At 42.6% G+C, this 126,429-nt stretch overlaps 3 protein-coding genes across 4 annotated transcripts; 2 read left to right on the forward strand and 1 right to left on the reverse strand.

Moving 5' to 3' along the window:
• Positions 1-25,620: 25,620 nt before the first annotated feature.
• Positions 25,621-42,195, forward strand: VASH1 (vasohibin 1). Of its 2 annotated transcripts, XM_061611818.1 has the most exons (9): positions 25,621-25,888; positions 26,313-26,493; positions 26,945-27,335; positions 33,389-33,477; positions 34,289-34,345; positions 35,183-35,257; positions 37,880-38,261; positions 39,504-39,616; positions 40,782-42,195. In XM_061611818.1, the coding sequence occupies exons 3-9, from the start codon at positions 27,051-27,053 to the stop codon at positions 40,852-40,854; spliced, it is 1,074 nt and encodes a 357-aa protein (XP_061467802.1). In that variant the 5' UTR covers positions 25,621-25,888; positions 26,313-26,493; positions 26,945-27,050; the 3' UTR covers positions 40,855-42,195. The 2 variants fall into 2 exon arrangements, with proteins under 2 accessions (XP_061467802.1, XP_061467801.1); XM_061611817.1 differs by having other exon boundaries at positions 25,621-26,493.
• A 10,637-nt stretch (positions 42,196-52,832) lies between these two features.
• Positions 52,833-67,978, reverse strand: ANGEL1 (angel homolog 1). The gene is made up of 10 exons (XM_061611819.1): positions 67,765-67,978; positions 65,119-65,718; positions 63,092-63,318; positions 62,552-62,621; positions 61,271-61,704; positions 60,193-60,319; positions 59,331-59,441; positions 58,091-58,160; positions 55,308-55,471; positions 52,833-54,212 (listed from the first exon to the last, which is right to left on the reverse strand). The coding sequence occupies exons 1-10, from the start codon at positions 67,826-67,828 to the stop codon at positions 54,052-54,054; spliced, it is 2,028 nt and encodes a 675-aa protein (XP_061467803.1). The 5' UTR covers positions 67,829-67,978; the 3' UTR covers positions 52,833-54,051.
• A 3,505-nt stretch (positions 67,979-71,483) lies between these two features.
• On the forward strand, positions 71,484-112,669 carry LRRC74A (leucine rich repeat containing 74A). Its single transcript, XM_061612812.1, has 14 exons — positions 71,484-71,520; positions 73,351-73,473; positions 74,225-74,400; positions 76,848-76,955; positions 85,321-85,417; positions 86,593-86,642; positions 90,001-90,082; positions 92,772-92,857; positions 98,956-99,150; positions 103,225-103,320; positions 105,357-105,500; positions 109,525-109,632; positions 110,782-110,867; positions 112,603-112,669. The coding sequence occupies exons 1-14, from the start codon at positions 71,484-71,486 to the stop codon at positions 112,667-112,669; spliced, it is 1,455 nt and encodes a 484-aa protein (XP_061468796.1).
• The last annotated feature ends 13,760 nt before the right edge of the window (positions 112,670-126,429 follow it).

The raw sequence follows: 126,429 nt of genomic DNA on the forward strand, positions 1-126,429 counted from the left end.
TAGTTAAGAAAAAAACATGCTAGAGCCTGCTCTTAAATAAAACTTTATGGAGAAACTTGATGTTCATGTTCCAGTGTAATAAAGAAGAAAGGGAATCAGATTCAAAATCTCTTTGGATATTTATTGTGATTTTTATTGCAAGTCAGACAATTGTTTATTTGTATAGTGCTATCAAGATACATGGCACTATACAGCTCAGGATTCCAATATCTTCTGGAACACCTCTCCCAATATGAACTTAACTGGGAGATGTCATGTGATCAGAGCAACAAGAGAAGTAAATTGTTTTGGCAGCAGAAGAGTGCTAGATAGATGCAAGGGGAGGGGACCAAGGTGAAGCTGTGGAAGGCCACAGTTTAGAAGACAACAGTAGTCTAGGCAAGAGAAGGCAAGAACATGAGAAGGGTTGTATTCTTGTATGAAAAGAGAAACATGACAAGTGAGTTCCAATGTGGTGTAGTGGTTCAAGTGTTGCACTAAGACCTGGAAGATCAGTGTTTGTTGCTGCATACATACATTTAAAGCACACACCCCTCCAATAATCCTGAGCTACAATTCCCAGCACCCTAACAAACTATAGTTCGCAGGATTCCTTGGAGGGGTGCTTTAAATGTGAAGGGGAAACTATACTTCCCAGGATTCTTTAGCAGAAGTCATGCACTTAAATGCGAGTTGCATGTGCTTTAAATGTATTGTATGGCTCTACTTCATAAACTTTGCCTGCATGTAAATTATTTTAATTATTTTTTATTTTATTAATTATTTTTCAAAATGGAAATGAGCTATAAAGTGTACTGAGTGACCATGGGCTACTCACCATCTCTCAGCCTATCTGCCCCTCAGGATGAAAACAATAGAAGGGAACTATGACCACCCTAAGAAAGAATGTCACAGTTAAAATGTAGAGGAAATAATAATCTACAACAATAGTGTGAAATCATATACTTATTGGGACACAGTATGAGGAAATATTTATATAAGCATGACTGTCAAAGATGTTTATTATTTACACAACCTGTAAAGATATTTATGGTGCAATCCTATGTTTGTTTACTCAGAAGCAAGTTCCAATGTATTCAATGGGGCTTACTCAAACAGGGAAACATGCAAAGAACTGCAACCTCAAGTGATAAGGAACTTCATTCACCAATCCAAAATTCAGAATCATGCCATTTTAAGCTGTTTTGCAACTGTTTATACTTGTTACAGTTACTGGATTTTAAAGAGATTTATTTCTTATTGTGAGCTGCCTTGGTTTCCAATCACCAACCCTACCTCACAGGGTTGTTAGAAAGACTCCATATACACACACACACTGCAGATATAAAACTACATACACCCCATATAATAGTTTATTGTCAAACCAGTTGGTCATTGCAGAACATTTTTAAAAAATCAGTATTAGTTTCCTACATAATAAAAACTTTGATACTTAAGTAAGCCCTGCCTAGTTGCTTTAAAAAATAGGATTGGAAGGGGAAAGATTAAAACACAAACACAATTCTTTGTTATGTTCACTCAAAAGTCCCATTAATTTACAGCACACTCCTAACCATGTCTACTCAGAAGTAAGTCCTATTGAATTCAGTGGGGTTACTCTGGGTATGTGGGATTAACATGTCAGCTTTACTCCCAGAAAAGCAAGTATTGGATTAAAGCTTCATATTGGGAAGGTTTCAAAACACTGCCCTTTTTAACAGCTCAGGAAAATTTACACTTGTTTGACTCCTGCACACAAGAGACAGAAAAACTGAAAGCTATACACTTAATTTATGAGATTTTCAAATAAGCAGGAAAAAACAACAATTTTCTGGCATTGCAATGGGGTCTAGGCACTGCCTGGAGGTCAACAAATCACAACCCTGACTTTACTTATTGGCTACAAAACTGAAAGGGCGGGGTTAGAGCAGCCAGCTATGAGATTATTTAAGAGAAGTTGCAGAGGGGGCAGTTGATGTTTTGGTTTATATCTCGTGAACCAGACCACCTAGAAACTTGATTAAAAAAAAAAAGCTGAAACTCTGGAGATTAAGGTGACTCACCTGGAGACCCAGAGAGGACCCCTAAAATCCAGAGTCTGCAGCCAAAAACCAGAGACCTGACAACCCTACTCCAGACATACTTTTCATTTTTCATTCCTGATTATTAGTGCTCATGATGGTATCAGCAGTTATACACAATCCCACTTTCAATACTGCAAATGTTTTGGAACAGACATAGTATTTTGTTTCCAATCAATGCATGTTCCGTAGCTTCCTGCTGAAACCCTGTAACTTTTCATACCACAAATATCCCAGGGTGTGTTTGTGTGTGTGTGTGTGTGTGTGTGTCCCGCTTTTGTTGCATTTTTGTGCAAGAGTACCCCTCTGAATGGCAATAATGTGGTAATACTGGGGAAGCATCACAGAACAACTAATAAAGCAGAATGATGTGTGGACAATCCAGTATAAATCCACCACTAGTGAATTATTATTGCATCAGTAATATGTTGCAGAATATACCCACAAAAACCACTAGTCTGGAGGGGCCCTTAGATTGCCAGAGAAGGAGTCTTTTTTTAAAAAAAATTATTGTACAGTGCCATATAATTCACACCCACACTATGATGATGATGAGCACAAGGGAAAAGAGTTTCTGATGCGTGATCCCCTCCTGCTTAGTCCAAAGTTGCACCAGGAGGTATGAGGTTTGTATGAGGTTCCTCCCCTTCCCATATTATTCAGAAAAGTATAAGGAAAACATAGACATCATTCCACTAAGGATGGAGTAATACTGACAGTCATTTCACAGAAGGCGAACTGTTTATTTATTTTTATTTATTTATTAAATTTATATCCTGCCCTTGCTCCCAGAAGGAGTCTAGGGTGGGCAAACAAAACACTGAAAACATTCTAAAACATCTTAAAAACAGACTTTAAAATATATTAAAACAAAATATCTTTTAAAACATCTTTTTTTAAAAAGCTTGAAAAACATCTTACAAAGCAATTGCAGCACAGACACAGACAGGGATACTTAAAAGGCTTGTTGAAAGAGAAAGGTCTTCAGTAGGCACCAAACAGATAACAGAGATGGTGCCTGTCTAATATTTAAGGGGAAGGAATTCCAAATGGTAGGCATCACAACACTGAAGGTCCGCTTCCTATGTTGTGGAATGGACCTCCTGTTAAGGTGGTATCTGAAGGAGGCATTTACCTGCAGAGCATAGTGATTGACTGGGTATATAAGGGGTAAGACAATCTTTCAGGTATCCTGGTCCCAAGTTGTATAGGGCTTTGTACCTATACAAAACCAGAACCTTGAACTTAGCCAAGTATCTAATAGGTAGCTATTCTTTCAGCAGCAAGGTGACATGGTGACACCCTCCCCCAGTGAGCAGTCGCACCACCACATTTTGCCAAGCTGCAGCTTCCGCACCAACCTCAAGGGCAGCCCCACATAGAACACATTACAGTAATCCAGCATAGAGGTTACCAGTGCATGGACAACAGTGATCAGGCTATGTCGGTCCAGAAATGGCCGCAGCTGTCTTACCAGCCAAACCTGCTAAAAGGCACTTCTAGCCATTGAGTCACCTGGGCCTCTAACAACAAAGATGCATCCAAGAGCACCCCCAGACTACAAACCTGCTCTTTCAGAGGTAAGTACGACCCCATGCAAAGCAGGCAACTGACCAATTATCTGAACTCGGGAACCACCAACCCACAGTGCCTCCATCTTGCTAGGATTCAGACTCAGTTTATTGGCCCTCATCCAGTCCACCACTGAGTCCAGACACCGGTCCAGGGCTTGCACAGCCTCTCCCAATTCAGATGTTGCAGAAAAACAGAGCTGGGTATCATCAGCATACTGCTGACACCTCACCCCAAATCTCCTGATGACTCGTCCCAAGGGTTTCATATACATGTTAAATAGCATTGGGGACAAGATGGTACCCTGAGGCACCCCACAGCGCAACTGCTAGGGGGTTGAAAGACAATCACCCAATGCTATTATCTGAAAACAACCCTGGAGATAGGATCGGAACCACTGTAAAACAGTGCCTCCGATACCCATCTCTCTAAGTCATCTCAGAGGGATACCACGGTCAATAGTATCAAAAGCCGCTGAAAGATCAAATAAGAATAATGGGGTCACACTCCCCCTGTCCTTCCGATAAAGGTCATCCATCAAGGCAACCAAGGCCAATTCAGTCAAATAACCAGATCTGAATCCAGACTGGAATGGGTCAAGATACTTTGTTTCATCCAAGAGTACTTGCAGTTGCTGCACCACAGTCCTCTTGATCACTATCCCTAAAAAGGGGATTTGTTACTGGATGGTAGTTGTCACAAACCAATGGGTCAAGGGTGGGCTTTTTCAGGAGTGGTCGGATTACCACCTCTTTTAGGTGGCTGGGACCACTCCCTCCCACAAAGAAGCACTGACCACACCCTGGATCCACTTGGTTATATCCCACTTGGCAAGCTTTAATAAGAAGGATAAGGGTCGAGAGGACATGTTGCAGTCACATTGTCATTGTTTGATAATAAGAACATAAGAACATAAGAAGAGCCTGCTGGATCAGGCCAGTGGCCCATCTAGTCCAGCATCCTGTTCTCACAGTGGCCAACCAGGTGCCTGAGGGAAGCCCGCAAGCAGGACCCGAGTGCAAGAACACTCTCCCCTCCTGAGGCTTCCGGCAACTGGTTTTCAGAAGCATGCTGCCTCTGACTAGGGTGGCAGAGCACAGCTATCACAGCTAGTAGCCATTGATAGCCCTGTCCTCCATGAATTTGTCTAATCTTCTTCTAAAGCCATCCAAGCTGGTGGCCATTACTGCATCTTGTGGGAGCAAATTCCATAGTTTAACTATGCGCTGAGTAAAGAAGTACTTCCTTTTGTCTGTCCTGAATCTTCCAACATTCAGCTTCTTTGAATGTCCACGAGTTCTAGTATTATGAGAGAGGGAGAAGAACTTTTCTCTATCCACTTTCTCAATGCCATGCATAATTTTATACACTTCTGTCATGTCTCCTCTGACCCGCCTTTTCTCTAAACTAAAAAGCCCCAAATGCTGCAACCTTTCCTCGTAAGGGAGTCGCTCCATCCCCTTGATCATTCTGGTTGCCCTCTTCTGAACCTTTTCCAACTCTATAATATCCTTTTTGAGATGAGGCGACCAGAACTGTACACAGTATTCCAAATGCGGCCGCACCTTAGATTTATACAACGGCATTATGATATCGGCTGTTTTATTTTCAATACCTTTCCTAATTATTGCTAGCATGGAATTTGCCTTTTTCACAGCTGCCGCACACTGGGTCGACATTTTCATCGTGCTGTCCACTACAACCCCGAGGTCTCTCTCCTGGTCGGTCACCGCCAGTTCAGACCCCATGAGCGTATATGTGAAATTCAGATTTTTTGCTCCAATATGCATAATTTTACACTTGTTTATATTGAATTGCATTTGCCATTTTTCTGCCCATTCACTCAGTTTGGAGAGGTCTTTTTGGAGCTCTTCGCAATCCGTTTTTGTTTTAACAACCCTGAACAATTTAGTGTTGTCAGCAAACTTGGCCACTTCACTGCTCACTCCTAATTCTAGGTCATTAATGAACAAGTTGAAAAGTACAGGTCCCAATACCGATCCTTGAGGGACTCCACTTTCTACAGCCCTCCATTGGGAGAACTGTCCGTTTATTCCTACTCTCTGCTTTCTGCTTCTTAACCAATTCCTTATCCACAAGAGGACCTCTCCTCTTATTCCATGACTGCTAAGCTTCCTCAGAAGCCTTTGGTGAGGTACCTTGTCAAACGCTTTTTGAAAGTCTAAGTACACTATGTCCACTGGATCACCTCTATCTATATGCTTGTTGACACTCTCAAAGAATTCTAATAGGTTACTGAGACAGGACTTTCCCTTGCAGAAGCCATGCTGGCTCTGCTTCAGCAAGGCTTGTTCTTCTATGTGCTTAGTTAATCTAGTTTTAATAATACTTTCTACCAGTTTTCCAGGGACAGAAGTTAAGCTAACTGGCCTGTAATTTCCGGGATCTCCTCTGGATCCCTTTTTGAAGATTGGCGTTACATTTGCCACTTTCCAGTCCTCAGGCACGGAGGAGGACCCGAGGGACAAGTTACATATTTTAGTTAGCAGATCAGCAATTTCACCTTTGAGTTCTTTGAGAACTCTCGGGTAGATGCCATCCGGGCCCGGTGATTTGTCAGTTTTTATATTGTCCATTAAGCTTAGAACTTCCTCTCTCGTTACCATTATTTGTCTTAGTTCCTCAGAATCCCTTCCTGCAAATGTTAGTTCAGGTTCAGGGATCTGCCCTATATCTTCCACTGTGAAGACAGATGCAAAGAATTTATTTAGCTTCTGTGCAATCTCCTTATCGTTCTTTAGTACACCTTTGACTCCCTTATCATCCAAGGGTCCAATTGTCTCCCTAGATGGTCTCCTGCTTTGAATGTATTTATAGAATTTTTTGTTGTTGGTTTTTATGTTCTTAGCAATGTGCTCCTCAAATAATGGGACACCACTTTCATGATAAATAACAGCAATGTGTTATTATGACTACTAGCGCTGATTGAACTGTTTTTCTATCAGTCAAAAGGGGGGGATTTACAATATAACTTGTATAGGACCAATAGATTTTTTTTTAAAAAAATGTCATTGCCATATTTTATTTCATTTCATTTCTAAACTTTCTGTCATATGACACTCAAGACTGCCATAATATCTATTGTATTTTATTTAAAGCATTTCTATACCACCCTTCAGTTTCCACAGCAATTTATAATAATTAATAAAAACATAATTAAAAAGCAATATAACAACATGGAAAGATGATGCAAAAACAATCACAGCAGTGGGTAAGATTAGAGGTTAAAAGATTGGAGCCAATTCCTGATGTCCAATTTATGGAGCATTCATCCCCATTTTCTTGCACAAAGTTTCCAGGCAGGTTAGACAACATCAGCTTTTTATTGAGCATTCATTCTGATTTGTTTGTGGGGAGGTTACTGTCACGTCATTATCCCACACTTTCCAGTGCATTTTCCCATCATTTTTTTTTATTTCAAAAAGTCCAATTTTGGGAGGAAGCGGGTTTGTTGTGCAAGAGTGCCAATTCAATTTTAATTGTGCAACCTGAATTTGCCAGTATGTTATTGAATCCCACCTGCAAATGGCAATAGTTTGGAAAAGCCCTGGGAAAGAATGATGCCTAAAAGACATGAGCATCGGCTCTAGGCAAGTTTCCCTGGGGAGATGGTTCTACAAGAGAGATGCCACTGCAGAAAATATCCTCTCCCCAGTAGCTGCTCACCTTTCCATTGACTTTGTCAGTTTTACTGGAGAGCAGAGAAGGTGGACACTGAAGGACATCTGCCTCAGCAAAACTGAGGAGGTCTTCATTCCATAGGGAGAGTAGAGGCTAAAATGTGAAGATGCCATCCCTGAATATAAACAACTGGGGGGGGGGATGGTGAATGCACTTTAAATAAGCATCTGTTCACAGGGAAAAATGCACACAGGAAGATTAAAATGAGATTGTAAATCCAGTTTCCTGTAAAATCACAAATCAATATAAAAGCTGATACTTGTGTTTTTCTAAATGCATCTCTGTCTTTACATGCACACCAAGGGCAGAGGAGACATCCTTCAAAATGAAATCTATTCTAGCAAAATAGGATAGACTAGGGGAACTTACATGACATGCCACTAGATGGCAAAGTGTGGGCTTACTACTACTGTATAAATAAGGTACAGGTGAAAATAAGGAGGTGTGTCCAGAGTCCAGACCCTTTTAAAATAAAATAAGAAAATAAGAATGTGCCCAAATGCTTGTTTAGATTTTAGCATACAAATGTCTGGGCCTTGTTCTTTTAAATGTTGTACAATGCTTAGTATACTGTAAAGCAAGGATGGCCAACCTGTAGCCTTCCCGAAGAAGCTAACTGTAACTTCTGTAATCCCTGGTCTTTGACCATACTGGCTGGGGCTGATGGGAGCTGTTGTTCAACAGCATCTGGAGAGACAAATGTTAGCCACATCTTCTGTAAAGGCTGTGATAATATCATTTCACTTTTGTGCCTCAGTCATTCAATACTAATCATTGCTCACTTCCCATTCACACAGGTACCCTCCTCCTGGAATTGCAAGCCTCAATTTTTAATTCAGCAACACCTCCAATCATCATGCTGTATATGCAAAATACAGTATTACTAGGAGCTGCTGCCCCTGCTCACTCCACCCACCAACCCACAAGTCACCAGAGCTCTGCCCTTCTTCCCCACAGGTCGCCAGAGCTCCCCCCTTCTCCCATGAGTTGCCAAACATCCCCCTCACCTGCAGGCCACCAAACCTCCCCACCTCATCGCCATGGGTCAGCAATACTACCTCCGCCCCCCTCCAAGTCATCAAAGCTCCCCCCACCTGCAGGCAGCTCCCTAAACTGCCCCCACACAATCACTGCAGCCCAGCCTCCAACACTTACCTTGTTGCTGCTGCTGCAGATCCCACTTGCTCCCACCACCCCTCCCACTTCCACCATCCCTCCAACCATCCCTCTTGCTGCCTCTCACTCTGCATAATGTTATGATGGTGTGACAGCATAACGTCTTACAAAAATATAGTATAGAAAGATATACTACAGGCTGCAATAGCCTTATCAAAATACCATCTACGACTTTCTTAAAAGTTAACATCTCCAACCTTAGAAAGATCCATCTCTGCATTTCAAGGAGCAATTCTGTCAAAACAAGATTTTTTTCAGAAAGGCACCACCATCTAATTGTTTAGTGTCTTTGACATATAAATTCCAAAACATTATTTAAAATGTTCCAGTTTCATCAGGATTCAGTATCACAATGCCCGATGCTTCCTGCTGTGAATGTAATCATAACTGGAGGCAAAGAAAATATTGATTAATGCTACTATAGAAAGCTTCTAGAACTGCTCAAAAAGAATGTGATATAAGATTTATTAAATAATTTATGGGAATAAAATCGGCTGCCATTCACTGAAATGACTGTTTAGTGGATCTTATTCAATCTGTTCCAATCAATGACAAAACACACTCTGCAGGACTGAGGCTCTCTGCCCCCCCCCACTACGCAGACCCAGCAAAGCAAGAACAATGAACTGTTTTATAAATTGAGACTCCATCTAATTAAATTGAAGCACTTTGCTAGTAAGCAAGCACATTATTTATAGATGTGTTTGAAGGGGAGAATTGACCAAGTCACTTGCTTACCATCTGGTAGTAAAACCATGTTCTAGATAACTGAGTTGCACTCCAAGACTTTGACAAACTTTTCTCTTAAAATCCCAAACACAATGTATTTATTATTATTATTATTATTATTATCCTGCCCTTCCTTCCAAAGGGTGCTTTTAACAAGTTACATAGTACAAGGATAGACTGGAGGGAAGACAGACACTGAAGGCATAATAAACATAAGGGGTTTTTTTTACCCATATTCTCATACGTTCCATTAAAGATATAGTTGTTCTCTGTACTAAATATCAAGGCTGGAAATAACCATGCATAATATGTGAAAGACATGCTTTCGAAGGCTGTGAACACATTACCAGCTTAAAACACAGCTTCTTTTTCTCAGTTCGGATTGAAACTGGCTTGGGGGAAAATGCATCAAAATGCAAGATTTAATAAGAAACAAAAGGATAGAAATGGGTTGTGGCTAGCATCCTGTGTACACTGCTTCCCAAACCAACAGGGGGAGGAGGGGAAAGGAGGGTATTGGAAGGGGATGGAGGAGGGGAAGGGAGGGGTGAAGGAAGAGGCAAGAGGGAGGGGATAGGAGGGAGGAGGAGGGGAAAAGAGGTTTGATCATTTGCATGCTTTCTGAGTTCTGTGGGATTTACTCCTGTGCAATCATGCTTAGGATAGGTGAAACTGACCTGGGGGAGGGGCAGAGGGGAGAAGGAGGGCAGGAATGGGAGGGGGAGGGAGGAAGGAGGAAGGGAGGAGATTGGATGGGTGGGCACTGGGCAGAGGGGAAACCCCTTTCCTTTCCAAAAAGAAAACATTAGTATCATTCTTTTTCAGCGTTGCCCCTACCTTTTTATTCTACAGCAGGCACATGTGTTGGGTGAGATTCAATATCAATCTCACTGTGCCTCCTTCCCAGGTTAGGCACGAGCTGGATTGGACCCTGAACCAGGCTTAGGAAGGAAAACACATTCACACACAAGTGATCTTTGGCCAAAGGTTCCACTCGCACAAAGCAGCCCTCAGTCCAACTGAGTGACAGCCTTGGTCAGATGGACAAGTTTATTTAGGAAGAACCAACATTTTAACATTTTAACAGTAAACAGATGAAAGATAGAGTCATAAACAAAGACATAAACAGACGGAATAAAAGAACAAAAGGTGCGTTTTCATCCTTCCTGTCTTCCTGTTCTTCTGACAGATCCTATCTAAAAGTTATCACCCCCCTCCCTTTGAACAGACCCTTCATGACTTAGTGTATTGGAAAAGAACAAACATGTTTTGTTCTTTTCAGGGTTAAATGCAGGGAACACATTCTTTGCCTATGCCCTAGATACACAAAGACAATTTTGACAGATTCTAAATGCCAGTACTTTACAAAGAATTAACATATACTTAGCTCAAGCCTGAAGGAAAGGCTAAGGAGAGATGCATTTTCAAACACTCATAAGCCTACAAAGGGATAGATTAAATCCAGTGGGGTTGCTATTGGAGGCACTCATATTTTCCATGCCAACACATGTTAGCCTCCCACCCAAATTTAAACCAAAGCTGTCTCTGGCCACATCCACAACAGACCTTTATTTCACTTTAGACAGTCGTGGCTTCTTCCAAAGACTCCTGGGAAGTGTAGTTAGTGAAGGGTGCTGAGAGTTGCTAGGAGATGCCCTTTTCCCCTCACAGAGCTTCAATCAGAGCAACTGATTGTTAAACCACTCTGACCACTGGAGCTCTGTCCTGGGAATAGGAGTCTCCTCTCAGCACCCTTCACAAACCACACTTCCCAGGATTCTTTGAGGGATGCCCTGACTGTGAAATAAAGGTCTACTGTGGGTGTGGCCCCCTGATTAGGCAAGCCAAGAAGCTGTGAGTCTAGCTTTTAGAACACTAACAGTTGGTTCTTAATGAGCATGCCCAGCCCAATTGAGTTCAATGCTAAATTTCTTAAATTAATTAAAAATCAGCCAGACATTTTTTGAACTTTTAAACTGCAGAAGATGAAGGTCGGAGTATGGGGCAAGATCAGTAATAGGATTACAGGTACTCTGTGAACATGGCTGGTTTTTAATTAATTTCAACAGATTATGAGAACTCTTACAGAAAAAAGTCCAAAAGGGGTCAAGTTTTTTCCTCTCTTTTTTAACTTTGAACTCTCAATTCTCCCTGATTGTTTTGTGTATCGCCATGAAAATTTAGAGGGTTGTTAAGCAAGTGTTTCTGAGTTCAAGACTATAAGTTTTTTAATGAAATAAATTTTGTTTTGAAATGAGCTTATGGGAAGCATCAGGATGGCATGGGGGATATTTTCAATTTAACATTGCGGAATGCAAAAAATCCATGCTGACTATAGTATACAGCCACTCTAGTGGCTGTATGATAAGAAGAGTCTGCTGGCCCAAAAGGGGTCAAGTTTTTTCTCTGTCTTTTCACACTTTGAACTCTCGATTCTCTCTGTTTTGTGTATTGTCATGAAAATTTAGAGGGTTGTTAAGCAAGCATTTCTGAGTTCAGGACTATAAGTTTTTTAAGGTCTTGTTTTGAAATGAGCTTATGGGAAGCATCAGAATGGCATGGGTGGATATTTTCAATTTAACATTGCAGAATGCGAAAAATCCATGCTGACTATAGTATACAGCCACACTTGTGGCTGTATAATCTCTGGTAAGGCTGGGAGGATGGAGAACGGGTTGCCAACTTTGGGGACAACATTGCCAGCACTGATATTGGAAATTAGGGTGTTAAAGAGGACGTGTCTCCAGAAGCCTCAAAGCCAGCTGGTGATGATTCTCTGTTAGCATCTGGGCCAAAAATAATGGCAAAAGAGATAAATGCTAACAAAAACACTGGAACTTCTCAGGCAGGGGGAAATGACTCTGACTCAGCAGAGTCAGAAACAGGCATATCTCCAAGGTCGTGGAGGTTAGAGAAGTAGGCCAGTTTCATCCACAGCCCTATCATGGCCCCCACCTTGCAGCTCATGCTGAGAAGATCCTAAATTGCTACCCTGGGCTCCTGCTGGGAGGAAGGGCAGGATATAAATCAAATAATTAATAAATAAATAAAATTAATTGTGTCAGGTGCTCTCCCTTTTTCTGTATATATAGAAGTGGCATTGCTTGTATTTGCTGTTGCAACAACTCATCTACTGTTGTTTCCAACATCTAGTATGCCTGTTCCTGTCTGAATCCTGGTTTAGGCCTCGCATGAGACACTAGATCCCTTTTCTGATTTCTGGAATAAAGCTTTATGCAGAAAAACACAGTCACTGAGTCCTAGGTTACCATATGTCTGGTTTTTGGCCGGATACTCTGGCTTTTGGGGTCCTCTCTGGGTCTCCGTGTGAGTCAACTTAATCTCCGGACTCTCAGCTTTCATTTAAAAAACAAATTAAGTTTCTAGGTGGCCTGGTTCTCAAGGTATACACCAAAACGTCAGCTGTCCCCCCCACAACTTACGTGAAATGATCTCTTGGCTGGCTGCTCTAACCCCACCCTTCAGGTTTGTAGCCAATAAGTGAAGTCAGGGTTGTGATTGACAAGGGATTTCTGGGCCTCCAGGCAGTCCTTAGACTCCATTGCAAAGGTAGAAAACTATTGTTTTTTCCTGTTTATCTGAAAATCTCATAAACTGAGTAAGTACCAAGTCCTTTTTTCTCTTGTGTTCACAAGTCAAACAGGTTTAAATTTTCCTGGGCTGTTGAAGATGGCATTGAATTCAGTAGGACTTACTAATACTGATTTTATTTTATTTTTAAAAAAATGTTCTGCGATGACCAACTCATTTGGACAATAAACTACTATATGGGGTCTATGTATTTTTACATATCCTCTGTGTGTGTGTGTGTGTGTGTGTGTGTGTGTGTGTGTGTGTGTAGTCTTCCCAACAACCCTATGAGGTAGGACTGTTGATTGGAAACCAAGGCAGCTTACAATAAAAAATAAATCCCTTTAAAATCCAATAACCATAAAAACAAGTATAAACACTGGCAAAACAGCTTAAAGCGGCATGGTTCTGAATTTTGGGTTGGGTGAGTGTTCCTTATCACTTGAGGCTGCAATTCTGTGCATGCTTCCCTGTTTGACTAAGCCCCATTGAATACATTGGGAGTTGCTTCTGAGTAAATAAACATAGGATTGCACTATAAATATTTTTACAGGTTGTGTAAATAATAAACATCTTTGACAGTCATGCTTATATAAATATTTCTTCATTTAAAGATCATGACTTCCCCTAAAGAATCCTGGGAAGTGTAGTTTCCCCCTCACAGTTATAGTTCCCACCACCCTTAACAAACTAGAGTTCCCATGATTCTGTGGTGGGATTCATGTGCTTCAAATGTGTGTTGAATGTGCTTTAAATGAATGGTGTGGATCTGCCCTAGGTATGATATGCATTCATTAGTGAATTGAAAAGAACCATTTTAAAAGATACTTTTTTAAACAGGTGAAGGGCTGTAGCTCAGTGGTAGGGCACATGCTTTGCAGGCATAGGTCCAAAATTCAATTTCTGGAAAAGACTATTGCCTGGAATCCTGGACAACCAATGCTAGTCCATGTCATCAGAACTAAACTAGATGGTATCAAATGTCCTGAGTTGGTATAAAGTAGATTCCTTTGTTCCTAAAAGCGGAAAGAGACCCAAGGCCCACAGTGACTCCAAAATTTATTTATGTATTTTATTTACAACATTTATATACTGCTTTATTGTAAAAAACCTAAAAGGGGTTTACAGAAGGAATTAAAACAATAAAATTACTGGCAAGAAGTTAAAGATGGGTATTTAAAAACATTCAAAATATATATAAAAAAACACAATAGCTTCTACATGCCAGGATAGGCTTGCCTAAACAAGAATGTTTTTAGCAGATGCTGAAAAGAGTACAATGAAGGCATATGCCTAATGTCAACAGGCAGGGAGTTCCAAAGTGTAGGTGCTGCCACACCAAAAGACTGATTTTTTACAAGAGCAGAACAAGTACTATGTGGCACCCGTAGCATGGAAAGCACACCTTGAACTTGGCCTGGTAGCAAATGGGCAACCAGTGCAGATTTTGGAGCAGTGGTATTAATGTGCTGATAGGGTCTCACTCTTGTCAGCAATCGTGCCACAGCATTCTGCACTAACTTCAGCCCCCAGGTGAGGTTGTGCTGCATGGGGATTTCTGTGACTGTGGCTGACTGGCTGCCAGAGGTTTTTCAGTTTTGGTTTGTGGTTATGAATCCTGACTGGTTGTGGGATGCTGAGTTTTCTGCCTTACTCATAGGAATCTTGTTGTGGTTGGTATGGTATTGCATTTAGGAAAACATCACTTTTGTTTTTCATTTCCTGATTGCATTTCATTTACCTTTAACCTCACTCCCTCACATCCATAGAAGCAACAGCAGTGGTTGCATGTGCTCAGCTCAGCCCCCTAAAACCCATTGATGATGCATCTTGTTGGTTGCATGGCAGTTTGTTTATTGCCCAATAGTGGTAAAAGAGAATTCACATATTTGAAAGTGTGGCTGCAATTGTTGTTCCCAAGCTGCTGCCTGTGAAGGTAGACCAAACCATGTGTGTTACCTCTCTGTCAATTATTATTCACTGGAATTGGGTTGGCTGTCAAAGTGAGTTTATAGCAGTGCATAGGGTAGACAGAAAGGGTAGAGAATCTTCTTACTCTTACTCATTTCTCAGACCTCTCTGAAGGGAAGGGTCAAATCTGTATAGATGTTTGGAGCAGCCATGTTAAAAGGTACAGGCAGGGCATTCCAAGCAGGGGGTTGCCATCCCTAATTGGATATGGATCTCTTTGCAAAGGATCCCTAGTCAAGCTTTACCAACAGCACCATCCAAACCATATCTACTCAGAAGTAAGTCCTGTTGAGTTCTAGAGGATTTAGTGTGTTTAGAATTGCAGCCTTCAGGGGCATCCATCTTTACTCCTGCGTGCTCCCATCTAACATCTCCACAACCCTAGGCTCCTTTCTTCCTATAATGGCCTTCTGGTGACTGGCCTGGCCTGAGGGCACTTAAATCCTTCTTGCCAGAATCAAGTAGGCTAGATTAAATGTTCCCTACCCACACTCTATCTTTCAGCTAAGATTTCTATTTTAATTTCCAATCAGAGAAATGTTTTTGTTTGAACTGTATGCTCCAAGCAACTGTGATTGATGCTTAATGTATCATGCTTAATGACATCACTTGGGCCCGCCCCATGACATCACTAAGGCCCATCCCCATGACATCACTATGACCTGCCCCCATGTCATCACTCAGGCCAGCCCCTGAAATCTCAGGCTTTGGGATGCTTCTGACCTGGCAATCCTACTGAGTCCTGAGTCTGCTTCTCTGGTTGGGAGCAATCACAGTCAGGGGCATGGCCAGGAGTTTTATTTATTTATTTATTACTTAATTTATATCCCGCCCTTCCTCCCAGCAGGAGCCCAGGGCAGCAAACAAAAGCACTAAAAAAACACGTTAAAACATCATAAAAACAACTTTAAAATATATTAAAACAAAACATCTTTAAAAACATTTTTTTAAAAAAGCTTTAAAACCATATTTAAAAAAGAAAGAAAGAAAAGGTTTAAAAACATATTAAAAAGCAATTCCAGCACAGACGCAGACTGGGATAAGGTGTCTACTTAAAAGTCTTATTAAAAGGAGGTCTTCAGTAGGCACCGAACAGATAACAGAGATGGTGCCTGACTAATATTTAAGGGGAGGGAATTCCAAAGGGTAGGCGCCACTACACTAAAGGTCCTTTTCCTATGTTGTGCGGAACGGACCTCCTGATAAGATGGTATGTGCAGAAGGCCCTCACCTGCAGAGTACAGTGATCAACTGTTGAGTTGAGGGACAAAGCTGCTATCCCTTCCGAGTGAGTGGACCTACTCCCTAGGTCAGTAACAGGAAACCTGATGCCCTCCAGATACTATTGGACTCCAACTCCCATTAGCCCCTACCAGGATGGCCAAGGGTGATGGAAGCTCTTCTAGATTAAATTAAGGTAAAGCAATATAATCTATGCCAAGGAGGACATCGCAAGCATCTCATGAGACTACATACTGCAGCTATTTTGCATGTTCAGCACACTATGTAGTTGATACAGTGCTTCCATGAAACACAATGGATGCCAGAGCCCATCCAGGTGGACTTTAATGGCATTATTCTGAACTTTTCAGTTGAGTCATCCTTTCATAACAGTGAAAAAGAAAAAAGGTTAGAAACATATGGTTTTGAACTCTGGGGTTCTTCCAGTCCTTTATAATGTTATGAGATTGGGGTTTGGCTCGATGTCCTCTCAGGATCCCTTCCAGCCCTGTGATACTATTGTTGTAAGGTTGGGCTCTGAATGATAGAAAGACTTGTGGCCAAATCTGCCAAAGAGGTCTGACTATTATGTAAAATAGTTGACCAAGTACAAGTGATTTGTTGCCATGGAAGATTACATAGATCCAGAGGCTGGAGAAGTTACTTTTTTGAACTACAACTCCCATCAGCCCAATCCAGTGGCCATGCTGGCTGGGGCCGATGGGAGTTGTAGTTCAAAAAAGTAACTTTTCCAAGCTCTGCATAGATCTATAATTTAGTGCATTGCATTTTCGGTAAGTTAAAACGGTGGGTGGCCACTGTGAATGTGAGCCAAGCTCGGCTCTTGCTCAAAAGCAGCACCGCCACCCAGCCGCTGCTAGGAGGCCCCACAAGGAGGGCTGTAAGCAGCATTGCTGTCACCACCCTAGCAGCTGCAGCAGAATAATAATAATTTTAAAAGGAGAGCCACAAAGGGGGTGTTTGCCCATTAGTGGCACCCTACCAGAGCTTGGAAGATTACTTTTAAAAAGTAATAAATTACAGTTACAGTTACATGGCCCAAAAAAGTAGTAATTACCGTTACAGTTGCAATTGCTCTGAAAGTAAATGATTACTTTACTTTTCCTCCAAAGTAATCACTACAATTACATTTCAGTTACTTTAAAAAAAACCCGCCTACAAGGTGCTGGCCTTGGCTGCTACACATCTAAGTAGCCTACAACAACATTAAAAATAAACAAACACATACAGAGGTAGTAGAATAATTATTTTTATTCATAAGACAGCAATGGTGGTCTCTCCGCTGGTAAGGGTGGTGGGGAGGGAGGCTGAGGCCAGTACTCAGATCTTTGCACGCCAAACCAAGTACAACCCCCCCACTCAGCCAGCATAATCTCTCTCACTTAATCACCTCCCAGACCCTGCCCTGCCACCAACTAAGGGACATTCACTCAAGCAAACATTTTTCCCTCAGATGCAAAAAAGTTAAAATACTGCAAATGCAGCACAGTAGCCAGACAGGGTGGTGGAGGTCACTTTGTGTGCCAAGTGCAAACACAGTATACACAGTACACACACACACACACACACACACACACACATGTGCGCGCGTGCGTTGTCATCTTTCACCTCCATAGTTCTTTATCTCCATTCTGCTGCTGCCTCCTTCTCCTCCTTTATCCATGTTCTTGACCTCTGGATCCTATTTCCCTCCACTCCATTCTTCACCACCACTATCTGTTTTTTTAAATAATTGTTTTCTCCACTCCACCCTGTCTCACTCTCTGCCTCCTCCCTTGTCACCTCCTGCCCATCCACAGAGCATGAGGAAAGAGCGACACTGCACAGAAGCCCAGTTTGAGGCACATGATTTTCATCCACAAATCAGAGGAGCAGAAGACTTCCCCTGCTTCCCCCCAAGTAATGCCCAAAAGTAATTCTGGAAACGTTACAATTACTCCACAAAAGTAGTAAAATTACTCCTAGTTCTATTACAATCAAAATGTAAAGGAATTACCCATTCGTTACTCAAAAAAGTAATGAATTACAAGTAATTCGTTACTTGTAACTAGTTACTTCCAAGCTCTGCACCCTACTGAGGGCCTCTGAAGTCTGGCACCAGCCCTGTATCAGACTACACTCATCCAATATATAGAACACTGCATTTTCATAGCAATTTGCTGTACGACTGAAATGCTTTCTGGTATGGAAACTGAAGAATTCAAGCCCTGTCTTGATTCCTCAAAAGTTTCTCCAGTAGCCACAAGATGGCCCCATAGGCAGCTGCGAATGATTATCAGAAAATCTGTGGGATTTTTTTTAATTGTAATTATTTTTGGCAATTGCTTTCCATGGTGCTTAAAATTCAGAAACAAAAGAGAGCACTTCCAATAATCATACTTAGTGAACTACAGACAATGAACCTATCCTTCTGGGAACTCAGTGAATAAATTAATCAGACACCATTGCTTGCCTTTGTTGTTATATGCCTTCAAGTCAATTACGACTTATGGGTACCCTATGAATCAGTGACCTCCAATAGCATCTGTTATAAACCACCCTGTTCAGATCTTGTAAGTTCAGGTCTGTGGCTTCCTTTATGGAATCAATCCATCTCTTGTTTGGTCTTCTTCTTCTACTCCCTTCTGTTTTTCCCAGCATTATTGTCTTTTCTAGTGAATCATGTCTTCTTATTATGTGTCCAAAATATGATAAGCTCAGTTTCATCATTTTAGCTTATAGTTCTGGTTTACTTTGTTCTAACACCCAATTATTTGTCTTTTTTGCAGTCCATGGTATGCGCAAAGCTCTCCTCCAACACCACATTTCAAATGAGTTGAATTCATCTTTCATTCTCTGCACTCTTGATGTCTTTCATGGGAAAATATCCATCACCAAGTGAGATCACACCAGCCCTAGGGCCATTTATACAGTACAACTATATGAAGTACACAATAACTGACTAGAGATGCCATTTCTAAAACCTAAATTTTGAATTTCCAACTTCAAATTTTCCAGTGTGAACCTTTAAAGAAATGTTTGCTCATTCACGATTAAAGACTGCAGTGTTATATAACTTACCTGGGAGAAAGCTCAATGAGCTCAGTGGGACTTACTTCTGAGTAGACATGTACAGGACTGTAAGTCTACAATTAGAACTTTTTTCTGGTAGGGCTCCAGTGGTGCATGATGAGTTGTCAACATCCTGGGATGGACATGCCTCACACTGGATATTTGCCTGTTATGCAGTTGTTAAAGGTACAGAAGCCTGCCAAGATGGGGGCGGGGGGAGAGATAAAACTGCAAATGCATGGAGTTTGTCAGATTTTGAATTCTTCTGATAATTCATTTCACCACTAGTTGTACTGGGTGAGCAATTTCACACTATCTGGGTAAAGTAAGGGATGCTTTAAGGCAAGAGATGGTTTATAGTTTAATGCCATCCCCTCCAAAGCACACTAACTCCCTCCCAGCCCAAAATTGACAAGCTCACCATTTTTGCTTTATATCTAAGATATCCTTCCTGTTTCGGGACAAGGAGACCTATTTGGATCTCTTTCACCTCTGTGATTCTGTGCCCTGAGAATTTTGTCTTTTCTCTAAACTAAAAACCTCTTTCTTTCACAAAATTCTTATGCAGAAAGATTTTCAATTTTAAAAAGCAAGTCTTCAATATATTTTATGATTTCCATTTTAAAAGTAAGGAAATTATAGAATATGAATCATCCAAAATCAAGGCATTGCTCTTTCTGTTCCTTCATTTTGGGTATGATTTCTCATTCTTTTCTTCATAGTAATTTCTTTGCAGGCTTGCTTGGTCTTGTTAGTTTTCTTCATCACTGTTGTGTGCAGAGCAGGGCTAGGGTCTGGTGGATACATCAACCAGCAGCTTTGGTAAATGAGGGCTTCTCCACACAAGAGTGTACTTTATGTTTGCAACTATTTGCATTCCCATTTAATTTGCATAGTATAAATTACACTACCCTCAAACAACAACAGTCTTGATGTCTTTACCCTGTAAATTTGAGTTTACCCAATATGGGGATATTTATTTATTTATTTATTTATTTATTTATTTCACACCCTTCCTCCCAGAAGGAGCTGGGGGGGGGCAAACAAAACACTAAAAACACTCTAAAACATTTATTTTATTTTATTTATTTATATCCCGCCCTTCCTCCCAGCAGAAGCCCAAGGCAGCAAACGAAAGCACTAAAAACACTTTAAAACATCATAAAAACAGACATTAAAATACATTTAAAAAAACAACTTTAAAGACATTTTTTAAAGCTTTGAAGATTTGTTTTTAAAAAAGGTTAAAAAACAGATTGCTTTTAAAAAAAGTTTAAAAGCATATGAAAAAGCAATTCCAACACAGAAGCAGACTTAAAAACAAACTTTATAATATATTAAAGCAAAACATCTTTAAAACATAACTTTAAAAAAGCTTTAAAAACATCTTAAAAAGCAATTCCAGCACAGACTGGGATAAGGTCTCTACTTAAAAGGCTTGTTGAAAGAAGAAGATCTTTAGTAGGTGATGAAAAGATAACAGAGGTGGCACCTGTCTAATATTTAAGGGTGTGAATTCCAAAGGGTAGGTGCCACTACACTAAAGGTCCTTTTCCTATGTTGTGCAGAATGGATCTCCTGATAAGATGGTATCTGCAGGAGGCCCTCACCTTCAGATCATAATGATTGACTAGGTATATAAGGGGTAAGACAATCTTCCAGGTGTTCTCGTACCAAGCTGTATAGGGCTTTGACCACCAAAACCAGAACCTTGAACTTGGTCCAGTAGGTAATGGGCAGCCAGGTAATCTGATAAACTTGGGGGAAAGGCTCCAAACCACTCCACTCTGGGTCACAGACTATTTGTTTCAGTATTTTGGGGTGGGTGGATCAATTCCATGCCCACTACTTCCTCAGTGTTTTCATTTCTTTTCTGCCAGTGCTTCTATTTCCAGCATAGCCTTAAAAGTTTTTGATTCTTCAGATTTGCACAAAACCAGAAAATAGCAGAAGCAAACCACATTAAAAATTTGAGCCCAGATATTATGTAGCACTCTGAAAACTGCATGCTGAGAATTTTCAATTACTTTCATTTCTTTTAATTTCATTTCTTTGCTGGCTCTTCTCTTAACTATTTCTGGCACTATTTCTTGAAGGGAGGAGCTTAGTCTTATATATGAATTTTTTGTTTTGGTCCCTCAGATTTGCACAAAATCAGAAAAGTTCATAAGCACATTTACAATTGCCTGACCGTGTGCTTTTGCGCACTTACTGAGTGGGGAAAAGATTTTAAAAAACAAACTGCTCATGCCGCTATCTGTACTCAACCCGTCAGTACTTAATCAGCATAACAGAATCAACAAATTAACAAATCAAAAATTTAGAAAGGGAGGAGAACACAAAAGGGAACACCTACTGTTATGAATGGTAAAGAAAAAAGTTGGTCTTCATACACGAATTCAAATACATGAGGGTATGGACTACTCTGATCTATTTCTAATGGGGGAAGTGGATTAACAGCTAAATAATATTCAGATGTGGACAAGCCCTGAATCTCAGCTATTTGCAACAAGTTTTCAGTCATAAATGGTTCTCTCTCTCTCTCTCTCTCTCTCTCTCTCTCTCTCTCTCTCTCTCTCTCTCTCGTTGCCAGGCCCGGCCTCCAAGAGGTCTTCTGTATCTTTAAAAGTTGTGCAGGGGGAAGGGAGAATTTCACCTTGTGGTTTTTCCCATTACAGTGTTGCAAGAAACCTGCACTTGGTTGAATTTCTATTCTCCTAAAGATACAGGATCAGGATCAGGCCCTGAACCTGGTAACCCTACTAAAGAGCCAGAGATCAGGATCTGTATTCTCATCTATAGTATCTGTGATGCCTCTGCATTCCTGTAAAACAAAACAGAACAACCATGTCAGAGTAGACTGTTTCAGCCACAAATAATCTAATTCATTCATTTATTCAATCTAATATAATATGGAAAGTCAAAAAAGTCCTTCTGTAGCTATGCAGATATTAAGATATTAAAATTTATGATATTGTATTGACAATATAATTCTATTACTCAAAAGTAAGCCCTTTGGAATTCAATGAGAATTACTCCCTGGTAAGTGTGTATAGTAATACCTCAACAAATCTTCCAGGAAAAAAGCTCCTTTTAACAAAGTCTTTTTTGGTTCAGGAGGACTGGGGGTGCACATTCTGACACAGAATGTGGCTCCTTGTCTACTGGCTTATGGCTGCTGCAGACAGCTCTCTCACATGTGGCTGGAATGGCGCTCCTTGCCAGGTGGCACAAGCACCTCTGCAGTAAACAGTGCATCTGGTGCCTGGAAGCACTGTTCACTGAAGGCTCCTCTGCTCAAATTTAGGGGAAGATGGCAGGGGGGGGGGGAGAGAGAGAGAGAGAGAGAGAGAGAGAGAGAGAGAGAGAGAGAGAGAGAGCACTGGGGGCGTGGCAGCTACCCCTTGCCTGTCTGCTTGAGTATATGGAGAGAACTGTGCTCCAAGTTTTAGATTGCTATAGCAAGATGCTACATGATCAAAGAGAGAAGGCAAGAGAGGCATCCTTGGATGCATTTTGGAAGAAGCCTTCAAATGGTCTGAATGCAAGGCTTACCTGACCTGGTTGTTTCATTTCAGACATGCATATTGTTAGTTTTGAATAAAAAGTTTGCTGAAATATGTTGAACTGCTCTTCTTTTTTGTGGTGTAGAAACCTATCCCTATTCTTTCCATGTTATTCCTACCACTGGTACCAAAGTTTCTGGTAAAGAAGTAAAGTCCAGGAACATGTGCACTTCATTAACTTCGCACTTCGTATCACTGTATAAGACTGCAGCCTAAATTATTTTAATGTATGCCTCTGAATGTCAGTTGCTGGGAATTACAAGTGGACAGAGTGCTGTTGTGCTCAGGTCCTGCTTTCAGGCTTCCCATAGGCATCAGGTTGGCCACACAGGATGCTGGACTAGATGGTCTTTGACCTGATCCAGAAGAGCTCTTCTTATGTTGCTAAACAGCTTGGGAAATGAAAAAGGTATTTGCCTCACACCAAAAAAACATTGAAAGTAGAGGAGATGCCAGCAAACCTCCCTGGGGAGGACATTCTACAAGCAAGGGGACACCATTGAAAAGGCCCTCTTCTTCATAAATCTCAGATTGTAAGGGTTCTCAGGGGAAGGCCTCAGGTGATGATCTCAGGGCTCAGGTACATATGGGGAAGATATATATAGTAGTGAGGTTACATCATTGCTCTGCTAATGGTGTGTCAAGACAAATAAGTGGGTCATGTGCTGACCAAAATGTGTTGCATCAGTGACACCATGGCCATTGTCCTTCTCTTGCTGTTTTCATTTGTTTAAGCTTCTTTTCCTGCATCCGACAGGGGCCTTCCAAGTTTATTATTCGATTTTTATGATAGGAAAAAGGGGAGAGAGATAAGGAAAAAATAGAGAATAGGAAAAAGCTGAAGTTATGGGGGGAGAGAAAGATGGGCATATACAGTGGATCCCATGTTGCAAGGTAGCTGAAAGGTGGATCTCTTGCAACTGAAAACATCTGAATATTACTACGTTACACAATACAATAGCAGGAAATGGAATAATGGATTCTAGAAAGGTAACTGCAAAGGTTTTACTTCCCAGCAGTGGGGAAATGGGACAGGGATGGGCAGGGAGGAAGCGCCACCACTTATTTCAGATCATCATTCAGGGATGATGATGTCATCTCCTGGGGTGTTATTTGCCAATCTTCTGCATGCAGGAGAAACCCACCAAATAAGCTAAGCAGAGGAAAAGGTAGGTTACATTAGCATGCATAGTGAAAGGTTTTTTTGTACGTCACCTTCAGATGCTTGGGTAGAAGATAATATATATAAATAAATGCCACTTTCATTTTGAAGAAAAATCCCTTTCTTATGACCAACTAAAATGTCACAAAATAGCAAGCTTTGTGTCCACCTGAACTCTTCATTAGGCTGAATGTTAAGTAAAGAGGGGAAGGGGAGGGGGGAAAGCTGGGCTTGGTATTGAAGCCATCATGGTCTCATCATAAGGTCTTTGTTGTTAGTGGGGCGGTGGTGGCTACAGGGTTGTCATGAAGAGTAGCTGCATTTCAGAATTTCCCACTACAACATGGCTTCCCAGATATTTTACTTCTACTATTCCCAATAAAGCAGCTGTTTAATTCCTTGAGGTGCATGGCAAGTCTTTAGCATCTGGATTAAATAATAACCAAAGGTTAGCCCTGTAATGAAAACTGGAATGCTTTTTGACAAGGTGGTAAGCATACAAGAGATGAAGAACCAATTTATTTTATGATGGCGATTTTTGGCAGCGGGTACACTTGTTAGGAAGTATTTTACAGGAAACTACAATGTGCTTATGGATGAGGTGTGTGACTAACAGAATTCCCTGCATACCCACACGTAAACCATGATTGCTAGTCACATGCAGCGGCATCATTTTCTAGGTGGCAGGGGAGGGGATTCAGTTATTGCTTGGAAATGTTGAGTTATTGCTTGGAAATCTGAGCTGAAACTGAAACATTAATATGGATTTCAACAACAGTGTAGTTCTACCAGGGTCCTCTAAGGGATGACAGTGACGATGATGACACAGAATGACGACTGAGGAGCTGTAGGCAAACTGTAAACTCATATTTGAAAAACAACTAGATCTGTAAATATTAGATCCCTCAGATAACAGGCAATCCTGCAAATGCAGACCCCTGATGAATGTGTGGAGAATATTTTTTTTTGTTCTTGAAAGTCACTGTAAGATAAGAGTGTTTCTTAAGTCAGATCACCTTCTGTTTGATCATGTGAGTAACTATATTAACAGACTAGAACTAGTGGATGTAAAAGTAGCAACTGAAGATGAATGAACTGTATTTGAGACATTAAATAACGGAGGTGTGCAACACTAAGAAACCAAGAAAGATATTGATGTAGCTAACTTTAATATGCATAATTAACCTATAGGTTGTGAATCATTCTTCATTTATGCATACATCCCGAGTCCACATTTACCCAGATCCAAGAGCTAACCCCCCTAACTTCTCCTAAAAATCCCATCTCCAGTAAATCAAATGCTTGGGGAAAACACCTGCGGTCACAACATTTAGGACCCCCTATGTTGTTCTTGTTTTCACCTTCAGCTCTATTACCACAGGATAATGAAGAAACAATAGGTGAACGCCACCCATAAGGTAGTCTGGAGATATCAGATGATGGGATATTCTTCATCCATTGTGAAATGTGTGGTTGTCTGTCTTTATATCTGCAACATTATTGCCCGATGCTCCTGCAGCCACTGTCATGTTAAACACCAGCGGAGGTGTCTCCCGCGCGGGCACTGACCAGGGACAAATCTGCTTAGCTCTGGGAACATTGCTGAATGCCTTTGGGTTCAGGGCCGATCCTGGTGCTGCCAGTTAATTTCAAGACGTGAAGCAAAACGTGAAGGCACGGCTGCCTATGAGCATGTACAGAGTGACGCTAAGCTATAACAATCCGTTCCAAACATCTGGGGCTAAGATTGCAGAGGAGAGCGTGTAGCTCGCATGCGCGTTTAGGCAAAGAGGAAGAACTGGACCGAGAGACCCTCCCGATCCTTTCCGGTGGTCTGTCTCCTCCCTGACTCCAGCCAAACTTGCAGCAGCAGCCCAGTTTCTAGCGGGGGTGTCAGTGTCCCTTTAACTAACCACAGTCGCCGGGAAGGAACGCATGCGCAGGACGCGGCTTCGGTGCGGGGGTGACCCAGCGGAGGCCGCCCCCAGTGTAGCCCCCGGGCGGCTAAGCCCCAGCGCGCCCAGCCGGCTGTTTTCTGCGCTTGGGCCTGAAGCGCCGCCTGGAGGGTTTGTAGAACGCGGTCCTCGCGCGGCTGCCAGCCAGCCCGCCCTCTTTGTTCCTCGCCTGCTGCTCCAGTATCAGCAGACACAGCATCTGCCCAGCCGCGTCCTCGTCCTTGTCCAGCGGCAAGGCGAGCCGGCGGGCGGGCCTTGGTCCCTTCGGCACGCCTGCACAGCTAACGGGTCTGGCAGAAAGGAAGGAAGCAAGCGGGCAGGCGCAAGCACCCCCTTCTTCTCTCTGGCGTCTGCCTGCCTGCCTCTTTCCCAGCAGCCGCGCTCGTGCCATTGTGACCCGCGCTGAGCTCACCTGCCTTGCAGCCGGCGGGGTTTCGGATGCCCCTCAGAAAAGACACCCTCGAGCGGCCCCAGGAAGCCGACACCCTCGCCTCTCTCTCTTTCCCTTACCCCCTCCCCCTTTTGCACCCTGCAGAGCGTCTCCTCGCCTTGCCTGCGTCTTGTTCCCGTCACCTTCTTTTGTTTGGCTCCCTCGCCTGCTCCTTCTGGCCAAAGGGGACCGCAAGTCTCCCAAGCTTCGCTCGCTGGCTCTTCTCCTGCTCCCTGGGGATGTTTTTTTGGACCTGCTGCTCCAACAGCTGACGATGTCCTGCTAGGTGAGTAGGATCTTATGCTCAGTCAATTACAAATATATATATATATATATATTCGTGCATCCCCCCCTTTAGCCTGTGTACACACCATACATTTAAAGCGCATTACCTTCCCCAAGAATCCTGGGAACTGTAGTTTACCCCTCACAGAGCTACAATTCCCAACATCCCTAACAAACTACAGTTCCCTAAATGCAAGGCGTATACTTGGCTTTAATAACTGAAACCGCATCATTGTTCTGTCCCTGTATCCCTGATGGAGAGCCACCAGATCTTGTTTTCTTTACACTAACAAGAAACCTTTTCTCTTGAGTCTTTCTGACTTACTCTTTTAAGTGCCAGGATCATCAGCCTCTGGTTGGAGGCTGGAGAGTTAAATGTCTCAGTCAACCTGGATGTTGCAGGATCCTTGTGTGAATGAGCCACACCCTTTTTTGTCTTCTCTCTCTTAAAGGGGCCTCTGCTTGCTAACTGCCATGTCTTCAGCAACAGCCGGCTCTGTCTCCAGCAACCCGAAGAGGCCTGGAAGTGCTGCACTCTAAGCAAGGGAAGGTCACACGATGGATGCTGGGATGTCAGGTGGCAAAGTGGATGTTGGTGGAGGAGGCAGTGCTGCTGTGCAGCAGAGGTCCGAGGCCACCGAAGGGGTAGCACAAAGAGAGGAAGAGCAAGAAGAAGATGGTGATGAAGATCTTCGAGATGGGGGAGTCCCTTTCTTTGTGAACCGAGGAGGGCTTCCCATCAATGAGGCCACCTGGGAGAGGATGTGGAAACATGTGGCCAGGATCCACCCTGAGGAAGAAAGGGTAGCCCTCAGGATCCGGGGAGCCACTGACTTACCCAAGGTGAGAGAGCTTTTGTGGAAGAAGAACGTGTGAGTAAACGGAATGTTGGAGTTACTGGCCAAATCACCAGTGTATTAATGAAGGGGGGGAATCTGGGATTGAAATCATGCAGTGCCAAGACTCATAATTCATAAGGATGAATGGATGTGAACTGCAGACTGAGCGTGCAAAGTGCTGCGACTCTGCCTATATATAATGGTATCAACAGGTGGTTGTTGTTTTTCTGCGGGTTTCATGTCTATTAATTACTTCTATTAGTTAATGGGGTTGATTGGGATCTTATATCGCATGTAGGATACTTGGACCATGTTTGGGATTGCTGTCTATTTTGATGAGGAGTGTACTCAGATTGGCTCAAGAAGTATCCTGCCTTGTGTGCATGAGAGATTGAGGTGACTCAAGTTTTTCCCCAAGAGCACTATCCTGTTTTTGGACAACTGAAATAACCCATTCTAATGCTGAAAGCGTCTTATGTTGGGACCTATGCCGGGAAAATAACTGAATTATGTATGCATCGTCTTTCATAGCTATTCAAAATGTGTATTGAGAGTGATTTCCAGAAGGGCTAGTTAGTGGGCAAAACCAACTGCAAGAGTTTCTGGCTAGAGTAGGAATGGTTTTTGAGAAAGGGACAACATTTTTTCTAAAAAAATTTTTAATGCTATTTTGTTTTAAAGATCTGTTTTTATGATGTTTTAAAGTGTTTTAGTGCTTTGTTTGCCACCCTGGGCTGCTGCTGGGAGGAAGGACGGGATACAAATTAAATAAATAAATAATAAATAAGTTTCTCAATAATTTGACAATGGACCAAATAAGCTAGTATGATATTCTGGATGCCTACAGATGTCCAAAAGCAGGTTTGGTCTTTCTAGGACAGGGGTGAGGAACCTCCAGCCCCCAGGCCAACTTTGGCCTGCCAGGGATTCTAATTTGGCCTGGCAAGCCATTCCTGTCAAACTACGCCTACCTGCTCCATACTTGACATCATATGTGATATCAGATGTGGGGCACGTACCAATGTGACTTCTGAGAGCTTAAAAGGTGCTCCTGATTGTTCCTTTGCTGGAGCAAGGCATGCTTCCACTGCCCATCAGCTGATGGATGATGGGACCTTATCTTGCTCCAGAATCTAGAAGGGGTTTGCAATGAACCCCTTGCTAAAATGGGTGGGATTCTGTTTTAGCAGGGGTTTCAATGCAAACCCTTTCATAATCCTGGTGCTAGCCTCTTAGAAGTGAGCAAATCTGCCCATCTGTCAGATTTGGCCCACAAGGGGTAGGGCAGATAAAGATTTGACCCATCAGGGAAAAAAGGTTCCCCACCCCTGTTCTAGGATATGGAAGAGAAGGATAGGCTCTAGCCCCATCACCACATATCAATACAGACAGAGGATTGCTTTTACTTGCTGTGTGGTAAGGTGCCTCTAAAATGAACTATCTTAGGAAACTGAATTCCAGATAAGAAGAGCAGCCATCTTAGTATGCTGTGGCAAAAATGAGCATAGCAACCTCCAAGGCTAACACATTTATTGTGGTATGAGTTTGGTCAGCATGCATGAAGCAACCTGAAGAATAAGTAGAACCACACCACATACTTGAAGCATATCCAATGCACATTTAAAGAACATTACTTCTTCCAAAGAATTCTGGGAACTCTGTTTTTTTCATCATAGAGCTACAAATCCCCAATACTCTTAACAAACTACAGATCCCATGATTCTTTGGGGGAAGTTATGGCCTTTAATTGTGTGCTAGATGTCCTTTAAATGTATGGTGTGGGCCGGAAGACTCAGGGAAACAGAGATGCAGAAGACTTGTGGCTGCCAACTTGTATCAAATCAAGCAGGGTAACATTTAAACCTTTACTGGATCGAGACAAAACTTGAATGCTACAAACTTGATTGTCATTTCTCCCACAATTATGTTGGCCGTTACTGTAGAGCAGATGTGGGCAGGCCTCAGGTTTGTAGGGTTTAATTCGACCTTAGAATTCTGAGGTCCACCAGTCGGATCCAGGTTCAAAACAGAGGCTCAGCAAAGTGGGCAGGATGCCTTGGAGCACATGCTGAGCCCAGGAATTTGTGGTCGGTACCACAACCTGGTTCACAAGTCCATTCACCAAAACAAAACAACAATAACAAAACACTCCAGGTTTCTCACCCCACCCCAAGCATGTATTTTCAGCAAGCTAACTGAGGGTGGGGGAGTTTTTAAGTTATTGCTACTATTAGAGAATTGGGAATGAAAAGACCTTGCTGATCTACTACAAATCACTTGGAGATCTATCAGTAAATTTTAATCTACCTTTTTTCTACCCCTGGTCTAGGGAGATTCCTTAGTAGCACATGAAAGGATTCCTGTTGTGCACCCCTAATTGGAAAACATCCAGGGGGTTGCAATGGCAGCAGTTAAAAATGCCAAAACCAGATGGGTTGCCACATGACCTGATTTCCAACCATCTTCCATGCTGAAGACTACACGTATGAGTGGGGCCTTGGCTATTACCACCCATGGCACGTGGTTAGCATTTTTGCTTTGAACAAAACAGCTGTTAATAGCTGGATCAGCCAGTATTGTGCAGTCCCCCAGTTTAGCCATACTGCTATTCCATCTGTCCTTCCTCTCCCCAGAGTCCTTTTTGCCTTTGCCCACTTAACTCAGCTAGCTGGCATTGCACTGTCCTTTACTTCCCCATGTTCTTTGGTTAGTATGGATTGCTTTCCAGAATTTATTTCTTCACCATCCCATAACACAGTTCTCTGGGTGCTGTGCAGAACTTCTTAAACAAATTTTTAAAGATAAAAAAATAAAATACCGCCATATAATCCATAATGAACATAGAGAATGAAATCCAATTGCAGCCACAGCTAAAAGCATCTCAAAAAGCTAAAAAACAGCCCAGCTATAAGAAGAAGCAAAAGAAGTCTTACATGATGTTAACTTAAAATGGGAGGATGTTAAAAAGATGTGGGAGGACAGAAAATAATTTGTGTGGTGCAGAAAAAGCAGTAATGTGTGCCAGGAGAGTGTTCCACCATTAGGTCACTACTGCTCCCATGGAGCAACCCTCCGCGTTTGAGATTGAGGGAGCCCTTGGAGAAAGGCCTCTGTTAATGATCTTAAGGTACAGATAAGTACATAAGGGGAAATTAGGAAGAATGGTTGTAGAGGATCCAGAAGGACTTGTTTGTTCTGAAAGAAGTGAACAAAACTACACTTCAGAGCTAGTACTAGATTATATTCTGTACCACCTAAGGCCACATTAGAGATACCTTAGATACCTCCTGTTTGTTTTATTCTTGTGCATTAATATGACTTTGTTTTCTCTAGATGCTTTGAGATTTAGTGCTCAGTTTGAGTGACCAAAACACATTAGATCTGCCAAATCTCCACAGTTCCAAAGCCTAGCTGTAATCTTGACTGTAGACTGCATATCTGGATGAGATCCAGTCCCACTTTCTGAGTCAAGCATGGGTGTCTGGCAAGTCTCTCAGTCCAATACTAGGAATTCACATATAGATTTATGGTTGTGGTGGTGTCTGTATTGCATGAGCTGTGTGGGAGTAGTTGCAAACTAACAATGGTGTTCACTGTCCTGTCTCTGAGGAAATGTATACACTAGAACAATGGTTTGCAAATCTTTACAATGTGGCCTCTCCAGTGAAGCATTGTCTTGGGGCCCCTCTGAAGATCACCAACCTTGACTAATTTTTTGTCACAGGCTATGGTCTGAAGGCACATGAGGCCAGCTCCCTGTAAGGTCTGGTCAGTGCCTGGATGGGAGACCACCTGGGAACCATATGTAAGCCGCCTTGGGTTTCTATCATGGAAAAGAAAGGCGGGGTATAAATGTAATAAAAACAAACAAATAAATAAATAGTTATATCTTTTGGCATCCTACAGTGAATGCACATTGCTGGTTCACATGGTGACCATCTTATTACATGCAAGCTTTCAGTTCAGATATTACCCTGAATGTGAAGAAACAAGCCCTTTTCACAATAACTGGTCCATGAATGACACTTCAGAAGAACAGGCTATCTCGTGATAGCTGTGACCATTACATGGGAAAACATGGTAGAATAAATCCACCTATAATGGCTCATAATTTGAGACTAGCTGCTTTGGGGAGTGACTACAGCAGCTGGTGGAGTGCAGTATTCTTGGTCTCTTCTTGACTGTGTTGCTCACTTTACTGTATAGGCATAAGCATGATACTCTACTTTTCAAAGCACTTTAGAAAGGAATAACAGCCACAGATTTATGTTTCCTTTTAGCAGTTGCTGAGATCAGTTAAAGCTTGTGCTTTGACATATTTGAGTGGAAGGCAGCAGGGCAGTATCCCAACCAAGCACAAATGGACAGATTACTGCCTCTCAATCTGTCCCCACCCCACTCTAAGGGAAAAGGCTGGAATCCTGGATATAGAGGAAACTTTAGCCCAGTCTGGGCTTTAGGCCCAGGTCTGTGTATACTGAATCCTTTATCAGTCTAATTGCTTAAGTGAGGGACTAGTTACAGATATTAGGAGACTCCTCTGTCCTGTAAGTGGTTTCCATTACATTGTCTGGGAGCATTTCGTATACCCTAGAGGTAAAGCAGATGGGAAAGAGGAGCAGGAGCAGCCACTTCTGCATTTTCCAGCAGAGAAAGAAGCAATTAAGAGAACTGTTTTTAATCTTAACTGCAGTTTAGATAAGGCTACAATTCCACTTGCACACACACACACCCCATACAGGTTAGGTTGACTAGCAACTCTTCTAGCATTTGAAAGGTTGTGTGTGGGTTTTTAAGGGTTTTTTATTTCTCTGTCCTTTAGTTGTGATCTCTAGTTTGGCTCATTGGCTTGAGCAATCTGGTATTGATTAAAAAGTTATCTGGAATCTCCCAGGAAGTTATTGCCTGTGGGGCTCTTGTGCCTTAAAAAACACCTGCATAGCATTTCAAGGAGCCCATCAAGCTCTGTGGCTTTGCTTGGCAGGTATATTTCAGCTCTTTCTTTTTCTTGTGCACACTCTTATTGGAGAAACTATATCGGTCTAAATCTTGCACCCACCTGATGTCATAATACTTTAGTGGCTCTGCCTAAGGGTTAGTCTTTATGATTCCGGATAATAGCACATAATGCCTGTTTGGCATGCTTAGATTTAGACCACAAGTCATGTTCTTGAATAGCTGCCAGCTCTACAGCACTAGGTGTGGATGTAGGTGCTCTCAGCCCTACCCCTCTTGTTAAATGCCTTCTGATGAGAATGGCTGTGTGACACTACTAGCTGAGAGTTTGTGCTGTTCTCTATGAGAAGTGAAATGTGTTCTTCATTCACAGGGAGCTTTATTCACAGAGTATCCATTTTATATACATCTACTTGTTACTACTAATCCTGCTATAACCCTTCTTAAATCCGCATGGTGCATTTTTATTTCTGCTGTGATTACTTTCCCAGTAACTTTGTAGTGTTCCCCTAACTTGTCCTGTGTATGAAGGGCCGTAGCTCAGTGGTAGTGCATCTGCTTTGCATGCAGAAGGTCCAATCCCTAGCTTCTCCAGGTAATGCCAGGAAAGATTTCCTGCCTGAAACCTTGTAGAGCCTCTGCAAGTCAGTGTAGATCACTGTTCTTCAACCTTGGATCCCCAGATGTTGTTGGACTACAACTCCCATCAACCCCAGCCAGCTTAGCCAGTGGTCAAGGATGATGGGAGTTGCAGTCCAACAATATCTGGAGATCCAAGGTTGAAGAACAGTAATAGAGGCCATACTGAGCTAGATGGAACAATAATCTGACTCAGTATAAGGCAGCTTCTTATGTTCCTTCTAAATTTTTTTTGAAAGCATCAGACTTCCCTCTTAGCTGTCTGAAAACAGAAGAATTCATCCCCCCCCCGAATGACTAACCTCAGGTGACCAGCCATAGAAACAGGCTATTTCATGTGGTTATGTGGAGTGATGATTTAATGTGCCTTCAGTGCTGTGTCTGGATGTGGGCTGTGTCTGTAAGTTGATGCCTGTTTGGTGAGCTCATCTCTTGCCTCTTGCCTCCCCCTCTTCTGTGCAGATTCCCATACCAAGTGTGCCTACGCTCCAGCCATCCACTCTTATCCCTGAGCGCCTGGAAGCTATACAGCGCTACATCAGGGAGCTTCAGTATCCTTTTAATGTCTGCCAAATGGCCAAGGATTGAAAAGGGAAGCAAGGCAAGTTCTCTAGCCTGACCACAAGAGAGAATTTCTGACTGCTTGGCACTTTTGCCCAGCTGGGAAATGACAGCTCACTCCCCTCCCAAAGGAAGCTGCTGTTTGTTACAGCCTGTGGTTTTGCTGTCTAAACCTAGTTTCCTTTTGTTTGTTCCCTTGGCATCCCAGCATTATCTGTGTAAGCAACATGACGTTAATCTGTTGCAAGCTTTACTTGATGCCCTTCTTGCAATCCAAGGGAAGAACCTCTCTGCATTGAATTCTTCAAGAAAGCTCATGGACAGTAGATAATGCTCTCATCTTCTCTGCCTAGCATTGGTAAGAAAGAGGGGCCTAACACTGCTGAAGGCTCTTGGCTCTGCTGAAAGCCAACTGTATAGGTGCCCATAATTGCAACTGGAGCTTTTTTTCTAAGGCTAATAGTTGCATGGCCAAGGAGGGAAGGATTAATCGTCACCCTCCCTGCATGCTACAGTCATGATGATAATTGGGTCCTATGCACCTGCTGTTAAATAATGAGAGTAACAAACCTGGCTTGGTTTCTAATGGTGCATTTAGCGTCACATCTGGTTTGGCCCAGAGCACCCAATTTCCAGAATGATTTCTTTCTGCTGATACTTTGCTAGCTATGAGTGTCCTGAGTGTAGTGATTGGTTTCTTTGATGTGACAGAGGTTGCCTAAGGCAGAAATATGGCTTCATCTGACTTTTTCCTTCTGCTAGCTTTTCCATGCTGTTTGGCCCTTAACTTCTTGTTCCCAGGTACAATCACACTGGGACACAGTTTTTTGAAATCAAGAAAAGCAGGCCATTGACTGGGTAAGTACTTTCACTCCAGATTCCTCCCTCCCAGATCTTAGCTACTCTGAAGATTGTTTCCTTCAGAGTTTGGCAAAAAGGCCCAGGCTGAGCTCTTAATTGGCCACTGCCTCAGTGACTTGCCTCCCAGAGGAGGCACAGCACAAGAGATGAACTCTCACTCGGATGCAGCTGCTGAGTTGTGACTTCTTGCCCTGATTACAGTATAAGAACTCAGTTTTCTTCCAGCTGCTAAGGAGCCATCTATCAGCATTGGCAAAAGTATGCATATTAGCTTTTAAAAAAGAATTAGGGTTCTGTAATTATTTCTGTGTTTAAAAGCCTCACATAGATAGTTCTTATCCTTCCTCTTAATAGCCTCTGGTGCTTTAGTATTCCTAAATTCTAGTCCGCATAGTATCCCTGAACCTTGATCATTACTGATTTGCTGATCCAAAGACATTAAAAACATTAAATGCAGATGGAAAGTGTGTGTTCCTGATTCCAGATGGTACCTGTACAGTGGGCTTTTTGCAGGCCTCCATTCCACCTTGCACTTGTTCACCTACCTTGAGCAAACTGGAGGAACACCATTGGTTTGACTATAATAGAAATTATTCCAATTATGTACACAGGATGAAGTCTGGGTAAGAAGATGTATTGTTACTGAATCACTGAAGGGAAACTGTTTGTCATCAGGGAGGAAAGTGAGACAGGATGTGATGAGGAACTGAGTCTGAATCTAACAAGTGGCTTCCCCTCTGTCTTTGTATGACCAGACCATTCTCTTCCTATGTTCTGCTTGACACTAGCTTTTTTTCTTAATTCTCTTGCTCCTCCCATCGTCTTGCCCAATAGGCTGATGGATCTGGCCAAAGAAATGACAAAAGAGGCTCTGCCAATCAAGTGTCTGGAAGCTGTGATCCTAGGAATGTATCCTTTTTTTCCCTGAGGAGAATGTGTGCATATCTGTTTAAGCACAGATGTTTCAACATCACTGCTCTGTGGCATTTCAAGCCCACTATATCATGTACTGTTAAACCAGTTAGCGAATTGCATTTGGTATTATCTGGTTTTCCTTTCTTCTGGGACAGGAAGAGTACATGGAGAAGCCTACTTTCTTTTTGCATTAGAAACAAACTTAAGAAAAGGGTGGTGGCCTCATTTTATGCATAATATTTTGCTTAGCTCTGACCTAATGTTTTGAGAAACGCCTCTTGTGTAGGAGGACTTACACCTGGGACAGTATAAAGCAAGCTTCTGTCAGGGCAGAGCAAACTGTTCCAAAAGATGTGGAGTTAATGCCAAAAATGACAGTCCCGCATCTAGTCCTCTCCTTCCATAACATCTAGTGCTGTTTACCTTCTGTCCTGACATCATTGTATTGTGTGTTTCCCTGCCCCACCCCCTCAGCCAGCTGTTGCCAATGACATGCATTACAGATGGGGAACTGTACGGCATAATAAACAGGGCTTGAGGCAAGTTGTACTAGATGTAGTTGGGGGAGCCAGACACAGAGCTGCTTCTTTAACAACCCCCCCCCAATATCTCTTGTAATAATTAGCTTCTCCTTCAGTTGAAAAATATTTGAAAATTCCAATGGTTTGACTGTGAGGGTGATTGGAATGAGGCTTTTGTTACACTGCATGCTTGCCTCATGAACTAACTTTAGAGCCTATGGAAAACGGGCTGCATTCTAGAGCTATAAATCTTTATGATTTGTAGCTAGATTGGTCCATTCATGGTGTGCCTGGACCACCAGTCTTTTATGTAAGCTGCTTCAGAAAATCATGCAAGAAGGTGCTGCACTGTTCTTTGTGATTTGTCACTACTTGCACTCCACTGTGTGTGTGTGTGTGTGTGTGTGTCTATCTCTGGGGTGGGGGAGAGAGAGAGCTTCTGTTCAGTTTTGCTGGAAAGAAGTTGTACATTGTTCTGCTTTTCTGGCCATTGACTTGCCCCTCCTTCATTACTAAAGGTCGCCTATCATGCCTACATTCTGGGAAGACGAAATTTATATGTGTGTGAAATGCGCAAAGTACAGGGCTGGTCAGTGAAGGACAAAAGGGCTACCACTGCATGTCTTAAGACAGGTGGGAAACTTCAGGCCTTGGAGCTGAATGTGGCTCTCCAGGTCCCTCTGTCTGGCTTTCAGGACTCTGTTAGGGCATTCCCAGTCCACACAAAAGTGGTTTTGCCTCGTTGGAATGTGAACTGTGACAGTTCTTATCTGGATAGTGGCAGATAGAATGTGTGTTTTATGTGCAATCCTCTGATCTTTGCACACTGGAATGTAGCCTACTGTACAAAGGTGTTGCGTCTATTGCTCTGCCCACCACTTGTCTCTGGCCCCACCCACCATTGTCATGCCCCCCCCCATCAAGGTTGCTCACGAGGGCATGTGATTCTCAGGCTTTAAAAGGTTCCCTGTCCGTTTTAAGAGCACCCTCTATCTGAAAGAAGGCATTTTATTTTTGTTGTGAGAACTTTACATGCAGACTGCAACACTTTTGACTACATATGCCATCTTGCAATTGGTGCAGTAAAAGATACCAGTGACTCAACCTGTTTCTCTTTTGCATTTACATTTCCCCAATGTGCTTAATTGGAACTTGAGTGGGATTAAAGGTCCCTTCAAGATGCATTGACTCAAACACAGGCAAACAGCATTTGGGACCTATTCAGGAGGGCATGTCATATTTTAAGCACAAGAGTATATATTCATGTGTGAGTGCCTGAAAGTCTGTAATTGGGATGTTCCCACATGACTCCACAGCAGTTCTCTGTGGTGCCGCTTTCTCCTGCGATGCTCTGTGTGCCAGAAAAAGCACTCTGGGAAGGAGGAGATGGATTTGTTGTGTTCCAGCAGTGCTGCAGTTAAGCCTAGTGTTCAGCTGAAAGTAAAGGTTAATGTAAAAATGACTAAAGACACCTTTTTATTTCTAAAGAACATTTTATCCCACCTTTCTGTTATAAGACACTCAAGGTGATTCATAGTATCAAATTTAAACAGTCAGTATAAACTATATTAAAAGCTAAGTGGCTTAAAAGGAGACAGGGACAGCAGACAAAAATTCATTTTAAAGAATCCCAAGGAGCAGAACTGGTCAGCAGCGTGCCATAATAAAAAGGTCTTCACTGGGTGGCAAAAGACCATCAAGGAAGGGCAAAGTGAGTTTCCTCAGGCAGGGAGTTCCCCTGCTTAGGCACAGCCACAGAGAAGGCCCTCTCTTGTGTCCCAACCAATCACACCTCTGAAACTGGGAACCAAGTTGAACCTTGTACCAAATGAATCTTTTGCATGTTGCTGATGCCCCAAGACCATGCCCAAGTATATGATTGTATGTGGAAAAGAAGGTCCAGAGCAGACTGTTGTTGGCTTTTATCTTCAGATGAGGTTACTGGAGTTTAGTATCTAGATCTACCTAGTCCTCAGAGTTGAATGCAACCAATCGAGGTGGCTAGAATTGTGAGGGAGATGAGGAGAAGAGCTGTTATTTATTTTTCCCTCTGTTTTGTCGTACCACCTGTTTCCTGAATGCTTCCCATTAACAGTTACCTCACCAACAACATGCCAACACTGGAGCGTTTCCCCATCAGCTTCAAAACCTACTTCTCAGGGAATTACTTCCGCCATATTGTGCTGGGAGTGAACTTTGGGGGCCGCTATGGTGCACTGGGCATTAGTCGGCGTGAGGATCTCATGTACAAGGCACCCACCTTCCGCACACTGAGCGAACTGATATTTGACTATGAGGAGGCATACCGGCGCTGCTGGCACACCCTAAAAAAAGTGAAGCTTGGCCAGTGTGTGTCCCATGATCCACACAGCGTGGAGCAGATTGAGTGGAAGCACTCCATCTTGGATGTGGAGAAGCTGGGCCGTGAGGACTCGCGCAAGGAGCTCGAGAGGCATTCGCGTGACATGAGGCTTAAGGTGAGATAGTGGGAGAATCTGTTGCCTTGTGAGCACTTTATTGATGCTTAGTTCTATCTGCTGTGCCAAGCCTTAAAGCCAAATGCTGTCAGTTGACTTTGTCTAGTTGAATCCTCTTACTTGCATGCCTAATACTGAATTTTATATGCCACGTTTTAGGGCAATGTCTTGAAGAGGGTCTTGAGTCGAGTGCCAGGTAGAAGCAGTACGCGGGCGGGGGGGGGGCGGAATGGAAAGGAGAAATGTTTGCTCCTCCGTTGGTCCAGGTCTCAGATCTGTCTGTTTTTCCACATTTTGATATTGCCTTTCTGTCGACACAGTGATTGCAGCATCTTCCTTTATTCAGTAGATATATCTGTCTAGGATTCTATCAGGCTACAGCAGACAGAAAGAGGGAACCAGGGTAACTCCATCAGCTCTACTGAGAGAGCAGCTCAATTTAGTTCCTCTTTCCCTGGACTGTTTCCATTCCAGGTGGTCATTATATGAGAACTACTATGTTTCTTTAAGAATTGGTGTGTGTGTTTGATTTCTTTCCTCTTCCTTCCTTAATCCTTTTTCCTTTTGCGTCATGTCATTTTAAATTGTAAGCCTGTGGACAGGGACTATTTTTACTGATCTTATGTAAGCCACTCTGGGAGCCTTTCCCAGAGTAAAAACCCTTTCAGACAAAATGCTTTCAGTCAATAAGGTGTCAATGTGAAATGGTGGAAGACCTTAACACACCTCACACTGTAGTAAAAGATGTGTAGGATCCCTAAGAGATGGTGCACCAAAATGGCTGAGCATTTGATCTGGGACACCCCTGGTTCAAATCTCACTCTGCCATGCTCACAAAGTGGCCTTAGGCAAGCCACTATGTGCTCACCTGTAACAAAGAAAATGGTGTTGTTTAGAGGTTTGCTGAAAACATTCCCCATCCTGGTGTTCTTCAGGCATTTATTGGACTCCAGCTCCCATGAGCCCTAGCCAGCATGGCCAATAATCAGGGATGATGGGAGTTGTAGTCCAAAACATGTGGAGGGGTCCAGGTTGGGGAAGGCTGATTTATATAATGTATTGGTGAAGCGCTTTGAATTTCAGAAAGAGCAATACACAAATGCTAAGCATTAGTGCCCATTGTCTTAACCTCCTTCTCCTTGCTCTTCCCCACCTCTAACACCTCTAGCATGTGGAGTGCCATGGCCACTGTGGGAAGAAGCTAATGGCTTATCCTCCTCACTGTCATTTTCCTCCTCATAGATCAGCAAAGGAACAGGTCCACCGTCACCCACGAAGGACAGGAAGAAGGATGTATCATCCCCACAGCGAAGCCAATCTAGTCCCCATCGTCGCAACAGCCGGACAGAGCGGCGGTGAGCACAAGGCTGTTTGTTCTGTGTGGATGGCCAGTTCTGACATAGGAATTTTTGTCCCCATCTTGCTTTTATTATTTATTTCACTTATGATTCACTTCCCATGAGGCATCCTGAAGCAATTTGCATAATAAAAACATATATAAAACAATTGCATATATAAAAATAATTAAAAAGCACAATTATGTATATAAAACAGTTATAAAAACAGCTTGCTATGCAATTGAGATGCCAATTGAGATGCCAATTGAGATACTGTGATTTAAGCATACAAACGCACATGCAAGAAGCACTTTTTGAACCTTTGTGGCTGGATGTGAGTTGAGGCATATTTTACACAACTGCTGTTGCATCTTTTCGGTACAGACAGCCCCCGATTGCTGCTTGAGCAACACCTCCCTTTCCCTCTGCCTGGATGATGTGAAGTTGATCATTGCACCCACCAAAAACTTTGAAAGTGGTTGTGTTATATTTATTTTTTTGCTGTCTTCAAACTTTAAAATACAGCTCCTGAATGGAGCCCTGTCTTACAGAGTTTCTGTGTGTGCTTACTCAGGAGTAAGCCTCGCTGCATTCAGTGTGCCTTATTCCCTAGCAAATGTGTATTAGGATTGCAGCTTTAATGTTCCCCGTGGGTTGGGACAGACATTTGCACCTATCCCTTAGTCATGGAGGGCTCTGAAGAGGGGACCACAAAGACCTCCTTTTTCTGAGTTCTTGATGAATAGCAAAAAAATTATAATGCATGCCAGGTCCACCTCACCCCCTTCCCTCTGCTATGGGCAGGGTCATCTTCATGTTGGGCTGTGAGGAAGCTCAGCAAGAAACTGGAACTGGCCTTCCCCAAAGCTACCACCCTGCCTCCTAAATTCCCCTGAGGATTCAGGAGCAGGATAGATGGGAACTGAAAATCATGACTGGCTATTGAACCAGGTTCAGACTTGGACCTCCATCTGGATTCTGCCCAGAACCTATTCTTTGAACATTTGGAATGGCCAGCTGGTTAAAAATCCCCACCCTCACTGCTGCTGGGTGGGACTTTAAGAGGTGCCTCTTCACCTCTCTTTTCAACAGTTGAGACTTTCTCTAAGGAAAAAGGTTCTGAATAATGATTTTCCATTTCACTTACGTTCCCCTTTTTCACCTTTCTCCCCCCTCCCCATAGGCCATCTGGAGAAAAGAAACCTACAGAGCCCAAAGCCATGCCAGATCTGAATGGTTACCAAATCAGAGTGTAAAAGAGTCTCGTCATTCAAGGATTGCTTGCTGGACACTTGTTTGAACCAAGTCTGCTTCTGGGGGGCACAGTGGGCATGAATTGCTGTCCCCCGACCCAAGCTATTTCCTGCAATGGTGGCCTCAGAGCCCTATTCTGTGGATTTCAAGGTATTTGCTTCTCTGACTTGTATGAGATGACATTTTTTTTAAAATCCATCAACTAAACAAACTCTTAAAGTAGCAGACTCTGCCAGTCCGTGTTGCACTGTTGTACAGTATTGGTAAGGAAAATAATCTTTTGCTGAGTGACGGGAGGCTGCTGCCCACCAGCCCACGAAGTCCTGGAATTCCTTTGACTTTGTTTATAGCCCTTTAGTGGGAATCTTGCTGTCTTTCTCTCTTGAAGGAATCAAGCTAGCATGCGGCCTCTGGAAGGAGAAGGAGGGACTGGAAACAAAAAGCTGATCCTGTGGAAGAATTTTTGGATTTGTACCTTCTGAGAATTTTAATATTTTTACTAAGGGTGGGGCAGGGAAAAAGCAAACCATGTCTTCGCATGTGCCCTCAAACCACCATCTTCATTCTTGTACTTCTGTTTCAAATGATGGAGTGCCTTGTATGATGAGAACGTGCTCCTCCGTCATGCAGCTCTGGCGGCAAGCGGAAGCTGACTGGTTTGTTCAGGAAATCACCCTTCACAGGAGGCAGCTCCATTGCCTGCACTTCTTGTGTACGGAAGGCGAATGAAGGATGGTAATATTTTAATTGGACTAGCAATGGCAGTCATTCTCTCTGTTGTGTTCAAGAGATTGGTTGGAGACCAGGTTTCCATCTCTTCATTTTCTGGTGCTATTCTGGTGTCCTGTATGGACTGGCAGAGCATCCTAGCCTTTCCAGGTGGGAGTGGAGTGGGGGAGTAAAGAGCAGATCCCTATGACTTGGCTCTATGAGTATTTCTCCCTTTTAAAGTAAAAGGAATCTCTCTGTCCCACTCTCTCCCTCTTTAACAATACCACCCTTTCTTTTCATCAAGGTGTGCATTCATTGTTATATGAAGATCACATACTGAAGATTCTTAAGATATACCCACCGGCTTTTTTAGCAGCAGATATGCAGAAAATAATGCATGAAGCTTGGCCACCCCACATCCTGGGATCTGTGCCCCCTTTTCTGCATCCCCCCTTTCCTGTCTATTCAAAACAATCAAAATTTCAAAGTTTCCCATGTCTAGCCCAGACCGAAGCCTTGTGTTGCCTTTCTGTCTGTCTGATATTTTTAGCAGTCAATTTGCAGCAATGTACCTGTACATCCTTTTTTTAAACACTTAAGACTCCTTGTTAATTAAATACGGTAAAATGTCTCACGGTTCTACCTATGCCCCTTTATCACTAAACATGGATGAGTGGGCTAGCTGCTGTAGGTGCAGCTGGGCAATTTCAGCACTTAACTTAAAGAAGGGGAAACCCTGCATCTTGTCTAAGGCGATAAGAATGTGTGGGCCCTGAAAATATGCCCTGGGATGATAAAGGACACAACTGAAATGTGAGGAGGGCTAATGTTACCGCATCCTTAAAAGAAGCCTGTTCTGTGAAAAGGACTGTGGTGGCCTGAGATGCTGCTGTGGCAAATGATACTTGCTCTTCACTCATCTCCGTTTGTTAACTCACTGTCTCATTGGGCTAATTGGCTGGGGAGCCATGCACACTTCACAGTGGCTGAGAGAGCAGACAGTGCACAAAGGGGTCATATATTATGTAAGAAGGATGACCTAAAGCAGAGATAGGGAACCTCATGCCCTCCAGATGGTGTTGGACTCCCATCAACCCCAGCCAGCATGTTCAATGGCAGGGCTGTGGAGTCGGTACACCAAACCTTCAACTCCGACTCCTCTATTTTTCTACTGTCCGACTCCGACTCCTCTGTTTTTCTACTGTCCGACTCCACCCAAAATTGCTTCTTGTCAATCAAAATTTATTTGGAAGTCAGAGTCAGTACATTTCTACCGACTCCGACTCCTCCCAAAATTGCTCCCGACTCCGACTCCACCCAAAATTGCTCCTGACTCCAACTCCACGACTCTGACTCCACAGCCCTGTTCAATGGTCAGGAATAATGGGAGTCATAGCCTGGTAACATCTGGAGGGCCAAAGGTTCCCCAGCCTTGCTTTTTCAAGAGGGTAAAATACTTGCTCCACAGCATCATGTTTCCCAGTTCTCCTGTTCAGTAGGACTATTGGGCATGCTAGGGGAAGGGTTGTGGCTCAGTGGTAGAGCATCTGCCTTTCATGCAGAAGCTGCCAATTTCAATTCCTGGCATTTCCAGGTGAGGCTGGGCCCCTGCCTGAACCCCTGGAGAGATGCTGCCAGTCAGTGCAGACAGTACTGAGCTAGATGGACCGATGGTCTCACTCAGTATAAGGCGGCTTCCTATATGCCAGTTCAGGCTATAGTTTTTCTATCCTCTTGCAGGCAGTCTGATTGCCTTCTGCCACTTTTCTACTCACCCCGACAGACAAATATTTTCCAGATTTTTAATTTTTTAAAAACCTCTTTTTACTTAAAGTGACTTTCTGTAGCAGGATTGACCTGGTCTTTCTCTTGACTAGTGAGCGGCTAAGAAGTAATTAAACATTTCAGAAAATGATGTGCTGTGGGTGTCTCTGGTTATAGGACCAGGCAGTATTGCTGGGGATCAGTATTGCATTTGTGAGCTGGGAAAGAGGCAATAAGGTGTGGGCTCTTGGGCTAGCATAAATGGAGCGGGGGGGGGGGTCCACAAGTGAAATATTTTACATGTCTTACTAAAACACAGAAAGTGTACAGTTATGAGCCAAATGCAGACATATCATGTTAGAATATGTTCACAGTTGAGAAATGACACATTTGGCGCCTTGTTTAGGGAATTATCCAACATGCTTGTTGCCTGTCTCGTTTTGTGTCTATACAAGAAAAAGAAAATTTAAATATGACTGGATCATATTTATATTTGAAGATGACTGTTCCTTTTGTAGTTTATATTGATATAGTTTACCTAATTTTAGGTAATAAATAGTGAAATTCTACTGAAAACAAAGCTTGTATTAATCCATCAGCACCTGTCTGTGTTGAAGTGTCTTAAGCACCCCCTCCTTAAAATACTCTCATCAAACTCATCCAGCTATCTACATTGTTTTCTGTCTGTCCTAGCTTGTTAATTGCCAAGTCCCTCTGCAAAAAGAAATGCACAACAAAGGGCAGAGGGAATAATACTCATTATTGGGGCCATCAACATTTGGTGGCTGAGATGAGTCTTAATGTTGTGTCATCCTTCAGAGCTAGAGAAGTTGTAAAGAAGATATTAAATGAGGTGAACTGATGGCTACTACAAGTGATCTCTCTGCAGGAAGACACCCCCACCATGAAGCAGCTTATTTGTGTGTGTGTGTGATGGTGAACCACAACAAATGTGAAAACAAACAATACACATAATTGGAGCATGTGTTCTTTTGCCAAGCCCATGTGGCAGTCTCTGTTTTGTTTTTCATTGGAAGTTCTCTCTGGCTATAAGCAGAGAGAAGAATTTAGATGATTAGTTGGAATGGATTCCAAGGAAAGCTGCAACTGGCAATTCTGATGTGGCTGATAACCGGCTATACTTGTAACAAAAAAGGGGGAAGTGGAGAGATTGGTTCAAGGTTCTTATGAAGAAGAAGCTCTTCACTTTCCCCCTTGAACTTGATAGTTATAGCAAGGTGGTTTATGGCAAAAGTGTTCAGAAAGAGTTTTCCAATTAACTGAACTCGGTGATGGAACTGGCAACTTGGGCCATTGGCGAAATCCCCTTAGAGGGTTTCGAATCTTCTCTCCCTCCTGCTTGGTCAAGCATCTGTTAAGGTTGTTTTATAAACCAGAAATGGAGGACCTTTTGCCCTTCAGATGTTGTGGTACTTCAGCTCCCCTCCTCTCTCACTGTTGGCCATGCTGGCAAGGTTTTATGGGCGTTCAAGTCATGTGGCATCTGGGAGTCTGCAGTTTCACAGTTGCTACTTAGACACACAATGCCCTTTCTGAGATGACTTGATGAGAAGATGCCTTGAGCCCTTTCTTGACTGTCTGAATATCAGGTGAGACAAACAACAAAGACCTTTCTTACAAAGCTAGTGAAGGGCTAGGTTTGCTAGACTGAAATTCTGTCGAGGCATTTGTCTGTAGCAAGGGTTCACAAACTGGCCTGTGGACCACCAGTTATCGGCAAGCTTCATTTAGGTGGTCTGCAGCATGTCTGTATTAAATATATTGATTAATTGTATGTTCATTGCTTCATTTATTTCTTAAATTGTATTTTATTGTATTACAATTTGAATTTATGGGATGCAAATTGTAATACAATAAAATACACCGTAAAAAATAAATGGAGCAATACAATTAAAAATACAGCATCTAGCACAATGCATTACAATTGCTGCAACAGGCAGAAAAATCACAAGGTGGTCCACCAAGACCGTCAGCGATTTTCAAGTGGTCCATAGAGAAAAAAAGTTTGGGAATCACTGGTCTATACTGTTTCAAAGCGAATCTTCTACCCTAGAGCTGAACTACAACCAAAATGCATCAGACATTTAATGATAGTGTCTGAACACACATTGAAACTGAAAGTGGGATTTGGACGCTGCTACCCTTTAATTCAAAGCCTGAAGTTCTCTGGGAAGAGGGATTGACTGTTAAACCACTCTGGAAATGGGAGCTCTGAGAGAGGAATAGGCGGGCTCCTAACAGCATCCTTAACTGTATTTCCCAGGATCCTTTAAGGGAAGCCATGGCTGTTTAAAGTGGTGTAATACTGCTTTAAATGTATAGTGCAGATGGAGCCTGCATGTTGTCTTAAAGCAGTGCTTATCAAGCTTTCTGCTTTGAGGAAACTCTTCTCACATAGCCATAGCATGTTTCAGAGACTCTGGCACCAGTCTTGGGACATACATTTTGTTCACATGAGGACTTGCCAGATCTCATGAACTGAGTGTGTGCCCCCACCCCAAGCTCCCTGTTGCAGAAGAAGATATATATTCATATAGCAGACAAAAAGCTTGCCTCTTATTGCTGATCTCTCCGTTGAGGAACCTTTGTGTAATGCTGTGGTTCCCTGGACCAAAACCACTGTCATTTGCAAGTAAACAGAACTTGCCATATGCCTCGTCCTGCAAACTGTCTCTACATTTGCCTTCTCTGCGATGTATAGAAGAAACTTGTCAGTCAGTACCTTGTTACTGATTGCTATCCCTGCCCTGTTAATAGGTCAGAAAGTCAGCTATGCTGGCCTCCTCAGGGAATTCTAAAATGAAGCATGACCTCAGTAGCAGATGTCTTGCGTCTCCATAAACCACTCTTCCCTCTTGGCATGGTGTGCTGGCCACCTGCCTCCAAGTGCAACTGCTATGAGCTCTGTGAAGCATAGACCTTCAGCCTGACTTCTCAGAAAGAAGATGCTAATGTGCTAAAGCAAACCTGCAGGCCTCAATCAGTATTGCTTGCCCAGTTTTAGCAGCTAGGTTTTGTTTTCAGAGCTTGTTGTCATAACAGCATGTAACTGAAACAGATGGCTTTCTTTCTTCATGGACTATCCTGCATACCTGTTCTGAAAAGAAGTGTGACTTGTGGATCTGTGATTTTGACACAGATCTTCCTTAGGTTTAGTTCTTATCTCTCAATTCTGTATTGCTTTCCAGAATAAAAACATAGTTCCTTTATGCAATTTACACCATGCAAGTAAGGGAACACAAACAGCTTAGTTTCATGGTGCTGCAAGGTGCTATCATGAAAGGTAAGTTAAGCTCTGCTTTCTGTGGGCACCTCTATTCTACCCACCCCAAATAATAAGGTACCTCTGGGCTAATCAACAGAATAAGGGTACTATAAGGATACTATAGTCAAGGGACATCCATGTTTCTGTAATTACCATTACAGATTGCAGTTCATGTTATTTCCACAGTCTGTAAGAGTAAATCTGTGATGAGCTATATAAGCTGACGACAAAGGCCCTGACAACTTTAGAGGCACTATGCTGCCAAATACCAGTTACTGGACACCGCAGGTGGAGAGAATGCTGTTGTGCTCAGATCCTGCTTGTGGGCTTCTCTTGAGCATCTAGTTGGCCACTGTGATAGCAAGATGCTGCACTAGATGGGCCACTGGCCTGATCCAGCAGACTGTTCTTCTGTTCCTAGATTTCCTTGAAGCAGGATTCTTTCCAGTAAAGTTAAGACTTGACTTTTCTTTATTTAACTTTCTATTGTGATGGACTGGCTCCTTGCCCTCCCCATAAACAGCAACAGCCAACTAAGCTTTGAAAATGAAGTCTGTTATAATCAAAGATGTATGTGGATTAGGGCAGGGGGAAAAAGGAATATATTTGACAGTCGCTCAGTATACCTCTCATAACAGGAAACTTGCCATTTTAACATTTTCCATGTTTAAAACTACTCAGTAAGCATCACGCTATAAGATTTCTGGCTCCTTCCACTGCCATTAAGTAGTCACTTCTAACCCAAGAAGATTCCTGTTTCTTTACCCATCCTCCCCTTCACTCGTTAAGAAAAAGGAGCACCACCAGGCTTTCAGAAAAATGTTAAAAAATGAAGGTAGAACTCTCCAGATACATAAAAAGTGGGGCAACTTGTGTACTGCTAAGGATACAGCTGTGAAAAAAATGTCCAGGTCTATCCTGCGTCACCCCAGAAGGCATGCCACTAGTAGCGTGCCAGCCATTCTGCTGCTCTTCCCACCCAGAAACCATACAGTGGCTGAATGTGCTGTACTTGAGCACTACAGCCAAAGGGCCATGAGCAAGGACAAAGGTGCTCTCCCCATGCCTTCCTGCTTATAGCTAGTCTTCCATCTGCTACCTTGAAAATGCCTGTAATTATTCCAAACTAAAAATAAGTTTACTTCTTATGTTTGAATTATCATCTGTACAGCCCCACATATGGAGGATTGTGCAGCTATGCAGAGCTAACTAGCTCATGCTGTTTTGTGAAGCAGATGTGATGATTTACATATATGCCTTGATGGGTAGCACAGTTACCTTCTTGCTCAAGTTTTATCCTCACACAAGGCGTCAAGGAAGTGAGACAACCTCCAGCAACAGAGCAGATTGAATTGGTCTGCTGCAGCGTTGCACAAAGAACAGATAAGCAACCTGTTCTTCCCCTTCAGGGTCTTTTGCAGTTCTACATACGAGCAATTGGTTAGCTGACATACCTGGAGGAGACTGCTAGTGTCTGACGGGAACTATTTATAAGAACTATTTTCAAGATGGCAGAGCACAAGTAGACTAAAGAGCTGCTCTGCCAAAGGCATGAAGTTCCACTCAAAACATGACTTGGTAACTAACACCCCTGGAAATAGCCGTCATCCTTTCTGTATCAAATGGCCTTTCACACTAACTAGAGTAGGATGATTTGCCAGTACCTGACTCATAGTAACTGTAAGACAACGACCACAAAAGTGTTATGGGGTTTTGAAGAGACCTCTCTCAGTCAGCACCAGCATAACGGATAGTTATCTTTTCTTATAGAATCTGTTCTATCCAAGTAAAAGGTGAATGCCCTGCAAACATCCAAAGTATAGAGCCCAATCCTTATTCTGTGAATCTGTGGAGGGGGGCAGACAAGGTATCATCTTGAGTATGATGGTATAACGGGAAACCACCTTACAGCAAAACACCAATACAGCTTTGTCCTTTGTATACAGAGAAAAGGAGCCTTACAGAGCACCACATTATAGTGTAGAGCAATAAAAATGCTGTCTTGAATAGGCCCCATATATTAAGGATTTACCATTTCATGAAGAACTTCTCTTCTAAAACATGATAGTTAGGGGAGGCAAGTCACAAAAGGCTGTCAGCATAAATAGCTTATAGTCCCGCTGCACAAGCGCTAAGGACAAGCTCCAGACGCAGGTATGGGGCTTCACAAATGGATGTCAATTCTGAAGATCACTGAGGAATCTACATCCTAATCAGAGGAAGAGCTCGGCAGGAAAGTGATAAGCAGAAAGTGCAGCCTACAAACACCCAAGGAGCTAGTTAGTTCTGAACATCTCGGGTAGACAGTGTAGTACAGAACTAGACCATACGGTGAAATTTATATTTTGGACAAAAAAAGTATGAGAAGGACAGTTAAGTATAGCAAGCGCCAAAGAATGCCTGGATGAACCTAAGCTCTTTGGTTTGATCTTAGAATACTGATATCCCTGGCAAGGCATATAGGGATAAGACTTCGGGGGGGGGGGAGATACTGATTGCTAGATTTTGAAGAGCACCGGACAGCAATATTTAAAGTGATATTTAAAGAGTTGACTTGATTGTGAAGTAACTCAGGGTGTGGCTTAAGTTTCATCTTGAGAAGAACTCAACCATCTGAGCCTCCAAAGTGAAACCAGGAACATGCCCACAAAGCTAAAGAAGAGCTATTTTACTCTGCCTAGGAAAGGTTTTGGCAGAGGATTGGAAATAAGATAAAGTCAATATGCTCAGGATGGTATAACCAGTCACTAAAACTTTACTATGAGAGGAGATCAGGTAATGTATTGAGTCAGTGTGTTGGATACCTATATTTTTCTTCAGACAAAACCAGTGAGGAAAGAGCATTGCTAAACTAAGTTGCACTAGCAATGTCACCAAACAGTTTAAGGGTGTCTCTCTCTTTTCATATTTATGTATTTATTTATTTAAATTTATTGCCTGCCCTTCATCCAAAGGGTAGGTCACAAGTTTTAAAATACATAATTAAAAACTTTAAAACCTCGAATTACCTCACAAAAAGTAGCGTGGGTCCTAAAAATATACATCTCAGATGTCAAAGGCCAGGGTAAAGAGGTGAATATTTGCAAGAATGTATGTGGAGACTAAATATTGTACTAAATTTGTACAATTTGTGGACTTTGATAAATGGGATTTAATTTTGTGTGTGCATATCTGTTCTGCAGCTGTGCTGGTCTGAGAGCTCAGGTTAGGTTTTAGGGTCCAATACAGATAAAGAACCACAGCTTCCCCATCCCTGCTCTAAACTGTCTCACAAAAAGCAGCCTATTCCCACATTACTCTGCATTTAGTCAATTTCTGCAGCCACTTTTCACAAAACACAGAACACTGAAGCCTCTTCTACCTGTGCAGGTTGAAGTTTCAATGTATACACCTACCACTGTAGAATTGTCACTGGAGCATACAGATCATTATGTTGACTTTAACAGAAGGAAATGTTATAAGCCACACACACAAATCAACAAATATTTTCTGACGTTTGATCATTTAAGTATTTGCAGGCGTATGTACAGGCCTCCGGTCTATGGATGCTTGAGAATTTGTCCAGTCTGTTGGACTACCACCTGGGAGACCAGGGTTCGAATCCCCACACAGCCATGAAGCTCACTGGGTGACCTTGGGCCAGTCACTGCCTCTCAGCCTCAGAGGGAGGCAATGGTAAGCCCCCTCTGAATACCACTTACTATGAAAACCCTGTTCATAGGGTCGCCATAAGTTGGAATTGACTTGAAGGCAGACTATTTCCATTTTCACCAGGCCTCAAAGGTATCCTTTAGTTTTTGCACTTCTCCAAATTATGTGAGGCAGCTCTCAGCCCCCCAAAAGTACAAAGATACGTGTTTTAGAATGAAACATATACCAAAAACTAGCAATTTTTCATGTAGCTTTAAAATAATTTGCAGAATGATGGGGAAATGAGACTGAATAGACTTACCGATGAACACCTGCAAAACTGACAGACCAGAAACAAACTGATCCATCCCCTCCCTACTTCTGTCTATGCCAGAGAGTAAAGTTACTCCTTCAAGGCACTTTCAGAATGCACAGACCCTCTATAATGGATGGTGAGATAGTCCTCCTAGGGTGGGATTGTTTGTTTTTTGAGGGAAGTTAAACAGGAGGGAATGTCTCCTAGTTCTGAAGAGAGGGAGTTTATACTTTGTAAAAGCTTAATAAAGTTTACATAGAATTCTAAAGAAGCAACATTTCTAAAAATGTGAGGAAATGCAGGGTAGGAGCTGGGAGGGATAAAGTAGCATTACTGGAGATGTGAACTTTAAAAAAAGCCTATAGAATTTTTCATTAATCCCCATAGACTTCACAGGCGCTATCCAATAGGTGTCCATGACATTCACTCAATGGTACAGTTTTTGTAAAGCACAACTGTTATGCTATCTGATGTAGCAGCATACAAGGGGGGCGGGGAATTGTTTTTCTATCTGTTTGAATGGCATCAGTTCATTCATTTTCCCCACTCATTTCGATGGAAGACAGAGCCACTTTTCTGCTGCCAGGAACATTTGGTGTTTTCCATTGAAATTACATGAAACTTTCCAAGTATTTTACTGGCAATTTTTTAAAAATGCCCAGAAGCACCCTGCTATCTAAAAATACCTTTCTACTCTGCCCATTTCACTGCCCTCTCTCTCCCTACAACATTTCTGTGAAATCAAGTTTCAGCCTATTCAATGCAAACCAGTTAAAAATAAATGAACTAATGAATGAATGTTCATTTTCATTCATTCAAATTCCCATTTGTTTTATTACAAAAATGAGTAAATTTGTTTCATTTTTCATGTTTTTGAATCAACACCCCTAACTGGGAAAAGTACATTTTCTCAGGTACAAATCATTGCAGTTTGACAGTGACTGCAAGGCCTATAGATTCCTTATATCAAGGAACAATTGCAGATTTATTTCACAACCCCCTCTCTCAAACAAATCTTCTATTCAGTACCCCCTGGTCTGGAAGTAACACTATGCCATTAGAATCCTGTTTCTTGTCCAAGTTTTACAATGCAGTTACCAGGTTCCATCCCCCACCCCCAATACTACTAATCAATGTAACCAAAAAGAAAAAATCAACAGAAAGTAAACACACCATATTGTTACACGGTGATGTAAATTCTGCAAGGTTCTTTAGATTCTGGGCACAGTTATCTCATTCAGCTCTTTCTCCCTTTCCTATTAACATCAATTGGCATTTGTGCAGCCAGCAGTCCCCCCACTTCCCTGCCAATAAAGCTTGATTGGTTGTGGACATACTCGCATAAGAGAACACAGTCATGAGTGTGCATGGTATGTGCTATGCTCACAACCCCCAAACATTATATCTGTGAATATATTATATAGAGACAGAAGCAACAGGGAGGGCCAAAAGGCCATCAGATACAGCTAGTGATGGACAAACTGACCCCACTGCAGTTCAGATTCAAGCAGCTGATTTAAGAGTCCCTGCACAGCTGAATAAATTTAGATGAATGTTCTCCTATATTTCAAGCTTTTGAATCATAGGCAAATTTTAGTAAGTTGAATTGCCTTAACTTCACAGAGGCTCTATATAATTTATTATAATCACACTCTTGACAGTGCAATTCAGAAGGCCCACTGAGTTCAATGAAAGTTGCTCTGGCATAAGTGGATCCAGGACAGCAGACTGAGAGCACACATATATCTTGTACTATATATGTAACACACACACCCCTCAGTATTAAAAACCTTTACCAAGTGTAATCAAAATTCTGCAACTAGTATGGATTAAGCAACTTTGCATGCTTTTGCTTATTTTAATTACTTTTGCTTGGAAAATATAAAGGGGAGGGGAGTGACAAGCAGCTACAGGGTGCTGAAAGCCCCATCACCCCACCCACAAAAAGTCTTCCTCACTGTGTTCACTAGGTACTGCCCATACACTTTCAAGTAGCTGTAAGAGCTGGAAAGTTGAATTTCTTCAAAGTGAAAAGCCCATCAACCAAATTCTACAAAAAGCACCTATGATCCGTTAGGTAATCATTCCCCAGAGGCTCAGCATTCATAGTTTTAAACAGACTTTTCTAGCATGGAGAAAACCTTGAGACACCACAGCAGGGTGCAGCCTCAGCAGCATTACCCCACTGTGTCCACCAGAGGGCCATGCCTGTGCCTTCACAAAGCACTTAAGTTTTTTCCCACCCACCCCTTCCAACCAGCTGAACTTACAACTTTTCTGAAATTATAAAATTTTATTTTTTAATATTAAGAAAACATTAAAAATACTGAAAACTCCCAATGCATTTTTTCCCAAAATAAAGTTGTCCCATGGCCCACATGCAGCCTTAGTAGATCATGTGGAATCATGTGGAATCCATGAATAAAGGAAAGGATGTGGATTATCTGAGGCTGGCCACAGCCCTGCAGCCACATGCTCCTTTCACAATCCACTGATGATAAAGGAAAAAATTATGAGCAGTGACTGCCAGGCCCAGTTGAGGTATCCAATGCTGCAGCTTCCAAGCTGTAACAGAAACAAAGCAGCTCCTGTTTTGTTTTTCCCAAGTTTGAGCCATCCTTTCTTCTCTGCAACTCTAAGTGTCACCAGAGGCAATAAAAAATTTCCAAGTTGATGGGAGAGAGAAGAAAAAAACCAGCCTTCTGAAGAACCTGAAAATAAAATCCAAGCAGGATCTTAGAGCAGAGATAAAAGTCCTTTATAGTATGAGCTGAAGGCTTCCAAATGTTCATGCAGCACTGAATTCTGACCGGGGTACCCAATAGAAAAGTCTCTTTTTGGATGGCCAGCTGACACAGGTTGATTTGATTCCATTTCCAAGCAGTGAAGAGAGAGAGAACATGCCAGTCAACAAACACCACCTCTGGAAGTAATGAGCAGCAGCATCACTCCAAAAACCAACCCTACATTTTGCACACTTGCATAAATCAGAACCAGCAGCACCATTGTGGCCTGAGTGCAATAGAAAGACAAGGGTATGGATCCCCTGCTGCTTGCAGTGGAAAGAAAAAGAAAACTCACATTATATTCAGGCTTAAATCAGCTCTTGTCCTGCTAACTAAGATCTTCCTGGTGCACAATGACAAACCCTCCTAATTTCTAGGTGATGGTGGCTAAGCACACTTGCCACACAGAGGGACCAAATACAGAATTCTGCTAATTTATTAGCAAGATGCACTTTAAAAGAAAAAAAGAAAAAGATGGTGCAACAGCCATAAATTGGCAGCAAAGTTCAGAGATGAACTGCAGTATTATGGGTAAGTTCAATGGTTATTTCCTCATAAAAAAGAAGTGTGGGAGGAAAGGCCATCTCAAAGAGGCAAGGGAGAGGATGGGGAAGATAAATAGCTTTTGCTTTTTTCTATAGCGAATGCAAACTTCAACATCATGATTTTCCCATTCAAACAAGAGTCCTAGAGATCTGGCACATGATCAGAAGTCAGAGTTCTCTAGGCCAAAGCTGGCCAGCAGACAGAGGTGATCAGATGAATAGAAAGGGTTCGGCAAGCCATTTGCTGACCAAAGGATGTCTTCGGAGAGGAGGGAAAGGCGCCCAAGCAGCTTCAGGGCTCCATCTTGGTACATCCTGCGACCTGAAAATGAATCAGAGTTCCATGTAAGAGAAATGCAGAACATGCACACTCACACTCAATGTAGAGAGAAGGAAGCATAAGCTCAACCACACAGAGATACTGCAATGAAAGTGTCAGAGAGTAAAAACACTGATATTAACAGTTCTCATGGGCACCCAAGAAACATTTTCAATAGACAGATAATGCATAAACCCAGGCACTTACCCAGCCCCTCAACATCATCACCAATTTGTTTCTACCACCATCCCTCCCTGACTGCAAGATTCCAGATGTCTATACAGGTCATCCTGCCAAATCTTTCAGCACTCAGGAGTGAACAGGAGGAAAAGGCTGACTTATAACAAGTCTCTGATCCATCTAAGCTCAGTAATGCCAACACTGACTGGAAGTGGCTTTCAGGCAGGAGTCTCTCCCAACCCTACCTGGAGATTCCAGTGATTGAACCTGAGACCTATTGCATACAAAGCATGTGCTCTACCAATGAACTACAGCACTTCTCCAAATAAGGAGTATGTCACACAGTAAGAATGTTTCCAGAACATGTTGTATTCACCATGCATATGCCCACTTGCTTCTATGTTGGAAAGTATAAGCTTCATTTCAGGCTTGGCTCTACTCTCTCACCTAAAGGTTCAGACTTCAAATCAAAAGTGTGTGCTGGGGGGGGGGGGAGCGATGACAATGAGACAGTGCCTGAAGATGTTCAGTACAGTTTCTCCCTGTGACAAATTGTGGATAGCACTGGACACGGACATTAGCGTCTTTCTTGAGATCAGAGATGGCAGAAAAGATCCTGCTGAGGAAGAGTTTGTGGAGGGCAAGGCAGGGGGTAGGTCAGAGCATGAATCCAATAAGCAGGAAAAACAACAAGAAAGCACTCTAGGCTGTTCAGGTCATAATTCAAGGAACAGCCATAAGAAGCAGAGCAGGTATACAGTCACTATTGCAATTCACTGCAGAGCAATACCCTAATGAAAATAGGAGGAGATACACATTTTATGACTATGTAATCTGCCACACCCAGTGGTCCATTACAGGGATGAGGCTGAGGTGGACAGACTGCTACGTAGGAGATTTGAGTTTTGTCACACTCACATTCTTCATTATCATTCTTGATTGGATGTGCTGAATAGAAGATGTAATCAACTGTGGCCCCCACACCCATTGGCATGGTTGTAATCTCAGGGCGACCTCTCTCAGGCAGGAAGTGGCTGTACGCAGAAGTCAGGTTGAGGTCATGCTGAATACTGCCTGGATGCCTGTACAGGATTAACAGCTCCCCTTCCCCAAAACAAGGGGAAGAGGATATGAAACTAAATTAATAAGGTCAAGAGGAAGAAAAGCATCCTTTAAAAGCACAACTACTATTCACAGACCATTCCCACTGCTGCCATACTTGAGAAATCTACAGAAGCCACTGAAGGTCAAATGAGATGCAATGTTAAATGTGCCCTTTTTAAAAAAATGGAAAGAGCAGTCACTGGAGAGGAGGAACACAGGTGCAATCTTACCTAGATGTAGATAGCTTAGCCACAATTACCCACGGTCTGGTAACTTCCCATTTAGACTATCGTGCAGAAACTGCAGTTGGTTCAGAACAGGACCGCAAGATTATTAACTGAGACTGGGCAGTTTGACTACACTGCATCTGTGCATTGTCAGCTGCATCAGCTCCAAGTCCATTTTTCAGGCCTAATTTAAAGTGCTGGTTTTAACCTCTAAACCCTGAATAGCTTGAAATCCTCTTCAGACGGCCTGCTCTGAGTGCCCCTGCCAAATGAAATGAGGCAGATAACCACTAGGGAAAGTGTCTCCTCTGTAGTGGCACCCTATTTATGGAACAGCCTTCCCAAAGAGGCTCACCTTTATGCTCTTTTAGTGCCAGGAAAATATATTTCTGTTCACCATAGCCTTTTGAAAAATTGATGTAGTTGAGGCCTCTCAATTTTTAAATCTGTGTTTTAACTTTGGGAGTATAATGAGTTTTGGTTTTGCTGTATTTTTGTGGCTTTGGTTTTTATGTCTTATTTCACTACTGCTAATATTAATTATCATTATTAATTATATTGCTATGGCACCTGTCCTCCCATAGGAGTCCAGAATGATGTACACCATCTTAAAATGCAATAATCACAACATATTAATTAAGAACATCTAAAAACCACACCTCTAAAATACTTTACTTAGCACAGAACAGACCAAATTGCTGGGTTCCTGGGCATCTATATCTCTTTTTTTGTATATAAACTGTTTTCTTACTTATTTGTTATTTGCTATCCAGATAAATTGATGTTCTGGGACAGCATACAAATGCCATTAAATAAATACATTAGATAAACTGTGAGGAAAGGGATTTTAACCCTTTCCTCCTCTGCTGCAATCCTGACAAACATTATTTCTTTGAAGTTGCCCATTACTGGCATTGTGCATGTTGAATGCAAAGATGTATTTAATGTAATGTTTAATTTGGATGTGAGAAGTCAGAAAAATGGGACATACAAATCTGCTTCCATCCAGAATCCAGAGCTTCAGACTATTCCAGCAGAGTTATTTGCACAAGTCTCTGACGTGTTATCATTACCATCAAAAGCACCAATAAATGTGTGCTGCTTTCCACAGACATTTGCTTCGCTACTACTGTATAATGGGGGGCGGGGGAGTGCCCTTAATGTGACTACAGCACCCTATCTGAGAAATGACAAATTTCAAGGGGAGTCTGTAACATTGTTAAGAGCCCTCAATTTTGCTAAGACTCAGGTGAGACCAGACTTATGTAGGCTTCATTGGATGCCACACTAAACTGGCACATCTCTTACCTTATATCTCCAATTTAGTTTCAAGAGAATTTCTCACTTAGCCCACCTCTGGTTGGTCTCATTTTATTCATTATTTATTTATTTATTTGATTTATATCCTGCCCTTCCTCCCAGCAGGAGCCCAGGTCGGCATTTTATTTTACTGTAACACAAGAATAGGGAACCTCCAGCCTGCAGACCAATCATGGTTCATCAAGCTTCCCCACTTGGCCCACAAGGCAGTTTTGGGCAAGCCATGTACGCCTGCCCTACACCTGATATCATACAGATAAGTGTGGGGTTTGGCCAAAAGTATGGGGCTCGGCCAAAGCCCACTTGCAGTTTCCAAACTGCCTGACTACCAGCTGGTTGTTGGGAGCCTTTGAAGTGCTGTGGAAGGCAGGAATCCCATGCAAAGCAGGATTTCCCTCCCTCCCTCCCCTGAGGGTAGTGTAATCCTGCTTGGTCCAGTTGTGTGCAAGAGCTCTCCACAGAGAATTCCCTTGCACACCCAAACTGCTTAGATTCACTGTGCTTTCAAAGTATGTAGCAGGCAGCAAGGTGCTGCTAAAAGCAAGGTTTTCCCCTAGCTTTTAGCAGCACCTTTCTGCCTGCTATGTGCTTTGAAGTTCAGACTTTGGGACTTCAAAGGACAAAAAAGCCTGATGTCAATTGTGATGTCAGGTGATTGACAGGTAGATGGTCCTGCCCATGTCTCACATTTGGCCCACAGGACAGATCCTGATAAGGACCTGGCCCATGGAGCCAAAAAGGTTCCCCACCCCTGCTGTAACAAAAGAAAAACTCCCTCCTGTGACCCAGAGAGTAATGACAGTTGGAGAAGAGTTTCACTCATAAACATCTGCCTCAGGCAACCCCCTTTCCTTGGAGAAAACTCCATCTACCATTAGCAGCTCCTATGCTCCAATGTGAGCTTTGTGGCTGAGATCTTACAATCCCTGTCAGCCAAAGCTGACTCCAGTTTGCTCTCAAGACAAGCATTCTTATCTGCTAGTTGTCCTATGTTTCTGGTTAGGGACTTGCCTCATTCACAGGACCCAACACCCTTCCCCTTCAGTTTACCTTGAACAAAAGAGTTCTGGATCAGTGTTGTTCACTACAGTGAGCTCCTTAGGCCAATGTGCAGGGCAGTCTGCAATGCAATAAAGAAAAGCCCAATCAGATACACCACTGAACATGCAGTATTTGGGATCAAACTCACAAGAAGCGACCATAGGAACACAGGAAGCCGCCTTATACTGAATCAGACCATCAGTCCATCTAGCTCAGTCTTGTCTACACTGACTGGCAGCATCTCTCCAGGGCTTCAGGCAGGAGTCTGTCTCAGCCCTACCTGGAGATGCTGGGGATTGAACCTTGGACCTTCTGCATGCAAGGCAAATGCTCTGCCACTGAGCTATGGCCCTTCCCCAATCAACAGAATTGTTGCCCCCAAATTCCACATTGTCAGGCCAAGTGAAAAAATGGTACAGTCTGTGGAGCAGGTCAAGGTTCCAGTGTTGAATGCAAAACTACTGTGATGATTTCATCCAAGATGTTGGCAGAGCCTCCAATTCTTGCTGGGCAAATCCAAGCAACAGCTATGCATACAGAGATTATCAGAGGTGAGAATATCTACCCCAGTTAGAAATGGGCCATGTCTGCTTTGTCACCTGCAGAACTGGATTAGGCAGCTTGTATGCCAACAGGAACAAGATAAAAACATTAAGGCTCAAATGGTAAGTAAATGGGCTGCTGTTCAAGTAATAGATTTGGCCCAACATCAAAAGAACCACTATAGGAATGCCCAAAGGCTTGCCCATATATAGTGGAGTTGATGACTTTTTCTTATAACAGCAGACTTTCATGATATATCACACAAGCTGCTTTTGTAACCATTTCAAAGTAATTTGCCACATGGCGTGGAGAGCTGATTGCTGTTTGCAAAACACAGACCCTGAAGCTTACGGAATTCATTTTTTTATGCTTTGAATCCCATCATTTGCTGTCAGTACATAAGGACCTACAATTACTAAACCACCACAGGGTGTCCTCTGGAGAGAATTCCTCATGTATCTTTAAATCAGAAGATTGTGGGAGACAGATTTCAAAGAGCTGGGAAAATGTCATCATAATTTGATACCCTTCTTGGACCACAAGGGCTCCTGCAAATCCCTTACGAGGTCCACAGGGACCAAGGGAAGTATGTGATGTTTTAGCCAACCTGTGAACACCTGGGGTATCTCAAACCATTCACTATTAAAAGATCTCCTACAATGAGGTATATCATAGTTACAGAACAAAGTGAGGAAAAAAGGTGTACCTGGCATGGCATCTGTCACCCCTTCCAATAGGATCAAATCTGGAGGTCGCTCACACGCAGCATCACAGTAACGGAACTGAAGCAGGAAGTCACGGCTGTATTTTTGCCTGTCTACAGGGAGAAAAACAGATCAAAGGAGGGAAATAAAATTAAGCATGTAAGGTGTGCTTGATCATTTTAACACAATTTCTGTTATTTGTACAAGGTGGAGACACAAGTTCATGCTGCATCCATACCACTCTCAGAATGCAATTTCAAAAGCCAAGTTCTCATTGAAGGGGCATTTTTGATATTTTGTCGCCTGCTGAAAACATTTGTTTTGCCAAGCTTTTCCACAGAATTAATTTGATTCGGTGTTGGTCATTTGTTCTGTATTATATGATATATAAACTTATGTTTTAATTCTTTTATTGCAGAGTGCCATGAGTTGGTAGTATATACATACTCTTATAAACAAAAAGAAGGAAATTCTGAAAGGCTGAAAGTCAGGGCCTAACTATACGTAAAGTTAACAATATAACTCCTAATCATATATAAATTAAACACCAAACATTTGTTTGTGGGGGGAGGAATGGTCATCAAGATCACAGAACCTGGGGAGGTATAAATCTTTCCTCCCCCACCAAAATCTCTGGGAAATCCCCCTATCTTGTGGAAATTAGCATTGGGGGGGGAATCCTATTGGAGCAACAATCTTCATAAAAATCCCACCCAGCCTGCCTGTGCCTGGTATTTAATTCTTAAAAACATGGTGATCGCTAACCGCCAACATTGTATTAGCCAGCCTGAGGATCTCAAGACTATAAAAATATATGCATTCTGACAATGCAACACTTGCCCTCATTTCCATCATGAAGCTCACCTGACTTCTTGCTTTGACAAAGACTGGCATACTGGCAGCTGTCTGTTATCCCCACACAGCTGGGCCAGAGAGGAGTCAGCAGTTTCCGCTGGTGTGGGTTCTGATAGAACTCTTCTTGTCCAGACACCTATAACAGCAGAACACAAATACATGCAGAAGTAGTTTGAAGCACAAAGTCTTCTCAAATATAGCGAAATTTACAGTAGATGCACACGCAGGCAGACATACATACCCCCATTTAATCTGGATTTACCCTTTCCAGGGAAAATCCAATACATTAAAAAAAAAACCTGTTGCCAACACCGTTTACAATATTAAGCTCCTGCCTGCAAGCACCTGGCCAATCAAGGATGCTAGTAATCAAGCTTTGCAGCCAGTGGTAATACAGAAACAAATGTGCATTTGTCTCAAGGACAGAAAAAAATTAGAAGCCAGTAATGAACACCCATATCCTGCAGTCCACATGCCAATAGGTTTCACATATCCTGCTCCCCTGCCTGACCATACTGCCGAACCAACACAGGTTGTGCAGTTTGCACAACAGATTTCACATTTTCAATATAGAAAAATGTCTGGCTTTCTGCTTTTCACAAGGTTTATTTATTATTATCAAAAGACAGAACAGAGTACCTTGGGCAGCTGGATTGAAAAAAAAGTTTGTTTTAAGTTGAAAGTACTTCTGTTTAAACTTTGTTTTGAAGTAACTTGCTGATAAGTTTTGATCTCAATACTTTTATATTTTTGTGCCAGCTTTGTCCACTGCTGCTTTTTCGTGTTTTGTGCTGATGTACAAAAGCAACAATGCAGGAAGTTGCCATGCAGACATAGTTCATAGTGTACTAGATTCTAGTTTGCACTTCATCCTGCAGCTCATTATGATCTGAATACAATGATGGACAGGTGAAATTAACCCATTCAATTTATCTGAGTGAACTGATCAAAGCCCTCCAAAGGCAATACGGTGGTATAAATAAAGTAAATAGTAGTCTCAGGAGCTGCCAAGTCCACAGAGAAAAAAGTATGATACATTTTAAACTGAGCCAAGAGTTGTTGCTGACTATCCCCTTTCTATGCTTACCTTCCAGGCTGGCATTCCATGGTAGTATAATTGGCCATTCCGGATGAACTTGTACAGTGGCGAGTCAGGCACAGAGTTCAGGTCCCCACATAAGATAATAGGGCAGTAACTGCCATCAGCCATTTTTGCAGTCTTGTCTACCTCAGCCAGGAGCAGAGCCATCTGAGCCAGTTTGATATCTCCCCGACGGGGATTGTACAACACATGTGTGTTTGCCACACACAAGGGTCTGACTGACTTATCTCCCAGGTTCTCGGGGAATAAGGGCTGTAGCAGTAATACTAGACCCACATTGTCCCTGTTGAGGATGTCCAAGCCAGGCCGAAAATATTCAACAGGACTAGTACTGATCAACTGGAACTTGCTCTGCTTGTAGCAGATAGCACAACCATCTGTCTTTCTTCCTGTCCGCCGCTTGTAGATGCAGGCAAAGCCTAGCCAAAAACAAAAGGCCTCATCAGATCAATTTAAACAACCCAGGAACTTAAGGCTGCAACCCGAAGACATACATGACAATAAGCCCCATTGAACTACAAGTAAATCTGGATAGGATTAGGCTGCAAATCTTTGTAAGCAAGATGAAATAATATACAGATCCTACGTTTATGACCTCTTTTTTTATAATGACCAGCCAATAAATGTTTCTCCTGCTATCTTTGGGAAACTAAGTAAAGGCAGACAGATCCAACTACCACAGGAGTTGAAACAGGTTCAGGAAGGCAGACAGCCATATCTGGGTTGCAGGTTCCCTACTCTGGTACCGGAAAGGGCCATCCAGAAATCAGGCAGTTTTTCATTTTTTAAGCAGCTGCAAAAGTTGCCAGTTTGAGCACAGAAATGACAAGGTCCACTTAAACCTTTTGCCTGTGAAAGTTTTTCTGCTCAAAATTAGTTTCCCCTACTTGTTTTTCCCCAAGTGGGGAGGAAAGTTATTGGTACTCATGTCTCCCCCAAATTGGGAAATGATTATGTATCTCTCCTATGTATGTCTACTTTGCTCCTACGTATATCTACTTTGAGACCACAAGCCCACTCAGAAAGCTATGGGAGACAGGCAGAACAAGGCTGTGAACTACCTCCTCTCTAATTGGCAATATCGCAAGAGGGCTTTAAAGATAATAGAGAAGCTCCAACTTCCACGCAACCATGTCTTCTATCAAATTCATGGGTAAAGCAAATCATATTTGAAAAAATTTGGCTGCTAATACTGTGAAGAAACATAGCAGTGCTTGGAGGAATAAAGAGGAGCGTTCCTCAGCTAGTTTCAAAAATGAGTTATACCCATCATCATAAGTGTTGGTTGCAGCTGCTCCCAATAGTGATTCTCCTGGACTTCTTGGAGACAGAGAATCTGGAAGGAGACATAAAGCACACTTAGAAACTGCCCTTCCAAGACAGAACCACAAAAACTTTTACCCTCGTTATAGCTATTTCTGACTGAATATGTTCCCTGTCACAATTTCCCCTTGGTACAAATGCAGTATCCTTTGGGACAGCATTCAGCTATGTACACAAACAACATTACCCAAAATAGGAAGAGGGGGTGCAAGAAGTTAAGAGATGAGAGACTAAAAGTGGAGATGCCCACAGCTTCACAGCCATTGCTACCTAAAAGCCAGAAAGATCTCAGTGTCCCTTGATAGGTGTACCTTCAAATTAGGAAACTCACAGATATCCCAGACTAAAAGTCAGGTGCACAATGAGCTACATGTGAGAGAACCCCATTATCAGACACTAGCTAGGAATGATACACTTTGGATCTTCTTCTCTCATCTCCAACTTATACAGTGCCTAATACACATGGATCCAAATTATACTCACATCAGGATCCCAGTGCTGGATTTCCTGTAAGAGATTTGTAAAGCGATAGCTCCAGTTCATAATGTCTGGATGACAATGCATGTAAAGATGAGGGCTCTGTTCTATCAGGTCCTGAGCCAGAATGTTATATGACATGACTCTGAATTCAAATAAAAACCCAGTCTCTGAGCCAAGCTCTGGGATGCAAGTCTGAGCAGAAAGATCTTCCCAGTCCCTCCACAGAATTTCTGCATAACATCAAAGAGAGGAAAACAAAGATTAGATCTATGCTGGAAATGTCTGTTTGGTACTCATGTTTGTTTCCAGGACAAATAGCAACTCAGGAGAGGGGATTAAGGTACAGGGACTGCATGGGAAAAAGGTTTAAACCCCCTTCCCCCAGTGCCACAGTCCCAGCCCAATCCAAAAGCCCCAACCAGTGCTTTTAACTAAAAAAAAAGTGGGAGATCCTGATCACAGATCTCTAACATCAATACTAGTTGGACCCCAAGGGCCAAATCAGACATTATGTTAAATGTGGTCTTGCATTTAACATGCACATTTTAATGCAAATGGCACCAATGAGGCTTCTCCTCTAAATGTAAATAGGAGCTTCAGAGGAAAAATTTTCATTAGGACCAAAGCAGGGGATAAAAGTGTTAAATCCACCTCCCCAAGTTGTGATCCCCATAATTATCAGCCTTTAGCAGTTACTATTTACTATTTTAAAGTGTATGTTAAATGCAAAGAGGCATTTAATGCCATATCTAGTTTGGCCCTAAGTTACCTCTGCTATGCAGGAAATTGAAGATTTATCATTCCCTCATTTCTTAAAGAATTCTGAACTGTACCATAATCATTCAGATAGATTATTCATATTGCTTTCCTTCATTAAGTACTGGCCAGGCAGAGACTGACAGGCGACCAATGGGTAATTCCCCCCCCAAAAAAGCAACCAAGTGATGATGGTACCATCTTAAAAGATTTATTTATTTATTATTGCATTTGTATACCGCCCCATAGCCGAAGCTCTCTGGGCGGTTTACAACAATTATTAACAGATGCACTGTTGTACTTTACAGACAAAAGCCTACTTCATGAGATTATTATTATTATTTATTAAATTTCTATCCTGCCCCTCCTCACAGAAGGAGTCCAGGGCAGCAAACAAACAAACAAATACTAAAAACAGCTTAAAATCTCAAAAACCAAACATCTTAAAAACATATTTCAAAAATATATATTTAAATGCATCTTAAAAAGCAATTCCAAAACAGACACAAACTGGAATAAGGTCTCTACTTAAAAGGCTTGTTGAAAGAGGAAGGTCTTCAGTAGGTGCCAAAAAGATAACAGAGATGGTACCTGACTAATATTTAAGGGGAGGGAATTCCAAAGGGTAGGTGCCACAAAACTAAAGATCCGCTTCCTATGTTGTGTGGAATGGACCTCCTGATGAGATGGTATCTGCAGGAGGCCCTCATCTGCAGAGCACAGTGATCGACTGGGTATACAAGGGGCAAGATGAACTTTCAAATATGAGATGCATTTTTACTGCAACAGACTAACATGGCTACTCTTCTGGAATTAAATGTATTTATGAACTACCATTTTGGCAATGGGCTAACAAGTATCAAACATGCATCTGGATTCCTTTCCTTACAACTGTACTGTAAAGTGCCATCCATTCCACAGACGATGATACTCCTCAGGAACTTACTTTAACTATTTTGCTATACCTGTCCAATGGCAGCTGATCAGAAAAGCTCCTGTCTATGCTTTATGGCTGTAATTCTGGACACTTCTAGAGCTAAAAATACATATTCAAGTAAACTAAAAAAAGGCTCCAAACATCAAAGGAGTTCGGCACTGGATTAAGCTGCCTAGGTAACTTTGAAGGATTCCAAGGAAAGATTAGACTGGTGTTTTTCAGCTCTGACAAAGCTACACACATGACAGAGATCATGCAGTCATATTATATTGGCAAGTTTTGTTCTGTCAAAGCAGAGTCAAAATCACAAGATGAAATACAAGATGGTTACACTCACCATGATAAGGTATCTCTAGTGGGAGTGGTTGGAACTGACCCGCATTCTGGAAAGGCCACACTGCTCCCTCTGTTGGCACCACTTCAGTCTCCTGTGCAGGACTCCAGGCTAACACAGCAGGGTCTTCAATCCACACTTCAGTAGACAGCGGAGCAGCTTCAATTATCTGAGGATCAGCCTGCGTCCTTACTGCTGCCCATAGAGCATTGTCCCCCAAAGCCTCTCTTCCCTCTGCAGGTAAACTTGCCACTGTAGCTTCTACAAACTCCTGTAGTCCAGGAGACACTTCAGTCTGGACCATAGGTGGCTGCTGCTGCTCTTGGCTACCAGACTGTGGTGACACATTCAGATTGCTTAAGCTTGTCATCAGTAGTTCTGGGCCTTTCATCCACTCAGCATCTGAAATAGCTGACACCTTCTCTGGTTCCGAAGCACTCTCGTTGGTGTGCAGCTCACCAGCACCTTCCTCCAGCCACTGCTGCAACAGGGCTTGCTGCTCCTCTGAGACAGGCTTCCCACTGATGGGAACAGAAAGGCCATCTATATGGGTGGTTGTTCTCTTCGCCAGAAGCACGTTCTTTCGACATGTAAAGAAAGCATCTGCCCAAATAAATCAACATAAGATGCTAATTAAGACTAGCTTGCTTCCCAAGAGTAGCAAAATTAGGTGCAACAAAATTATTTAAATTCAACAGCGTTAATAATAGGGCAATTCAGAGGGTGCCCGCAAAAAGATTGGCAAAGTAGGGCAAACCAGCTATTACAAACCCCAAGAAAAAGAAACACAACGCAGGAGCATCAGAAGCTGCCTTATACTGAGTTGAACCAAATGGTCCATCTAGCCCATTACTGTCTGCGCTGACTGGCAGTGGCTCTCAAGAGTTTCATTAAGGAGTCCCTGAGATGCCGAAGATTAACCTCATGACCTTCTGCATGAAAAGCAGATGCTCTATCACTGACCTATGGCCCTCCCCCTGAACAACAAAACAAGCAGTCCATGCCACTGTTTTCTATGCTTGTCTAAAGCAATTCTATACTAATGTTGTGGGTTAATGATTTTGAACATCTGGGCTCAGCAATATCAAGACTTTCCTCAATCAATGTAGCTGATCTTGAAACATCAATGATTTTCCATCATTGGCAACATTAACTGACATTCATTTCCAAAATTTTCTGATCAGATCAGGAGGCATTGCCAAATACAAAATACAAAAGTTTAGCAATAGAAATTGAATTACCCCATGAACTAGTATTTAAAAAATGGAACAGAATGAAGTAGTACAGAATGCAAAGTCTTCAGCTATGCTATCTGGCCGATATCTATACAAGGCAAATGCTGGCTTCAGATCAGAAGGGGAGTGCAATCTTAATCAAGAAAACAGTACAGGGGAAAGGCTTAAAAACTTCCCCTGGAGTCATGATTCTAACCAGAGTACTTTCTGATGTACTGGGGTCCACCTGCAGTCCAAAGCATTTAATTACTAGAAAATTCTGAAATGGGACATTTACATCCCTCTCCCTCAACGGGGGGGGGGGGAGAGACTGTGCTCCAAAATGATCAAGGTGCTTCCAAGGCCACATACAAAATTAAAATTTGACACATATGGAGTCAGAAGCACCCCACTGATTAGAAACAGTCCGATACGGATACCTCCGACTCTCCTCAGAAAAAAAAGTAGGAAAGGTTACCCCAGAATGGGTAAGGCCACTCAGAAATCCAAAACAGCATTCTCATTCACTCTCAGTCCCCCATCTCTAATATGGAGAGAGTAATACTGACCTACCTTACAAGGCTTACACTAAAAATGTGAACAGTTTTCAACAGTGCAAGAGCCCTATATGTTTTATTTTACACCAGCCCCGTGCATTTGCCTACTTCTCTCCAACCCACCTGCCTTTTTATTCTCTCCGCCGCCAGCTCTTACAGCAGGAATGAGTTTAAGCGAGGGTGGGGAACTTCTGGGCTGAGGGCCAAATGCAGCTCTCCGGGCCTCTCTGTCTGCCCCTTGGGGTTCTCCGCAGGCCACACCCCGTCACTGGCCTTACTTCACACACCCTCTTTGAGTGTGGCGGTGATATTGTTTGCACGCGGGAGAACAGGGAGGAATGTGTGCAGAAGCTGGCCTATTGTAGGTTTACATGCATTGCTCCACCCACTTTTGCCTCAGGCCCGGGCCACCACCGGCGTATTCTCCCTCCCCGCCCCCGAAAGTTGCCCGTGTGGGAAAGTGGCCGTCTGGCTGAAAAAGGCTCCCCACTATGAGCATCGGGACAGATTTGTTACCAACTCCCTCAAAGGGAGAGGAGGGAGACTTTATGAACACATTGCGAACGGCGGTGGGGGGTGCCCGGGCTGGGCAGGGATCTGCGGCGGGGGAGCGAGTGTTTACACTCTCTGGGGGACTCCTGTCAGACTTGGGCCACCCGCCCAGCTCCCTTGGGGCCAGGCCGGAGCCTCAGCTGACTGGCAAGCGGCCTCCCCCGGTCGGCGGGAAAACCCGGGTAAGCGTGTGTGCCTCTCGGCCGGTCTACGTGGGTGCGCCGTCTCATTCCGCCCTGGGAAGGGGCCGACCCCGAAGATGTCCCTTCTGAGGCGGCGGCGGCGGGAAAGAGGCAGAGAAGAAAACGGACGGGGGTGGGGGTTACCTCGTAAAGCGTGCAGGAGCCGCGCCACAGGCAGCAGCACGTAACACAACAAGGTCCCGATCATGCCGCCGCGCTTCCCCTCCCATCTGTCGGCCACGCGTGAGCCTAACTCCGCCTCGTCAACGCTCACGCAGTGCGATTGGGAGCTACGGGCGGGTTAAGCTGTCGGGCGTCACAGGGGTTGCCTTTCACCTTTTCTCGAGACTGGAAGCTAGAGAGAGATCCTGAGCCAGCAGGGCTACTACGAGACCGTTGGGAGCGGAGAAGAGGTTTCAGGAGGCAGCCCGTTTCTTTCTCTCGCTTCCCACGTTACACCGACTACGAGGGTAATGGAGCACAGGCAAAAATCGCACCTGCTAATACGAAAATACAAGGGCGCCGACAATACCCCCGTCGTATCTGCTCCGCTCTGCTGGGTTGTTCACCGGATAGTTGTATTTGTCAGACTAGAACCGAGATTCAACTCCGCACCACACTCGGCCAAAAAAGCTCACTAGATGGCTTTCAGCCGGTCATCTCTCAGCAGCCTGCACTGCCTCACAAGATTGTTGTGAGGAAAAAAATGGGATAGGGAGGGAACTGCCTTAAGCCCCTTAGAGAAAAGGCACGATTCAGATGAATTTCGGATTAAAGAGGAAACTTTTCTCATCGCGATAGAGTTTAAAGGTTCACACTGCTTACCTTATATGATCTCTCCCAAATGATCTCCGCCATGCCCCTTCTATGATGAGCTTCTGCCGGGCCTTGAAGACCTGGCTCTTCAGGCAGGCTTTTGGGGTGGGTTAGGTTTTTACGGTTATGGTTTTAAATTTTAACATTTTAATGTATTGTTTTTTTTATCTTGTATGTCGCCCAGAGTGGCTGGACAACCAGCCAGATGGGCGACTAATAAATTTAATAAATAAATAAATATGAGCCCTCAAACCGCTTTTTTCTGTTCAGACTAAAGGGAAAGGGTTAATCTCGCAGCTTCCTAATGACTGCACCCTCTTAAGGTCAAAATGTAATTAATACTTAGACTCCCCAAATTTTTGAGGTGTGGGGGTCACAACAATGAAGCACCTAGAGGGGGATGTCAAATGGCCTACACTCAGCCTGTATCTAGTTGCTTAGTGGGAATCTACATATTAATTTGTTAGGTGCATATATTAGAAAAACCCCACTTCAAACACACCCTTTTGGTAGACTTTGACTCACCTTTTTCTGTGTAGTTGGGTGTTTTATGAGGATTCTGATAGCATTAGCAGCGCAGAATCAGGGATTAATAATTACTCAAGATTAATTAATCCAAACTGGACGGTGTGGTTTTATGAACCATTCTCGAGCCCTAGAGCACCGTAGGACATAGCTCCTTCACAGAATTAGGTAGGTTGACTTTATAAGGAAACATGAGACTTGCTTATTCTTACTTCTTTAAAGAAATCTAAAATGCGGTGGGGGGAGAGTACCCTTCTGGTTTCTCATACTGAAAACGCCAGCTTTCCTCTTTTTTCCCCACAATCAAAGAGTTTTGAGCTTTTTAAAAAAAAGGTTTTATCAGGGTTTAGCCCCAGTATTTTAAATAAACTAACTTAAGAAGGTCCTAAAAATAATAGTCTTGCCAGCTGCTCTGATTAATTGTTTTCATTATTATTTTTGTTTTCCTTTTTCATGTAAGGCCTGGCTGACATACTTAACCATGTGGGTTGGTTTTACTAAATTTACTCCTTGCTTGTCTGCAAGATCACTTCTCCCAAAATAACTCTATCACTAGCTCCAGTCTTAGATTTATTTGCATACTTACTGAGTAAATCAAAGGTCAAATTAGGTGATAATTGGAAGCTTTTTTCCCTTGCCTGAAAGTTCTACTCTCAGTGCAGCTGTCATTGCAAACCACAAAAGTCTTTGTGTGTTAAATAGAATCCTAAGCAGCTCACAACATTGTTGTTGTTGTTATGTGCCTTATGTGATACATCTTTGCATTTGAGGACCTTTTCCAGTTCTCTCACAGCTGCCCTCCCCAGTCCTAGCCTTCTTCTGATTTCTTGACTATTGTCTCCATTTTGGTTAATGACTGTGCCGAGGTATTGATAATTCTTGACAAGTTCAATGTCCTCATTGTCAACTGTAAAGCTACATAAATCTTCTGTTGTCATTACTTTAGTCTTCTTGACGTTCAGCTGTAGTCCTGCTTTTGTGCTTTCCTCTGTAACTTTCATCAGTTTTAAATTGTTTTTATATTGTTTTAAATTTTAAAATTGTGTTTTAAATTGTTTTTAAAATATGTGTTTTAAATTGTATATTTGTTTTAATGTTTTTGATCACTGTAAACCGCCCAGAGAACTTCGGCTATGGGGCGGTATACAAGTGCAATAAATAAATAAATAATCAGCATTCGTTTCAAATCATTACTGGTTTCTGCTGAGAGTATGGTATCATCTGCATATCTTAAATTATTGATGTTTCTCCCTCCAATTTAAACACCTCCTTCATCTTGGTCCAATCCCGCTTTCCGTATGATATGTTCTGCCCACAACATACCACAGGGAAATAAAGACTTGAAAGCCACCCAAAATAGAAAGCAAGGGTGTATGACTAACAGCTCAATCCTATATTTATATTTAGTATATTTAATGTTGTATTTTTAAATGTATTTAAACGATGTAACTTGTCTTGGGACCTTATGGTGAGGGGTAGATAAGAAATTGAATAAATAAATTATTATTATAATTCCACACAAACAATCTTTTAAACAACTTTGAGGAGGGAAAGGTATCACTGTCATATTCAGCTTTGTACCTTCTGTGCTATATTTGGATGAGCATTTTTTTACATTTCCTAACCCTTATTACAAAGAATCCTGCTCAGCACTATCTAAACAGCCTTCATTCCTATGGTTATGCAATATTTTAAACTTAATATTTATCAATAAAATTTGTGGTTAAAATTTGATGCCCCACTTTTGGATGTCTGCCAGCTCCAAGGGAGTAGCATACAGATGATAGATGTCTAAATATTGTGATTGGAAAGAATTCTTACAAGGGGGGATCACATGGAGCATGTCTGTTGGTGATATATCTAATTTGATAGACTTTGGGGTGCTGAATCCAAATTTTGATCTTAATTGGCTGTCCAGGGGTTTTGTCAAAAAATGACCATGTTTATGTAGAGAAAAACAGGCCAGCTGGCACGATGCTTAAAAAAGGTGTACTTTGGTCATGAAAAGTAGCAACATTAGTACTCAGAACCAAGTATTATTTCTCATAACCTCCACAGGCTTAATTGCCCCTTAAGTGATCAGCAGCATCAATTTCTGAAACAAGATCTCTCACCTGAATTCTGATCCATTTTGATCCAGCTCAGCAAAGAAGACCAAAGAAGGTTGAGCTATGTGACCATAGGAGACACCATATCTCTTGAGTCACAATGTCTAGATGAGGTCATGGAATACTTGAGATGAAATTAAAGTGACCTGAACTCGGCAAACAGCATGCACAACACACAGGCAGTCCCAGTGACTAGGAAATGTCTTCCCAATCAGAAACAATATTTGGGAATCCATATCGCCAGCTGACACCATAGGTCATGGAAACATTTCTGTGATGCAAAAATATAGTTATGGTTGGATGGCTCAAGTAAAGGTTCTGTTCTGTAAAGGTCTGAAATACAGAGTACCATAAATAATAGTTAAAACTATAAGAAAAAGGAAGACTCAACAAGCCCGGTTCCTTAATGACACCATGGACTTTTTAAACTTTGACTTTGATGATGAGGAAGGTGAGAGTGTTGTACGTGTGTTATTTAAAATAACAATCACTAACAGACTGCCATTAGAGCTTTAGCAGACATCACAATTATTGGTGTATGTGTGAGATTAAAGAGAAAAAGTTGCGGGGGGAGGCACTGAGATGTCTTGGTGAAACTCTGAAGTATCCAGGGTTGTGTGAGCCCAGAAATCAACTCGCAATAATTTGCAGAAGAAACAAGAAAGTGAGGCTCACATACGTGATAGGAAATATAAAGAATTGCAGATTGATGAAACAGGCATAACAGTGAGTCTATCCTCACCTCCAAAAGAATGAACCATTAATGTTACAAAGAGGGTTACATGCTATCATAACAGAAAGGTTGGTCGTATGGCCTGGAGGGGGGGGGCAAAATTAAGGAAGATATGGGTGCAAGGCTAGTCCTACCATTAGGCAAAGTAAGGCAATTGCCTCAAGTAACAGATGTTATGCTGAGGTGGGAGCAGTCATTCCTTCTGGACCTCCTACTTGTTCTCTGTGTGTACATGGCCTGTCATACACCACTACTGTCTGGTGCAATTGGGGTCACTGTTGCGTTACTAGTGTTGAAGCAACATTCAGCTGCCAGTCCAATTGGCTTCTGAACATGCAACAAAATTTACTTAGTGGTCCCTTTTGCTTTTCAAAAGGGGGTTTGACCCTAGATTGCCTTGTTGGATCCTTTATTGTTTATTGTTTCATTTCATTTACTACACATTTATCCATTCCCAGCACCTTTGACTGGAAGTCCTGACCATTTTTAAATACCATTTCAATCTGAGTTGTTAATATTTTGCCCATCACACACTACCCTCTGGAAAAGAAAAGAGTCATTGGACAAAATGATAGTTTAAATATGAAGAGATGATTGAATGAAATGAGAGATACCCGTCAATGGCTTCAGCCCGCACTTTTTTTTCACGCATATCTATGCCTGAATGACTGAAGTGTGGATTCATGTCAAGCTTGGAGGTTGAATAACACTTAAGGAGGTTGCAAAAGTGCAGGTCAGTAACCTAAAGAGTGGAAGAAAGAGACAACACCTTGTGCAAAAAAAGAGATTGAACACAGTTTTTCTTTCCATTCATCTGGCAGGACAAAGTATAGCAACAATACCACTGGAGGCTCATGTATGGTTTGAGTTCTGTTAAGGGGCAGTTTTCCAAGCTCTGCTTCTGCCTAATTGTAAATAAATTATGAATTGGAAGCAAGAGAAAGGGTATCGCATCTAATGGCATCTAGTTACAAATCTTGCTTCCAATCCCTGTGCACAGTGGCATTCAAACCATAGAGAAGAACACAACACCCCCAGAGCTGCCTCCGCCTGATACAAAACACACCTGGAGTCTCTTCCAGTTAGTGGCTGGAAAGCAATGTGAGAAAGGGATGAAAGTAGTTGTCATCATTTTAGGTGGAGAGCCAATAAACTGTGGGGATGCAGTATTGTTAAGTGATTGTTAGTGCGAGGAATGGCTCACACTGTGAAATGGGAAAAGGGTGCCTGGGAGGAGCAAGAAGCCCATTTGAAAGGAGCAATGCTATATCCGCTGGAAAGTTAACATCAAAAGACAGCAAGTGGTTGAATCTTCTGGCTCCTGCTGCAGAAAGCAATCATTGGCCTGTGAGCTTTTTGGTGAGTGTCATGCACGCTGGAGAGAAGGGCAAAAGATGCAGATGGGATAGGAGAAAGCAAGCTATTTAAGTGACTCAGGTTCATGAATGGATTCACTGATGGGCAATTAGAGTTTCCTGTGTAGTGTATTGGACATATCATGGCTTTGCATTCACAGTTGCAGAATGAATGTACTTAATCTCATTCCAGATGAGAATGGCGAGATGTCAGAAGCCAGCACGTCTGCGGAGATGCTATCTCTTACCGAGCCCACTGACAAAGCAGAAGGGAAGCCAAGGGAAGAAAGTTCAGACACAGACCTTGAGATAGAAGGTGGACTGTTGACTATCTTGTCTTCCATCCAAACCTTCCCCCTCAGTCTCATAGTAACCTTGTCAGATAGTGATTTTCCCAAGGTCATTCAGTAGCGGTCTCCTTAAAAGTATGGGTTCTATTGCTAAACCTTCATTTTAGCTCACCAACGCAAAATGAAACACGAATCAGGCACAAAATAAACTTGTTAAAGTTATTTAACTGAAGGTTTGGGCTTGAATCCACAAAATGGTATACTGGAGCAAAAATCCAGTTTTAGTAGCACTTTCTTGCATGTGACTATTAGCCTCACCTGGGGATGCACAGAGACAACTGTATCAGGCATCCATCAAATAAAGTGAGGACCAGCTATGTGCCAGAATGCATGCCTACATCAGCCCTGCAATTGGATTTCTCTTTCTGTGTTTATTGGATTGGCTATGTTAAGTTTTCCAGAGCATAAATAAGACTTGGTTTGACTACAGATGCTGCATGTACTGTAGTGCAGACTTCTATAAAAGAAGGATAGAGATCCCTCTTTGTGACTTTATGATTCTTTGCTGGAGTCAGCATAAGGTCTGCAAATTTGTAAGGCATAAGGAAGAACTTTAGAGTTGCTCAATTGCCTGAATATGTTAAGGGTAACCAGTTTGCACTTTCCAACCTGTCCTTAAGAACTGTCCTGCTGAGTTCTAGGCCAGGACTCATCCATTTTCTCTGTAGTGAGCAACAGGAAAAATGCTTTGCCAATTAGACTGGTTTGCCTTTGCAGATGTTGAGCGATCATTTACAACCATAAAGGGTGCAGAACTCTACATAGAGGCTTGCAAGCTGGTGGGAGTAGTTCCTGTCTCATACTTCATTCGGAACATGGAAGAGCCCATCATGAACCTTAACCATCATGGGCTTGGACCCAAAGGAACCAAAGCCATTGCCATTGCTCTAGTTGTAAGTACTTAAGAACAATTTAGCCAACACTATTTCACATAAAGTCAGTATGTTTGGGGAGGGAGAAGAGTATTCTTACATATGGGAAGAAGGATAAAACTCTCATTGCTAGATCTGGTTAACTGTACTGCTTAGATGGCAGCTTCCCCAAGTCCCCAAATTTCCCCCTCATATTTAAATTAGAATTTTAATTAGAATTGGAATTACTTTAATGTTCTTTACAGCACAGTTGAATAAGGTAATAGTGCTATCTGCCGAATGGTGAAGAAATAATCACAAAGTGCTTTTCAACTCATTTAAGGCAGTTTCAGATGGCCAGTTTATTGAGCATTCTTTGTGATTTGTTTGCAGAGAGATTAGGGGAGACTAGAAACACACTCACTATTCTTCCAGTTCCAGTGCGTCTCCACCTCTCTCTGCTGAAAACCAGGACACACAATGCTAGTCAAACCCCCATCCCTTTTTATTGTAAAATCTGGTGGGAGCAGCTTGAGTGCATTTTTTAAAAATACAGCTTCAAAGAGATTTTGCAACTGATCAGCAGATCAACCCATTCTCTCTCCAGGTGAGGCTAATGGAAACACTTTGATCTGGTGACTAGTGTGTTCACAGCTTAAACTGCAACTACTTAATGAGCATTCATTCTGATTTGTTTGTGGGGAAGTTAGATGGCATTGTATCAAAACAAGTGTTATCCCACACTTTGCAGTGCATTTGTCTGAACTTGTGGGGAAGTGGGTTTGTTGCACAAGATCTCCCGATCAGCTATAATTGTGCAAATGTAGTTGAATCTCATCCCCAAATAGCAACTGTCTTGAAGAGCCCTTAGTATTGAACAACTAGCAACAAGCTCCTGTAAACAAGCCACAAAATCTATTAAGTGGTGTATTATGGAAGTGTCAATCACTCTGTTGTAAGATTCTGGTGGGCTTGTCTCTGGCCCAGTGGTACTGAAAGCTATGGGAGATTGCCCTGTTAGAGAAATTGACACAAAAATTGAGATCAGCAGATGGAACAAAAAAAAAGCCACTTTCATAGACCACTGGGCTCCTTTTATTGCCTTTTATTTATTTACATCAAAAGAGAAAAATCTTCAAGTGCTCAAGCCCTTTACCAAATTATAGATGGTCTGACGGATTTTGTATCTAAAGTTGGACATTGTGGTAGCCCATGTGTAGGACTGGGTGATGTCACTGGGGGCTTGAGGGATAGGGAATATGTAGTTGTTGTTATCTGAAAATGAATAAAAACAAAAATTAAGAAGTGTTAATCTCTCTAGAGCAACCTCAGCGGGAAACCTCAGTCTCATAGATCTAATGAGGCTTTCCAGGCTTCCCTGTTTGGCCTGTGAGGCTGTTTAGGCCAAGGTATGCTCCCCTGCCCTACCCCTTGATGTCATATATGACTTCAGGTGTGGGGCAGGTAAAGACACGGTTCCCTGATGAAAGTGGGACCCTATGCCTTTGTGAATGCTACCATGACTAGCAATCACTGTGCCTTGCAAGCCCTGACAATCAGCTGATCACTGATGCTTGCAAATTGCTGTGCAATTAGATCAGGGCAATGCAATACCTTAACATTCAGTAACTCTCTGTTCCATGTTGTTTCCCCAATCAAAACCTTAGTCCTGCTAGAGGAAAGATAGACACCTATGTAATACTTTTATCCCCAGCTTAGCCATGCTTCGGTGAGTATATGTGATTCTGATCAGGAAATTAGCATGGGGTAAAAAAGTTAAACACACACAACTGCCCCAATCTAATTACCTCAACCTGCTGTTTAAGCTTCAAAAACAATGGGACTAGTGTCCCTAGTCTCCCTTCTCACCATTTTCTGGGTGTAAGCATCTCTTAGTATTCGTCTGATGCTTCAATCACAGGAGGTTTCCATATTCCATTACAAATATCACCACATGAGGAAACTGTCAATGAAATGCAAAGATAGCTACACAGCAAATAATACCGTGTTGGGAACTCAACTCAGTAATATGCAAAGTTTATCACACAAATAAAGGCCAAACTACATATTACATTAGTTGTGTGGACACAAATAATGTGCTTCATTTTTAAAGTTTTAATAGCAGCCTCTTTGGGGGGAGGTATGGGGAGGGTTAACACTTTTCTCCCCACCCCTGCAGTTCTGTTTGAAAATCCTCCTGCAAAGCTGCTTTTAGTCCAAGGGGATAACTTCCACTGGTGCCAATAGATCTCTTCCCCCGGCTGCCATTTAAACTTGTAAAAATGAAGGCTGTTAACTACACTCATGCAATTAATGTAACGTGTAGTTTGGCTCTAATGTTAGCTGGCTTGGCTTATATTTCTTCATGTTTTTGTGATGGTGAGTTGTGAAAATTAATATTTAGGGCAAGCATAGAATGTACTATGCCTTTTCTGTCGGTCCATTTAACTGATTGTCTGAAGTTCTCTGTCCCTCTTTGCATTTTTTAGTCCAACACCACCATCACTCACTTAGAGTTAGAAGACAACTGGATTCTGGGCGAAGGAACCACATACCTGGTGCAGATGCTGCGAGAAAATTGCTACATCCAGGAGATGGTATCCAATCTTTCCCTGTATGGAGGGTGAAGGGACTTCCTTTATTTGACTATTTCATTATTTTTGTATTAATTATTATTCATAGTATTGATTTACAAAGTGTTTTACAATCCTTTTCTTGTTTATCCTTGCAAACTATTCATTGATATTCTCATTTCACATTGTTTTATTATTATTAAATTTAAATGTTCAAAGACTCGGGTCTGAGATCCTAGAAAACCACTAGCATCATATAATAGTAGAGTTGGAAGAGGCCTATAAGGCCATCGAGTCCAACCCCCTGCTCAATGCAGGAATCCAAATGAAAGCTATCAGAGTAGACAGCACTGGGCTGAATGTAGCATTGACCAGCTTCAGGATTTGGGATGTCCTTGAGAAAGAGATAATTGGTATGCTCCCTTTTCTGGTGGTGAGGGCCAGAGCAGAAGCTGCATGTGAACCTAGAGACCAGCCAAGAGTCCTCTGCACAAATGCCATATAATAAAGCTAAGCTCCCTCACAATCATTTGTAAACTAATATTAGCTTTCCATAATGTAAGTATCATTGCCCATATCAGTACTGCCCATAATAGTGTCTTTACCCAATCTCTTGAGCTTCATGTATAAGTTCACTCCTTAGAAGTCTGCATCAGTCTAGAATAATACCACACTCTGGGCCCATATTCACATGCATCTGAAAATCCCCAGTTTATCCATATATATACATTGGAAGTGTGAGGGGGGAATTCCACCCATTTGTCACCCTGTTTAGGAACACAAGTTATGGCTAAAATATACATGATGTTAAATAACTGAATGCAATTAATTTTTTTTCAAATGTAAATATCATCTGGAAGTAGGGAAGAGCTACATCAGAACAGCACGGGGGGCGTGGAGGGTATAAACCTTTTTCACCTGCTATGGTCTCACCATAAATTGTTCCCCCCACTCAGCATACACTCATCGCTACTTGCATTAGGAGAAAAGCCTCCATCAATGAAGACCTGATGCAAATAGCAGCTGGGAGGGGGGATTTTTACCTTGGCCACTGCAGGGCAGAAGGGTTAAGCTTCCCCTCCCCACACCTTGCAGTTTCAGTGCACAGTCACCTTGAGATGCTGTTTACATGTGAAAAAATATTCACATTAATTTCACTCATGCAATTAACATCATGTCTCTTCTGGTCCTTGGTTACAGGATATGGTGTAGATAACCCACATTATGGAGTTTTGTCACAAAGCCAACTGTGTGATGACATTTATAGTGAGAGACCACCTTCAATTTTGTATTTAACTCTTCCCTCACTATGCACAAAACTGCCTTGATTCTAAAAACTACATCCAGTGAAGCAGTCCTGTTTAATTAATTAGCCCCAAACCCAAGCACAGCCTTTCTTTTTCCCCAGTGTAGACTTTAGGGATGATTTTTGTATTTATGACTATTATTTCCCTCATCAACCACTCCACATATTCCATCTGCCAAAATCCTCAATATTGTTGCTCAGATCAGTGGACAGAACTCTCATTCTCTCACTCAAGATAGCTCATAACCTTTAACTTCTCCTGTAGTGGGGTTTTAGCTGTAACCAATGAGCCATGTGAGTTGGCTGATCAAGGCAGGGCACTGTTGTAGGTCACCCTGCTTTATGCTTTCACTCCCATTCTCATTCACTTGAATTAAGATAAGCAACTAACTCTAATAAGCAAACTAGCTCTAATACAGCAAGATAAGCAAATACAAACACATGCAGGTGCACTGATACAAGCTATTCTTTTATGAATTGAATAATTAGCCTTTCTACTACAGCTATATGTGGTGATGTCTAATATGGCCAGAGCTTGGAAGTAACTAGTTACAAGTAACAAATTACTTGTAATTCATTACTCTTTTGAGTAACAAGTGGGTAATTCCTTTACATTTTGATTGTAATAGAACTAGGAGTAATTTTACTACTTTTGTAGAGTAATTGTACATTTCCAGAATTACTTTTGGGCACTACTTGGGGGGGGAGCAGGGGACGTCTTCTGCTCCTCTGACTTGTGGATGAAAATCATGTGCCTCAAAGTGGGCTTCTGTGCAGTGTCACTCTTTCATCATGCTCTGTGGATGGACAGGAGGTGACGAGGGAGGAGGCGGAGAGTGAGACAGGGTGGAGTGGAGAAAACAATTATTTAAAAAAACAGATAGTGGTGGTGAAGAATGGAGTGGAGGGAAAAAGGATCCGGAGGTCAAGAACATGGATAAAGGAGGAGAAGGAGGCAGCAGCAGAATGGAGATAAAGAACTGTGGAGGTGAAAGATGACAAAGCGTGTGTGTGCATGTGTGTGTGTGTGTGTGAATACTGTGTTTGCACTTGGCACACAAAGTGGCCTCCACCACCCTCTCTGGCTACTGTGCTGCATTTGCAGTATTTTAACATTTTTTCATCACAGGGGAAAATGTTTGCTTGAGTGAGTGTCCCTTAGTTGGTGGCAGGGCAGGGTCCGGGAGGTGGTTAAGAGACAGAGATTATGCTGGCTGGCTGAGTGGGAGGGTTGCACTTTGTTTGACATGCAAAGATCTGAGTAGTGGCCTCAGCCTCCCTCCCCACCTCCTTTACCAGCAGAGAGACCACCATTGCTATCTTATGAATACAAATAATTATTCTACTACCTCTGTATGTGTTTGTTTATTTTTAATGTTGTTTTAGGCTACTTAGATGTGCAGCAGCCAAGGCCAGCACCTTGCAGGCATTTTTTAAAGTAACTGAAATGTAATTGTAGTGATTACTTTGGAGGAAAAGTAAAGTAATCAGTTACTTTCAGAGCAATTGTAATTGTAATGGTAATTACTACTTTTTTGGGTCATGCAACTGTAACTGTAATTTATTACTTTTTAAAAGTAATCTTCCAAGCTCTGAATATGGCTAATATGGATATGCAGAGGTATATAAGGATAGATAAGGCAATAGTGCACTTGCCCCGTGTCACTGCAGCTCAAGCCAACATACTGGAACCACTCTCATCTGCTCCCCCAAATAGGTTGTTATGATAGGCTCCTCCATGCATCGAAATTGTGGGGTGGAAAAGCAAAGAACTGGCTGGTACTAAAATATCTTAGGTTATATTCAATTGGTGCTGTAGTTGATCATGTCAGTGCCCCCCTTAATGAAAGAGAAGGGGAGATTATATTTGCTTATTTTCCCTCCCAACCCTGCAGAACTGATTTTCAAGGGGGCTGGGGGCTGTAAAAGAGAGGAGAAAAATGGCCTCCTCTCTTCCTCTGTTTGCTGAAGCAAAAGCACTAAACGGTCCAGAGTTGGATTCCACTACTTATTTGCATTTAGCACTTGTCCTTCTAGGAGGAAAGTTTGGCAGGGGAAAAACAGCGTTCACCTTTCAAGATAATAAGTTATCCACCGACATTATTGGCCGATACTTCTGACAGTTCTTGCATTTTCCATGGGGCTGTAAGATACAATTTGCAGCTCCATAATAATGTGGGAGCATTATACAGCCACAAGAGTGGCTGTATATTATAGTGAGCGGGTAGTCAGCGGGAATTTTTCACATTCCGCAATGTTAAATGGAAAATATCCCCCCATGCCATTCTGAGGCTTCCCATAAGCTCATTTCAAAACAAAACCTTACAAAACTTATAGTTCTGAACTCAGAAATGCTTGCTTAACAACCCTGTCAATTTTCATGGTGATACACAAAACAGTCAGAGAGAATCAAGAGTTCAAAGTCTAAAAAGGGAGAGAAAAACCTCAGAGCCCTTTTGGACTTTTTTCTGCGACTTCTCATAATCTGTTGAAATTAATTAAAAATCAGCCATGTTCACAGAGTACCTGTAATCCTAATACTGACCTTGCCCCATACTCTGACCTTCATCTACTGCAGTTTAAAAGTTAAAAAAAATGCCTGGTTGATTTTTAATTAATTTAAGAAATTTTGGCTGGAAGCCTATTATAACGTGGGGCATGCTCAGTAAGGACCAACTGTCAGTGTTCTAAAAGCCTCACAGCTGCTGGGCTTGGCTAATAAGAGGGCCACACCCACACCAGGCTTGATTTCACTTGAGACAGTCATGGCTTCCCTCAAAGAATCCTGGGAAGTGTAGTTTGTGAAGGGTGCTGAGACTCCTATTCCCCTGAGAGAATGGTTAACAGCCACTCTTGATTGAAGGTCTGTGAGAGGAACAGGGCGTCTCCTAGCAACTCTCAGCACCCTTCACTAACTACACTTCCCAGGATTCTTTGAGAGAAGCCATGATTGGCTTTGAGCCATGGCTTTGAGAGAAGCCATGATAAATTGTTTTAAATTGTTTTTAAAAGATGTGTTTTTAAATTTGTATATTTATTTTTAATGTTTTTAGTTATTGTAAACCGCCCAGAGAGCTTCGGCTATGGGGCGGTATATAACTACACTAAATAAATAGATAAATAAATAATGATTGTACAAAGTGTAATAGAGGCCTGGTGTGGATGTGGCCAGGGACAGCTTTGTTTTAAATTTGGGTGGGAGGTAGGGTTGCCAGGTTCAGGGCCTAAGACTGATCCTGTATCTTTAGGAGAAGAGAAAGTCAGCCAAGTGCCGGTGTTCTTGCAACATTGTAATGGGAAAAACCAAAAGGTAGAATTGTCCCTTTCCTCTGCCCAACTGTGAAAGATACAGAAGACGTCTTGGCTGGCAGGCCCAGCCTGGTCAGTTTTACCTATCCTAATCACGATTGCATAGGAGTATATCCGATTCAACTCAATAATCATACAAATGATCAGACCTGCCTTTTCCCTCCTTCCCCTTTCCTCTCCCTTTCTCCTCCCCTCTTCCTTCTTCCACCTTCCCTGCCCACTCCATCCCTCCATCCCACCCACCCCAATCAGTTTTATCTATCCTAAGCATGATTGCACGGGAGTAAATCCCACTGAACTCAATAAACATGTAAACGACCACATCTGTCCTTCTCCCCTCCCCCTCCTGCCTGCTCCCATCCCAGTCCTCCCCTCTGCCTTTCCACCCCTCCCTCCTCCCCCTCCTCCCTTCTCCATCCCCTGTGGTCAGTTTCACCTATCCTAAGCATGATTGCCTGGTGTGTGTGTGTAAATCCCACTTAACTCAATAAGCATGCAAATGATCAATCCATTCTCAGCAAACTTGCACAGGATCCCATATCTTACCTCCCGGATTAAAAAACAGGGAAATTCACTAATAGGCAAAAAAACCTTGCGGTTTAAGAATGTACCTATAGCCCACAGATATTTCTACCAAACTTTAAAAAGCAGGGAAATTGGGCAGCTATAGTGAATGCACCAGGGCAGCAGGAGACCTGAACTCATCTCTGACATATTGTACTGCCCTACAAAGTCATCAAAATGCAAACCCAATTTGGGTTCATCTTTCACAGTCCAATCCACTTCCTGTGTAGCTTGGAAGAATTTGGTAACATGTGCCTCTGAGCATATGGTGAGTGGTGGCAACACCTGTAATCAGCCCAAATAATAGAAAGAAGATATGTCCTGTGCTGATTTTGTTTTAGCTGGGAGGAAGCAACATTATTAAGACAGTTGATATCGTTCAGATGGTCACTTTAAATATGTCTGATTTACTTTGCAATTTTAGTGAAGTTTTCTATAGGAAATCATTTTCTTCTGCTTTTGTTTCTATGAATATGTGAAGTACAGCAACACTTTGCAAAATCTATACTAAAAAAACTCCAAACATAATTGTGGAATAATGGCACTGACTTCTGCAAAATAGTATCCAGTGGACCTCAGAAGTGTCTCAATTTGCACAAGATAAAACAGTGGGAGGTGAAATATATTCTAGCAAAATTCTAGGTGTGCTCTATGTTTTTAATTGATCGTGAACACCTTACCTTAAATAAAGTGGTTTAAACATAGCAGGCTGAAAACATGCATCTTCTTTTTTCCAACAACGAGAGTCATTGCTAAAGTAGCAGCATATTGGAATCAGTCTGATTTTACATTAAACTGCAGTTTCAGGTCCAACTGTTAATGCACCCAAAATAGAAATAGACCATACCCTCCAGTTTGAAACAAAAAAGGCTATCTTCACCATCATATGACATTGACCAATAAAAAGGCTTTGAAATTAATAAAAATAAATTTGACACAGATTTCTACGATGAATAATGAGGGAAATAAAATTTTCTAGTTTAGATTCTCTGTAGGAACATTAGTAACACAGGAAAGAATCAAAGTAAGAAGGACACCAACAAACATACAAAAATATAATTCTCCATCTTTGGAGATGGCAGGTGTTGCCACCACTCACCATATGCTCAGAGGCAGATGTTACCAAATTCTTCCAAGCTACACAGCAAGTGGATTGGACTGTGAAAGATGAACCCAAATTGTGTTTGCATTCTGACAACTTTGTAGGGCAGTACAATATCTCAGAGAGGAGGTCAGGTCTCCTGCTTCCCTGGTGCATTCACTATAGCTGCTCAATTTCCCTGCTTTTTAAAGTTTGATAGAAATATCTGTGGGCTATAGGTACGTTCTTAAACTGCAAGGTTTTTTGCCTATTAGTGAATATTGTTCTAGTCTGGAGGATTGTATATTATATACAAGTCCAGTGCCCTTTTCTCACTTCTCCTCCATCCTAAACTGGATTAGGAATAGCTTCTATAAATGTCAATTGATGGCAACGGTAAACCAATTAAAAGCCAGCTTGAATACATTCCACAGAGGCAAGAGATAAAGCTTTTACTGGACTGTGCCACTTTATGCTGCAGATGGGAGATTACATTGCATGTTTAGATGATAATGCAACAATAACAGCTTCAATCCCTGCATGTGAAAGTTTAGTATGTGAAGAAGGCTAAACTATTCTGCAGCAAGAGTACACTATTTCCCACCACTGAACTATTCTCTTTCACATGCTAGTCTCTGTGTGCAGAGAGGGCTTCTCCATCCCTTTGTTTAAGATGCGGGAGCAGTCAGTCAGATATGCAGCCCGTACCTGCAGCCTGAAATGGGATAGTTCAAGGAACAAAAAAAGATGATAGGGCCCTAAGAGTCTAAGGGAAGGAGAAATGTAACCGTTGCATGATTCTTTTTCCTGATTTGCCTTAATGAAAAGTAGCTGCAGAAAGTTGAAATCAGGAGAGGAGAACTTGGGGGGGGGGCTGCTTAGTTCTTTCCCTTCCTATTATTTGCTCACCAAATATCACCCACCTGGCTGGAAAAAAAATACTTTTCCACTGAGAGGGAAAAAGCAGTTGGGGAGCGGGTTGAGTAAAAAAACAGCCAGGTAATGGTTAAACACTCCCCACCCCCTCCTTGCTGCTCTTCTGCTCCTAATCACAAACTCAAGAGATTGCTTTTCAGTACGATAAATTTGCATTAAATCGAAGTGGAAACTGGCCCATTAGGGCAAGTGGGGTGCTGCCCCACCAACCTTAGTCTGCCCTTAGCTAGCCCCCACCTGTCACCTTCTTACTTACAGCCAGTCCAGGAGGTGGTACCACCTGTCAACGTCTCCTCCTTCATCTCAGTATTGCCACTGTAGAACTCCGCAAAGAGAAGGATGGGGGCAAACCCAGAATTGGTTGACTGTGCCTGTCATTGGCTCTGGTTCCATCTATTGTTGACCTCTGTGCCTTCTGCCCTACCAGTCCTAATGGGGACCAGCCACCATTGTTGCATCTGTCTGTATGTTACATGTGGTTTGTTCCTTAGAAACATTCCAGAACTGATGAAATTTGGAGTTGGGATGGACAAATCTGTCCATTTCTGGTCTATGTCACTTTTACATGTTTTTCCCATTGTTACCTGTTCACATGTTGTTCTGTTTTCCACATTAATTAGTGATTTTAAACATTCTTCTCAAACATATGTATTTAAAATACTTATATTTTATTTGTGTATATTCTTCTAAAATACACATTTAAATTTGTATGTTGAGATATTTAAACTGCTGAGAACTGCATTACAGTGCAAAATCAACTAACCAGGTCTGAGCAGTATGAACTGGTTCACTCAGTAAATTTGCAAAAGTCAAACTCAGCCTTCCCCAACCTGGAGCCCTTCAGATGGTTTGGATGACAACATCCTTCAGCCCAAACTACTATAGTCAGTCACCAGGGATGATATGAGGTGTAGCCTAATAACATCTGGAGGACACCAGGTTAGGCACAGGCTGGTCAAATTCCTCAAACATCCCCTCTTTCAGGGGTAGCCAACGTGGTGCCCCCAGATGTTGTGGGACTTCAACTAACATTATTCCCAGCCAGCATAGCCAATTATCAGGGATGGTGGTTGTTGGAGTCCAGCAACATCTGGAGGGCACCATGTTGGCTACTCCTGCCTTATTTGAAAGTTTCATCCTTTTAAGGTTTTTCCCCCCTCTGCTTTCCTATACCTTTTTTCCTTTCATTTCAGAACATTTCCAATAATCATCTGAACACAGATGGAGCTGAAGCTATCTGCAGAATGTTCTTCAATAATATTTCTAATATCCGGGCTATTCAGCTGGCAGGTCAGTTTCCTACGCCCATGAAAAGTGGAACAATGCAACAATGCTGATATTTCTGAATATCCAGAAAAAACCTTAAAGGAGCCTTCCTCAACCTGGTGCCCTCCAGAAGTTGTTGGAGTACAAGTCCCACCATCTCTGACCATTGCCCATGCTGGCTGGGGTTGATGGGAGGTGAAGTCCCACAACATCTAGAGGGCGCCAGGTTGGAGAAGGCTAGGTTAAAGGATCTTGGATAGCAAAGCTGGGAAAGACAATTGCCTGAAGCCTTGAAAAGCTGCTTCCAGTCAGAGTAAACTATACTGGGATTATATGAATCAATGGACTGACTCAGTATCCTTATATGGTTTTTGGTTAGAGATAGAGTCAAATGGGACCTCCAACAAAATCTTGCAGTCTGGAGTGCCTCCTATCCAGCCATGCCCTTTTCTAAAGTACCCCATTCTGTTCCTCTCCCCACCAGTTTTCCATTCTCTGTCTGTCATTCAGGATTCTGTGCCGAATGAACATGCTCAGACCGTATTAGGCTGTTACGGGGTCCCCTACCCTCTTTTATGAATATTTTTCTATAGATGTTTTGCACTTGGAACTCCCCCAAGTCTGCTGATGCCTCCCTCTTGTGTGAGGATAGTGTGCGTGGGGTTGTTTTTTTGGCTCCATAAGGATCCACAATCAGAGAATTAGTATAAGAGATGTGAATGTGGACTACATGCATGTTCTTGAAATGCAGCTACCCTGAGTAATTTGGATTTCAAAAGTAGGAAATATGTAAGTGCTTTGCAAGGGGACATAAATAAGGATGTGAAAGTAAAAAGTAAATGATAAGAAAAATCTTATGGCTTTGCTTTGTTCTGCATTGTTTTGACATATGATTCCAGACGTTCCTCCTGACTTCTCAGGATACATTGTAATATGCTCTCTGTGTCTGGAGGACACACCACACAATTTCCATGACTGAAAACTGTACATACCTTGTAATGAGTGACACGTTCAAGCAAGGCTATGGTACACTTACGAGGAGAAATTCAGCTCCAATTGCAACTTCCAGCCATGCACAAAAGGGACATGTGTACTTTGCATGTGTTGTACATACGGTTTTACTACATGGAAGTGAGATTCATGTAGGTAATTGACTTGTATGTAACGACCCTCTGTTACCATCCTCTTTTCCTATTCAGGAAACAACTTTAGGGAAGAGTCAGCACTGTATTTTTCTGAATCATTAATGGTGAGTAACTTGCCAGTGGGGGAAACTGTGGAAGTCTGGAACAAGAAGAGCTAATACATGTGCATAAGGCTACAAATGAAAGATTATGATGGATCGTTTAAAGCAGGGGTTGGGAACCTGTGTCCGTCTTGCATATGACAGCCAATGATCCTTCCAACAAATTTTTAAAAGAACTATTTATTTATTTATAAACATATTTGCATGCTGCAATTTCATTTAGAAACAATCAAAGAGGTTTAAAACAAAAAACTGTACAATAAAACCCATTTTAAAATACAGTAAAATTGAAGGTTAGCTATTGCAAAACAACATATTGATTGCCTGCATAAGCCTGGCAGAACAGAAAGTTTTCTGCAGGTGTTTGAAGGTTAAAACAGAAGGCACCTGCTGAATCTCTGAAGGCTTGATCTTGTGTGGATGTTAGATGAGCCTCACTCACTCAGGGGAAGACCAGCGCTGGTCCTGCAGATTATCTCAGTGATCGAGCTGGGATATAAGGGTTCAGGCAGTCCCTAAGGTACTCTGGGCATAAGTTGTTCAGGGCTTTGTAAATTAATACAAGGATGTTGAATCTGGCTTAGTAGTAGATGGGCAGCCAGTGCAGATGTTTTTAATAGTTGTGTCCCATGTTGTCAGTTATGTGCCCCATCAGTAGTCTGGCTGCCACAGTTTGCACCAGCTGAAGCTTCCAAACCAGGCCCAAGGGCAGCCCCACACAGAGTACATTGCAGTAATCCAGTCTCAAAGTTACTATTCAGGAAGAGCAGTTAGGGGAGACTGAAGCCAGGAGTGCAGGACTGGATGGCTGGGGGCAGTTGAAAGAGATGCTGCTTCATGCCTTATGTCTGCTCAAAATTGCTCTCCCCAAACTTCATTTCTTCACATGGGGGAAGGATGAAAAGTCCCTGCCTTTCCCTGCTTTGCAGATAGAAAAACTGCTGTTGGTGGGAAGTTCTGAGCAGGCAAATGGCAGGAAAGGAAAGGGTTAAAGAGCCTCCCCCCCCCACTGTTCACCTGATTTCAGCTTCCCATGGATGCTTTTCAGTTTTTTTAAAAAAATGGTTATGAGGAAGGTTAATGGAACTTTTTCTCATGTTTAATATGGCCCTAAGAGAAAATAGGGGTTGTCTAGGAGGTGCAGTGGTAAGCAGTAGCATAAGATGTTACATCAGCTACAATGACACAAGCCTGTGGTTGCTGTGAAACAACACTAGAGGATTGGGGAGGGAGTACCATAGGATCAGAGGATAAGAGGAAGAAAAAGCAGAGGGGCGGGAGACAGAGATTTTCCTTCATACTATATTGCCCATGTTCCTCTCAAGTAAATATACTCACTACTGTGAATAAATAGCAAGAACTGATAGCACATTGAATTGATAGCAAACTGATTCATCCCACCCTTGCTCTGTTGTGGCGAATGAATGCCTTTGGGCTTATTAGTGGTTATTAAAAAAAAATTAATGTATTATTTTATATGTTATGCCTTTTTGGCTTTTAACCTTTCTGTAAGTCACTTAGAAACTCTGTTACAGTAAGCAACTAAAATATCAGATTAATAATATGTAGCTGGCTGCCACAACTCCCCTCCTAAAAGGTTCAAACGGTGCATTGCTGAACAACCTGTTCTCAAGTAAATATAGTTTATGTAGAGTGACTGTCGAGACTTTGGAACGAGATCCTGAAGACGAGGTGGGAGAGAGTGGGGAGGGGGATTTAGAATTCCAGGAGTTGCAACTAGGGAGTGAAGAGGAGGGGGGAGAGAGAGAGATGTTTGCAGTAAGAGACCTTGGCATTCCAACCGCCGAGGACTCAGCCCAGCCAGTTCTCACGCCTCCTTTCGAGCAGTGGGGAGGGGAGATGGAAGAGGAGTCGAAGAGGATACGTAACCCCTCCTCAGCCCGGCAGCCCCCGTAAAGAAGCCGGTGTCCAGTTTCCACTCACCCGACCCCCCCCCCGCACGGGATAGAGACGTCAGTGCTTCAGAGAGAGAGGAACCCCCCTCCCCTAGAGCTCGCAGACGGCAAAGGAGGGAGGAACAGAAAAAGGCGGAGGGAGGGGGATCTCTCCGAAGGAGTGCAAGGCTTCGTGACCACCTCCCTCCTTCATAAGGGGTGGGGAGGCGGGAAAAACTTTGCTCTGTCAACTTTCTTTCAATGCTGCAGGAATAGGCACTTAGGAAATCTAGTGGGTTAGATTAGAGGCTTACATGAAGCGCAGGAAATTCAATGTGGAAATTTCCTTAATAAAGAAAGAATTGATCACACCCTCGAGTTCCGTTATTGCCCCTCACCCTGGGCACGACAGTGACATGCAGGAAGAACCACAGGGAAAGTGGGTAACATTCTGTAAATTTGCCTAGACATCGAAGGAAAGTTAGTACCTCTTTCACTGCGGTATTCATTTTTACTTCCCCACCTTCAAAATCCGGAAGTCATAATCGGAGACAGAACTTGGGATACGGTGTGGACTGAACCGGACGTTGAGAGTAGGTTAACATAAGAAGAGATCTGCGGGAGAAGACCAAAGGCCTGTCTAGTCCAACCACTTGCTTCCCGTAATGGCCAACCAGATGCCTTTGGGAAGCCCACAAGCAAGACATGAGGCAACAGCCCTACTATTGTTGTTCCCCAGCAACTGTTATTCAGAGGCATGGCGCCTATGATTCTGGAAGTGTATCCTTGTTCTGGGGCATAATCTACAAAACACAGCCAATGAGGGCATACCCAGGGTAGTAAGCAAGAAAGTTTCTCTTTCAGTCATCCTTTTGGGGGTCTAAATAAGGATGACTTTATTGTGTAGCACAGTGAAGATGCCACATCAAGATGCAGATTGTGTGGTAAATTCATGAATGGTGCTCCTCTAGCGGTGAGTATGAGGGAGGGAAGGGTTATAGAAATGAAGCTTCTAAGATGGTGCCATATCCATGTGGGCATTTCATATATATGCCCTAGTGTGGTGGAATGCACATATAGCACCACTTTGAAGATGGCTAGGCTCTATCTCCACTGTCGGAGACAGTAACTCTCTGAATGCCAGTTGCTGGGAATCACAGATGGGGAGAGTGCTGCTGTGCTCAGGACCAGCTTTCAGGTTCCCCTAGGCATCTAGCTGACCACTGTGAGAACAGGATTCTGGATTATATGGGACATTGACCTTCATCCAGCAGGCTCTTCTTATGTTCTTATATCATTATTTTTATCTTAGAGGAGTAGGTTGATGCACACCACAACTTGTCATTTATGTGTGTGGGGAGCAATGATAACTGGATTCCACATCAGGAAGCAGGAGGTCTAAGCCCAGTCCTTGGTCTGAAAGCTGTAACTGAACTCATAGGTCTGTGCACTGTTTTTCTCCACAGGTCAATTACAGAGTGATAGAGCTGGACCTCAGCCACAATGAGTTTGCTGACAAGGGAGGAGAACAGCTGGGACAGATGCTGGGTAACCTTGTTCATAATTTCTACGGCATCACCAGGGTCTATTGAGTTATGCGCTCCCCACTTTCACAAGCAAGGAGAAGTTCCAAGGGGCAGCACTATCTGGGATTGTTGGGTTTCCTTTTGGAAGAGAGATCACTGGAGGCTTATGCTGCTTTTGTAATTGTTAGCTTATTTACTAATATGCAGACACAGCATAGGTAGAGATTAGCAACATAAGCACTCCTAACAGGCAGCAGATCTGCTACCCCCCCCATTCAGCATTTATTCTACAAGCAGCCTATCGTACAGTTCTGAAGCAATGGGTTGATAAATGGATCATAACAATTTGTTTTTAAAATGTAAGAATTATTACTAAAAAAAACAGGGAAGGCCAGTATAGCATGCATGTATTTAAACATTTCTGCCCCGCTTTTCAATATAAAATTCCTGGTAGCTTAGAATATCACTTAACTGTGTGAACCTAAATATGCTTACTCAGGAGTAATTCCTACTGAGTATGATGACACATGCATAAATAAATATATATAGGATGGCAGCCTAATGATACAATCCTATATAGCCTTACTAGGAAGTAAATCCCACAGAGCAAAGTGCGAGTTACTTTTGAAACACCTGGGATTGTGCTGCAAAACAGCTAAGATATAAAATAGTACAGAAGCTAAGAAACTGTCAGTGCAATCACGTGCTTGTCTCCTCAGAAGCAAGTCTTAAGAAGATTAATGGGACTCCCATTAAGTCTGTATAGGACTGCAGCCTGAATTCCCCACTTTGTTTCTGGTCACTCTCACTCTCAGTCCCTGTTACCTTCTGCATGAAGCATGCAATAATTCTGATCTACCTTAACAATGTTGTTGTAAAACACAGCAAGGGAATGTATTCTCTGAGTATTGCAATGCAATTCTCCAGTTAAGTAATGTATACCAAAATGCTAACACTATATATATATATCACAGACTGGTGTGGAAATGCAGAGAACTGAACTTAAGTATGGAAAAATGAGAAACTGAGACTAACCAAAGTTGACAGATTCGTCCATCCCTGGGGATAACTCTGCCCCAACAGAGAGAGACCAAGGCTAACCTTACCAAAAAAAATCAGGCAGTAGATTCCAAAGGAGACCCTAAAACCTGCTTCCAGTCTTCCTTCTGTCAGAGGCACAGCAACATTATTTGTTGCTTCTGGAACAAATGAATGTCTAATGCTAACATTGGGAATAACACCCCAAGCTGCTAAAATATTTCCATTTTAATAACATCACAGTCTCGTAACGTTCTTGTAAAAAAACAATCCCCAAATCCCTCCTCTCACTCATTTTTGGTGTTCACTGCTGCTATAAATGACCATTATGGGATTTCTAACCAGATAAGAGTTTCCTTGAAATGAGAGTGAAGCACCCCCCTTAGTAGCAATAATATTTCCATGGAATCATTTCAGCTTTGCCAGTGTTTTTAACCTGGTATGAAGGTCAGCTATGTCTGCAGAAGGCAGATAAATTCATCATTGTAATGAGAGACAAAGGGGGGTGGATAGATAGACAGACTGATATACTTTGCCTCGGTCAATATCCTGCTTTGAAACACTGTCCTTCTAAACAAGGACACTACACCAATATAGTGCTCTCCACATGCTCTTAGACTCTAACTCCCATTAGTCCTAAACCCAGCCAGCATGGCCAATGGTCAGGGATGGTGGAAGTTGTAATTCCACAACATGTGGAGGACACCACATAGGCTACCCTTGTTCTATAGCAAGGCAAGGCTGGGGGGAAGCTTTTGGGAATGTATTTCTTCTCTCAGGTCTCTTCCACCACAGCTAGCAGAGGCACAATACCATCACAGAATTATGATCGTCTTAGAAACTCCCAAATGTATCTTTTATTTATGTATATGTCTCTCTACATCACTTGTAAAAATACTTTAGTTGCCCTGATCCTAATAGGATGATATGCTAATATTCCTCCCCTTTGAGATCTAGTAAGTGGTGAAGGGGCAGTCCACCACTTGAATGATGGGAGGGAAAGGAATTGTGTTTGACATGATGCCCCACAGGATCCACATCCTCTAGGGTCAATTCTCACTCCTTGCCAATACTTTAATAGACAAAGGGACAGGAACATCTTGCAGCCAAAAGGCTCTTTTGAAGAATGAAATTGGGTATATACTGCGTACACACCATACCTTTAAAGCACATTCAAAGCACATCCAAAGAATCCCAGGGACAGTAGTTTACCTTTCACAGAGCTACAGTTCCCAGCATCCTCGACAATCTACAGTTCCCAGGATTCCTTGGGCAAGAGGATGTGCTTGAAAAGGTATACTGGTAACAGCCCCATGTTATGACAGTGGCATAATTCCCATGGGCATTCTGGGGGTGAGGGAAGAGAGAGAGATGGCTGTCCCCATTGGTTGCCTCCATTCGTGGGGCAGCAAGACCTCTTTCCTTTACATTAAAAGAAAAACCCTCAGTCCCCTCGTATTTAATGGTAAGCCACCACCAACCCAGAAATTCTTAGAATTCGCCTCTCCCCTAAATATTAATCCCACTCCCCTTGAAACGTAATGAAAACCACTGGGCCATGCTAATTATAATAGTGTCAGCCTGGGATTGTCACAGCTCCACTTCCCCTCTCATGCCTTCAAAGAGCCATTTCTTCCCTTAGCAAGTTTTTCTGTTCTTTTCTTTTCTGTCAGCCAACAATGAATCCTTGGAGATTCTGAACCTGAGCTGGAATCACCTGCGAATGAAGGGGGCTGTAGCCCTGGGTGCAGGCCTCAGGGTAAGCATCTGTCTGCTGCTGCTCTTGCTAAGTCTGAGGGCAACAGCTTCCCTAACTGAGCTGACTGAGATAGTCTCGGAGGTGTTGTTGGGATCCCCTAGACTTTTGGTATTGGGGGATTTCAACGTCCATGCCGAGGCTGTCTTATCTGGAGCAGCTCAGGACTTCATTGCCGCCATGACAACAATGGGGCTGTCTCAATTTTCTACTGGACCAACGCATGTGTCGGGACACACTCTTGATCTGATCTTCGCCACTGGACATGGAGATAGTGATCTGCAGGTGGGGTGTTTTTCATCTACCCCATTGTCATGGACAGATCACCGCCTGCTGAGATTTAGGCTTACAGCGTCCCTTTCCCTCTGCAAAGGTGGGGGACCTATTAAGTTGGTCCGCTCCCAGAGACTAATGGATCCTTTGGGTTTTCAGAAGGCTCTGGGAGATTTTCCGGCTGATAAGACTAGTGCTCCTGTCGAGGCCCTGGTCGAACTGTGGAATACGGAAATGACCTGGGCTGTTGATACGATCGCTCCTGCGCTCCCCCTTCGATGTAGAGCTCATACAGCTCCGTGGTATACCCCGGAGCTGAGAGTGATGAAACAAGAGAGGAGGAGGCTTGAGTGCAGATGGAGGCGAACTCCTGACGGATGCAATTATGCCTTGGTAAGTGCCTCCACTAAGTTGTATGTAGAAGCGGTAAGAGCAGCAAAAAAGTGTTATTTTGCTGCCACTATTAGATCATCTTTATGCCGCCCAGCGGAGCTTTTTAAGATAGTATGTGGGCTTTTACATTCTGGCCCTCAGGATATAGAGTCATCTGAAGCCCGCTGCAACGAGTTTGCGGGGCACTTCCAAAATAAAATCGCATGCATCTGTAGGGACCTCGACTCTAATGTTAGGACAGTTGGATCCATTGAGGTACCTAGATCACGGTCTTGTCCGCACTTATTGGATAAGTTTCAGTCGGTGCAGCTTGAGGAAGTTGACAAGATGCTTGGACTGGTGCGTGCAACCACGTCGGTACTAGACCCTTGCCCCTCTTGGCTAGTTAAAGCTAGCCGGGCTGGAACTGCCGGCTGGGCCAAGGAAGTGATCAATGCCTCCTAAAGTGAGGGAGTTGTCCCTTGCTGTCTTAAGGAGACTGTAGTGAGACCTCTCTTGAAGAGGTCGTCCTTGGACCCAGATAATTTGAACAACTATCGACCGGTAGCAAATGTTCCATTTCTGGGCAAGGTCTTGGAACGGGTGGTTGCCAGCCAGCTCTAGGCGCTCTTGGATGAAACCGATTATCTAGATCCGTTTCAATCCGGTTTTAGGCCCGGTTTTGGCACAGAAACAGCCTTGGTCGCCCTGTATGATGACCTCTGTCGGGAGAGGGACAGGGGGAGTGTAACTCTGTTGATTCTCCTTGATCTCTCAGCGGCTTTTGATACCATCGACCATGGTATCCTTCTGGAGAGACTCGTGGAGTTGGGAGTTGGGGGTACTGCTTGGCAGTGGCTTCGCTCCTACTTGGCGGATCATCTCCAGAAGGTAGTGCTTGGGGAGCATTGCTCGATACCCTGGACTCTCCATTGTGGAGTCCCACAGGGATCGGTTCTGTCCCCCATGCTTTTCAACATCTACATGAAGCCTCTGGGTACGGTCATCCAGAGTTTTGGAGTGCGTTGCCACCAGTACGCTGATGACACGCAGCTCTATTACTCCTTTTCGTCTTCCTCAGGTGAGGCTGTTGATGTGCTGAACCGTTGCCTGGCCGCGATAATGGACTGGATGGGAGCTAATAAACTGAAACTCAATCCAGATAAGACTGAGACGCTGTTGGTGAGTGCCTTTTCCGCACAGATGGAGGATGTTCATCCTGTTCTGGATGGGGTTACACTCCCTCTGAAGGAACAGGTTCGTAGTTTGGGGGTTCTTTTCGATCCTTCCTTGTCACTTGAGGCTCAGGTAGCCTCGGTGGCTCGGAATGCGTTCTACCATCTTCGTCTGGTAGCCCAACTACGCCCCTATCTTGGCGGTGACGACCTCACCTCAGTTGTTCATGCTCTAGTGACCTCTAGATTGGACTACTGTAATGCACTCTACGTGGGGCTGCCCTTGAAGACGGTTTGGAAGCTGCAGCTAGTGCAAAATGCAGCAGCCAGATTATTGACAAGGACCAGTCGGTCCTCACATATTACACCTGTTCTGGCCCGTTTGCACTGGTTGCCAATTTGTTTCCGGGCCAGATTCAAGGTGCTGGTACTGACCTACAAAGCCCTACACGGTGTGGGCCCGCAATACCTGATGGAACGCCTCTCCCGCTATGAACCTACCCGTGCACTTCGTTCGACATCTAAGGCCCTCCTCCGAGTACCGAGTCATCGAGAAGCTCGGAGGATAATGACAAGATCCAGGGCCTTTTCTGTGGTGGCCCCCGAATTGTGGAACAGTCTCCCCGAGGAGGTACGCCTGGCGCCTACGTTGTTATCCTTTCGGCACCAGGCTAAAACCTTCCTATTTTCCCAGGCATTTTAAATGCATTTTAAATACATTTTAAATATATTTAATATATTTTTAAGTATTTTGATGTGTTAATTGCTTTAGTTGTTTTTGATATTGTTTAGCGCACTTGTATTTTATATTGTACTTTTGTATGTTGTACACCGCCCAGGGAGCCATTGGTTATGGGCGGTTTATAAATGAAACTAAATAAATAAAATAAATAAATAAGATCTTGGGAGGAAGGTGGAGCTGGAGCCCTCTTCAGGGGTTTGGGTGCAGGGGAGAAGAGTCAATAGTAGCAAGAGGCCTGGAGCGACAGCAGCAGCAGTGAACAGGGTACTTTTTCTGCACAGACTGGATATTTCAGCACTGGAGGACTTTTTATTGCCCCATCCCTGTTCATCTCTTTGGTGCCTTTGCAGTGTGGTAGCAAAACAGACATCCATTGTGAGTCGGCATATGTGGTAAAGCAGTACCGTAACTACATTGCTGTGTGCTCCAGATTTGGCCTGCAGTCCAGTCTAGCATGTGTTTGGATTGTGGAGATCAGTCCAAAGTCTGACCTGAGTGTTCTCTCTCTCTCTCTCTCTCTCTCATTATTTTTAAAAACACACACATATATATACATATACCATTTTTTTTAGAAAATTCCAAAGCAGTATACAGAAATGATAAAAATATACTATAACAATTAAAAAACTCCAAAATAAAGACGTATAATAGTATATAATATCCACTGCAGCTGAGGTATGTACTAATTCAGTATTAATAACCCAGGAATAAGAGCCAGTGTGGTGTAGTGGTTAAGGTGTTGGACTACCACCTGGGAAACCAGGGTTTGAATCTCCACACAGCCATGAAGCTCCCTAGGTGACCTTGGGCCAGTCACTGCCTCTCAGCCTCAGAGGAAGGCAGTGGTAAAACCACCTCTGAATCCCGCTTACCATGAAAACCCTATGCATAGCGTCGCCCATAAGTCGGAATTGACTTGAAGGCAGTCCATTTTTTCAACCCAGGAATGCTTAAGGAAGCAGATGAGTTTTAAGCATACACTGAAAGCATAATACAGCCAACACAACTTATTATTTATTTTATTTATTACATTCCACTTTTCCCACAAAGAGCCCAAGGTGGTGTACACGGTTATCCCCCTCCCCATTTTATCCTCACAAAAACCTTGTGAGGTGGGTTAGGCTGAGAGCTTGCAATTGCAACTGGCCTAGGGAGCTTCATGGCTGAGTGGGGATTTGAACCCTGGTCTCCCAGATCCTAGTCCGACACTACAGTAAATTGTAATGTCTATACATCTATCTGTCCTTTTTCTTGTTAAATAATTTTGTTGTTATGTTTGCTGCTCTGGACTCCTTTGGGAAGAAGGACAGGATATTGTTTTTTAATAATAATAATAATAATAATAATAATAATGGAGGAGAAAAGTAATAGTAGTTGTTGTTGTTAGTCACAAGATGGCACCGGGCTTAGTTGTATCTGGGTGGACTCAGTGAAATCAAGAGTTTCCTGTTGCAGTTCTCGTTGGAAAGCAATAAAGTTCTTGTCCAGCTTCCCAACTATCTTCTCTAAGTCTTACATTACAGGCACATGCCAGGGCCCCAGCAAGACCCAACAATCATGATGGCCCCTGTCCTGACCCTTTCACATTGGCGGTGGGGGTTTAGAAGCCTCTATTTGTATTTCCCGAATGCACTGAAGTGACATCAGGCACTCTAAGGCATTGTGACAAATTAAAATGGCAGCTCATAACCACCCTTGGAATGCTGCTGCCACTGCCAGGTAAGCCTGAGGGGGCGCATCAGAGAGCACTTTGGACTTTAGGCCTCAAACCTGGAGCCAGCTTTGGTTTTTTTATTATTGTAAGGATTTAATGAGTTTAACATCACGGTTTTGGGTGATCAATGATCTATCATAGGCTGCTGCAAGAGATGGTTTTTGTTGGAAGAGATTACTGTGAGCAGATGTTGCAATCACATAACATGGACAAGTAACATGCTGTAGTCAGCTATAGTGACTCTGCTGATCAACGCGTGGTGAAGGGCTTAAACAGTCTAAATGGGACATTTGTAAATGATATGTGAATTCCAGAACAGACACGCAGCACTCTAGAACTTGATGATAAACTGAGATTTGGATATGACATCCTTTTGTGGGAATGTGTTAGCATTATTTTTGGGTTTTTTAAAAAAAGCTGTTGGTCATGTTCATGAATTCACATATTAGCATTTCTATTCTTTTTTTGTAAGCTGTTCTGGGTACTTATTGTAGAAGAGCAGGATACAATACTAAATAACAATAACAATTACCATGGCAATGCCATTTTGAATTGCTGCCCCAGGCACTGAAATGTTTTTAGCCATCTCTGCTGATGGGCAATTCATTCAACACATAAGATTTATTCAGGAGTTCTAGCCCTTCCCTCCTGTGATGAAGAGAATGCAGAGATGAGCATGCTCACCCCCACCCGCTGTGTCACATCCCCACCGCCCACCAATGGTGCAGCATGAGAATTTTAGACTCTGCACTTAATGGTCTTATGGGGACCCACCTTTACATGTCCATATGTATTACTGCAGTTGCAAAGCATGCAATTAACATTTCTTCCCCCACCATTCCATGCTTTACAACCTGTTTCTACATTCCTGATAAGTTAAAGCAAAAGGAAAAATAGTTTGCCAACCGTATTTTTTTTAAAGTAATACCCAGAGCATGTGCAGTTTTGCTTTTTAAACTCAGTTAAATCAGAACTATCATAATGACAGGAATAAAATAAGCATATTTTTCTTGGGAATAAGCAAAATTTTATTGTAGAAAAGGATACTATATTTTTAAAGCTAACATAATAAGCTGAACACCTGTAGCCAGGTACATACCCAGCTACCCAGCTTCTGACTATAAAATGCTTTTTTTAAAAAATAAGAAAGGACATTGTAGTATATTTTGGCTGGTAAGTTATAATATCACACAGTTGCCACCCCATCTGGCACTGCTAAAAGGAAAGTGTTTTGTTATCACTGGTGTTTGAACTGGCTGGAACTATTGTTTGCTGGAACTATTAATTTTTAAATAATATTTTTAAATTGTTTTTAAAAAATTTAAATTGTGTTTTAAATTGTTTTTTGTGTTTTAAAATTTGTATATTTGTTTTTAATGTTTTTAATTGCTGTAAATAGCCCAGAGAGCTTCGGGTACGGGATGGTATATAAATAAATAAATAAATAAATTTTTGGATACTAGTTAAATGGCACTACGTGAACACTGGCACTGAAGAAGCAGACAGGATTTTCTACTTCTCTCAGTGACTTGCAACTGATGCTTAAGTAATGTCAAAAGAGCCACTTGCACTGTAGTAAATTGAACTTATGCCATCAGAGCTCTTCAGAGTGCAATCCTATATGTGTCTTCTCAGAAGTAAGCCCCACTGAGTCCAATTATTAATTCTCACTAAGTCAAATTGTTGTTATTGTTATTGTTAGTAGTAGTAGTAAAATTATATCTCCTTTCATCAAAATTGATTCCAGGGTGATTTACAGGATTTAAAAGAAAACATACATGAGACCATAAATAAATGTTGATTTCTCCTCTATTTCTTTCTGGAGGCCAATGGATCACTGAAGATACTTAACCTCTCATGGAATGGCTTTGGGAATGAGGGTGCTCTGGCCCTTGGAGAAGCCCTCAAAGTCAACAATGTGCTAACTGACCTGGACATCAGCAGCAATCATATCAACAATGAAGGGACTATAAAGTTGTGCAAGGGATTAGAACTCAATGGAACCCTTAGAATCCTGAAGGTAGGATTTCATTTTCTGAGCTGGTCTAGATTTTCTGAGCTGAGGAAGGCCCTTAGGGTGGCAATGTAAGGCATATGAGCCATATGTATCTGCTTATTTATTTAAAAATATTTCTAAACCACTTAATATTTTACAAATTTCTACATGGTGATCAACAGTACAAATTAACATAAAAAGCTAAAACAATATAAAGTCCAATAGTAAAGAGTCCGATCTATGGATCAGGGAAAGCCTGCACAAAAAAGTTATGTTTTTACAAGATATTTGAAGCAAATAATTTTTGTTGCTTCACATATGGCAAAAGGAAGTGCCTTCCAAAGTGGAACATGTTAAACCAAAAGTTGTTTTGCTAATTGAAAGGCTATGTCTACAACTCTCTGATCAGGCATATTGAAAACTGAAAATAAAACACTCAGTGGAAAAAGAAAAGAAGAAATATTATTAATAACAAATCACATACTGTTTAAAAGTGTAAGATGCCACGTATGACTTATCTTATGCAAGTTAAGGAGCTATTTTATTAAATGAAAAATAAAGAGTCAAAAATGCAATGAAGATGCCAGAGGGAGTTCACAACTTATCTAAATGTGTCCCAAATGTATTCTGCTATTTTTGAATTCTCCCCCCAAAAGAAAGCATTAATGATGGGCTGAGCCTGCTCCCCTGTCCCCATTATAATAGTGGTGACTAGGATATGCCCTCTGTGACCAAGTGATTATTGTCCATTTTAAAGTTCTGTGCATATTTACTGCTATGGTATATTAGAGATAATAGGGGCCATTCACAAAATAGCTGCTCAAAAACTGCATAGTTGTCCTCTATAATAAGGAACTCGCATATTAATTTGCAACACTGTCTGGAATAAGTTCCTGGGCACAAACAATAATATCAAAATACATTATTGTATTCTAATTTGTCTGTTGACCTAGCCGAGGGCTTGTATCAGTTTGGAATTCTTTCTGAGATGTTGCATCCTGAAGAGCCTGTGTGAAATGGAACCTTCCAGAAGTCTAGTCATATTATATGGTACTCTACCTGCCCCATTTCTAGTTATAATGGCAGGATGCAATTCATATGAGTGTGTGTATATATACATTTGAGTCAGAGCTTCTTTTTCTCACTCTAGCAGTATTAACTTTTTAAAAAAATTATTATTACATTAATATCCGAACTTTCCTCCTCAGAGCTCAAGGTGGTTCTCTCTTCTCCTTTTATCTCACAACAATTCTGTGTGACTGGCCCAAAATCACCTAGTGGGCTTCATTACTGGGTGGGAACTTGAACCCTTGCATCCAGGTCCTAGTCCAATATTCTAACCACTGCATCACACTGGCTCTCTTTATAAATTCTGTTCTTTATAACTCTAAAGTTATTTGTCATATCAGTATGAAATTCATTTAGAATCTGACTGACAATTTCTACCTGATGGATCCATAACATGCACTATGTTCCTTAAGAATTATTGCCTGGTGCATCTATAAAATACTGTGTTCCCCCACCACAGCAGCATGTAGTGAATGTCCAGGCAGAAATTCTATAGGTGCAGCTTTCCAAACTCTTGCTATAAATGCATCTGATGAATTTTAGTTAATTTCTGTCTGGAAACATAGCTGTCCCTCCAATAAATTAACTAAAATTTATCAGATGCATTTATAGCAAGAGTTTGGAAAGCTGCACCTATAGAATTTCTGCCTGGACATTCGCTACATGCTGCTGTGGTGAGGGAGCACAGTGTTTTATAGATGCACCAGGCAATAATTCTTAAGGAACATAGTGCATGTTATGGATCCATCAGGTAGAAATTCTTCGCTGTGTACAAAGCATGTCCCTGTAGAATTTCTGCCTTGACGTTTTATATTTTCTCCTCCCCTTATGCCTCTCAAACTGTTTTATGTCAGAACGTCTTGTGGAACATTTAACTTGTTCAAAATAAGACATTTCTTATCCTTTCTACCAGGGCCAATGTCAGGCATGACTGGGCCTTGGGCACCAGCCTACCCCAGGCCTGCGGTGCCCACCCATGCATCCCACCTACTTCTCATGTTGTGTAGTCTCACATGAATGACATGTGCGCATAGCACACATGCCTACCATCAACCAAGATGGTGGCAAGGGCATCAGCCCCTTAGGGATGACATTCATAGTGATAGGAGAGGTAGGTGGAGCATGTGCTTATCGAAGCCTGCATGCTGTCCATATTGGGGGGTTGCCCAGGAGGTCTCTCTCCATGATCCACAGCAGGATTGGGAGCTGACGCTGCTGCAGATCATAGAACTGGAGTGCTACCCTCCCACCCAATGGAGGGGCCCTTCAGGGGCCCCTCTGACCTGCAGGGGCCCTCAACCAGGGCCCGAGCTGCCCACCCTCTGGTGCCACCCCTGCTTTCTACCCCAAATTTGGCATGGACCATCCCCCAACCTACCTCTCCTTTACTGCAAAGTTTCAAATCTACCCATTGAACCATTTTCTAACTGCAAGCTATAGAACCTACTCGTCCGGATTTCTCATTATAGTGGCAGAATGTGATTCAGCCAATTCAGCCTTAACTCAGCGCCACAACTGTGAGTTTATAATGAAGTATTACGTAACATGCTATTAAAGATGAAGATTAGCTGTGGTCCTCAGCTTTAGGATGTATTTCCACTTTTTTCCTCTTGAGCTGAGCAAGCCGGCAAAATTCACCTTAGGCCATACAGTGAGGGCGGTATTGACTTCCTCGAGAGAAAACCATGAGTTGGGAACTGAACTGAAGAAAAGAGGAGAACGATGGTTGTGGAGAAAGAGATCATTTTTTAAGGAAACCTGGGGGAAAAGGCTATCATCACTCAAGCTGTTCTAAAAATTAGGATTTGGAACCTGAGAGCATTATCACAGTCCATTCATACCACTTTACTTAGCAAGTTGCAAGATTCATTGAAAATGCAAAGTGCTTTACATTTCTTCTGTTTACACACAGCCACTAGCAGTGTAGTAGTGGGAGATTGCGTTGCTCAGCAATGCTGCAGTCACTCACCAGCAACGCTGATCTCTTCCAGGAATCATTCCAGGGGAATGTCAAACAATGGCAAGCCTGAGCTAATGACATCATTGACCCATATACTCAGCACTGCCGACAACTTTCCAGGCAGCCCTGGGCTGCCCCTTCTGCTGCTACATCCCAGGGGTCCCTGCCAGTAAGCACACACCATACCTCTCCCATACTTCATCATCAATGAACCACAGTGGCTGAGAGTGTATTCCACTTCCTTACTGCATTGCTGTTACTCACAGCCCTGTCACAATTATTCCCATTTCTAAGATCGAGTATTGTGACCAAGTTCTGATGAATTGCCACACAATAAATCTATGTCAGACCGGGGTAGAGATGGGTTAGAATTCTGATTCAGTTTGCATTTCAAGCCAAATTGATCAAATTCACACTTTCTGAAACAATATGAGAACTGAAACACATTCGTCCTTCAAAAGTCACACTTACTCAAATTTTGAGATGAAGTTCGCCAACCAGTGTTTACAAACGTGCATATACTAGAGGAAAGTGTGCATAAAAATGAATATATGAGTGAGAATACCATGCAAAAATACATTATATGACAAGAAACAGCTTGTAAAAATGTGTACATTAGTCAAAACTCCCTACAAAAATGTATTTATTAGGACAAATTACCGCTGAAATGCTGGAGAATTTTCATGAATTTTTTTAAATTTGCAAATTGCTACAGAAATGTGGAGAACTGAATTTAAGATTGGAAAAATTAGAAACAGAGAGACCTAAAATCTTTCCATCCCTAAGCCAGGGTATGGTCTGAAGGCACATAAGGACATCACTTTGCTGAAGCTAAGCAGGCCTGAGTCTGGTCAGTGCCTGGACTGGAGGCTACCTGAGAACTACATGTATGTCTCCTTGGGTTGCTTGATGGAAGAAAGGCAGGATATAAATGTTTTTGTTTTTTTAATTGTACAAACCCAGACCTCTCAGATCCATTTATTTAGTCCCAGGACCACAAGGACTGGTAGTATATTCATTTCTAGCAAATGAAATCTTTCCCATATTTAGATAATCTCTTTTCCTTATAGATGTCCCATAATCCAATCACAGTAGAGGGTGCCATTGCTCTCGTCACATGTGTCAGAAAGAATCCAAAATCCAGAATGGAAGAAATCAACATCTCGGTAAGAGGATACCAAGGGAGAGTTCAGAAATGTATATTCAGCTGTCATGATTTATAATGTTCAAATCCCTATAAAGCCTTTCATGGTGTTATATTTTATCTGGTTTTTCACGTTCAGACAGTTCAGAATGACCCAAGGAATGTCAATCTGACTGCTCTGCAATTTGCTGGGCTGAATGTAGCAAACTGAAGTAAATCGAGATGGATTTCCGCACTTTCTTTGTATGTTAGAAGGAGACATTAATGGCAAGAATACTAAATGAGCCAGCAAGAGAGAATTTTATGTTAGGGTTTCAGCCTATATACACCTCCTTGAGGAGCAATGATATTATGGATTTTTACTTGACAGTAAGTGCCACTCTGTTCAGTGGGATTCACTCACAAGTAAATGTTTGGAGGATTGCAGATAAATTCTCAGTGTGGACTTAGTTCTACCTGCATAGGATTATGCTGTGTATAAGATTCACTAAGCGTTCTTTGATTCATTCAAGAAACAGAGTTGTACTAATTGCCTCTATTTATTTACATAAACAGCTGGATGTTTCTGATATTCCCTCACCCACATTACTGACTTCATGCAGTCTGCACAAACAGTGAATTCCACCTACCAGAGTTAACAATTCTGTCCTCAGGGTTGTTGAAAGAGAAAGATGTCAAGAAGTCCCACCCCGTCTCCCTAGTTTTACCAAGAATTTTTTACTCTTTTCAACCCACTTTAAGTTTACCTCTTGGGCAGGGCTATGTGTGTGCTGCAATTCCACAAGAGTGCAGAAAAGGCAAAAAAAAAAAAGTTATTGGGTGCAGTATCCAGCTTCCTGAGAATCTTTGTCTTCATAGTTTTTTAAAAAAACAAAAAGCAGTTTCTAACCCTTCTGGTTATGGAAATATGCTTGAGTTGGATGATAGAATCCTAGTGGTTTGTGGTAGAACTGCAAAGCTCCCTGCATCTCCCCTTGACTAGCAAACGCATAATATATTATGTTCAAACAAATGTATTCCACTTCAGCTGGTCACTGGAACAATTTGTAACTAACAATTTGAACCGGAGTTTGCTTATTTCCTTCTCCCTCTCATTTAATTTACCTTTTGTGCTATGTATTTTTAGATTGTAAGTCTGAGAACAGGGGCTGTCCTCTTTTTTTTCTTTTTTACTGAATTGGAAGCCATTCTCAGAGCCTTTTTTGGCTGAAGTGAGTGTGTGTGTGTGTGTGTGTGTGTGTGCATGTGTGTAAATACAAAGGGGAAGAATCAGTTATACGAAATGAGAGTATTTGTACAGTTCTTACAAACATTCCTGTTTACACAGGCATTTGATGGCTGAAGGGGCTGTTCCTGGCAACACAAAGATCACTGATGAAAGAATATTTTTAACTTTGTTTTAAAATATTTTTGATGGTTTTCTATAATGTTTTTAGTTTTAATTGTGTTTTGGAATGTTTTTAACTGTTTTTAGCATGCTTTTCATTTTCTTGTTAAATTATTTTGTTTATGTTTGCCACCCTGGGCTCCTTCAGGAGGAAGGGCGAGATATAAATAATAAATAAAACTAGTAGAATTCAGTTTCTCTAGGTACAGAATCTGGATTGCCTGAGCCCAAAATTTTGATTTTTTTTTATTATTTATTCACAAAATTTATGTCCTGCCCTTCCACCCAAAGAAGCCCAGGGCAGCAATCAACAATCAATAAAACAATATTTATTTATTGAACTTATTAGTCGCTTTTCTGCACACATAAGCACACTCAGTAAAACAATAAAACAATCTTAAAAATAGTTCCAATCAAGATGCAGACTGGGAAAGTCTTACTGGAAGAGGAAGGTCTTCAGTTGGCTCTGAAAAGACAACAGAAAGGGCAACTATCTAATATTTGACATTGATTGCATGGGGTATACACAGCCCAGCCCCTGGACATGTAAACCAACCAGAGAGGCTGAATGAAATGAGCTCCGGGGTTGTTATCCTTTAGTAATAAATAGGCTTAAATGTGTGGACATGGGATCCAGCCTTTATGCCCTAAATCTGATCTGATCTGTTTAGAATGTGCTGGTGAATGAAGGGTTCATCAAGCTGCTGGATACTGTCTGTGAGATACGTCCTGAACTAGATGTCGTCTTTGGAGGGGTTGGAGGCTACATTGCCAAGAAGCCAGAACAGTGTCCAGATGCTATGAAGCTGATTCAGGTGAGGTTCGCTCCTTGTACTTAATTCATTTTTATTTATTTATTATTTAATTTGTATCCCGCCCTTCCTCCCAGCAGGAGCCCAGGGCAGCAAACAAAGCTCTAAAAACACTTTAAATTTATTTTTTGCCATGCTGCATGGCAAAGAGCGAGCGCTTGCTTCTTTTTGTGCAGCAGTGAAGAACTTGTGCCCCTCCTTTTATTACTGGACTCCTATCAGATGGGAGCTGGAGTTCAATACCACCCAAAGAACCACAGGTTTCCCATTCCTTTCTTAAGAGCCTTGCTGCACAGTCAGGTTTGTGGAGCAATACATCCACATTGGTTATGTATAGTCAATATATCTTACCACAAGCCTGCATTTCTATTGCAGAAACACTGCATTTTCTGAGCAGTCAAGCCACAGTTCAGGTACCAGACAGAACACCCCCTTTCAAAGCCATGCTTTTGTTGCTTATCAAAATGAGGTTAGTTAAGACGATAAGTGAGCCTCTTTTGAGATAGTTTAGTGTGCTTATATGCCACTTTCCCACAGTTAAACTGTGGCCAACGTGACTTGTGTTACATATTATCTTATTATCAAAATACAAACCATTTGGCATCAAAACCTGTTACAAAACATACCAATAAATTCAAGAATTCAATAAAAAACAAATTCAATAAATAAAAGAGAGATTCAGTATTAAATGGATTGCCAACTTGGTGCCAGCGGTCACACATGTGCCCACAGGGTCCTGCCCCCCTGCTGAAATTAGACGTGAAAGAAGCCTAATTGCTGGGGGCATGGGGGAGATGAGTGTGCATAGTTGCAGCGTGTGCATGATGCCCATACCTCTAATTTCAAATATGTCCATGAGCCCAAAAAGGTTGCCAACCCCTGCAATATTACATGAAATAATCTAGACTTAATACATAACAAGTACAGAGTGGAATCAAAATCAACAGGCCAAAAGATAAATACATAAAAATAGAGCTAATCTACAGTACTTGTCCTTAGTCTTGCTGCACTTCAAAGATCCACAGCAGCCTGGGTTAAATATAATTCAGTGGGGGTGGAGTCTTTTAATCAGGCTAGATGGTTTACTGTTTGCATCTTTCATCTCTTCTCCAGAGGACGCTGGCAGCAGAAAGCATGTGTCCCACACAGCTTAGCCAGGGGCATTGCTAGATTCTTAAAAGATTCAGGAAGCAGGCTTCTTGCACAAATTTGCATAAAATTTGCATATGCGAATTCATAATATAAATGCATTGCCCTGTAAGCAAAATATTTTTAAAAAGTTTTTAAAGAAGGTGTGAAGGGACAGGAAATCAGGTCCCCAGTGCAAAAGACCAGGGGAGCGGTCTCAGGCCTCCTGGGCAGCCCCCTACCAACACCCCTGCAAACACCCCTGCAGCTTACGCACCACAGTCAAAAAAGCTGTGCCTTGCTTTCAGTTCATCATGTACAGTGGTTGGTCCAGGACTGGGGAGACCCAGGTTCAAAGCCCTGCTAGCTATGGCGCTCACTGGGTGACCTTGCACTGTCTCTCTCAACCTAACCTACTTCCGGGACTTCCGGGGAGGGTTAATCTCTATGACTAATTGCCTATTACTCTGAACTGTCATTGTTTTATAATTTTTATCGTTTGTATTGTATTATTATGATGTATTTTATTGTAACTGAGTTGTACGTCGCCTAGAGTGGCCACTGGCCAGATAGGCGACACATAAATTAAATTATTATTATTATTATTATTTACATGGTTACTGTGAGGATTACATAAGATGAAGAACCAAACGTGCCACCTTAAGCTCCTTGGAGGAAGGGGAGCAATAAATGTTATATATGCTGGCTTTTCATAGCTACTGGTTGCTTACATGAAGGCACCTAACTCAGTGACAGAGCACATGCTTTGCATGCAGAAGCTCCCAGGTTCAGTCCCTGGCATCTCCAGGGGCTGGGAAAGACTGCCTGTCTGGAACCCTGGAGAGCTGCTGCCAGTCAGGGTACTGTAGACTATCATTCCTCAGCCATAGGTCCCCAGATGTCATTGGACTACAACACCCATCAACCCAAGACATCTCACCACTGGTCAAGGGATCATGGGAGTTGTAGTCCAACATCTGGGGACCAAAGTTGAAGAACATTGCTGTAGATAATACTGGAAGATCAGGCTGTCAGGGCTACTAGTCCCAGTGGCTGGGTTCTTTCTCCACTGTTGGAAGGCGGTATGCCTCTGAATGCCAGTTGTGATAGGAACAAGTGGGAAGAGTGCTGTGGTGCTCAGGTTCTGCTTTTGGACTTCCCATATAGGCATCTGGTTGGCCGTTGTGAGAACAGGATGATGAACTAGATAGGCCATTGGCTTGATCCAGCAGGGATGTTCTTACTGAGTTAGATAGATCAGTGGTCTGGCTCAGTATTAGGGTTGATTTTTAATGGACTGCCTTCAAGTCAGTCCCAACTTATGGCGACCCCATGAATAGGGTTTTCATGGTAAGTGGTATTCAGAGGGGGTTTACCATTGTGTCCCTCTGAGGCTAGTCCTCCACAGCTGGCCAGGGCCTGCTCAGCTTGCCACAGCTGCACAAGCCAGCCCCTTCCTTGCCCGCAACTGCCAGCTGGGGGGCAACTGGGCTCCTTGGGACTCTGCAGCTTGCCCACGGCTACACAGGTGGCAGGGCACGTAACCCCTGAGCCACTCACTATGGGGGTGATCTTTAGCTGGCCCTTGACACCTAGGAGACACAAGTGGGGATTTCAACTCACTGACTCTGGACTCCCAGCCAGGCTCTCCTCCCCACTGTGCTATACCAGCTGTAGCCAGATGCAAAAGAAGACGGGGCTCCTGCACTTTTAATAGTTACATAAAAGAAGAGATTTCAGCAGGGACAGTTTGTCATGCAGATTACACCTCCTGAAATCCCTCTTCTACACAATGATTAAAGGTGCATGAGTCCTGTCCTCACTTGCATCTAGCCACCCTACTTGCAAACCAACATCCTAGCATGTTCCTGTTTTCAAAAGCATGTAACCCCTTCCAGCCTCGGTAGATGGTGCTATTGAATTGGAAAATAATATTACTTTTTGAAAGCTAGCAAGTGCTCCCCAACCTGACCTGATCATATTCCTGCAGAGGTAATCAGTGTGGTGCCTTCCAAATGTTATGGACTACAGTTCTTATCATCCTTGATCATGGGTCATGCTGGCTGAGGCTCATGGCAGTTGGACTCCAAAAATTTCAAGAGGGCACCACCTTGGCTATCCCTGTCCTACAGTTTGAGTGCATGAACTGCTTTGCTGAGGCAGAGGCTTAGAGGGTTCAGTGTAAGAGCCCCCTCCTAGCAGCACAAGGACTCAGGGCTGGAGCCAGCACAGCAGCTTCTTTCCACACTACTACACTAGTGCTTCCTTCTTTGACCACAACTGTGCTACATAAGGAACTTTGTAATGATCTGGCGTTGTGGTGCAGGGGCCTGCCTGAAATATAAACAGCCTAGAATTTGACTAGATTTCTGTAAGCAAGTGATGTGCCTATGACTCCAACAGTGCAATCCTGTCCACACATATCTACTCAGAAGTCAGTTGTGTTATCTTAAATAGGGCTTAATCCCCAGGTAAGTGGGTATAGAACCCCAGGCTAAATGGCATGCTGTGGTGCATCACATTGCAAGGGACCCTCTCTGGTATCTTTTTCTTTTGCAATTTCTTCTCAGGCCTTTTGAGTCTATCGCAAACATTAAAACAATAAAGCAATCCAGATGTAGCATTGAAATAAAACAATGCTTTTTTTGTGTGTGCAGTAAAATGCGAATAAAGTTTCATAAATCCCTAAGAATAAAGAGTCGGGAAGCAGAAGAATAAGCAGAATTGCTTCAAGGAGGCTTATCCAGTTGGCTTATAGTGGGTTTGAACAACAGAAAACGTAGCCTTTGTATGAGAAGTGCAAGGCGTAGATATAACTTGAGTATATAAGAAAAACAGAGTGCTATCTGGGGAGAGGGATAGGACTTGTCGTCTTATCAATTTTCTTTTGTATCCCTAGAACTATTTGGATGAAAACAAGCTGAGGCTCTGGGATTTCTTTAGGAACATGGACAAATATGGCAACATGAAGATTCCTGTAGCAGAATTTCGGAGAGCCATGATGATGGTATGTCTCAGAGCCAGAGGTTAGCCCATCTATACTGGAACATTAAAGGTGTTTGATTGGCTTCATTGTAGTGGCTTCTCCCAAAGAGCTCTGGGAATTGTGAGTTCATTTAAGTGCTGAGAATATTATGTTAGAGGCCTCCAGCCATTGTCCAGAACGACAGTTCCCAAGTTTTCCGTAACAGTCAAGCAGGTGTGAAACCAATTTAAATTTATAGTACAGACATTGAAAACAAAACTCAGTCTCTCATATCAGAGCTTGGAAAAGTTACTTTTTTGAACTACAAGTCCAATCAGCCCAATCCAGTGGCCATGCTGGCTGGGGCTGATGGGAGTTGTAGTTCAAAAAAGTAACTTTTCCAAGCTCTGCTCATATTCATAGGTACATCTCAAGCTACACCAAGTACTTACCATAAACCCTATAGTTTATAGTTACAGAATTTCATTTTTCTCCTCATAGGTCATGGTATTGTTGACAGAGATAATTAGAAGGGAAGAGAAAGGACTGGGCCATTATACAGTAAAGCACTGAAGCTTGTTGGTGGGGTTGTAGCTGTTTTAGGGAATGAGACAGCTGCAGAGATTATGGTTTTATGGATGAAAGCCACACTGAATCATATGAAAATAAGCAGGATATAAATCACATAAATCAATAGGGATGTGCTAAAACAGTATTGGCCAAAGTCCAGAAGTGAGATTGGCAAGGCTGGGTCCTGAAATGAAAATTCAGAATAGATAATGGACATTAATAGGCAAGTATAGGAAGTGGAGAGCAAGGATCATTAAGTTTGGACTGTCTACCTTGTATCTTGTTTTTCAGGCAGTTTGAGGCAAGTTATTACAAACAGGCCATATTCAGAGAAGTTGAATTAGGAGCAGTCAGCATGCCCTCTGTTGCATGGTGTCTTTCTCACATACCAGGTGATCCAAAAGAGAGATGCAGGCAACTCTTACAATACGACAGGGATGAGGAACCTGAAGCCCTCCAGGTGTTGTTGGGCTCCAAATCCAGCATGGCCAGTGGCCAGGAACAATGAGAGTTGCAGTCCAACCACATCTGGATGACCACAGGTTGCACCCACCTGCCCCCAGAATATGTAATTGCCAATACCTAACTGAATGTACAATGATATTCTTATTGTATCCCAAGCAATCAAAGATCCCCCTGGACCGGGTACAGGTTGGAGAACTGGTACATAGGTTGGATCAAAGCAGGACGGGGTATGTGGACTACAGGTGAGTATATAATAAGCAGGTTTTGCTTCCTTATCCATTTTCTACATTTCTTAATTTCTAACCAATCTCTCAAGCCAGACTAAAGGTTTACATTTTCCTATTTCTCATCTTTAAAATTGCTGACATTTTACACATTTATTCTGAAAAGGGTGCAAACCAGGTACTTCAGTGGCATTTTTTTGTACAGTGTCATATATCTCTGGGTGTAGATACTACTTTATTTAATTTATTTCCTCCAGGCCACTTAATTATCATTGGGGATCTTGGCCGACCACTTAATGATTTTTCTGCCTATTGTTTTGCCATTGAAATGTGTTGTGCTAGATGCTAAAGTATTTTTTAAAATTATATGGAATTCAAATTTTAATCCAGTAAAATACAATAAAAAATAAAAGAAGCAACAAAATACAATTAAAATCAATACGACTATTTAAATGCAGTGGATGTGCCTGCTGTGTTGAACACAATTCTTTCTTCCGTGGAATATCTGTATGAAGCTCATAGACCTCTAGTGGCCTGCGGAGAACACTTTGGGAACCCCTGATTTAATGCATTTCTCTTTTTACTAAAGTGAGATTCAGGACATATATAAATGTTCAGGACATTAGTGCACCTCTCTTTGGTGCAGAAACATTATTATCAAATAATTACTGAATTAATTTAACTGACCTCATCCCAGAATCACAGGATAGGTTAAGAAGAGCCCTGCTGGATCACACCAAAGGCCCATCTAGTCCAGCGTTCTGTTCTTGCAGCAGCCAATCAGACGCTTATGGGAAGCCCAGAAGCAGGATATGAGTATAATAACTCTCTCTATAGATATTCACTAGAACAATCTGATTGTAATACCTTCAGTTCCCCTGTGGCATCTTCTACCCCCCGAAATCCCATCCACATTGGATAAATCACTGCAATGCTACCAAAAAGTTCTTGTGCTTGGACTTCCGTGAACCTCCATTGGGAAGTAGTTTGCTAACTCTGGCACAGCCTTGTATGCTGGCTTCTTGTTCTTTCCTTTGTAAGCTCTTCCATATAATATGCCTTTTGGCGTCAATACTTTCTATTTGCCTGAATATAAATTAGATTGATTTCTAAAGCAAGAATAAAGCTAGTTTGGTTCAGTGCTACGTGCTATAAGTATTGTAGTTGTACGTATAGCAATTTCATGTTCTTCAGACTGCTCTCCCAACTTATGGCCTGCACATATTGGTTCCCAGTCTCTAACAAGCTGGCGTATCCAGTGTCATGTATAGGACTGAGCCTTAGGCATACAACCACAGTGGAACTTTTTGAGTGCTTGCAGTTGTGTCCAAAATTGAATTCTGCATGTGGCAGTGGATACATATGACTGGACTGGAAGCAGCACCTGCAGGCCTCCTAAGTCCTTTCCTGTGGCTGTTTTGAACCAGATGTTAAGTTCTTTTCAATGGCCTTAGGGAAGATCAGTTGCAGGAAGAACAGAAGGCAGCATACGCAACGGAATACAAGGTTCCCCTGCTCAGTTTTGGGCAATTCCTCCCTTCCACTGCAGCCCTATATGACACAGCCCACAATGCTTGGTAGGTCCCCCAATCCTCCTGAGAGGTTTTTGAGGAGGTAAAGGGGGCTGCACAGGGGGGTGGAAAGGAAGGACCACTGTGTATGCTCCTCTTCTGCTTATGCAACCCTGGATATAACCCTTGGTAAAGTTTTTTTTAAAATCCTCATTGTTTTTTCCCTTCACCTTTCACATTAGTCATTTTAAAGTTGAGGAGCCAGAAAAGAAGCCTAAGGAAGAGAAGGAGGAAGAGGAAGAAGACTAATCAGGTCCAGAAGTCAGGTCAGCCAGTGAAAGATGGAAGGATAAGCACTGGCAGAAAGCTAAGAAGCATATCCTGTGGGCTGTGAGGGATAAGTACTGGAGGTGGGGAAGCATTTGAATAATCAAAGGTCTTGGGACTTCAAACAGGAAAATATACTGCAATAACGACTGATGTCTGTAGGTCCAAAAGATTGAGAAATAGGATCTAAAATGTTGTATCTAGGGAAAATACAGTACGACCCCTAGGCAGTGCATTCATTATTATTGTGTTTACATTGCCATGTGGAATACATGTGTCATGGCACCTTTGATGTTGCTAGTGACAAACATTGTGACTCTCCCACCTGTGCTCATGCCATTGAATGAACTTCTTTTAGTTCTATTCGTCATCATCTGATAGTTATGGGTGAAGGCAGCCATATCATTGTAAGCATGGCAGAAGCAGCTTCAGTGGTCTCTAATCAGGGGATGAGAAACCTGTGGTCCTCCAGATACTGAAGGACTCCAGTTCCCATCAGACCCATCCAACATGGTCAGAGAAGGTGGGAGTTGTAGTCCAGCCAATGGCCCCAGGTTCAGTCCATGGCATCTCCAGGTGATAGGGAAGACCTCTGCTGCTGCTAGTCAGAGTAGACAGTACTGGGCTACATAGACAAATAGCCTAAGCTGGCATAAGGCAGGTTCTGATAAACCTGTGTTCATAAATATTTACAGTCATTACGTGGGCATATATAAATGTAGTCTAAAAGTCAAAACATCAAGATGCTTCATCTTGCCATGGTTTAAGGATGAAGATCAAACTTAAAAGTTTTAATTAGTCTGTGTTGTTTGCACACTGGGTTCATGTTTCTTTCAGAAGAGTGAATTTTAGCAGATATGAGACATGTTTCACCTGCCTTATCCTCCTCAGGTTGTCCTTCTGTGCATCAGATTATTCAATCAGCATGTTTTGAAGTGGGCATCTCCTGCAAGGTATGCCTGCAGGATCTCAACAAATTTAACAAAATAGCTGAGGTCTCTTAAGGAGCTTCACTGTGTTACAAAGGGCTACTTGATGAAAAGGTGATTAGCTGTATTGCAAATTGCAGGGCAGTTCATTTACAAAAAAGCATCAAGGTTGTCCTGATCTAGGGTGAGTCCAGACTGTCAGTATTTTTGTGGGAGAGATTCAGATGCACTGGAACTTTACATTTGTGTAAAGTACTCTGTCACCCTTGTGCAACAAATCAACTTTTTGCAGTTGGGAAAATAATGGAGAAATATATTGAAAAGTGTGGAATGAATAAATGATTAACAGGAAGATGTATAAACACCCCACAACCAAATCCGGATGAATGGAGGATGAGTGCTCATTGTCATATAACCAGTCCATAAACAAATCAGAACAAGTGCTCAAAAAAGACCGTACATAGTCTAACCGACATGTAAGCTTTGTGTAAGCAAATCAGGATGAATGCTGAGTAGTCATCTGGAGGAGCCGCTGGCTAGCAACAGAAAACTAATGAGAATCTAGGTCATCATGTCAGAAGTTTAAAGATAAGCAAACTCAGTTCATCTGAGGTTGTTTTAGTGGAGTCTAGCATGCTTCTCATGCAGATCCAGCCTTGAGGTGACATTTAATTCTTGACCAAATGACCAAGTTTCTTGAGACAATGTTCAAGTTTCATAGCAGTAGTTAATCCAGAAAAAAGGAGGGCCTGGAACAGATACGAAATCTATGCAATAATTTCTTTCTTAATACAGGGTACTTTCAATATCACTATTTCTCCTCTTTAGCAATATAATATCCCATGAGTTTGGTAACAAGAAATATGGCACACTGATAGTCTGGAGTCTTTGAGTCACCTAGGGCAAAAGGAGAGTCTTAATGAGAATACATTTATTCAGGGCAAAAAAATGAATGGAGCATAGGCTTATAAGAAAATACACACCAAAATAGCATGCTGACTTAGCTAAAGCTCTGACTTAGCTAGAAGTAGAAAATGTTTTCTCAGGGCTAGATAATAAGTTTCCATAGTTGTAAAAGAAGTTGCTATTCCATTTGCAGGTTGGCTTCTTAACCACAGAGAACAAAGCAAGCCCAGGAGGACTGTACCTTGTACTTATTTCAAACATCTGAATTGGCTCTTAATTTCCCCGGTTCATGGATGACAATCCCATCAAAGGGCTGTTCTTTCTTTAAAGGCTTTATCCAGTCTCTGTAGATGGAAAGAAAGAAGGGCAGGAATGGAATAAAACTAATTCATTGGCTAACTCTCCTAGGAAATGGAACTTCTTTTAAAAGCCTAGGATGAAATATTTCGTGTAGAGGACTGTTTATTTCTGTATTCTGTACAGTGCCTGGCATTATGTTTGTTGGTTGGTTCATTAAAAGCATTTTTAAATCTTTTGCTTTAGCCAAAAAGGCACTCAGAGCAGTTTACAAGATCAGTAGTGAGTGAGACAGTCCCTGCCCTCACCAGGGCCGGCGCCAGGCATGACTGTGCACTTGAGCACCAGCCTGCCCTGGGCCCATGGCTCCATAGCCCAACACACACACGCCATACAGGCGATGCGAGGCTAGTAACCCCCTTGTGCACCCTACCTACCTGTTGTGTTGTATGAATGACTTGTGCTCTTACTGCAGATTCTGCCATCGACCAAGGTGGCAGGGGCATCAGAGAAGCCTCCACCGCCATCTTGGGTGATGGCAGGTAGGTATGCACACACAGCACTCATGGCTTTCAGACTGACAGGAGAGGTAGATGGGGCATGCAGGCTGGCTTATTGAAGCCCATGCTGTCTGTATTGCAGGGGGGTGCCTGGGAGCTCCTTCTCCATGATCCGTGGCATTGTTGCGTTATAGGACCCAATACACAGATCATGGAACAGTAGTGCCACCCTAAGGAGGGGCCCTTCAGGGGCCCCTCTGGGCCTCAGGGGTGCCTCTGGCACTGGCACCGGCCCTCACGCTTACAATCTGAAAGGCATGTCATACAAAAGAAAAATGGTTGCGGGGGGAGGGGGAAAGCAAGCTTAAGCTCCCACCAGTTAACAGTTCTTATACAATAACAGGAGTGTCCACAAGCTGGGAGAAAAAGTCAGGTCTCTGTTTGTGCCTCCAGACTGTCAGTATTTTGTGGGAGGGATTCAGGGGGGGGAAACAGAGTTTTTGCAATTTGGAAAGTGACAGGGAAATGCTTTGGAAAGTGCAGAATGAACAAGTGATTAACAGGAGAAACGCATGTAAACACCCCACAAGCAAATCAGGATGCATGCAGCATGAATGCTGATTGTTATATAAGTGCCACATAAACAAATCAGAGCAAATGTTCAATAAAGACTGGACATCATTTAAGGAAATGCTGGGTGAATGCTGAATAAACACACATTGGAGGAGCAATATGTCTTTTTCAGACTCATTTCCAGAACTGCCAGTCTCTCTCTCTCTCTCTCTCTCTCTCTCTCACACACACACACACTCACTCACTCACTCAATCAATCAATCAATCAATCAATCAATCATTCATTCATTCATTCATTCATTCATTCATTCATTGGTGATCACTCGTGGCCGAGTAAGATTGTCTTCCAAGATAATTTGGTTGGAAGAGGCCTGTGCGTGAATTTGTTTTATGCGGGGAGATCGGAGCACAACGATCAACACACAATCTTGACAGAAAAAGGCTTTGATCCAATGGCATGGATATGACGACAACTGGAAGTCTTTTATCTGCTGCAGCCTTCTTCCACCTTCACAGCCGTTGTAACATACATATTGTTATCCTCTGCCTGTTCTGCCGTTGAGGACATTCTTCGATCGTTCTTTGTCTGGTTCCTCTCCCTTGACCTTACTGCTATGGGAGACCCTGCTGGTACATGACTCCAGACAGCATCGCTCATAGGGTTCACTGGAACATGCAAGCCCACTGACCACTACAAGGTGGCAATCCATCGAGTGGGACACAAACTATATATCATTTCCCACAGGGAAGAGGGAGGCTAACCCGATTGCTAAATGATTCTCTTCTTCCAGAAATGCCCATCTGTTGACAGACATCTTAGCAAAAACAGGATAGTTGACCACTTTGCTAGAGTCATCTCCAGCAGTCCTGCTGGTTCCATTAACTGTCTCCTGAGCTAACCTTTGTTTTACAACTATAGAATCACAGGGCTGGGAGTGAGTCCATTCGGTTAGTCCTCCCACTCTCCCCAAACTTACAACAATATCCTTTTAGAAATAGTAGACAATTTTGGTGCCTGGATAAAAGACGCACAGTGATAACCAAAGCACCCTCATGGAAGCTATAAAACAGAAGATACCCATGCAACAGGAAAAAGCAATACTGTGTGCTGGTTACTAAGGCAGTACCTCCAAGGTGTTGGGGTTTTTTTTACTACACTGGTGGATACACCAGTGGAAAGATATATTTGGGCTGGAAGCATCCTTTCAGCCTTTGACCCTACACCTGCCCAAACCATCCTTGCCACTCACTCGCATAAAGCTCCTCTGTATGGCAGAGATGAGCAGACGTCAGACTTGCAAGATCTAAAAAAAAAATAAAAAATCAGAACCCCAAGATGCACCATGTGGAGCCAGAACAAAAGACATACAATTAATATAAAAGAATTCTGAGCCCAGCAATTTGGTCTGAGCACCAAAACTGAACTGAGCTTACAGTCCTTCCACTCCAAAATCCACTCCTGGTTATCTCACCCTCTACAGCAGAGATGGGGAACCTCAGGCTTGAGAGCTGAAAACAGCTCTCCAAACTTCTCTGTCTGGCCCTTGTAACTCTTCCTAGGCCACATCCCTCTCCCCAGGCTTATCAGCCTTGCTCCATGCTTCTCTTGAGTGCTTTTGCCTGGGTGGAATGTACCCCTGAGCTGCAGTTGTGGTTAAGTTCTATTCAGAGTGAACCTATTGAAATGAATGGCCCTAGGTTAGTCATGATCTCTCATTTCAATGGGTCTACTACTCTATGACTAACATTATATACAACCCAACACCTCTTGTCTGGATGAAGAAATACGTGCATGTAGAAACCTCTGAATTTTGCAATTGTAAGAGCCACCTCCATTGCTCCACCCACTTTTGCTTTTGACTCTGCCCATCACTGGAATCCGGCCCCTGGAATGTTGCCCACAACGGAATGAGGCCCTTGGTCTGAAAAGGGATCCTCATCCCTGCTCTGCAGCTTTCTTGATTTCAGTATAATTGTGTGTGTGTGTGTGCCTCATATTGTTGTTGCCCTTGTTAAACAAAGGGGAGTCAGAAATCTTTAATGATCTACTGCAAATGACCCAGAGACCTCTCTACAAGCCCTACCTTCTGCCCTGCAGTGGATAGAAATCATTGTCCTGGTAGAAAAAGGTAAATGGCTTTGATCCATAAAGACCTTCAGCTCACTCACCCCTGCTCATTTTATTCCTCTCCTACCTTTGCTCTCTTTTTTGCTTCATTCACAGAGGCCTGGTGGACACACGGAACCAGATGGCGCATGACCAGCGACGTCAGCTCAGGCTGGAAGAGTCACGTCAGACGAAAGAGAAGCACAAGAACAAGCGCATACTGCAGATGTTCAAGAGTGCCATGGAAGTGGTCACACCACACAGCTCTATGGTCAAGAAGTCAGTGGCACAGCCAGAGTCTGACAACTCTCCTCCCATCCATTTCTCAACCACCCCTTTGAGCTCAGAGTATTAGCCAGCTACAACAACAGAGGTGTCCACCAGTAGCCAACATTCTGCCAGACAAACACCCTCTTTCAACAACCCACTCTCAGAGCGAACCACATTCTGCCTCAAGGGGTATGCCTGCCTCTGACCTGGAAGTGAAATTCAACTCAGAGCCTAACTTAAATTGCTCAGAAACCCCAGGTCATTCCCTTTACAATATGGCAGCCTCGGAACTAGAAATGGGTTTCGACATCCAACCAAGTGACACGGCTATGTCCTACAGGGTCATTCCTATGGGAAGCAAACATTTTACCCACGGACCTCACTACCACTTGACCCAAGATCATTATGATGTTGCTAAAATACAACGACGACTCAGATTGAAAACTGCAAAGCAGAACAGATAACTGAGTCTGTGGGGGATTATTGTAGTCCCATTAATGGTGGAGCAGGAAATCTCCAAATAATAATTAGCCAGAGCTTGGAAAAGTTACTTTTTTTAAACTACAACTCCCATCAGCCCCAGCCAGCATGGCTACTGGATTGGGCTGTTGGGAGTTGTAATTCAAAAAAGTAACTTTTCCAAGCTCTGTAATTAGCAAACAGCAAATCTATCTGGTTTGATTCTCATGCCCTACAACATTGTTCCCACTGATTTTGTGCTGCACTTTCTTAAAGTTCTTCTGACACAACACACATGGCTTTTTTATGGGATATTTGATCACCTCAAGATACATTGGTAGTTGGCTTGGGGTAATAAAAGTGCCCCTGAATGGTCTATGTAAATTTCTTTGTCCTTGTTTAAGAAGGTTAAGCAGCTCCCAAAATTCTTAGGTCTAACACCAAGATGGGACAAAATAGCTCCAACCACATGAAGAGTAATGAGATACAAACATCACTTATGCTCACTAAAAGGCAAGGTGAAATCATTGGGATCAGACACTGGTGAGATCCACAAGAAAGATCTGCATACAGAAGCAGCCTTCTGTGCATGTAGCCGCTGAAGATCGCGAGCTGGATATGTATCCACATCTGCATCATGACATCTTCTAGCTCATGGAGGTGGCTGAATGCATCTCTTAAAAGAGAATAGGCTGAGCCACATATTGCTATGTATTGGATCAAGACCATTGTGTACAGGCACATAAGAACATAAGAAGAGCCTGCTGGATCAGGCCATTGGCCCATCTAGTCCAGCATCCTGTTCTCACAGTGGCCAACCAGGTGCCTGGGGGAAGCCCGCAAGCAGGACCCGAGTGCAAGAACACTCTCCCCTCCTGAGGCTTCCGGCAATTGGTTTTCAGAAGCATGCTGCCTCTGACTAGGGTTGCAGAGCACAGCCATCATGGCTAGTAGCCATTGATAGCCCCGTCCTCCATGAATTTGTCTAATCTTCTTTTAAAGCCATCCAAGCTGGTGGCCATTACTGCATCTTGTGGGAGCAAATTCCATAGTTTAACTATGCGCTGAGTAAAGAAGTACTTCCTTTTGTCTGTCCTGAATCTTCCAACATTCAGCTTCTAGTTCCACGAGTTCTAGTATTATGAGAGAGGGAGAAGAACTTCTCTCTATCCACTTTCTCAGTGCCATGCATAATTTTATACACTTCTATCATGTCTCCTCTGACCCGCCTTTTCTCTAAACTAAAAAGCCCCAAATGCTGCAACCTTTCCTCGTAAGGGAGTCGCTCCATCCCCTTGATCATTCTGGTTGCCCTCTTCTGAACCTTTTCCAACTCTATAATACCCTTTCTGAGATGAGGTGACCAGAACTGTACACAGTATTCCAAATGCGGCCGCACCATAGATTTATACAATGGCATTATGATATCGGCTGTTTTATTTTCAATACCTTTCCTAATTATCCCTAGCATGGAATTTGCCTTTTTCACAGCTGCCACACACTGGGTCGACATTTTCATCGTGCTGTCCACTACAACCCCCTGGTCGGTCACCGCCAGTTCAGACCCCATGAGCGTATATGTGAAATTCAGATTTTTTGCTCCAATATGCATAATTTTACACTTGTTTATATTGAATTGCATTTGCCATTTTTCTGCCCATTCACTCAGTTTGGAGAGGTATTTTTGGAGCTCCTTGCTTTTGGAACTCCTTGCTTTAATTGTTATCTAGCATTGATAATTAAGTTTCACTATGGATCATGCATAGAAGGTAGGTAATTAGTAATGATCAAGTGCAGGGATGTGGGAGAAATATGATTTAGTTTGCATTTAAAGGCAAACTTATCTAATTTACATTTTCCAAAACTATATGCAAACCTGAACAAAGCCATCCTATGAAATTCACATTTCTCTGAATTTTATAGCACTAAAACAAACATTAAGGGGGCAGTCAAGAATTCTCAATAATTCTCCAAATGGGATATGAAGTTAAAGGAAGAGAGAAGATGCTGACAACAAGATGGAAATTACTGGATTTTCAGTTCTTAATACTGAAATCTTAACATACAATATTTTGGAAGTAAATCACATTCAAGTTCATGGAAATGTTACAAGTAAGGTCATATCCACACCATACATTTAAAGCATGTGGATTCCCCCAAACAATTCTGGGAAATGTAGTTTGTTAAAGGTGCTGGGAATTGTACCTCTGTGAGAGGCAAATTATAGTTAACTATAGTTCCCAGGATTCTTTGGAGAAAGCCATGACGGTTAAAGAGGTATAAATGTGCATTAAATATGTGGTGTGGATATGAGTGGATAAAAATGGGCTGGCATGCAATTTTATTCCTTCCTCAGTCTGTTGTGAGACTTTGTTTTGGTGAGGATTTATAGACTATAACACTGTTGTAATGCAAGGCATAAGCAACCATAATTTGACGGAATGACTTGAAACAGCTATCAGTTCCCCACAACCAAATTCATAAAAAAACTAAGCTGTACTTCATGCCAGAGACTCACCTGTGCTTATACAGTTGAAAAGGAGAAACTTGCTGGAGTGAAGCAGTGAAACTGAACATTCTTCATCTCTTATGTCAAAATTAGTTTTGTTTTCCTATGAAGGTTTGCAAATCTACAACACTGTTTCTTTCCTCATCTCCCAGATAGCACTTCCACATTGACTTCATTTGCATGTCATCACCATAAACCACAGCTTACTGTGAAGGAACATAAGAACATAAGAAGAGCCTGCTGGATCAGGCCAGTGGCCCATCTAGTCCAGCATCCTGTTCTCACAGTGGCCAACCAGGTGCCTGGGGGAAGCCCGCAAGCAGGACCCGAGTGCAAGAACACTCTCCCTCCTGAGGCTTCCAGCAACTGGTTTTCAGAAGCATGCTGCCTCTGACTAGGGTGGCAGAGCACAGCCATCACAGCTAGTAGCCATTGATAGCCCTGTCCTCCATGAATTTGTCTAATCTTCTTCTAAAGCCATCCAAGCTGGTGGCCATTACTGCATCTTGTGGGAGCAAATTCCATAGTTTAACTATGCGCTGAGTAAAGAAGTACTTCCTTTTGTCTGTCCTGAATCTTCCAACATTCAGCTTCTTTGAATGTCCACGAGTTCTAGTATTATGAGAGAGGGAGAAGAACTTTTCTCTATCCACTTTCTCAATGCCATGCATAATTTTATACACTTCTGTCATGTCTCCTCTGACCCGCCTTTTCTCTAAACTAAAAAGCCCCAAATGCTGCAACCTTTCCTCGTAAGGGAGTCGCTCCATCCCCTTGATCATTCTGGTTGCCCTCTTCTGAACCTTTTCCAACTCTATAATATCCTTTATGAGATGAGGCGACCAGAACTGTACACAGTATTCCAAATGCGGCCGCACCATAGATTTATACAACGGCATTATGATATCGGCTGTTTTATTTTCAATACCTTTCCTAATTATCGCTAGCATGGAATTTGCCTTTTTCACAGCTGCCGCACACTGGGTCGACATTTTCATCGTGCTGTCCACTACAACCCCGAGGTCTCTCTCCTGGTCGGTCACCGCCAGTTCAGACCCCATGAGCGTATATGTGAAATTCAGATTTTTTGCTCCAAGATGCATAATTTTACACGTGTTTATATTGAATTGCATTTGCCATTTTTCTGCCCATTCACTCAGTTTGGAGAGGTCTTTTTGGAGCTCTTTGCAATCCCTTTTTGTTTTAACAACCCTGAACAATTTAGTGTCATCAGCAAACTTGGCCACTTCACTGCTCACTCCTAATTCTAGGTCATTAATGAACAAGTTGAAAAGTACAGGTCCCAATACCGATCCTTGAGGGACTCCACTTTCTACAGCCCTCCATTGGGAGAACTGTCCGTTGATTCCTACTCTCTGCTTTCTGCTTCTTAACCAATTCCTTATCCACAAGAGGACCTCTCCTCTTATTCCATGACTGCTAAGCTTCCTCAGAAGCCTTTGGTGAGGTACCTTGTCAAACGCTTTTTGAAAGTCTAAGTACACTATGTCCACTGGATCACCTCTATCTATACGCTTGTTGACACTCTCAAAGAATTCTAATAGGTTACTGAGACAGGACTTTCCCTTGCAGAAGCCATGCTGGCTCTGCTTCAGCAAGGCTTGTTCTTCTATGTGCTTAGTTAATCTAGCTTTAATAATACTTTCTACCAGTTTTCCAGGGACAGAAGTTAAGCTAACTGGCCTGTAATTTCCGGGATCCCCTCTGGATCCCTTTTTGAAGATTGGCGTTACATTTGCCACTTTCCAGTCCTCAGGCACGGAGGAGGACCCAAGGGACAAGTTACATATTTTAGTTAGCAGATCAGCAATTTCACCTTTGAGTTCTTTGAGAACTCTCGGGTGGATGCCATCCGGGCCCGGTGATTTGTCAGTTTTTATATTGTCCATTAAGCCTAGAACTTCCTCTCTCGTTACCACTATTTGTCTCAGTTCCTCAGAATCCCTTCCTGCAAATGTTAGTTCAGGTTCAGGGATCTGCCCTATATCTTCCACTGTGAAGACAGATGCAAAGAATTCATTTAGCTTCTCTGCAATCTCCTTATCGTTCTTTAGTACACCTTTGACTCCCTTATCATCCAAGGGTCCAATCGTCTCCCTAGATGGTCTCCTGCTTTGAATGTATTTATAGAATTTTTTGTTGTTGGTTTTTATGTTCTTAGCAATGTGCTCCTCAAATTCTTTTTTAGCATCCCTTATTGTCTTCTTGCATTTCTTTTGCCAGAGTTTGTGTTCTTTTTTATTTTCTTCATTCGGACAAGACTTCCATTTTTTGAAGGAAGACTTTTTGCCTCTAAGAGCTTCCTTGACTTTGCTCGTTAACCATGCTGGCATCTTCTTGGCCCTGGCGGTACCTTTTCTGATCTGCAGTATGCACTCCAGTTGAGCTTCTAATATAGTGTTTTTAAACAACTTCCAAGCATTTTCGAGTGATGTGACCCTCTGGACTTTGTTTTTCAGCTTTCTTTTTACCAATCCCCTCATTTTTGTGAAGTTTCCTCTTTTGAAGTCAAATGTGACCGTGTTGGATTTTCTTGGCAATTGGCCATTTACATGTATGTTTAATTTAATAGCACTGTGGTCACTGCTCCCAATCAGTTCAACAACACTTACATCTCGCACCAGGTCCCGGTCCCCACTGAGGATTAAGTCCAGGGTTGCCGTCCCTCTGGTCGGTTCCATGACCAACTGGTCTAGGGCATAGTCATTTAGAATATCTAGAAACTTTGCTTCTTTGTCATGACTGGAACACATATGCAGCCAGTCTATGTCCAGGTAGTTGAAGTCACCCATTACTACCACATTTCCTAGTTTGGATGCTTCCTCAATTTCATATCTCATCTCCAGGTCTCCCTGAGCATTTTGATCAGGGGGACAATAGATCGTTCCCAGTATTAAGTCCCTCCCGGGGCATGGTATCACCACCCACAACGATTCTGTGGAGGAGTCTGCCTCTTTTGGGGTTTCGAGCTTGCTGGATTCAATGCCTTCTTTCACGTATAGAGCGACTCCGCCACCAATACGTCCTTCCCTGTCCTTCCGATATAGTTTATATCCAGGGATAACCGTATCCCACTGGTTTTCTCCATTCCACCAGGTCTCCGTTATGCTCTCTATATCAATGCTCTCCTCTAAGACCAAGCACTCCAGTTCTCCCATCTTGGTTCGCAGGCTCCTAGCATTAGCGTACAGGCACTTGTAAGCAGTGTCTCTCTTCAAGTGTCTTTGGCACTTGTGGTTAGGCCTGTGGTAATTTTGCTCTTCTGAATTTATATCCTGTGCCCCTGCTCTCACAATGCCTACTTCTAGGCCTACCCCTTTTAAAATTACATCATTTCTTTGGTTTTTATCCCAGGGGGGAGGTTTATTCCGAACCGGACCTTTCTCAGCTCCTGTCGGGTTTCCCCCCTCAGTCAGTTTAAAAGCTGCTCTGCCACCTTTTTAATTTTAAGTGCCAGCAGTCTGGTTCCATTCTGGTTCAAGTGGAGCCCGTCCCTTTTGTACAGGCCCGGCTTGTCCCAAAATGTTCCCCAGTGCCTAACAAATCCAAACCCACCCGACACCATCGTCTCATCCACGCATTGAGACTGCAAAGCTGGGCCTGTCTGGCTGGTCCTGCGCGTGGAACCGGTAGCATTTCAGAGAAAGCCACCTTGGAGGTCCTGGCTTTCAGCATCCTACCTAGCAACCTAAATTTTGCTTCCAGGACCTCACGGCTGCATTTCCCCATGTCGTTGGTGCCAACGTGCACCACGACCACTGACTCCTTCTCAGCACTGTCTACCAAAGTATCTAAACGGCGGGCGATATCTGCAACCTTCGCACCAGGCAGGCAAAACACCTTGCGGTCTACACGCCCATCACACACCCCACTGTCTATGTTCCTAATGATCGAATCACCCACTACAAGGATCCCTCCACCCCCTGGAGATATATCCTCGGCACGAGAGGATAGCTGCTCATCCCCCAAGGAATGGGTCCCTTCTAAGGGATCGTTTCCCTCTTCCTCAGCTGGATGCTCTTCTTCCCCGAGACCATCGTTCTCCATGATAGCAGGAGAGCTATCATCGTTGGAGTGGGACACAGCTATAACGTCCCTGAAGGCCTCCTCCACACACCTCTCTGCCTCTCTCAGCTTTTCCAGGTCAGCCACCTTGGCCTCAAGGAGCAGCATGCTAGAGCACACTGGTGCTACATTACTCCCATTTCTCTCTGCCCTTCCTGGAGCCAGGAGCTGCAAGCCAGGAGCCTTGGCTTACCGTGGTGTGCAAACTAGCACCCGTGGTTGGTTTCTTCCAAATAAATAATAATGAAGAAAGGTTACAACATTTCGGGCTATTTAATTTAGAGATAATGTGAATAAGAGGAGACATGACAGAGGTGTATAAAATAATGCATGATGTGGAGGAAAGGGACAGAGATTTTTCCTCCCTCTCTCATAACACTAGGACCTGGAGTCATCCAGTGAAGCTGAATAGCGGGAGATTCAGGACAGGCAAAGCAAGTACTCCTTCACCCAGCACATCATTCAACTAGGGAATTTCCTGCCACAAAGTGTGGTGACGCCCCTGACCAGAACTTGGATGGCTTTAAAAGGGGATTTGACATGTTCACGATAAGGCTCTCAATGGCTACTAGTCATAATGTCTGAATACGACCTCTACAATCAGAGGCACCATGCCCCTGAAAACCAGTTGTTAGCAACCACAGAGGCCTATTGTCCTTATGTCCTGCTTTTGAGGGCTTCCCAGAGGCATCTGACTGGCCAGTGTGGGAAATAGGAGGCTGAATTGTATAGGCCTTTGGCCTGATCCAGCAGGGCTCGTCTTTTTGTGTCCTTATATTAAAAACCCAGCGAGAAGCCTCCTGGCCTATCTGGTCTTATCTTCTTTTTCTTGCCCTTCTCTTCATGTTGGGCTTCTTTTCTTCCCACGTCTTTCTCTTTTCTCTTTGTATTTTTCTCTGGGTAGAAGAGGAAGCTCCCTGGAGCCAGCAGACCTTGGAGAATATAGGATGCTTTTGCTTTTTAAGTAGATGAGCAGGTGAAAGTTAGGTGGTGGATGTCACTTGGCATTAAACAAGGTTTGATTTTATTCCTGTTGTGTACTATGCGTTTGCATAGGTTATTGTGGTATTAATTCCCTTATTTCACTAGCCCTATTCAATTTATTC

The sequence above is a fragment of the Rhineura floridana genome, chromosome 2, assembly GCF_030035675.1.
Source record: "Rhineura floridana isolate rRhiFlo1 chromosome 2, rRhiFlo1.hap2, whole genome shotgun sequence".
In the NCBI taxonomy this organism is placed as follows: Eukaryota; Metazoa; Chordata; class Lepidosauria; order Squamata; family Rhineuridae; genus Rhineura; species Rhineura floridana.

Bases quoted from the DNA above. Each gene is read 5' to 3' on its own strand.
- VASH1 (XM_061611817.1), top strand. From the start codon at position 27,051: ATGGATGCTGGGATGTCAGGTGGCAAAGTGGATGTTGGTGGAGGAGGC. The intron at 27,336-33,388 runs GTGAGAGAGCTT...TCTTCTGTGCAG, and splicing joins GAGCCACTGACTTACCCAAG to ATTCCCATACCAAGTGTGCC. The intron at 35,258-37,879 runs GTATCCTTTTTT...TCCCATTAACAG, and splicing joins GAAGCTGTGATCCTAGGAAT to TTACCTCACCAACAACATGC.
- ANGEL1 (XM_061611819.1), bottom strand. From the start codon at position 67,828: ATGATCGGGACCTTGTTGTGTTACGTGCTGCTGCCTGTGGCGCGGCTC. The intron at 63,319-65,118 runs GTGAGTGTAACC...GATGTTATGCAG, and splicing joins ACTAGAGATACCTTATCATG to AAATTCTGTGGAGGGACTGG. The intron at 54,213-55,307 runs GTGAGTGTGACA...ATTCATTTTCAG, and splicing joins CAAGAATGATAATGAAGAAT to GTCGCAGGATGTACCAAGAT.
- LRRC74A (XM_061612812.1), top strand. From the start codon at position 71,484: ATGGACTTTTTAAACTTTGACTTTGATGATGAGGAAG. The intron at 86,643-90,000 runs GTGAGTAACTTG...TTTTCTCCACAG, and splicing joins ATTTTTCTGAATCATTAATG to GTCAATTACAGAGTGATAGA. The intron at 109,633-110,781 runs GTATGTCTCAGA...TTGTATCCCAAG, and splicing joins TTCGGAGAGCCATGATGATG to CAATCAAAGATCCCCCTGGA.